At 43.3% G+C, this 112,429-nt stretch overlaps 2 protein-coding genes and 1 long non-coding RNA gene across 3 annotated transcripts; 2 read left to right on the top strand and 1 right to left on the bottom strand.

Moving 5' to 3' along the window:
• Window positions 1-22,389: 22,389 nt before the first annotated feature.
• Window positions 22,390-46,641, top strand: cdhr5-rs (cadherin-related family member 5, related sequence). Its single transcript, XM_071386373.1, has 15 exons — window positions 22,390-22,593; window positions 26,620-26,726; window positions 26,938-27,149; window positions 27,293-27,349; window positions 27,477-27,569; window positions 27,653-27,739; window positions 28,112-28,222; window positions 34,054-34,227; window positions 34,457-34,547; window positions 36,243-36,349; window positions 36,537-36,737; window positions 36,864-36,995; window positions 38,615-38,693; window positions 40,344-40,525; window positions 43,447-46,641. The coding sequence occupies exons 2-15, from the start codon at window positions 26,660-26,662 to the stop codon at window positions 44,080-44,082; spliced, it is 2,229 nt and encodes a 742-aa protein (XP_071242474.1). The 5' UTR covers window positions 22,390-22,593; window positions 26,620-26,659; the 3' UTR covers window positions 44,083-46,641.
• Window positions 46,642-63,716: 17,075 nt separating this feature from the next.
• LOC139565798 (putative helicase mov-10-B.1) lies at window positions 63,717-100,333 on the top strand. Its single transcript, XM_071386372.1, has 23 exons — window positions 63,717-63,967; window positions 67,582-67,681; window positions 68,079-68,326; window positions 68,622-68,718; window positions 69,400-69,544; window positions 71,407-71,659; window positions 72,861-72,989; window positions 73,102-73,264; window positions 73,436-73,590; window positions 74,247-74,420; window positions 74,581-74,693; window positions 79,221-79,417; window positions 79,512-79,609; window positions 80,847-80,944; window positions 81,386-81,484; window positions 81,629-81,734; window positions 83,031-83,148; window positions 83,349-83,540; window positions 90,394-90,465; window positions 94,934-95,059; window positions 96,630-96,718; window positions 98,998-99,116; window positions 99,219-100,333. The coding sequence occupies exons 1-23, from the start codon at window positions 63,843-63,845 to the stop codon at window positions 99,278-99,280; spliced, it is 3,078 nt and encodes a 1,025-aa protein (XP_071242473.1). The 5' UTR covers window positions 63,717-63,842; the 3' UTR covers window positions 99,281-100,333.
• LOC139565802 (uncharacterized) lies at window positions 65,103-66,609 on the bottom strand. The gene is made up of 2 exons (XR_011672977.1): window positions 66,099-66,609; window positions 65,103-65,427 (listed from the first exon to the last, which is right to left on the bottom strand). It is a non-coding gene; the product is annotated as an uncharacterized lncRNA (long non-coding RNA).
• Window positions 100,334-112,429: the final 12,096 nt, after the last annotated feature.

Below are 112,429 nucleotides of genomic sequence, written 5' to 3'. Positions count from 1 at the left end.
TGAAGGTAGGCCTTGAAATACATCCACAGGTACACCTCCAATTGACTCAAATTAAGTCAATTAGCCTATGAGAAGCTTCTAAAGCCATTACATAATTTTCTGGAATTTTCCAAGCTGTTTTCAAGACACAGTCATCTTAGTGTATGTAAACTTCTGACCCACTGGAATGTGTGAAATAATCTGTCTGTAAACAATTGTTGGAAAAATGACTTGTGTCATTCACAAAGGAGATGTCCTAACCGACTTGCCAAATCTATATTTTGTTAATAAGAAATTTGTGGAGTGGTTGAAAAACGAGTTTTAATGACTCCAACCTAAATGTATGTAAACTTCCGACTTCAACTGTATGTAAGAATGCTGTTCATTGACTACAGCTCAGCATTCAACACCATAGTACCCTCTAAGCTCATCAGGTGGTGAAGGTAGGAAACAACATCTCCACCTAGCTGATCCTTAACACTGGGCCCCACAAGGTTGCGTGCTCAGCCCCCTCCTGTACTCCCTGTTCACCCATGACTGCGTGGCCATGCACGCCTCCAACTCATTCATCAAGTTTGCAGTCGACACAACAGTAGTAGGCTTGATTACCAACAAAAATGAGACAGCCTACAGGAAGGAGGTGAGGGCACTCGGAGTGTGGTGTCAGGAAAATAACCTCTCCCTCAACGTCAACGAAACAAAGGAGATGATCGTGGACTTCAGGAAACAGCAGAGGGAACACCCCCCTATCCACATCGACGAGACAGCAGTGGAGAAGGTGGAAATGTTTAAGTTCCTCGGCGTACACATCACAGACTAACTGAAATGGTCCACTCACACAGACAGTGTAGTGGAGAAGGCACAACAGTGCCTCTTCAACCTCAGGAGGCTGAAGAAATTTGACTTGTCACCTAAAACCCTCACAAACTTTTACAGATGCACAATTGAGAGCATCCTGTCAGGCTGTATCACCGCCTGGTGACTGAAAAACAGCTTCTATCTCAAGGCCATCAGACTGTTAACCAGCCATCACTGACACAGAGAGGCTGCTGCTACATACAGACTCAAATCATTGGCCACTTTCATAAATGGATCACTAGTCCATTTAAATAATGCCACTTTAATAATGTTTACATATCTTACATTACTCATCTTATATGTATATACTGTATCTTATACCATCCATCTTGCCTATGCCCCTCGGTCATTGCTCATCCATATATTTATATGTACATATTCTTATTCCATCCTTTTAGATTTGTGTGTATTAGGTAGTTGTTGTGGAATTGCTAGATTACTTGTTAAATATTACTGCACTGTCGGAACTAGAAGCTAAAGCATTTCGCTAAACTCGCATTAACATCTGCTAACCGTGTGTATGTGACAAATACAATATAATTTGAGCCATACTCCCAAGTACTTGCATGAGGTGACTACCTCAAGCTCTAAACCCTCAGAGGTAGTAATCACACCTGTGGGGAGAGGGGCATTCTTCTTTCCAAACTACATGATCTTTGTTTTGGAGGTGTTCAGAACAAGCTAGTTTTGTTATTTTTTTCTCCTTTATTTAACTAGGCAAGTCAGTTAAGAACAAGTTCTTATTTACAATGACAGGCTACCAAGGCAAAACCCAGACGATGCTGGGCCAATTGTGCGCCGCTCTATGGGACTCCTAATCACAGCCGGATGTGATTCAGCTTGGATTCGAACCAGGGACTGAAGTGACACCTCTTGCACTGAAATGCAGTGCCTTAGATGCTGCGCCACCCGGGAGCAAGTAGATAAGGGCAGAGAAAGCTTGTTGGACACTAAGAAAAGCTTTGTTGTAGAGCGTTTAACACAGAATCCGGGGAGGGGCCAGCTGAGTATAAGACTGTATCATCTGCATATAAATGGATGAGAGAGCGTCCTACTGCCTGAGCTATGTTGTTGATGTAAATTGAGAAGAGCGTGGGGCCTAGGATCGAGCCTTGGGGTACACCCTTGGTGACAGGCAGTGGCTGAGACAGCAGATGTTCTGACTTTCTACACTGCACTCTTTGAGAGAGTGTCACGTGTGCTCCCTCTAGATCACCAGGCTGCTCATTATGGCGCACACCTGTCACCATCGTTACGCGCATCAGCGCATAATGACACTCACCTGGACTCCATCACCACCTTGATTACCTGCCCTATATATGTCATTCCCTTTGGTTCCTTCCCAAGGCGTCATTGTTTTTGTTTCAGTTTCATGTTAGTGCGTTGTTCGTGTTTCTTGTTTTATATTATATTTTCAATTATTTATTAAATTATTCACTCCCTGAACTTGCTTCCCTACGCCCAGTGCACACGTTACAGAGAGGTAGTTAGCTAACCAGGCCAAAGACTCCTCACAGACACCAATATTCCCTAGCCGACCCTAAAGGCAAAGGCAGTCTGAGGGAAAATGGCCCACAAGTCTGTCGGACACCAGGGGTTTGCTAGAGCGTTATCGCGCAAAAATACTCATAAACGCAAGGGATCACTGCCGCTACCTCGCTTTCCAACCAAGGTGCATGAATAGAGGAGCAAACTGAGGTACAGAGGAGATTCAGCAACTCTTGAAGAACAATTGAATTAAATAAAAAGGCTTCTTTATTGTTAAAAGTAGAACCAACGTGTTTCGGCTATTGGCCATTTTAAAACTGACAGAGGAGCTTTAAAGTACGGTATTTATCCTTTGAAGATGGCATTGATAAATACTGTATCAAATCAAGGAAGGAATCCTATTATGTTCATTTTTGATGCATGGTGCATTACAGAGAGAATCTCTTCCACCTGGGGTCTTTGTCACTGACTAAATAAGACAGGGTATTGAACAGAGAAAATAGGTGAGAAAATCTATTCCGACCTGTTTAATCTGCTTCTCTCCAATCCCTCTTTATGCCTATTAACACTGCATTTTGAAGAGGCCTACCTTTCAGTCTCCTTTCCTTTCAAGACCTGTGGCCCTCTTCAAATAGTAAAAAACTTTAATACATAACCAAGGCTTTGGTGTCGTCCATTTTCCCTTTACTTAGATCCATCCATTTCATTCACATAAAAAGTCATGTTCTATTATCCGAAACCATATATTCAATATGGAGGAACATTTTGAAAGTCAATTTCTTTCCAAAGAGGTTCTTCAATATTCTCTCATTCTCACTCTCAATGTTCTCTTATTCTCACTCTCAATGTTCTCTTATTCTCACTCTCAATGTTCTCTTATTCTCACTCTCTATGTCAAACCCAAATAGACCATCAGTAAAATGACATATGCTGCTGTCAGTGCACAACAGGAGAAGTTAATTAAAGTAAAGTTAACATGGCCAAGCATGTAGTTAGGCAGTCAGAGGGATTGAAGCCCAGCAGATTGAAGTCCAGAATGGTTTCACACATACAGAGAAGATATAAACAGGGGAGTCTGAATGCCTCACAGCTGTTATAAATGAAAACCTCGGCCCTCAGCATCTAATGATAGAAATATAAATAATTCAGCCTACAGTATACATTTTGTAATTTCATGGATTGGATGTTCAATGTACAAAGCCGAAAGGAAAAATGGAATCAAAGTACAAGGATACAAGAATTCAAACTGTATCGATTTATATGCCAAACAAACTGGGCTGATGTGTGATAAATGGAGAAGGAGGAGAAGAGGGGGGGGGGGGGGGGTCGACAGGAAGAGGAGGCCGTGTTTTGTTGTGGAGGAATGTGAAAAGGAAGGAAAAGTAATATCAAACAGTATGTATGGATTTTCTCAAAAGCTCAATGTCCTGTCTGTCTGTCTGTCCGGTTTCTGTATGTCTGTCCATCTGTCTGTCTTCCTGTCTCCCATCTTTAAGTTAAAAAGGTCATTTATTTTTTAAACTTGAAAACGATCACAGTATTCAGCAATTCACTTCTTTTATTAAGTATTCTCTCAACTCACAGCTGGTGCCTAAAACATTGGCATTCGTCCACACTTAAATTAACAGGAATGCATGAATGGTAGGTGAAATAGACAGTTTAAATGAGCCCACACCTGGTTATTGTCATTAGTTCAAATGCGAAGTAAAAGCAATCTGTTCCTGGAAATAAACCAAGATGTTGTCAGACACGTACCGTACAACTTTTTACTTTAATTTAATTGAGAAGTAATTGCACATGTTATTCTGAAACATGTAGGTGAATGATTTTCATAGTTAAGTCAAGGAAGACTGATTTAAGACCTGGATACATTAACATTGGACTCTGAGTGTCTGCTAACTCTTTTCAAACTTGTAACAAAGCGGCTTGCCAGTCTGTCACTGTGAAGCAGATGTTGCAACCAGCTCAACAACTTTGAGTATTATCAAAAAAAGTATACTTGAAGGAGTTTTGAAGCAATCCACAGCAATAGAAGCAATTTACAAGATGTCCCAGCTATGGGGTAAAATGCTTTACATTGGAACTGTCATGCCCTGATCTCTTTCACCTGTCTTTGTGCTTGTTTCCACCCCCCTCCAGGTGTCGCTCATCTTCCCCAGTATCCCCTGGGTATTTATACCTGTGTTCTGTTGCCAGTTCTTTTTGTTTTATCAAGCCTACCAGCGTTTTTCCCTCTGTTCCTGTCTCGCTATTGTTCCTGTTTCTTGTTTTTCCCGGTTGTGACCTTTCTGCCCTGACCTGAGCCTGCCTGCTGTCCTGTACCTTTGTCCCACTAATCTGGATTATCGACCTCTGCCTGACCTGAGCCTGCATGCCGTCCTGTACCTTTGCCCCACTGCTCTGGATTATCGACCCCAGCCTGCCTTGACCTGTCGTTTGCCTTCCTCTTTTGTTACAATAAACATTGTTACTTCAACACAGTCTGCCTTTGGGTCTTACCTGAAACGTGATAGTAATGCTTTACGTTCAGGTTTCTTAGCAGTGCATTTAATAGCCATTATCTCTGTGCCTGTCCTGGCTGGACTGTGGCCAAGGCTAAAGGACAGGACACTATGTTCTCACTACAGGGTCTGTTAACACAGTGAGGCTTTGTGCCTACTGCTTTCTCTCCTGTTTTCACACTGTTAAACTAAGAACTGCTGAGTGGGTTAAAGAGGGAGAGATAGGCAGCTGTTTTCCCATTGATTCATGCTCCTCCTCATCCCTGGCTTTGTTAGAAAGACAATCCAATGTATTTCTCGCTCTTTCATTCGCACTCTACTCCTCCTGAAAAACATTTGTAAGGATGGTGGAGCATTGCCTAAGCCCTCTTAGAGTCTGTGAGGAGCAAAGGGGGCGAGTCATATGCTCTGTCAAGCACCCGTCTATCTTAACTCATCCCTACTCCTGTTTTTCTCAATCTTCGGTTTAACAAAACACACCTACAGTTGGGAGAACAAGTATTTGATACACTGACGATTTTGCAGGTTTTCCTACTTACAAAGCATGTAGAGGTCTGTCATTTTTATCATAGGTACACTTCAACTGTGAGAGACGGAATCTAAAACAAAAATCCAGAAAATCACATTGTATGATTTTTAAGTAATTAATTTGCATTGTTATGCATGACATAAGTATTTGATCACCTACCAACCAGTAAGAATTCCAGGTCTCACAGACCTGTTAGTTTTTCTTTAAGAAGCCATCCTGTTCTCCACTCATTACCTGTATTAACTGCACCTGTTTGAACTCGTTACCTGTATAAAAGACACCTGTCCACACACTCAATCAAACAGACTCCAACCTCTCCACAATGGCCAAGACCAGAGAGCTGCTTTAGATTCCGTCTCTCACAGTTGAAGTGTACCTATGATAAAAATTACAGACCTCTACATGCTTTGTAAGTAGGAAAACCTGCAAAATCGGCAGTGTATCAAATACTTGTTCTCCCCACTGTATTTCATAGTTAAATCATGTATATTCCAGAGATCAAGTTGTACATGATTAATTCATTATTTTCCCCCTAATCACGTTATACATGTACATTTAATCAAACTACGCAAGTCGATCACCACTGTCGAAGGCACAGCATCATCAACAACATCAACATCACAACTCTTGTTGTCGCCATGGTGTTGGTCCACGGAGAGCTACAGTTAGTCAGTGATTACATCGGCATTATTTAACAATCTCCCTATAGACTGAATGGACAAACAGCGGCTTAGTGACGTATCGAGCAGAACACAACCCCACTGCAGGGGGCTCGTTATGCAACTGATTATAGTCTACTGTACTGTAACTCACCGACAATCACTCGGTGTCCCTAGGAACTCGTCATTAATAAACATAGGCCTAGCATCATCTCACACACGCCTTTCTCTCACCAATCAACACGTCGTGTCAATGAATACTTGAGATTCAATTTCATATGCTTTATTGTCCATCAAAATGTCATAAAACAGAAAATTGTAAGGACAGGATCGTGTGAGGACACCGTTTTTACGTATCAGACAGGGCCCTTGAGTGTCGAGCCTGGGGCCTTCAAGAAGAAGCTCTGAAAATATGTGGAGTACTATAACTTAGGGGTGAGAAAGGCACACTGGAGTTGATATCAGCTTGGTTTTTGAAGCCACAACTGCAGGCAGACACTGGCAAGTTGGGGGAAACTTTAGTTTGTTGCTAGGTTACATGTCAGACACTGCAATCCTCTATGGAAAAGGGGTGCTGTGATAAAAAGTTATGGTAATGCAATATTATATCAAATAGGTTGAGAGACAACTGAACCCTCTCAACAATTGCCGTGTAAGATGACAAAAATCTTATCAACCTCTTTGAACTTACACATCATCGACCGAAAATAACTGGTAGGGAATTATCCAGACACAGGTAGCTGTGGTGTGGAAATACCGGTTGCATTTGAGGAACCGCTGAATCGTTAATGCCTTGAGCCTTATGGGCCTTCCTTCAACACGTCGTGTTGACGGCAGAGAGGTTAGCAAAACCTTAAGCACACAGTAGACCACACATCACTCTCAGATTCATTACCATAAAAAAAGAACAGCAGCAACAACCACCAAAAACGGGATGAACAGGGTTATAGAGGAAACCCCTAACACGGGAGATTCTTGACCATACCTTTTCTGTCAGAGAGTCAAATATATATTACGGGTCTACCTCAGATCTAGGAGAGCAGATTATCATGCAGAGACACTGATGTGACCTTTTGTTTGGCCACAGCTCCTCTCATCCCTGCAGCGCTATAATTAATGCAAGACTGACTGTATTTTCCTCTCACTGAGATATCGTGTTAATCCCTCGTGTCTTCCTTTTCCTGCCCAAGAGCACACTTTGTGAAAAGGTACTTCTGAAAGTTTTGAAAAATATTATAATTCAACTTTTTACTCTCAACTCTCACTAGAGTCACGTGCCTGATGTAATCATGTGTAGAATTAATATGGGACCAAATACTACACTTTTGACTACTTTAATGCACTATTATATGAGTGAATTTGTCCAAATAGGAGGAGTACATACATAAAGTGCTTTCATTTCTAAAAGGTAAAAAAGATATGTATGAAAATACCCTTAAATAAAAGGTGACATTCTGTGCTGTCGCCTCATATTAAACATTTTATTTCAAATCCAAAATGCTGAAGTATAGAGCCAAATTGAAACATTTTAGCTTCATTGTCCAAGTAAACACTGAGGGGAGTGTAGTAGCAATGACACATATTAATGAAAAAACGATCGAACTTGAAAAGTATACTGCAGAAAACAACTTATATCCTTCGGACTCTGCAATAGCAACCCGACGGACCCCATAAGAGCTCATTTTCCCCTGAAAGTAAGAACATTGCTATCAAAACATTCCGAAGTTTACTTAAGAAGATTGAAGGCCTGGTAAACAGAATGCATGCATGAAACAGTAGAGGCTTATAGGCATAATATTTGATCGCTAGACAGAGGAAACATACACCCCAAACACCCTTGAACAAATTGGCACTTTTAGTGATACACTGAATGTCTGTGTACTACCTCAAAAAAACAGACACACACTTATGTGTGAGTTTAACGTTGAGCAAGCAGATCAGAAGCTGTGAGGAATATTTGACTCTACTAAGGGATTCTGTCCACACTCAAACAAAATTATTCAATAGTCTTCGTTAAAGTTCAACACAAAACAGGCAGAAAGAAACATACGCTTCTTGAATTCATTTATTTACATTTTAAACCTTTTATTTAACTAGGCAAGTCAGTTAAGAACAAATTCTTATTTACAATGACGGCCGACCCCGTCCAAACCCTAACCCGGACGATGATGGGCCAATTGTGCGCCGCCCTAATGGGACTCCCAATCACAGCTGGTTGTGATACAGCCTGGGATCAAACCAGGGTCTGTAGTGACGTCTCTAGCACTGAGATGCAGCGCCTTAGACCTCTGCGCCACTCAGGAGCCCAAAGGTCAAAAGTGGTTTCAAGGCCAAATTATAACTTCTGGAGAACATGTGTAACTCCAATATTCCCGCTAATCCTACACTGATATCAATACATGATTAATTGGAAAGTTTGAGTTATAAGTGCATAATATCTCAAGTTATTATTCGACCCCTGAGGTAAAATAATTAACGATTGATCCACCCTGGTGCAACAGTTGACTGAGCTGACAGTGAATAAAAGCAGACGTGATGAAATTCCACACTGAGCATCATCGTGCACATGGCTGATGTGTTTGAATTAGGGGCGTAACTTTCACTGGGGACGGGGGGGACCTGTCCCCCACACATTCTGAAATGGCGTTTTTGTCCCTCCCAGTTTTATCATTGGAATGTCATACAAAACGAGGCAAAGGTGTGCTTTAGGACCTGGCGGAAGCCTCGGAAGCCTCCGAGCAGGCTGTTCGGAGTGTTAATCTGACTGGATAAAAAATATATATATAGTACCAGTCAAAAGTTTGGACACACCGACTCATTCAAGGGTTTTTCTTGATTTTTATTATTGGGTCATTGTCCTGTTGAAAAACAAATGATAGTCCCACAATGTGCAAACCAGATGGGATGGCGTATTGCTGCAGAATGCGGTGGTAGCCATGCTGGTGAAGTGTGCCTTGAATTCTAAATAAATCACGGACATTGTCACCAACAAAGCACCCCCACACCATCACACCCCCTACTCGATCCTTCATGGTGGGAACCACACATGCGGATGTAACAGTATAACTTTAAACCGTCCCCTCGCCCCAACACGGGCGCGAACCAGGGACCCTCTGCACACATCAACAACTGACACCCAAGAAGCGTCGTTACCCATCGCTCCACAAAGGCCACGGCCCTGGCAGAGCAAGGGGAAACCCTACTTAAGTCTCAGAGCAAGCGACGTAACTGATTGAAATACTAGTAGCGCATACCCGCTAACTAGCTAGCCATTTCACATCCGTTACACTCACCCCCCTTTCAACCTCCTCCTTTTCCGCAGCCACCAGTGATCCGGGTCAACAGCATCAATGTAACAGTATAACTTTAAACCGTCCCCTCGCCCCGACACGGGCGCGAACCAGGGACCTTCTGCACACATCAACGGTCGCCCACGAAGCATCGTTACCCATCACTCCACAAAGGCCGCGGCCCTTGCAGAGCAAGGGGAAACCCTACTTAAGTCTCAGAGCAAGCGACGTAACTGATTGAAATGCTAGTAGCGCATACCCGCTAACTAGCTAGCCATTTCACATCCGTTACACGGAGATCATCCATTCGCCTACTCTGTGTCTCACAAAGACACGGCGGTTGGAACCAAAAATCTCAAATTTGAACTGATCAGACCAAAGGACAGATTTCCACCGGTCTAATGTCCATTGCTCGTGTTTCTTGGCTTTTCTTATTATTGATGTCCTTTAGTAGTAGTTTCTTTGCAGCATTTTGACCATGAAGGCCTGATTCATGCAGTCTCCTCTGACAGTTGATGTTGAGATGTGTCTGTTACTTGAACTCTGTGAAGCATTTTTTGGGCTGCAGTTTCTGAAGCTGGTAACTCTTTTTTTATCCCTTTTTATCCCCAATTTCGTGGTATCCAATTGCTAGTTTGTCTGCAACTCCCGTACGGACACGGGAGAGGGGGAAGGTTGGACGCTCTTGAACAAAGCACACCTGTTAATTGAAATGTATTCCAGGTGACTACCTCATGAAGCTGGTTGAGAGAATGCCAAGAGTGTGCAAAGCTGTCATCAAGGCAAAGGATGGCTACTTTGAAGAATCTCAAATATCAAATATATTTTTATTTTTGTAACACTTTTTTGGTTACTACATGATTCCATATGTGTTATTTCATAGTTTTGATGTCTTCACTATTATTCTACAATGTATAAAATAGTAAAAATAAAGAAAAACCCTGGAATGAGAAGGCGTGTCCAAACCTTTGACTGGTACTGTATATATATGTCCCCCTCACTTCTAAAACCAAAGTTGCGCCCCTGGGTTTGAATCAAGACTATTTGTAAAATAAGAATCTGAGGAGCGCTGTAAAAAATGCGGCCTCCTCTCGGATTCAAAATTACAGTGTATGAAGACTGATTTCCCGTCAGACCGTTGCACTGCGTTTCATCAAGTGGAGCCGTGACGGCAGCTTTCATTCCGATGATTGATTGTACAAAAACATCACCCTATGAGTGCTATACAACAATATATCATTCACCAATCACTACTCTTCAGAGTAAGTAAAATGAATGGTTTGGAAACCAAAACAGGCCATTAATTATGATTTAAAAAGGATCCCAATGCAGAGATGAGCTTAGTTTACAGACTAATTTCTCTCCCTCTGTCTCTCTCACAAACTCTCTGAGAGAAATGTTCCGCCTGGGCCTCGTGTAGCAGTGCATGACGTAGCTATCGCATGACTCCAATGTATGACGTTGTGTTTTTTAAAGTGACACCTCTCTCCCACTGACGAGCGTGCCGAGACTATTTGTGGAGCGCTAATGATGTTCCCCACCTGTCTGCTGAGAAACTAAAGGTGCTAATCCGACAGACACAAAGTGTCAGAGGATAAAGCAGGGGAGAAAAGAGAGAGAGGGAGGGAAATAAAGGGAGAGAGGGGGAGTGAGAGAGAGATGCGTAAGCGGCAAAACTTTTAGAACATTTTGAAAACAGGAAAAGAGCACACTAGGTAAGGACACACACATCTCTCTCTCTCTCTCTCTCACACACATACCACAAACACACCACTAAAGATATATTCTGTGTGAAACAGATCTGTGTGTTTCATTAGCATCTAAAATAGACGCTCTCAGAATGTACATGACATCAATCGCATGTTCTTCAACACCTCTCCTGTTCTATTCACAAAATAACTCCCCTTCATTCCCAACAGAAGGTGTTAATGCATAATAACATGAGGTAATTTACACCTCCACACTAGTGGCCAACTCAGCGGGAGGGAACACAAAATCAGACCACAATAAATGCAGCCTTAGTGCAACTTGGACAATAACTTGGGGTTTTATGTCAGGCTCTTGTGATCATTTCAGGGAAGCTACATCAGGAGGCTAGAGATTCATTAACATATTCCAGACTACTGCTGGCCCAGAAGCTCTGTTTAATTGTCGTGACATCTAGCCCTGAGCCTGAGAAAGGTCAATGGATGAGAACAATGGCAGAACGGTCACCAGGCGTAGAATCAGGTGAAGTGGAGAAATTGGCCTTTAAACAGGAGGAGGGAAAACGAGATAGAGAACGAGTAAGTAAAGAGTGCAAAGGTGGGATATAGATAGTTTTTTAGAGAGAGAGTGAGATGGACATACAGACTGACAGAGTGATAGAGAAATGGGCACACGGAGGGAGGGAGGTATGAGAGAGAGAGAGAGAGAGAGAGAGAGAGAGAGAGAGAGAGAGAGAGAGAGAGAGAGAGAGAGAGAGAGAGAGAGAGAGAGAGAGAGAGAGAGAGAGAGAGAGAGAGAGAGAGAGAGAGAGAGAGAGAGAGAGAGAGAGAGAGAGAGAGAGAGAGAGAGAGAGAGAGAGAAACAGGATGTGCATCCACATCACAGAGGACTTGACATGAACCAACAACACCACCACTCTTGTCAAGAGGGAGTAACAGCGTCTCTACTTCCTAAGGCGGCTGAAGAAATTCGACATGCCATCCCAGGTCCTCTCCAAATACTACCGCTGCACCATCGAGAGCGTCCCGACCGGTTGCATCACGGCCTTGGTACGGGAATTTCTCTGTCAATGACCGCAAGGTCCTCCAGCGGGTGAAGTTGGCCCAGTACATCCCTGGGACCGTGCCCGCACCCATCCAGGACATCTACTCAAAACGGTGCCTGGGGAATGCCCGCAGCATCACCATTGACCACAAACACCCTAGCCACGAGCTGCTCACTTCCTTACCGTCGGGCAGATGGTATCTGGTACAGGCTCAGAGACAGTTTCTATCTACAAACCATTAGTCTGCTGAACACTTGAATTGGACTGACCACCTGCACTGACTATTCGAAAGCATTCCACAGGGAAGCTGGCCCATGTTGACTCCAATGCTTCCTACAGTTGTGTCAAGTTGGCTGGATGTCCTTTGGGTGGTGGACCATTCTTGATACACATGGGAAACTGTTGAGCGTGAAAAACCCTGCAGCATTGCAGTTCTTGACACAAATCGGCACCTAGTACCATACCCGTTTTAAAGGCACTTAAATATTTTGTTTTGCACATTCACCCTCTGAATAGCACACATACACAATACATGTCTCAACTGGAAAGTGCAGGTGTTCTTAATGTTTTGTATAGTCAGTATATATACATTCATGCGACACACACATCATAACTGCTGCTACCAGATTTTTATTATGATTGCTAAAAACTGCACAATTTAAACACTCGCTCCCCAATCCCTCTTCCCAAAAACACATGTAAATATTGAACTATAAATTCTGCCTTCCTGTATTATACTTATGCTAAAATATATTATTATATTCTACTGAGCCATTTACCTTATGTTTGTATTCTTACAGAGCCTGGGCTCAAACCCAGAATCTCTGGTGGCACAGCTAGCACTGCAATGCAGTGCCTTTTACCACTGCGCCACCCGGGAGGCCCGATACTATTCTTTCTATTCTTTCTATGTGTTGAGGTCTTCCATGCTTCAGGAGTGAAAATAAAAGGAGACTCACTCTTCTGTATTATTCAAATTGCATAAGTTAAAATTAACCGTGGAGTCTGTGGGAGCTCAGATATATAAGGCTTTAAACGACATGATCAGGACACAAACATGTGCATGTCATCATCATTACATGTCACACAATGTATATTCTGTATTCACACATAAATCAATCAAAAACACACACCACAACAAAGCATCATACATTTTTTTCAATTCCCTATTTCTACATGGATACCCCTCAAGGCTTTCCTTTAATTTCATGCACATGAACTGGAGCAAAGGCAAAAGGCAGGCCTTGCTCTTGCCCTTATCCCAGTAAGACCATGCCTTGGCTACAGGGAGAGAGACAATGTTCTGTTTAATCTGAGCGCATCCAGCCTTGCGGCTAGCCAGTCTGCTGCCTCTCGATTAGCAAGGTCGCAGAGCAACATCACCAGGACTCCACTGCAGGGGGGTTTATCGTTGCCACGCAGCCAGAGTCACAAGGACTTTTGTTTGAGGTTGAGAGAGGTTTGGTTTTCGCCTACGGACTGAAGGAACTAAATGAGAGCCTGCGAGAAGAACAAAACTGCCTGCCTAAGGCGATACATCATGGGTTGTCAGTTGGTCTTTGGCGTGGGCAGATGGTGGTTGGTCTTGTGAATATTTGCAGCTTTACTGTATGTGGGAATATGGAGGTTGATACTGGAGTACACTAGAGCAATGGTGGTGTCACCACAGCCAAGCATCACCTTTCTTTTCCTTTGATGTTTTTTGCATAGTGGGGCATGCAGAGGGTATAGACTGCCACTTGCTTCAGACATCTGTTAAAGATGCTGATAACAAAAACAATTTGCAGAGCCTTCCACACAATGCTTCTGACAAAGTTGACATTGACAGCTCTCACAGAGGGAGGATACATTCACAACCTCCACAACACTGCCACCCTCTGGTCAAAAACAGAAACTGCACCTTTTAAAGAGCGCAATGGTGCTTACTGAGATGTCCCAACAAAAATACAAACTCAACATGCAACAATTTTCAACGATTTTACTGAGTTACAGTTCTTGTAAGGAAATCAGTCAATTAAAATAAATATAGTGGCAAGAAAAATTATGTAAACCCTTTGGAAATACCTGAAATTCTGCATTAATTGGTCATCAAATTTGACCTGATCTTCATCTAGGTCACAACAATAGACAAACACAGTCTGCTTAAAACTTAAAACACACAAACAATTATACGTTTTCATGTCTTTATTGAACACACCGTGTAAACATTCACTGTGAAGGGTGGGAAAAGTATGTGAACCCTTGGATTTAATAACTGGTTGACCCTCCTTTGGCAGCAATAACCTCAACCAAACGTTTTCTGTGGTTGCGGATCAGACCTGCTGTCACGTTTCTGACCTTATTTACTTTGTTTTGTATTTATTTTGTTGGTCAGGGCGTGAGTTGGGTGGGTATTATCTATGTTGTCTGTTTCTATGTGGGGTTTTCTAGTTTGGCCTGATATGGCTCTCAATCAGAGGCAGCTGTCATTCATTGTCTCTGATTGGGAACCATATTTAGGTAGCCTGTTTTCACTGTTGGTTTGTGGGTGTTTGTTTCCTGTGTCAGTGTTTGTGCCACACGGGACTGTTTTCGATTAGATTCTCTTTGTTATTTTGTATTTGTGTCATGTTCAGTTGTTTCTATTAAAACATGGACACTTACCACGCTGCGTTTTGGTCCGATCCCTGCTACACCTCCTCTTCAGACGAAGAGGAGGAAATCTGCCGTTACACCTGCACAACGGTCAGGAGGATTTTGGACCATTCCTCTTTACAAAACGGTTTCAGTTCAGCAATATTCTTGGGATGTCTGGTGTGAACTGCTCTCGAGGTCATGCCACAGCATCTCAATCGGGTTGAGGTCAGGACTCTGGACGCTGAATTTCCCCAAAGTAGCCCAAAATGGGTATTATGGAATATATTGCAATCGAGTCACAAGATGCCCTCAGTGGCTGAGAAAGACAAATCACTGAACACATTGATCCGGTGTAAAAGCCAATGGGTAATCATGTTAATTGAACCTTGTAAGTGTGGGAGGCCCATAAGGTGACTACCCACTGGGCACACCAAGTAATTTCAACGTGGATAATTGGTTAATATTTGATTGAGACATTGATCAATGAGATTACAAGCTACATTCACCCACTCAAAAAGACAGGCAAAAGTTAAGTTGGATTTCCAATGTGTCATCACTAAGCTTTCAACCATCTAAAAGCACAACCACATTCCAATGGAAAAACAATGTTAGATTTTTGGTTTAGTTGTCACCCAAATGTCTATCCCTGCGCTTTCAACCATTTAAAAGCACGGAAAAGTTCAAATGGTAATAAAATGTCCGATATTTTGTTTATTTACACAACAGATGAATGCTATTAGTGTGCTTCATCTAATAGCAGAACCAAAAAACCTGGATAGCAGTTGATTACATTAAAAATGAGTACGACGACCTATGCATGCACACTTTATATAATTACATTAGAAGACATGTATAGTTACAGTCACCTTAAAATGTGGCCATGGATGTGTTACTCATTTTAAGGTTGAACGTTACATTAGTTTGTAATAGCCTTACCTTTAGGCTATTTACTGTATTACAAAATACATTTTGAATTGTATTTTTATTTAATACATTTTTTAAATACAAGTCAGTTAAGAACAAATTCTTATTTACAATGACGGCCTAGGAACAGTGGGTTAACTGCCTTGTTCAGGGCCAGAACGACAGATTTTTACCTTGACAATGCAACCAAATATCAACATTTAAAGGAGATTTATCTTCTGCTTTAGATAATTCCATCTGTGCCACTGACTTAGTCTGGCTTTAATTCCAATGTGTCTACAAATTAATAATTGATATGTTGGATTCACATTTCCATCTAAACAAAAAATACAAGTTAAAGAATAGGTCTAAATGAAATTAAACTTTATTTAAAGTGCATTTAAAGTTTGATTTTATTTAATCTTATTCTTTAACCTCTATGGGATCGATGCCCCCCCCCCCTAACGTAGGCTACTGTGATTAGCATGAAGTTGTAAATAACAAAAACAATTCCAAGGACATAGACATGTCTGATATGGGCAGAAAGCTTAAATTCATGTTAATCTAACTGCACTGTCCAATTTACAGTAGCTATTACAGTGAAATAATATCATGCTACTGTTTGAGGAGAGTGCACAGTTATGAACTTGAAAATGTATTAATAAACCAATTAGGCACATTTGGGCAGTCTTGATACAACATTTTGAACAGAAATGCAATGGTTCAATGGATCAGTCTAAAACTTTGGACATACACTGCTGCCATCTAGTGGCCAAAATCTAAATTACATTTACATTTACATTTACATTTAAGTCATTTAGCAGACGCTCTTATCCAGAGCGACTTACAAATTGGTGCATTCACCTTATGATATCCAGTGGAACAACCACTTTACAATAGTGCATCTAACTCTTTTAAGGGGGGGGGGGGGGGTTAGAAGGATTACTTTATCCTATCCTAGGTATTCCTTAAAGAGGTGGGGTTTCAGGTGTCTCCGGAAGGTGGTGATTGACTCCGCTGACCTGGCGTCGTGAGGGAGTTTGTTCCACCATTGGGGTGCCAGAGCAGCGAACAGTTTTGACTGGGCTGAGCGGGAACTGTACTTCCTCAGAGGTAGGGAGGCGAGCAGGCCAGAGGTGGATGAACGCAGTGCCCTTGTTTGGGTGTAGGGCCTGATCAGAGCCTGAAGGTACGGAGGTGCCGTTCCCCTCACAGCTCCGTAGGCAAGCACCATGGTCTTGTAGCGGATGCGAGCTTCAACTGGAAGCCAGTGGAGAGAGCGGAGGAGCGGGGTGACGTGAGAGAACTTGGGAAAGTTGAACACCAGACGGGCTGCGGCGTTCTGGATGAGTTGTAGGGGTTTAATGGCACAGGCAGGGAGCCCAGCCAACAGCGAGTTGCAGTAATCCAGACGGGAGATGACAAGTGCCTGGATTAGGACCTGCGCCGCTTCCTGCGTGAGGCAGGGTCGTACTCTGCGAATGTTGTAGAGCATGAACCTACAGGAACGGGTCACCGCCTTGATGTTAGTTGAGAACGACAGGGTGTTGTCCAGGATCACGCCAAGGTTCTTAGCACTCTGGGAGGAGGACACAATGGAGTTGTCAACCGTGATGGCGAGATCATGGAACGGGCAGTCCTTCCCCGGGAGGAAGAGCAGCTCCGTCTTGCCGAGGTTCAGCTTGAGGTGGTGGTCCGTCATCCACACTGATATGTCTGCCAGACATGCAGAGATGCGATTCACCATCTGGTTATCAGAGGGGGGAAAAGAGAAGATTAATTGTGTGTCGTCTGCATAGCAATGATAGGAGAGACCATGTGAGGATATGACAGAGCCAAGTGACTTGGTGTATAGCGAGAATAGGAGAGGGCCTAAAACAGAGCCCTGGGGGACACCAGTGGTGAGAGCACGTGGTGCGGAGACAGATTCTCGCCACGCCACCTGGTAGGAGCGACCTGTCAGGTAGGACGCAATCCAAGCGTGGGCCGCGCCGGAGATGCCCAGCTCGGAGAGGGTGGAGAGGAGGATCTGATGGTTCACAGTATCAAAGGCAGCCGATAGGTCTAGAAGGATGAGAGCAGAGGAGAGAGAGTTAGCTTTAGCAGTGCGGAGCGCCTCCGTGACACAGAGAAGAGCAGTCTCAGTTGAATGACTAGTCTTGAAACCTGACTGATTTGGATCAAGAAGGTCATTCTGAGAGAGATAGCAGGAGAGCTGGCCAAGGACGGCACGTTCAAGAGTTTTGGAGAGAAAAGAAAGAAGGGATACTGGTCTGTAGTTGTTGACATCGGAGGGATCGAGTGTAGGTTTTTTCAGAAGGGGTGCAACTCTCGCTCTCTTGAAGACGGAAGGGACGTAGCCAGCGGTCAAGGATGAGTTGATGAGCGAGGTGAGGTAAGGGAGAAGGTCTCCGGAAATGGTCTGGAGAAGAGAGGAGGGGATAGGGTCAAGCGGGCAGGTTGTTGGGCGGCCGGCCGTCACAAGACGCGAGATTTCATCTGGAGAGAGAGGGGAGAAAGAGGTCAAAGCACAGGGTAGGGCAGTGTGAGCAGAACCAGCGGTGTCGTTTGACTTAGCAAACGAGGATCGGATGTCGTCGACCTTCTTTTCAAAATGGTTGACGAAGTCATCAGCAGAGAGGGAGGGGGAGGAGGATTCAGGAGGGAGGAGAAGGTGGCAAAGAGCTTCCTAGGGTTAGAGGCAGATGCTTGGAATTTAGAGTGGTAGAAATTGGCTTTAGCAGCAGAGACAGAAGAGGAGAATGTAGAGAGGAGGGAGTGAAAGGATGCCAGGTCCGCAGGGAGGCGAGTTTTCCTCCATTTCCGCTCGGCTGCCCGGAGCCCTGTTCTGTGAGCTCGCAATGAGTCGTCGAGCCACGGAGCAGGAGGGGAGGACCGAGCCGGCCTGGAGGATAGGGGACATAGAGAGTCAAAGGATGCAGAAAGGGAGGAGAGGAGGGTTGAGGAGGCAGAATCAGGAGATAGGTTGGAGAAGGTTTGAGCAGAGGGAAGAGATGATAGGATGGAAGAGGAGAGAGTAGCGGGGGAGAGAGAGCGAAGGTTGGGACGGCGCGATACCATCCGAGTAGGGGCAGTGTGGGAAGTGTGTGGGAAATTGTGTGGGAAATTGCGACGGCTGGAATAATGCATCATGGCCTTTCTCTTGCATTTCAAAGATGGTAATAAAAAAAAGCATGTTTTTTTCTTTGTATTATCTTTTACCAGATCTAATGTGTTATATTCTCCTACATTAATTTCACATTTCCACAAACCTAATAGTGTTTCCTTTTAAATGGTATCAAGAATATGCATATCCTTGCTTCAGGTACTGAGCTACAGGCAGTTAGATTTGGGTATGTCATTTTAGGCGACGGATCACTTAGATTGGTGGTTGAGATGGAGACGTGAATCGAATATAGCAATTATTAATTAGTAAATTGGAATTAAAGACAGACTATGTCAGTGGCACAGATGGAACTATCTAAAGCAGAAGATTAATCTCCTTAAAATGTTGATATTTGGTTGCGTTGACAAGCAAACACAATTCAATATCATTACATTTTAAATCAACCTGAGGTTGAAACCCTAGGCCTATTGTATTGTCTATTTTTAGTTCAATTCTGAATTGATACAATAGCTGTTGATGACTTTGCAAATTATATATAGTCCTAAATAGCATCAATGATGATTTGAGTGATAACGTATGGTCACATTTAATTTGCTCTGCTAAACCTACCCTTCGGAATGACTTCGATATCAACAGTGAATCTATTTGGTTTTCAAGTGGAGATCTCTGAACAATCATTCCCACGATAACACATTGGTAATAGTCAATGGCAAATATCATAGCTGGGCTTGGTTAAAAACCCTGGACGGGAGACCAAAGAGTAGCTGTAGATATATCAATTCTCCAGTAGGAGGTGCTGCCCAGACTTAAAAAAAAAAAATCTAACATTGTTTTAAAGGTACAAATTCAACATATTATGTTCAAGGTTTGTCTATGATTAAATTTGGTTACCATGATGACATAATCCCGTTGACTTTTCACACATTGTGTTACGTTACAGCCCAATGGTCCCTCTGACAGTGCTCCAGAGTTCCTCTGTGGAGATGGGAGAACCTTCCCTGCAGAACTCCACCAATCAGGCCTTTATGGTAGAGTGTCCAGGCGGAAGCCACTCCTCAGTAAAAGGCACATGACAGCCCGCTTGGAGTTTGCCAAAAGGCACTTAAAGGACTCTCAGACCATGAGAAACACGATTCTCTGGTCTGATGAAACAAGATTGAACTATTTGGCCTGAAAGCAAAGCGTCAAGGCTGGAGGAAACCTGTCACTATCCCTACGGTGAAGCATGGTGGTGGCAGCATACTGTGGGGCTGTTTTACAGCGGCAGTGACTTGGAGACTAGTCAGGATCGACGGAAAGATGAACGGAGCAAAGTACAGAAAGATCCTTGATGATAACCTGCTCCAGAGCACTCAGGATCTCAGACTGGGGTGAAGGTTCGCTTTCCATCAGGACAGCGACCCTAAGCACACAGCCAAGACAATGCAGGAGTGGCTTCGGGACAAGTCTCTGAATGTCCTTGAGTGGCCCAGCCAGAGCCTGGACTTGAACCCGATTGAACATCTCTGGAGAGACCTGAAATTAGCTGTGCAGTAACGCTCCCCATACAACCTGACAGAGCTTGAGAGGATCTGTAGAGAATGGGAGAAACTCCCCAAATACAGGTGTGCCAAGCATGTAGCGTCATACCCAAGAAGACTCGAGGGTGTAATCGCTGCCAAAGGTGCTTCAACAAAGTACTGAGTAAAGGGTCTGAATAATTATGTAAATGTGATATTTCAGTTGTTTGTTTTTTAATAAATGTGCAAACATTTCAAAAATCCAGTTTTTGCTTTGTCATTATGGTGTATTGCATGTAGATTGATGAGGAAAAATAACAATTTAATCCATTTTTGAATAAGGCTGTAACGTAACAAAATGTGGAAAAAGTCAAGGGGTCTGAATACTTTCCGAATGCACTGTAGGTGATTATATTATGTTGGAATGTTGAAGTTGAAATGGTGCTGGAACAGTGGAGGCAGCTTCTGTTTTCTTTGCGACTTGGAGTAAATCAATAGTTGTAAATCAATAGTTGTTTAGCAGTCCGAAAATGTCGAAAACATTACCTTACGTGACTATGCTATAGGTCACAAGCTGTTTGTTACATGCAATGTTTTGTGAGCTTCACCAGATAGATGTTGTTCTCCGGTTTTGTAATGAAACAAATGTGTGGTTGAATTTATTCGGCCACTTTGTCTTCTTATTGTCTCCGCCTTAGACCTATATATCACGGTGTCAAGGTATACGAACTAACAGGTTATAAAGCAAACAACGCAATTATCACAACACATAGGTTGTAATATGCCTTTCTTTTCTGGATTGCCTTCCCCTGTGATTTTACCCACGCACTGCTACTGATAGAGACGTGTCTAATCCACAATAGCTGTTAATCAGCACTGCAATTAGAGACCCTAAGCCTATTAACTTGCTGCAACAAGGCAGGAGCCCTGCTGGTATACCGGTAAAGTAGAATTAAATGTTAGTGCAGGAGAAAATGTGCAGCACTACACAGGCAACTGCTGCCATTGCCTATAGGTTCTTACAGAGATGGGGAAAGCACATTTGTGAAGAGGAGAGAGGGAGGAAGCAAGAGAGGGACTGAGGGAGAGAGAGAGGAGAGAGGAGAGAGAGGAGAGAGAGAGTAGAGAGTGTGCCAAGAGGTTTAAAACCTTGTCAAAAGTAATTAAGGCGTTGCATGGTACGAGTTACCCTAAGACCTCTAAAAGAAAATGGAGACAAAGAGGGAGGCATCTGGCTTTAGAAAAGGGCCGCTGTACTGTAAACTGATGAGAAGTGATTGTAACTGTACTATCATTTAAATCAACAGCAGAATAGATATCAATACCAAGGTAAACACCACCAAGGTAAGCTATACAATACTGTATGGGGTTGATTGAAAACATGCTGCGATAACCGATTTACTGTATAATCCTTCTTTTTTTCCTCGTCTGATTTATCATTTTATTCCGACACCAAAATGTATACTCGTTTGTCGGTTTAATCCTAACTGGGGGTGTTGCATCGTGTTGCCATTAACAGAGCCTCTGTAGTTAGAAGGGAAACCAAGGCCTCTCTTCCTGCATGGATTCACAACACTAATGGGGTGTCCTGACGATCCTTCAGCACACCAAGTGATCCGTCAGACACTACCCAGCAGGGGGATCATAGTGACTAGTGAGAGTGATATGGGGGCTTGGTGGGACTCTACTGGCACCCCTAGGCTGGTTTAGTGTCATTAGCATTAGCAGCACAGCCAGCATTGTTCTCTGTTTAACCTCCCTCTCTCTCAGCTGCTGTGCTGGATGGCTATCCTGTCCTGGATTGTTAAAAAATAAATATATATATATATATATATATAAAATTGAACTGTTATTTAACTAGTCAATTAAGGACACATTCTTATTTACAATGACGGCCTACACCAGCCAAACCCGGACGACACTAGGTCTATTGTGCACCGCCCTATGGGACGCCAAATCACGGCCGGTTGTGATACAGCCTGGATTCAAACCAGGGTGTCTGTAGTGACGCCTCTAGCACTGAGATGCAGTGCCTTAGACCGCTACGCCACTCGGGAGCCCCAAATGCCAGCTAAGCCCCCGGTCTGTGCTCTACGCAGGAGCTCTTAGTGCTCTCTCCCAACACACACACCTCCCTCTTTCTCTTCCTCTCTCTTTCTGCCACACTCCCATGCTTGGGGAACAGGGCTCAACCGGTGGTGGTAGGAGAAGCGGGACTGGAGTGTTTAGTGCTGTCGTCACTGCGCCTGATCGTTTGACCCTGGGAGAAAGTTCTGCCACAGGGGGAAATATGTGGCGGAAACCGAGGGGCTGGAACAGAGAGAATAGGCGAGGGATACCGCGAGCGTGAGAACTGCGGCTCAGGCTTTGACCATTCAGCTACTGGACGACAGTGAGTATGATGTGAGCCTATATGTAAGTTAGTGTAAGTTAGTATGTGTGGGGAAAAAATGTGTGTGTCTGTGTGTGTATGAGTGTATGTATGTAAGAATGTGGGTGAAGTGATAAGCCTCCTAACAAATTCCCATATCGTTGTGACATCACATCACCTTGAGTTACATGTGCATTAAAGGGGTCCGACCTCCATTTCCTCCTTACTAAGTGGTGATACTTACAAACAACACTTAGACTAGGGAACACAATATGAACTGAATTACAATCTGGTTGTGTGTGACCACAAATATCATTAACATTTTGTTATGCTATGACTCAACCTGGGTATTCATTTCAGATTGTCCCTCGTCGATATGTTACGAATTACAATTCGTATGATATGTTACGAATATGCAACGCTACCAATTCCAATTTGTTGTGGCTAACGCTAACGTTAGGTACAGTAGGAGGCTAACGTTAGCGAGGCTAGGGCTTGGGGGTTATGGATAGGGTTAGAGATAATGTTACGCATGGGGTTAAGGATAGCGTTAAGGTTAGGGAATGCTCGAAGCGAGGCCTAATGGCTCAGTAATTGCTTTGTTCAGTGATTATCAAAAGCACTTTAATGAGTTTAGTTAATTGTGACATACGCAGGGCATGGGAGGAGTTCAGATAGCTTTTCAGAAAGAAACAAACTGGGCAACGCAGGCCTATTCAACTAGAGCCTCAATTCCCAGCAACAGACAAAGGCAGACCGGGTGAGGCTCATTATAGTGAACCAGACTGACCCAGACACACACACACATAGGAGACATATGGGTGACACAAACACAAAAGGGGGAAACACAAACACACACTTACGTCTGCATATGCCAGGGGCAGGTGTGTCAAGTCGGGCTGGATAGGATATGGAACAATATTCAATATTTAATCCCCTGTTATCTGCCCGTGTGACAGAGACCTACTTCCTGTTGCGAAGCTATTTCAAACGAATTAAAGACGGTATTAATCCAGAGACAGAGTGACTACTCCACTCCTAATAACCAGTAGACACACACTGCATTATCCACAGCCTTACCAGCTGTTTAGTCAGGCTCTACTCTTTTTAATAGATGTTCTAATGTGCAAGACTAAAAATAACTGTTCTCAGAACGTTAAAATGTTGTTTTCCTTGTAGCTGAAAAAAACGGTATACATGCCACACTAAATTTGTGGTTTTGATTTGTTTTTTGGGGGGAGGGCCATGAACCCAATCACTATTATACATGGAGTGTACAAAACATTAACACCTGCTCTTTCCATGACCTAGACTTACCAGGTGAATCAAATCAAATTGTATTTGTCACATGCGCCGAATACAACAGTGAAATGCTTACTTACAAGCCCTTAACCAACAATGCAGTTTTAAGAAAATACCTTCAAAAAAAAGTAAGAGATAAGAATAACAAATCATTAAGGAGGAGCAGTAAATAACAATAGTGGGTTCTTTTTACAGGGGGTACCAGTACAGAGTCAATGTGCGGGGGCACCGGTGTCGAGGTAATTGAGGTAATATGTACATAATATGTACATGACTATGCATAGATAATAACAGAGAGTAGCAGCAGTGGTGTGGAGAGGGGGAGGGGGGCAATGCAAATAGTCTGGGTAGCCATTAAATTAGTCTTATGGCTTGGGGGTAGAAGCTGTTTAGAAGCCTCTTGGACCTAGACTTGGCGCTCCGGTACCGCTTGCCGTGCGGTAGCAGAGAGAACAGTGAATCATATCATAAGGTGAATGCACCAATTTGTAAGTCGCTCTGGATAAGAGCGTCTGCTAAATGACTTAAATGTAAAATGTAAATGTAACAGTCTATGACTAGGGTGGCTGGAGTCTGACAATTTTTAGGGCCTTCCTCTGACACCGCCTGGTATAGAGGTCCTGGATGGCAGGAAGCTTGGCCCCTGTGATGTACTGGTCCGTTTGCATCACCCTCTGTAGTGCCTTGCAGTCGGAGGCCGGGCAGTTGCCATACCAGGCAGTGATGCAACCCGTCAGGATGCTCTCGATGGTGCAGCTGTAAAACCTTTTGAGGATCTGAAGACCCATGACAAATCTTTTCAGTCTCCTGAGGGGGAATAGGTTTTGTCGTGCCCTCTTCACGACTGTCTTGGTGTGCTTGGACCATGTTAGTTTGTTGGTGATGTGGACACCAAGGAACTTGAAGCTCTCAACCTGCTCCACTGCAGCCCCGTCGATGAGAATGGGGGCATGCTCGGTCCTCCTCTTCCTGTAGTCCACAATCATCTCATTTGTCTTGATCACATTGAGGGAAAGGTTGTTGTCCTTGTCCTTGTGTATCAAGAACGGTCCACCACCCAAAGGACATCCAGCCAACTTAACAACTCTGGGAAGCAACTCAATATTAGGAAATCGTCCTTAATGTTTTGTCCAACACATCCATGTTGCCGTCGTTATTCCAATTTGGCACAATGAGACAATTATATTTTAAGCGCATCAAATCAGCAGTTATAATCTTAATTGCTACGTCTGTAAAAGTAATCACATTCATCATAAGGTACTCTTTGCACTGAGCCAAACTATTTGTACTGAACACCAAGTAACCATGGTCTTCCATGAAATGTCAACTGAAAAAGTGAGAGAAAACCACACATTCTGTATCTCTGTTACTAAGCAAGCATAGTATCACTGAGCACGCATGATCTCACGTGAAGGAAACTGTGGGCGTCCATTGTGAGGTACCTGTACTTCACCTCATGATCCTCTTGCGCTGTTAGGTCAGATGAGACCTTCCAAACACACGAGTCAGACACAGACTAATTCTCACCCTGAACCTTATAACTACACTGAGCAGCGTGTGCATGTGTACACTTAAGCCACAGGTGGCATCTAAACACACTGTCATTTAAACAGAAAATAGTAAACAGTAAAATATATTAAAGTAAGATTCTATGACAGTAAAGTTGAGAGCAGTAAAGTTGTGTGACTAATCCAGGTCCTGACTGCTGAGAGCATGAAGGAGCGTGACTGACACTCAGCGGACAGTCATGGGCAGAGCGATCTGATAAATGGACCTAGCAACAAATGATTAGCCTGGGTGCCAGTCTGTTTCTGCTCTCTTGTCAACTCCATATGGAAATGTCATGCCAAACATGTTTAGCGTGGCAAGGAGTGGAATAGCTAAACAGACTGGTACCCAGGCTAACAATTGACTGGCACTGGCACTGGCCCCGGGCTAATCAAACCACAGTCGTTTAATGTGATCAACAACATAAAACACAACAAACATGAAAGGATTACCGGAAGGAGTGGTTCATTACTCAACATTAGTCATAATGAATTACGGTAAATTACACAAATTGCCTTGTTTTGGTATAATACATAGGCCTAATAAACGTCAGAGAAAGGAAACTATATAGGATTTAAAAGTGGATTATATGAGGAGCCCAAAAAAGCTTTCAGGCAATGAGGGCACTTAGCGGACACTGAGGTGGGGTTTAACGAGAGAGGCTGCAGTGAAAGTCATGTTACCGGGCAGGTTACCATAACTGCCTTGGCAGAATGCTGTTAGGAGTGACCAAAGAGGGACCAAATAGTTTGTAGCAGTGGTTCCCAACAAGGGGGAATCGGACCCCTGGGGGTACTTGGCCTATCCACAGGGGGTACTTGAGAAGACTCATGAGACCCTAGTCCTACTGGTAAAATGCACAACGGGGTACTTCAGGGGTACTCAGGGCAGACAAAATTCAGTTGGTAGTACAGTAACCGAAAAAGGTTGGGAACCACTGGTTTATAGTATTAGAAGGTGGACCAGAGGTGAATGCCAGGATGTAAACAAAGGGGAAACGATTGTCAACTAGTGCTGGACTAACTGTATTGGAAAACAAAAATAATGAATCACTAAAGCTTTTTTGGATTCTGGTTAGCTAAATGCTGCCAATAATGATTTGCACATAATACAGAATGTAACATCCTGTCTGCTAGATTAAGTTATACAAATTGAACACTGCCATTTTGTGTTGCTGCTGGTTTCTGTGGGTTGCAGTTGTGGCTGAGAGACTGGAGGCTCAGGAGGCCAGAGGAAGATGCTGAACCCATGGGGGCTGTTCCTCTGCCAGCTGGCAATAAACACGTCTTACCATGTCATAAAAGGTAGGCCAGAGTTCAATCAAACTCTCACTGTGGGGAATAGCGGTCTCGCTTCTTCAGTCGCCTCAACAGGGTTTTAGTAAATTAACCACTTAAACCAAAACCGCAATGCTACTTATGGCTGAAACGCTAATGTACATAAGTCATTGAAATGTCATTGAGGTAATAGAATTGTAGAGCCATTGACCCCAAATCTGTGTTTGTTGATTGACAGCCAGCCTCTGCCTGGGTGGGTCAGACATCTTTGCGACGGTGAGCGAGAACCGCCCCGTAGGAGAGTTCATTGCGAACCTCAGCATCGCCGGGGACCCTACAGGAGTCAATAGCATCCGCTTGTGCCTCACCGGAGAGAACGCCAATTGGTTCTACCTAGAAGGGAGAACCATCAGGCTAAACTCATCCATTTTAAGAGTCCTGGATCGAGAGGTAATAAGACATCACGCTGTTGCTGTCCTTCTGTTTTAAGTCTTATGCCAGAAAACCAGGTTTGATTGAATAGGACACATTAATATCTTTGACAGTTCATACTTACATACATACGCCATAATTAACAGCGTTTTCTCTCCAAGCGCCAGGGATCTGTTTTGATGGCAGCATTAACATGTTATGAAGATGACATAATACAGGTAAGCCATCTCAACTAGGCCTACAACATGTTATTCACAACCTGGAAATTAGAATGTGAACTGACTCAAAACTAAGGAGAGGAAATGCCTAAACGGAATTTCTGAAACTACTGTTTTCTACCTCTAGAGTGAATACAGGGTCATGGTTGAGATCCTGAACGAAAACGATAACAAACCAAGGTTCCTTGAGAAGACTATACAACCGCGTTACATAAGTGAGGTAAAGATACATCACACTTTGATAATATAATCTTGTGTTTCAGATGCATAATGACAGGTCTTCTGTATTTCATCAATCCTCAGCTCACTGCAGTCAACTCTGTAGTCTTCACCGTCAAGGCCATCGATGCTGATGGAGACACCATCACCTACATCATCGACAGAGCCTCGGTATGGTACCATGAGATTGAATTTACAGAGAATCATAATGGGACAGTGTGTGATAGGATTTAGAGAGTAGGAAGAGTTAATTAACCGCAGTTAAAGTGAATTTTTACCAATAAAAACACCTAGCTCTCTAGTAGGCACTTCACCACAGTGCTGAATCCTGTTGTCATGTTCCTGTTTATTTCAAACAATGACCCAATATATCCACTTATAGCGACAATCCAACATCTACTCAAATTAATTATATTTTAAATGCTCCTATACCTCCTAACCTTGCTGATTACACCTCTGTGTCAATTGCTCGGGTAGACCATCTGTGCACTAATTTAATTCATTTCCATTTTTCATTCATTTCCATGTTCTCTCTCATCCCAGCCTGATGCCAGCTACTTCAGGATAGACCTGCCCAACAGTGGTAAAGTAATCCTGGACAAGCCATTGGACTATGAGACCAAAACCAAGCTGCAGCTAGTCATCTACGCTGTGGTAAGACCTGCTACTTATCAGACCTGGATTCAAATAGTATTTGTTTTCTTTCAAATACTTTGAGCGTTTTGATTGAGCCTGTCTGAGGTCCCAGATGGACGGGGTTGCACTCCTTGGACTATTTCAATGGGCTCATTGAGTCAGACATGCTCAATCAAGCACAGCTGAAGTATTTGAAAGAAAACAAATACCATTTGAACCCATGTCTGCTACTAATCCCCTTTTTCATTAATCAACAAGAACACATTGAGGCCAGAGGCCAATAATTATGAAAGCCAGAGGCTATTACTGTGCCACTCCCTGCCTTGTCATATAATATAATTATAATCTGAAGATATGTAATCTATTACTATGCCACGGCCTGACATTATAATCTACTCAACTATTTATGAGTAAAGCCATCCTGAAACACTTTGTGGAGAGAAACGGATCATAAATAGTTACAATGCATCTTGCAGGCAGCATCATTCGCTAACCTAAAATCTCAAATGCTGAGGAAGGACGTGGCTGGGCTGAATACCGGTCTCCTGACCATGTCTATGTCTTCCCTTACGGAAAAACCACATGAATTTCACGTGAACTCGTGTGATCAAATGTGATTTAATGTGAAGTTAATATGACAACATGTGAAGCAACGTGACATAAAACTACGTGACAACATGTGAAGCAACATGACATAAAACTACGTGACAACATGTGAAGCAACATGACATAAAACTACGTGACAACATGTGAAGCAACATGACATAAAACTACGTGACAACATGTGAAGCAACATGACATAAAACTATGTGACAACATGTGAAGCAACATGACATAAAACTACGTGACAACATGTGAAGCAACATGACATAAAACTACGTGACAACATGTGAAGCAACATGACATAAAACTACGTGACAACATGTGAAGCAACATGACATAAAACTACATGACAACATGTGAAGCAACATGACATAAAACTACGTGACAACATGTGAAGCAACATGACATAAAACTACGTGACAACATGTGAAGCAACATGACATAAAACTACATGACAACATGTGAAGCAACATGACATAAAACTACGTGACAACATGTGAAGCAACATGACATAAAACTACGTGACAACATGTGAAGCAACATGACATAAAACTACATGACAACATGTGAAGCAACATGACATAAAACTACCTGACAACATGTGAAGCAACATGACATAAAACTACATGACAACATGTGAAGCAACATGACATAAAACTACGTGACTACATGTGAAGCAACATGACATAAAACTACGTGACAACATGTGAAGCAACATGACATAAAACTACGTGACAACATGTGAAGCAACATGACATAAAACTACATGACAACATGTGAAGCAACATGACATAAAACTACATGACAACATGTGAAGCAACATGACATAAAACTACATGACAACATGTGAAGCAACATGACATAAAACTACATGACAACATGTGAAGCAACATGACATAAAACTACGTGACTACATGTGAAGCAACATGACATAAAACTACATGACTACATGTGAAGCAACATGACATAAAACTACATGACAACATGTGAAGCAACATGACATAAAACTACGTGACAACATGTGAAGCAACATGACATAAAACTACATGACAACATGTGAAGCAACATGACATAAAACTACGTGACAACATGTGAAGCAACATGACATACAACTACGTGACAACATGTGAAGCAACATGACATACAACTACATGACAACATGTGAAGCAACATGACATAAAACTACATGACAACATGTGAAGCAACATGACATAAAACTACATGACAACATGTGAAGCAACATGACATAAAACTACATGACAACATGTGAAGCAACATGACATAAAACTACGTGACAACATGTGAAGCAACATGACATAAAACTACGTGACAACATGTGAAGCAACATGACATAAAACTACGTGACAACATGTGAAGCAACATGACATACAACTACATGACAACATGTGAAGCAACATGACATAAAACTACATGACAACATGTGAAGCAACATGACATAAAACTACATGACAACATGTGAAGCAACATGACATACAACTACGTGACAACATGTGAAGCAACATGGAAGAACATGATCTCATGTGAAATTAATGTGAAATAAATGTGACAACATGGGGATGAATGCAATACCATGACACTACACGTGACAACATTTCAGCACATATGAACGCCCAGGTGTGAAATGTAATTTAGAACACTTTACTTTGAAAGGCATAATTTACATTAATTACATTTAAGCAGTCATGGTCACCTGCAGGTTTTGTGTAGTTCCCGGTTTGTTGCAGGGACATCCCCAAAGACGTTTTTAAGACGTTCTTAGAACGTTGTGTAATGGTCCTGTAGGTTTTCGTCTAGCTGCGGTGAAAATACAGTAAGATCTACAACTAGTTACTGTATTTCTTTTAGCTAAATCCATGTGTTAATGTTAAAGGACAGTATGCTGATTACTTAGGACTCAACCTCACTTGAGTTAACTAAGATTTTAACTAACAACCTCTTGGTTGCTAGCTACCTGAAGTTCCCGCTGTGCCACCAGGTCTGTGGATATAATGGAGACTGGCAAGAATACATTCCTGCAATTTGCCGAAAGTTGCGGTAAAAATAAATAAATATTCACAACAACTTGGTGTTATTTCTATAAAATGACAGTATGCTGCTGTATTCGGATTTCACTTACTGTAACATTTTGTACTGTGATCACAAATAAAAGTATTAAATGGGATTTGAACTCATAACCTTTTGGTCACTAGCAACATGAAATGTCCTGCTACAGTGCAGCTACACCACCAGATCTGTGACTGTGAAAGAGCTATGGCCACAGACTTATTGACAAGAATGTATCTCTGTACTTTGCTAAAAGCTGCCCAGAATCAAGTAAATAATTGTCTGATTATCACCACTAAGGTAATATCAACGTAAAACGAACAGTGCTCAAGGACACTTGACGTAGAGTATACAATAATTATTTGAACTTGCAACCTCTTGGTTGGGAGTACATCAATGTTTCTGTAGTACCACGAGGTTCATACTTATTCAGACTACTAAGGATATGGTTAGGGTACAGTGTTGTTACCTGGAGTACAAAAATGTCAGAAGGTACACTTGACAGGTACACATATGAACTCACATGGTACAGTTAGGTACCTTGTAGGTATAATTGGAAAGGTTTCTACCCAATATTTTGAATGTAAGGTACGATCATTACCCATCATCAGCGCTTTGATGGGTGGGGGCAATGTACTGCTGGGATTCATTAGCATATTTGGGGGCTTGGTCAAATATAATGGGTAATTGTGCCAACCATCAGTGGAATTGTTGTAGCAGTTGAAGTGTTTGATGGTTATGCAGGTACATGTAAAGCAACTGTGTTAATACTTTCTGTTCTGCAAATGTTGGAAAAGAATGTCAGTAATCAGATGCACTGTGAGGAGGTTATTGTGCATTTTCCAGTAACTTAATGGCAAGTTGTTGATGTGAATTTGTCATTTCTTAACTGTAAACTACTTAAGTTATAGGAAAAGTCGCAGTAACTTACTGGCAACATGTTGCCTATAACCTACAGGACACTTGCTGCCACTAGCATCCTTGCCAGTTACCTACTGTGCCATTACTGACTCTTCTGTTGACAACATGCACATCACTTGCTGACTGGCAGCATACTTTAACAGCGGCAGCCTATCAGAAGATTGCAGGCGTGGCTTATTGGAGGCGTGGCTTTTTGAGGGGGTCTTCCAAAAAAGGGAATGTCATCCCAGTTAATGTGCTCTGTTCATTAACATTAAGCTTGTACACGGTCAGTTCTGCAGCCTTGTTAAATGCTGACATAAGTGCATGTGATTCCAAAGCACCATAAGAGATTTAACTCACAATGTAATACTCACTTTCCTATCAGACTATCAGGTCAGTGAGTGTGATGGATTAGCTACAGTAAATTACTGGGAATCTTACAATAACCCACTTGTAACTAGTTAACAGTAAGTTATTGAAAATTAAACGTTAACTTAATGTTTACCAGCTGCCATTAAGCTAGTGGATATGCATAGTAACCTCAACCTCTACCGGATATGTGTTCCCCCCGGTTGAGCTAACGTAGGCTAATGTGATTAGCATGAGGTTGTAACAAAAAAATATCCCAGGCCTGCCCAAGTGTGGGCAGAAATCTTAAATTCCTGTTCATCTAACTGCACTGTCCAATTTACAGTAGCTATTACAGTGGAAGAATACCATGCTATTGTTTGAGAGTGCACAATTATGAACTTGAAAATGTATTTGTGATACAACATTTTGAACAGATATGCAATGGTTCATTGGATCAGTCTAAAACTGTGCACATACACTGCTGCCATCTAGTGGCCAAAATATAAGTTGCGCCTGGGCTGTAATAATACATTATGGCTGTTCTCTTGCATTTCAAAGATGGTATAAAAAAATACAAAAAAAGCGTTTTTTTCTTTGTATTATCTTTTACCAGATCTAATGTGATATATTCTCCTACATTAAGTTCACATTTCCATAAACTTCAAAGTGTTTCCTTTCAAATGGTATCAATATGCATATCCTTACTTCAGTATCCTGAGCTACAGGCAGTTAGATTTGGGTATGTCATTTTTGGTGAAAATTGAAAAAAAGGGTCAGATCCTGAACAGGTTTTAACAGCGCATCTCTTGATTGTCACATGTTCTTACAAAGATTGACATTTCACATGTGAAAACGTGTTTTAGAAACACCAGTTATTCTGACTATTCTCACATCTTTGATTTAATTTACTTATTCCAGCAATTTGAGGGTTTTCTGTATAGTTGTCTAATGTTGGTGGGGTATATTATTCTGCTTTAATGTTACTCCTGAATCACTAAGATAAAAATACAGTCAAGAAAAGCGATTATATTTAACAAGGTTGGGATTTAATTTGAAGTCCAATGTGTAGCAATACAGTCGAAATCAGTTACTGACAGACATTGTGACGTAGCCGGAAGAATGATGTGAACCAAGGGGTTGCGAGTCAAAATCACAGGGAAGTACATGTTGAATGATAATTACTGTATAAATAAACATCCACAATGTAGTAATGTTTGTCAAAGTGTGTCAAATATGTAAGTTGAAAACACCATGTTAAAAGTGCTGTGTGTAACATGACTCAGTTCGATTCTCAGAATATTTTTTATAACAAAGGGGTAGGCAAAGGGCAGGTCGAGGGCAGGCATAATCCAAGGCAGATTCAAATCAGGAACAGGACGGCAGGCAGGCTCAGGGTCAGGACAGGCAGAACCGGGAAGACTAGAAAAGAAAAACTTGAGAACAGGAGAAACGTGAAACACGCTGACAAAACAAGACAAACTGGCAACAGACAAACAGAAAACAGGTGTAAATACACAGGGGATAATGAAAAAAAAAATAGAAGACACCTGGTGGGGGGTGGAGACAAGCACAAGACAGGTGAACAGATCAGGCTGTGACTGTGTGCATCATAATGACTCATTGTTTGCAGGGCATCATCACCTGTGAAATCTCATGTGAACATTTTTATCCACATGTGAAAAGGTTATGTGATCGCGTGAAAATCCACAAGAAACTTAAATGTGAAATATATAAACACCTGTGAAGTGTTCCAAAAACACATGGTTTCACATGTGCAAAACATGTAAAAATTGCTGTTTTCCACATGTGAAATCATGTTGTTTTTCCGTAAGGGTTTGCTCTCAGTCTTGCTAGGTTGAAGAGTTTCCCATTATATTGGGTATCATTACTGAAGCTTAGATAAAATAATAATAAATTTCCTTCTCCAGGAAACCAACACCAAGGAGTGGTACAACACTTCCGCCTCTCTGACTGTGAACGTGGAGGACAGGGACGACCATTACCCTCAGTTCCTACCGTGCACACCCATCTCCCAGGACCACAACCACACGGTTGTCTGCACCAACCCCATCTACGTGGTCAACATCACAGAAAAGGACCAGGTGATGACTACTGCTTAGTACTTTCATTGTAGAATTCAAATTTTATGGATGTGCATACCGCATGCAATATTGTTTATTTTTGTATTAAACCTTAATATATTAACCAGGAATAGAAACTTGAAGTTATAAATCTCTTTTGCGAGGGCAAACTGTCAGGAGTCAAGATTGAACAATTGATTGATTAAACAATCCATGTGGATTCTAAGATGCAGTAATTCTCTTGTTTCAGGACATATTACTGAATTTCTCTCCTGGTCCAATTCATGCCGAAGATGGAGACAGAAGCCTTGATACGCCTTTGCTCTACTCCATTCTCTCAGGTGTGGGCCTACCTAATAGTGTCTGCTTAATCCATAGGTCGCCAGTAGGCAATTTCAAGGCCTATTGAGAGGCCAGTAGACTGCTCTAATATTTCTATTTTGAAAGGATTGCATTGCAGCCTTACACTTGAAGTCAGATGTTTACATACACCTTAGCCAAATACATTTAAACTCAGTTTCACAATTCCTGACATTTAATCCTAGTAAAAAAATCCCTGTCTTAGGTCAGTTAGGATCACCACTTTATTTTAAGAATGTCAAATGTCAAAATAATAGTAGAGCGAATTATTTTTCAGCTTTTATTTCTTTCATCACATTCCCAGTGGGTCAGAAGTTTACATACACTCAATTAGTATTTGGTAGCATTGCCTTTAAATTGTTTAACTTGGGTCAAACTTTTCGGGTAGCCTTCCACAAGCTTCCCACAATAAGTTGGGTAAATTTTGGCACATTCCTCCTGACAGAGCTGGTGTAACTGAGTCAGGTTTGTAGGCCTCCTTACTCACACACGCTTTTTCAGTTCTGCCCACAAATGTTCTATAGGATTGAGGTCAGGGTTTTGTGATGGCCACTCCAATACCTTGACTTTGTTGTCCTTAAGCCATTTTGCCACAACTTTGGAAGTATGCTTGGGGTCATTGTCCATTTGGAAGACCCATTTGCGACCAAGCTTTAACTTCCTGACTGATGTCTTGAGATGTTGCTTCAATATATCCATATAATTTTCTTACCTCATGATGCCATCTATTTTGTGAAGTGCACCAGTCCCTTCTGCAGCAAAGCACCCCGACAACATGATGCTGCCACCCCCGTGCTTCACGGTTGGGATGGTGTTCTTCGGCTTACAAGTCTCACCCTTTTTCCTCCAAACACAACAATGGTCATTATGGCCAAATAGTTCTATTTTTGTTTCATCAGACCAGTGGACATTTCTCCAAAAAGTACGATCTTTGTCCCCATGTAAAGTTGCAAACCGTAGTCTGGCTTTTTTATGGCGGTTTTGGAGCAGTGGCTTCTTCCTTGCTGAGACGCATTTCAGGTTATGTTGATATAGGACTCGTTTTACTGTGGATATAGATACTTTTTTACGCGTTTCCTCCAGCATCTTCACAAGGTCCTTGGCTGTTGTTCTGGGATTGATTTGCACTTTTCGCACCAAAGTATGTTCATCTCTAGGAAACAGAACGCGTCTCCTTCCTGAGAGGTATGATGGCTGCATGGTCTTGGCTGATTTCTTTTGATTTTCCCATGGATGTCAAGCAAAGAGGCAATGAGTTTGAAGGTAGGCCTTGAAATACATCCACAGGTACACCTCCAATTGACTCAAATGATGTCAATTCGCCTATCAGAAGCTTCTAAAGCCATGACATCATTTTCTGGAATTTTCCAAGTTGTTAAAATGCACAGTCAACTTGGTGTATGTACACTTCTGACCCACTGGAATTGTGATACAGTGAATTATAAGTGAAATAATCTGTCTGTAAACAATTGTTGGAAAAATTACTTGTGTCATGCACAAAGGAGATGTCCTAACCGACTTGCAAAAACTATCATTTGTTAACAAGAAATTTGTGGAGTGGTTGAAAAACAAGTTTTAATGACTCTTACCTAAGTGTATGTAAACTTCAACTGTATATGGTCATTCTGTGTGGCATCCCGTGGCCTGTGTATTTACCTGGAACACATGTGCCTCAGGTGCAGACAAAAACAGGTTTCAGATTGACAAACAAACAGCAGAGATCACATTGACAAGACGGGTGGAAAACAGACATCTGACACCTATACTCCGACTACGCATCATGGTAAGAAAATCTTGATTGAAACAATGATAAAAGCACTAGTATCAGTAGCATGCCTTATCAAAAAGCCACAAAAGACAATAAGTCCAATACTAAGAGCCTTTTAAAATCTAATTTGGTAACCGAATAGATCTGAAAAAGGATCTTCCTGGACTGTTTGACATTGAAAACACCAATCAATCATCTACAGGCATCTCAGCTGAATGACCCAAAGAAGTACAGTGTGGCGACAGCGCTGGTCCGGGTGCTAGCAGAGAACCGGTTCCCTCCCCTCTTTAACAGAACCACGTACAAGGGCTTCATCATCGAGAGCTCCAGCCCTGCCACGCTAGTCTCCACCTATGGGAACGAGGTGCTTCTCATCCAAGCCATAGACCAGGACTTTGTAGATGTAAGCGGTGGGATAATATGTGTGTCTGACTAAATTTAGTTCGTTTAAAGGGATAATAAACAAACGTTTTTTCATCCCATGGTTCTTGGTACATCCTGTCTTGCTTCACCTTCCCTCCATTTGCAGGGGGTGAATCCAAAAATGCATTATTCTCTCCAGCCCACACTAGCCACCACTGGACTGTACCACATCACCGAGGAAGGGGTTATCATCGCTAAGACTGACCGCCTACGACCCTTTGACAGGCACATCCTAGAGGTAAGGTCATAATCGGACAAATATATACTGAACAAAAATATAAAACACAACATGCAACAATTTCAAAGTTTATTAAGTTACAATTCATATGACAAAATCAGTCAATTTAAATAAAAACATTAGAGCCTAATCTATTGATTTCACATGACTGGGAATACAGCTATGTATCTGTTGGTAACAGATGCCTTTAAAAAATAGGTAGAGGCGTGGATCAGAAAACCAGTCAGTATCTAGTGTTACCACCATTTGCCTCATGCAGTGCGACACATCTCCTTCGCATAAAGTTGATCAGGCTGTTGGATTGGGGCCTGTGGAATGTTGTCCCACTCTTCAATGGCTGTGCGAAGTTGCTGGATATTGGCGGAAATTAGAACACTGTCGTACACGTCGATCCAGAGCATTCCAAACATGCTCAATGGGTGACATGTCTGGTGAGTTTGCAGGCCACGGACGAACTGGGAAATTTTCAGCTTCCAGGAATTGTGTACAGATCCTTGCAACATAGGGCTGTGTATTAACATACTGAAACATAAGGTGATAGCAGCGGATGAATGGCACGACAATGGGCCTCAGGACTTCGTCACGATATCGCTTTGCATTCAAATTCCCATAAATAAAATTAAATCGTGTTCGTTGTCCATAGTTTATGACTGCCCATACCATAACCCAACCGCCACCATAGGGCAATCTGTTCACAACGTTGACATCAGCAAACCACTCACCCACACAACGCCATAGACAAATTCTCTAAAAACGGCTTTGGAGAGGGCTTATAGTCGAGAAATGAACATTAAATTCTCTGGCAACAGCTCTGGTGGACATTCTTGCAGTCAGCATGCCAATTGCACACTCCCTCAAAACATCTGTGGCATTGTGTTACAAAACTGCACATTTTAGAGTGGCCTTTATTGCCCTGCACAAAGTGCACCTGTGTATTGATCGTGCTGTTTAATCAGCTTCTTGATATGCCAGACCTGTCATGTGGATGGCAAAGGAGAAATGCTCACTAAGAGGGATATAAACAAATTTGTGCACAACATTTGAGAGAAATTAACTTTGTGGGTATGGAACATTTCTGGGATATTTTATTTCAGCACATGAAACATGGGACCAACACTTTAAATGTTGCATTTATATATTTTTTTCAGTGTAAAAAGCCAGATGAGTTTGTTAAACAGGGACAGTTGGTTTTACTAGTCGTCCCTGGCTAACTGTATAGCTAGGTTAGGCCAATAAGTGGTCCAGTAGTAATACAACTGTAGGTAACACACACACATTAAAATTAGCTTCACTTAAGATTAGGGTTAGAAATACACAGAATCCTTTTTGGGCTCCGAATCTACACTGCCCTATCAAGCTAAAAGGCAGTAACTGCTCATAGCGTGGAACTGAGAAATATTGCTTTTATTTACCTTGGTTTCACAGTAACTTAATGTCATTTTTGCTACATTAAATACATGCTTAATCACGTGGACAAGTATCCTGCCTCTATGGTGTTTTGTTTTGGAGAAAATGGGGGTCATGTTAGCAGTAACTCATTTTAGACCAAATGAGCAGTTACTGCCTTTTTGCTTGGTAGGGCAGTACAGTTCTCTGTAATATCATTATTTATCCTATAGGTGGTCGCTATGGATGAGGAATCAGGTGAGGTTGCTAAAGCCTCAGTCGACATAGAGCTGCTACAAAGAAGCCAGCCAAGTAAGTACTCAGCATTGCTGATGCATCAGGGGGGGAAGAGGCTGATGAGGATACAGGAAACCCACGTACAAAGAGAGATCACACACACAGTATCAGCTCTTTGACAGGTAGTGAAAGTCACAATGACAGTACTGTGCACACACACACACAACATAGAGAGCAGATCAGCACTGGTTAATCCACTGTGCTCTCTGAAAGTCAACAAAGAACAATTCCATTTTCTTACGGTGTAGCCTATAGATGCAGGAAAGAAAGTGAACTCGACCAAAACAATGGAAATGCCATGGCAACGCCAGTCACGCGTCCCCAAGAGGGGAAAGATTCAGAATCTCCTCATTGCCCCCCCATCAAAATTAGCCTACATTTAGGCTATGGTATTTCACCCTATTTTGGGGTAAAAATCAGAGTGTAATGCTTGTATGGATGTCAACCCCAGTACATGTTCATGTCATTGTCACCAACCAACTGCATTACACTTAAACACAGCTTCAAGTAGCACCACCAATTTCTATATGGCTAGCTATGTTACGAACGGCAGTTAACAGAACTCTTCTCTAACCCCTAAATTGACTATTTCTAAATATTATGCCGCGAAAACAGCCAAACATACTGTATCTAACTCGGATTTTAGTAACCACATTGTGGGCCTATTAGAAAACAAAAATCATGATGATTTGACATACATCCACTTTGTAAAATCAGATTCTTGGAATGTGCGCAAATGACGGCGTACTTTCCCCACGGTCTGATTTCTTTACAGCGGAGTCCGAAATGATTGACACCTTTGATGTGTCAAAGACGAGCAAAAATGACTGTATAAAATATAGAATTGAAAAACGGAGCTACAGTATATTGCATGCTCCCAAATGTTTATAAAAATTATTTGATACTAATAAAATTGCTCAGAGAAATATATTTTGTTTAACAAGTAATAAAATATATATTTTTTAAGGTAGGGGTCAAAATTATTGACACGCTGTTTTCAATACCTTACATTGCGAGGATAACGGAACTGAGCCTTTTACTAAAACACATTGGGAGGGATCTTAGACCATTCCTCGATACAGAATCCTTCCAGATCCTTGATATTCTTGGTATGTGCTTATAGACTGCCCTCTTCAATTCAAACCACAGTTTTCCAATGTACTTTAAGTCCGGAGACTAAGATGGCCATTGCAAAATGTTGATTTTGTGGCCGATAAACCATTTCTTTGTGGATTTTAATGTGTGGTTGAAGTTATTGTCTTGCTGGAAGATCCACTTAGATTCTCCCAGTTCACCCCCCTCTCTCCCCTTCCATACACTGTCAATCATGCTACTCCTGACAACATGGACACGCCCCTCTCTCCCGTTCTATGCACTGTCAATCACGCTACTCCTGACAACATGGACACAATATGATGAGTTAAACCAGGCAACTGGCTGCTCGAACTTCCCAGAATGTATTTTCTCCCCATTCAAAGAACTGTAGACATAGACTGCTTACAAAACAGACAAACTTTCTCTTCAACTGGGCTTCAGGAACAAAGTCTGGATGAATGAGTAAGACTCTGCAGGGCTATGAGCATGAGCCGTTGCAAAGTGAAAATGGACCAGTTGTGTGAGCTGCTGGACTTCATACGCTAACCCGCCTCTCCTATCCCTCCATAGTTCCATGGACACCTTTCAGAGACATGGATGTGAGGATAGCTGGCGGTATCATGGGTGGGATGCTGCTGCTGTTAGTGACCACCCTGTTCCTGCTGATCCGATGGGCCAAGAGGAGGAGGAGGAGACAGAGACAAAACCCAGCCGGACGAGGGGCTGTCGCCCTGGGGAAACACCTCAAAGTGGTAAGGGCTGCTCCATGCACACATAACACACACTACTGTATACACACACACAGGGGCAACTAAAGCACGCGCACAAGTGAAATATATATTGAATGACCATTTTCTGGCCAGTGGCGACTGAATGAATGAATGATAAGGAATGGCAAGGATACATACAGTATAAGCATGCAAAAACATGTAAACCCACTGACTATTACAATCAAACACAATCAAGCAACTAAGGATAGTATGCTTATACAAGCCTAATCTAAGCTAAATGTGTCATTAACCAGGTTTCCATCCAACCTTTTTATGCAAGTAAAGTACATGTCAGATATGAAATGTCACGACAGGCCTGATGGAAACTTTCCAATTTTCGACAAAACAAAATACGCTAGATAAAGTGGGATTTTTTGTGTCGGGAAAATTTATTATGCGATAAATGGCGGTGGAAACGCCTTTAAGCGCAAATATTGATATAATAACCATCATATTCAAGTAAACTTGGGAGTCACGAGATCCTCCAACTACGACTCGGGAAATCATGTGGTTTATTAGGCTACTGATGAAATAAATGATGATGAACTTCACAGGGTGGTGAAAGTGCATGGTGATCTTGATGCTCCTTTCCAATAAATATAGAGGGTCTGATTCTGGTGACATGATGATCGATGCTTGACTGCCATTTGACAAATAAAAACATCCATAATAATCTCATCATGTAGACTAGCCTACCCGCACTGTATCTGCGAGCTGTTGGCTAGAGCGCACGTGCCAATATCATAGTAAGCACATTTGCGATTTAACGCAACCGTTTTAGTGACTAAATTATATCGGATTTTTATCCGCAAAACGTCAATTTGGTGGAAACAATGGTGGGAAAATGCACATATTTTCTTTATACAGGTTTTAAAATCTGTCGCCAATAGGATGGAAACCTACCTACTGTCTAATCTAAACTAATCGACCACTTATCTAAACTACAGAGTAATCCATGGCAAAAATACATTGAGACTAATATATCTTTTTTTAAACATGTCTGTAACGCCATATCAACCACAACCTTTGAGCTCTGACTCCTAAACCAGTGGTCGGCACTACAAGTTAAAACTCAGCATATCAGACCCTCTTTCCTTCCTCCCCTCCTCACTCTACGCTCCTGACGTCTCTTTTCACTAACGCTGTTTATGTAGAGCTTAAGGTGGGTTCCAGATGGTGAGTTTTCATGCATGCATTGCTTTGACGTACGCACTAGAGTGATGTTGTGACAGTGAGACGGTGTAATGTGTGTTAGATGCGTACATGTGATGCACTTCCATTGCATAATTATGCAAATGAAAGTATGGCACCTGTGGTTATACTGTGATGTTGCGGTTCTGCTTTGTTTTTTTGTATGTAAATGTTACACATTGGTGATATGTAACAACAGTAACACATGTAACATAATAGCTCCAAAAGTATTGGTACAGTGACATTTTTGTTGTTTTGTCTCTGTATTCCAGCACTTTGGATTTCAAATGATACAATGACTAGGAGGTTAAATTGTAGACTGTCAGCTTTCATTTTGCACCATTTTAGGGGACCAAACTATTGGGACAAATTCACTTATGAGTATTAAAGTAGTAAAGTTAAGTGGTCCCATATTCATAGCACACAATGATTACAGAACTAGCACTTACGCAGAAGGTACGGTTGGTCAGAGTGACTCTGTTATGGTTGCGTTTTAGATTTTTTTGTGCCCAATAGAGTCCATTTTATTGTAAATGAGAAATGAATGTTTATAAACATTTGATGTGGATGCTACCATGATTATGGATTATCCTGAATGAATCGCGAATAATGATGGGTGAGAAAGTTAGACGCACAAATATCATACCCCCAAGACATGCTAATACAATAACAGAGGAGGTTAGCATTTTCTGGTGGGTATGATATCTATGCCTCTGTACCTTGCTCACGCATCATTACTCATGATTCATTCAGGATTATCCCTAATCATGGTAGCACGAAGCCAAAACAAAAACTGTGTCACTGTCAATACTTCTTGGAGCTCACTGTATGTAATAGTATTGCATATGTAATTATTTTGAGTTTGATGATGAGGTGAAATACTGACCCGCTTATGTTTTGCATCGTAGACTGAAGACGATTTATGGTCAGTACCCAACCCCATATGTAAGGGGAATATCATAGATTCAGTCATAGAATAGATCTAGTATCTATCTCGATGGATTTAGTATGCTAATGTGTTGTGCTTTGAATATTTCGAAAACGGAGTGGCTGCGTGACCAGATTCTCTGACCAACCGTACCTTCTGCGTATGTGCTAGTTCGGCTGGCCAGAGGTGAAACAGGCTACTCTGGCGAATTTCAATGATGTGCGGTCTATCATATCGTTTGGTGTTTGGTGTTGCATGACCATGCAATGTTATGTAGCCTAAATGCATTTGGTTTCACACCACATTTAGGATAAGGATATTTGCGCACTGCTCATGTATGTGCTACTGCGTTATCCTTAGTTACAACAGACAGAGAAGGTTGAAGCTACACGTCATTCATGTCGTCTTAAATTAGCCTACAAAATATATACGCTGCTGGATTTTTATTTCAGCTGTTCAGAAATGTGTGCGTAAAGTAACACATGGACAAAATGTTGTTTAGCTGTGGGGAAGAGGCATCCTGGGGGGTGGTGTATGGGTGTGGAGGGGCGGTTTGATCTGGTCGCGCAGCCTCTGCTTTTCAGAAAACACTGTCAAAATGTGCTGAATTTGAAACACTGCTTGTCCATGATTGTCCAATGTACTTCTGAAATTCTGAACAACACCAATGAGACTTTTGAACGGACAAGGACAACACTGCATCAGTTGGAACGTAACAAGTCACAAAACAACCATTTCACCTCAAAGCAACCCTCTAAATGCCCCTTCTTTCCGTGATTGACAGGTAAACTCGGGCCGGCCCATGATCCCCCTGGCCGAGGAGGTCTCCTACCAGAACGAAGGGTTCAGCATAGACTATGAGGCCTCGGGAGGTTCCGGAAGCCTCCTTGGGAGACATGGGGTCTACACCAGGAAACAGTCGCTGATCCCGCCACCGCCACGCTGCCACAGCAGCCTTCCAGACTGCGGCTCCAGTACCGTAACAGGCGACATGCTGCCTATACTGGTGATGCCAGAGCCCCTGGTTAAATACCTCACTCCCTCCCTCGTCTCTAATGGCAGGAAAGGTGACAGCACCATCAGCACAGGGGCTGTGACAAAAGACGAGAAGGAGAGGAATAAGCAGAGGGATATGGAGAAAGAGGAGGAGATGGAATGGGAGAAGCAGTGGGAACGCGCTGTTGGCACAAAAGAGAAGAGAAATTCTGAGGGGGAAAGGACGGATAAGTCGAGAGATGTTTTGAGTGCTTCTAGTGAGACCGCAGATGTAAGCGAGGCCTCTGAGGACCAAACAAACCCAGAAAAGCCTCAGAGCCAAAGGATGAAAACACACCAAATCAGAGAACCCAAAGACGGGCACAAAAGCACTTCTGAAGAGTCGTCTGAGGCAGAAAAATCAATATTAGACAATGCACTCTGATCGGTCTTTCAGACGATTATGACACAGCCTCTGAGGACGACCAGGTCCCGTTACTCCAGTATCAGGACGTCGAGCGGGGAAATGCAGCGCAAGGGCTCAGCGAAACAAACCAGCGATCAAGCAAACAGATGACCAAGTAACCCACATATGCACCATTCAGACTCACACTCTGGGCTTCAGACTCACACTCTGGGCTTCAGACTCACACTCTGGGCTTCAGACTCACACTCTGGGCTATAGACTCACATTGAAGATACAAAATAACTAACGATTTATTTATTTAAAAATAAAACTGACATTATGGAGCCAAACGAACTCTGTACAGAGACAAAAATGTATATGAATTGTTTTTTCTCTCTCCAATTCCATATGATTATGTTGGGCCTAAATGAGCTCAACGACTGTTCAGGTCTTGATTGAGTAAATGGACGTATGTAAATCTGAGACCAAAAACATGTGTTTTCTGAAAAACTGTGTGGGACCAGCCTTAATGCGAATGAAGCCATTCTGTATCGCTTTAATTTGCAGTGTTGAAGGACTAGTATTTCAGGAATTAAAGTCATAATGTAAGCGCAATGCAATGTAACTACAGTGTTGGGGAAGCAACTCTGAAAATATAGTTTACCCAAGCTATCAATTACTTCACACTGGAAGAAGTTAAGCTACACTAAAAAAGTTACCCCGAAGAAAAATATAGTTACTTAGCTAAAGTCAACTACTTAGTTAGAAATGATCATATCTAAATCTGAAATGTCATAGACTACATATTGCAAGAACAGATCACTCTGGAGTCAGATGTTAAACAATGTGTAGTGAGAATTAGGCACACAAAATGTGTTTCGAGTGAGAATTAGGCAGATCTGATGCCAAAAAAGAAATTCACCTATATTTTCTTTTCTTATTGCAACAAAGTAGTGTGTAGTTCCAGTAGTTAGCTACATGGCAAAAAAGGTAATTAACTACTGAAAACACTACCAAGATTATAATTTTGTTCAACTACCACCAAGGTACTGCAACATTTAATTAAATGACTAGTTAAACTACATATAGTTCACTATTCCCCAACACTGTAACTATAGTGTACAGTGATTATGTGGCGTCACTAGTGTTTGCTATAGAGTGTAAACTGAAGTTTCATACTGTAGAGGGACACACGAGACAGTGTTGTTTTTAAAACAATGGTTCAAGCCCACTTGAATGATGTGTAAACACATTTTGTGATTTCAGTAACTGTTTCAAAATGATGTTGTTTTCTTATGAATAACCGGAAGGAATGGATGTAGTCTATGTGCAGCTATGATACAATGATATTGGGTGTCTATATAATTATGACATTTGTATTCATGTATAATTGTAGCTAATAATCACTCGCTAAAAACTACAACCCTCATCCTAAACATAAAAGCAAACTTTCAATCACTGAGAAGAGTTAGGTTATATTAGCTTCCTGGCTTGTAATTGCCCTTGGGCTTCCTGAATCACATGTCCTGTCTGCCAAGAGGCTCAGCAGCAGCCATGTTGACATCCACGAGCCTGAACGATTGGACGAGCAGCGCTACGTGCAGAAAGACTTCCCTAACAATAGCCAATAGGGGGTGGAGAATGTCCCTGACAGCCCATGAGACGTTGACGAGACACCTGGCCGTGGGCTGGAGGGCGTGGCTAAACCGTGCCCCGAACAGAGGTGTGATGATCCACTACGACTTGTCCCACTATCAACACCTGTGTGCACACAGGTAGAGACAGGTGAACTAAATGCAACCAGAATATAGGTAATGTAGACTTAATAGAGTATATTTTTAAATAACTGAATTCTAGTTATTAATCTGAATATACCCATGCACATCATTATCCCTTGGAGAGCAACTTTACCTTGATGACATACTGTGTGATGAAGCTGAGCAGCTCTATGATGAAGGCAGTAGCCAGGCTGAAGTGGAAGCTGATGGTCTGGTAGATTCCACGCCAACAGCTTATTCCCCATGCAGAGACAAAATAAACTTCAACAAGAAGGTCAATTTAAATATGGATAATGAGCAAAGTGTGGCAAGAAAGGTGTGCCACTACCTGAGCAGGGAATGGTCACAGGCATCGCCATCCTCTGGGGTCATACTCTCTGTGATGGGGTAACATGCACAGGTCTGTGAAACAAAAATCTCTAATACCTTATTAATAATAAATCAATAAATGTAATACTCAGTGTGCACAACCAAACAATGCCTGAGTCTACATGGTTTGCAAGGGGCTGTGCGCTGCTGTGTGCTTGCTTACGCGTCCTCCATGTGGTTGATGGCTGTCCTCTCACCTGCTGCCTCTCTGTCTGTCCCCAGGAATTGCATGAACCCTGTCATCCTCTCTAGACTCCTTAGAGAGGAGGAACACACATCTCTCACACCACTCTGGACTGCTTTTGATTGTGATTCATGTTCAGTTATTATGTCTGTATGACATGTATATACTGTAGTACTCTCTCTTAGAAGCACTGTTGCCTTTAGAGATGTATTATCTAAGGAAGCTGCCTATATGTAATGCCAAAATAAACTGTACTGGTGCTGCAAATACTGTGAATCATGAGTAGAGTAGGAGTGTTTGGTGCAATATAATGAAATGGAAGGGAGATAATACTGTGCAACTTCATTCATTTGATCCCCAGTGTCCCTTTTATAGAGGTTTAGGGGTGGAACAGACATTAGCACTGCAAGACATTAGACATTAGTATTGTAAGTACTCGCTGCTGTATTGCCATCTAGGGTCCTTCATGGTGTCCAGTTTCAGGAGAAGATGCTGGAGTTTGTCCTTTTTCAGAGAGAGATCTATCAGAGAAAAATAAAATACATTAACTTTAGCTAAATGCAAAGCAAACATTAACTAGGCCTACATTTGGAAGATAGATTCTGAATAATTTTGCATCCTAGACAGTAAAAGGCCTATTACTTAGGGTCATGCTCTGATTACTACCACATGCTGTGAAAAACATGATTCGGGTACATTAGTATCAACAAATCCACCCAGTGCTTTTCCCCTTTGCCCTGTCAAAGACCTCTGACATGGCGTTCCTTTGGGGCCCTGAGGTGGGAACCGGCCTGCTGTTTAAGACAGATACTCATGGCTGCTGGGGGGATTGTTGGAAGTGGAGGGTCCGACATCATTATCATTCCCGTTGGTGCTACAGCCCTCTATGAAAACATACACAAAGATTTTTACTCAAGTGATGTTTTGTTTTGCCCCCAGGAAAGTCCTAGTCAGTGGTTTCTGATTGAACTGGACACTCAGCCAAGAGATACAATCTAGTGTTTGGAATATAAGGAGTGTCTCACCATGATCAATGGACCGGAAGTTATCATCGATGACTTTATAATTCTCTGCCCTGTGGCTTTTGTTGTGATTGGTGGAGGTGACATTTACAGGTGTGCTTGGACCTATACCTGAGAGATGTCAAATCTGCCCTGAGACAGAGGCAATACCCAGAGGTAATCACCTGCTTTTGACAGTTGTTAGGCCTAAATTAACATTATGTAATCCATTCAATCATCACTCGCCTGCAGTATTTTTTGTACCTATCACGTGTTATACAAATTCAGTGCTCTCTTTTACCAAGGTTGAGAGTGTTCTCCCAAGGCTGTGACGGTGGGATGCAATGCCATGACACCAGCCCTGCCTCCACGTACTGACGAACACTGCGGATCACCCTCTCAGTGGAACATCTGCAAAAACACATAAAACCATAGTGTTGCGCTCATTATCCAGTTATCCAATTAGTGGCAGAATAAAAACAACCGATAACAATCTCCAGTTTATAGTGGGTAAAATACAAAGCAAGTTAAGCCATGGCTTTGATGTTGGGTGTTGGCTGTCATAGAAGGCTACAAACTACAAAACATTCCCCTCTCTCCACTGGGATTCTCTGCCTCTAACCCTATTACAGGGGCTGAGTCACTGGCTTACTGGTGCTCTTTCATGCCGTCCCTAGGAGGGGTGCGTCACTTGAGTGGGTTGAGTCACTGACGTGATCTTCCTGTCTGGGTTGGCCCCGACCCCCCCTTGGGTTGTGCCGTGGTGGAGATCTTTGTGGGCTATACTCGGCCTTGTCTCAGGATGGTAAGTTGGTGGTTGAAGATATCCCTCTAGTGGTGTGGGGGCTGTGCTTTGGCAAAGTGGGTGGGGTTATATCCTTCCTGTTTGGCCCTGTCCAGGGGTATCATCGGATGGGGCCACAGTGTCTCCTGACCCCTCCTGTCTCAGCCTCCAGTATTTATGCTGCAGTAGTTTGTGTCGGGGGGCTAGGGTCAGTTTGTTATATCTGGAGTACTTCTCCTGTCTTATCCGGTGTCCTGTGTGAATTTAAGTATGCTCTCTCTAATTCTCTCTTTCTTTCTCTCTCTCGGAGGACCTGAGCCCTAGGACCATGCCTCAGGACTACCTGGCATGATGACTCCTTGCTGTCCCCAGTCCACCTGGCCGTGCTGCTGCTCCAGTTTCAACTGTTCAGCCTGCGGCTATGGAACCCTGACCTGTTCACCGGACGTGCTACCTGTCCCAGATCTGCTGTTTTCAACTCTCTAGAAACCGCAGGAGCGGTAGAGATACTCTTAATGATCGGCTATGAAAAGCCAACTGGCATTTACTCCTTAGGTGCTATTATTTGACCATGCTGGTCATTTATGAACATTTGAACATCTTGGCCATGTTCTGTTATAATCTCCACCCGGCACAGCCAGAAGAGGACTGGCCACCCCTCATAGCCTGGTTCCTCTCTAGGTTTCTTCCTAGGTTTTGGCCTTTCTAGGGAGTTTTTCCTAGCCACCGTGCTTCTACACCTGCATTGCTTGCTGTTTGGGGTTTTAGGCTGGGTTTCTGTACAGCACTTTGATATATCAGCTGATGTAAGAAGGGCTATATAAATACATTTGATTTGATTTGATAAACAGTTGGCAGTGATTTATGTGTATTGTGCCAGTAGTTACATGGTAACAGCTACACTCAGCAAATACATGATCTCTGAAGGAACACTCATTTTGCCCCTACACTGTCTCCACAGTTTCTTTCAAACATTCAGCAGGGGGTCTGCTACCTTGAAGAATTCAAAGAGGTCTGCTCAGAGGCAGACACAAGGTCCTCTTCCCGTTTTGATCCAGTCCCCATAAAATGATGCTGATCCACCATCATTCGCCTAGATATAGGGAAAGTGTTAGAGAAGAAAAACGTAAAACAGCATGCTGGTGAAGTCAATGGATCACATTTTAATTATTTTACTCACCATAGTGAAATTAGGTCAACTGTAGTATATTACGGTATCACAGACTTGCATTCACTTCATTTACTGATGTTTAGAGGACAGAAAGAGCCCGTGCAGGTTATTCCACATATCCCTTCCAAAAGTTATGGCTGAGATGAGCCATATGGACATTAGTGAGAGATAAATGAAGATAACCCACATGACAAACAAGATGTAACGACTTTCTTCCTGGGATGAAGGAGAGGACCAAAATGCAGCGCGGTTAGTGTTCAACATGTTTAATTAGACAATAAACGGTGAACACTTACAACCATACAGAAACAACAAACGTGAAAGCCGAGACAGTCCTATCTGGTGCAGAACACAAACACAGAGACAGGAAACAAACACCCACAAAATCCCAACACAAAACAAGCCTCCTATATATGATTCTCAATCAGGGACAACGATTACCATCTAGGCTGGACATAGAAACAGACAAACTAGACACACAACATAGAATTCCCACCCAGCTCACGCCCTGACCAACACTAAACAAGCAAAACACATAATAACTCTGGTCAGGACGTTACACAAGAACACAAGACATTCAACATAGAAAATCATTTTAAAGTAGACATCTGTATCTATGCACTGCAATTTTGAGAGCATAAAGTGTAAATCTGGAGGAGATCATTGGCTAAGAAATTTGCAGGTAGCATTTCCTTCACAAAATATTATATAATGTAACACAGATCGCTGTTTGAATCCTCTGTTGAAGCAATGGTTGTGTAGTCTGTTTTGTTTTCACTGCATCCAACTGTGAAATGACTGCTGAATTGCTGATTTGGACTCATACTGTTGGCTTTAATCAATATTTTGTGACATTCTTTGAAAGCAGAATGTCAAAACAGTTAAGGCTTTACCCTAAAGACGATTGAGGAAATAGTTACATGTTGTAATAACATCAATATCTGAAATCTGACTCACAAGACTGTACTTGGTCACTGATATGAGAGCTTGTGAGGGCCCTCATTAAATAATTCATAAAAATATATAAACTCCTGCTGTGTCCTCAACATTTTAGATTCTATAGAGATTTGATGGTCATTAGCCTTAATCTTAAGAGAGTCAAATATAAACTGTGACCAGTAGTGTCGTTTTATTGACGTATATCCCTGAATGACAGATTACGGAGCTCAATCTGTAGGTCAACCTCTCATTGCCAACTGCTGGAAGATCAATAAAGCGAGATGGGGATACAGGGTTTCGCATTACAGTGTTGACCTTACACAAGAAACAAAGTACAAGAATATCTGGAGTGCTGGTCCAAATCGTTTGTCTACTGAGTCCTGCTGCACATACACTGCATGTGCGTGGTGCATCTCCCTTTGTAATCATTTACTTCAAAATAATGTCAAGCGTGCCTTTTACGTTAGGAAGTGGAACGCTTTATAATATGTGCCTTTAACTGAGAAGTGGCTTCAGCCTTGCCACTACCATAAAAGGCCTGATTGGTGGTGCTGCAGAGACTGTTGTCCTTCTGGAAGGTTCTCCCATCGCCACAGAGGAACTCTGGAGCTCTGTCAGAGTGCTCATCGGGTTCTTGGTCACCTTCCTGACCAAGGCCCTTCTCCCCCGATTGCTCAGTTTGGCCGAGAGGCCAGCTCTAGGAAGAGTCTTGTACAATCTCTGTCATTTTCTTCCATGTTGTTATAGTGTTCTTAACTATGAAGTCGTTAATGTTCTTAATTCTATCCTTTGAGAAAAAAAATCATGAAAATATTCTGGGGATGCGCATCTTCAACATGTACCTATTGTTCCTCTTTAGTGAATTTAACAATATGTTGCAAGTAAAAGCCTTGGGTGGCGAGTTGATACATTTCTATATCTGGAAGGTTAAAACCACCCTTAGAATAAATAGGAAAGTTTTACATGTCCCTAAATCTATGAGTTTCATTTGCCCATATGAAGTCTGTTATGGCAGAGTATACTTTTTTTAAAGAAAGTCTTCGGTGGGGTAATTGGTATTACTGAAAATAAATATGAAAGCTTTGGGATCCATTCTAAGAGAGGTTTAAATCGATCTGGAAGATTTACGGCGAGATTATTCAATTTCATAAGATCTGATTTCAGGTTGTTGAGTAATGCTTTTTGTCACTTAAGTATTTCATATTTTTTTGTTTTAATGTCACATGCAAAAAGCATTTCTTGCAAACTCAAAACCCAACAATTTAAAAATCAATAACGTATTAATTTAAAAAAAATAAGAAATATGAACACAATAAAGCAAGCAAGCATACAATTTTTTTTTAAAGTCAGTATAAATGTGAAATTTATGTGTGAGTGAGAAAATCAAATCAAATTTTATTCGTCACATGCACCGAATACAAATGCTTACTTACGAGCCCCCAACCAACAATGCAGTTTAAAAAAATACAGACATGAATAAGAGATAAAAGTAACATGTAATTAAAAAGCAGCAGTAAAATAACAATAGACAGACTGTCACGTTCCTGACCTATTGTTCCTTTTTCTGTTATTTATTTAGTTGGTCAGGGCGTGAGTTGGGGTGGGTTGTCTTTGTGTGTTTTTGTTTAGTCTAGGGGTGTTGTATGTGTATGGGGTAGAGAAGAGTGAGGTTGTCTAGTTATGTCTATGGCTGCCTAGATTGGGTCTCAATCAGAGACAGCTGTCATTCATTGTCTCTGATTGGGAGCCATATTTAAGGCAGCCATAGGCAGTAGGCTTTTGTGGGTAGTTGTCTATGTTGAACGTTTGTTGCTTGTCTGTGCACTTGGTACGTTATTTAGCTTCACGGTCGTTTGTTGTTTTGTTAGTTTGTATATAGTGTTCGTTTTGTGTTTTCTCTCTCTTCTCAATAAAAGAAGATGTATTTTGCACACGCTGCGCCTTGGTCCAATCTCTGTCAAGAAGACGATCGTGACAGAACTACCCACCAACCATGGATCAAGCAGCGTGAGAGGAACCAGGACTCGTGGACTTGGGAGGAAATATTGGACGGAAAGGGACCCTGGGCTCAACCAGGAGAATATCGCCGCCCCAAAGCTGAGCTGGAGGCAGCAAAAGCGGAGAGGCGGCGATATGAGGAGGCAGCACGGAAACAAGGCTGGAAGCCCGTAAGTTAAACCCAAACATTTCTTGGGAGGGGGCTCTCGGGTAGTTTAGTTGGGTCAGTCGGGAGACGTGAGCCAACTCCTCCTGCTTACCGTAAGGTGCCGGTGAGGGCGGATTTGGAGGTGAGTGACGCAGAGACAGTAAAGGAGTTAATGGAGAAATTGGAGGAGAGAGTTATGAGGGATGTACTGGTTTGGTGCATGAGGCACGGCATTCGTCCGAATGAACGTGTTGGTGAGTTAATGTCACCGGGAACAGCTCTCCATACTCGTCCTGAGGAGCGTGCTAGCCGTCTGGTTAAGACAGTGCCTACAGCACGCACAAAGCCTCCTGTGCGTCTCCAGAGTCCTGTGCGTCCTGTTACTGCTCCTCGCACTAGCCCTGTGGTGTGTGTTCCCAGCCCAGTACCACCAGTGCTGACACCACGCACCAAGCCTCCTGTGCGTCTCCAGAGCCCTGTACGCACTGATCCTTCTCCCCGCACTCGTCCTGAGGTGCGTGCCCTCAGCCCGGTACCACCAGTTCCGGTACCACGCACCAGTCCTATAGTGCGCCTTGAGAACTCAGTGTGCCCTGTCCCTGCTCCCCGCACTAGCCTTGAGGTGCGTGTCTCCAGTCCGGTACCACCAGTTCCGGTACCACGCACCAAGCCTCATGTGCGTCTCCAGAGCCCTGTACGCACTGTTCCTTCTCCCCGTACTCGCCCTGTTGTGCGTGTCCTCAGCCCGGTACCACCAGTGCCGGTACCACACATCAGGTCTATAGTACGCCTTGAGAGTCCAGTGTGCCCTGTTGTTGTTCCCCGCACTAGCCTGAAGGTGCGTGTCCTTAGCCCGGTACCTCCAGTTCCGGCACCACGCACCAGGCCTACAGTGCGTCTCAGCCGGCCAGAGTCTGCCGTCTGCCCAACGGCGCCTGAACTGCCCGTCTGCCAAGCGGCGCCTGAACTGCCCGTCTGCCAAGCGGCGCCTGAACTGCCCGTCTGCCAAGCGGCGCCTGAACTGCCCGTCTGCCAAGCGGCGCCTGAACTGCCCGTCTGCCCAACGGCGTCTGAACTGTCCGTCTGCCAAGCGCCGCATGAACTGCCCGTCTGTATTGAGCCTTCAAAGCCGCCCGTCTGCCATGAGCCTGCAAAGCCGCCCGTCTGCCATGAGCCTACAGAGCCGTCCGCCAGACAGGAGCCGCTAGAGCCTTCCGCCAGACAGGAGCCGCTAGAGCCTTCCGCCAGACAGGAGCAGCCAGAGCCTTCCGCCAGACCGGATCAGCCAGAGCCTTCCGCCAGACCGGAGCAGCCAGAGCCTTCCGCCAGACCGGATCAGCCAGAGCCTTCCGCCAGACCGGATCAGCCAGAGCCTTCCGCCAGACCGGATCAGCCAGAGCCTTCCGCCAGACCGGATCAGCCAGAGCCTTCCGCCAGACCGGATCAGCCAGAGCCTTCCGCCAGACCGGATCAGCCAGAGCCTTCCGCGAACCATGACCAGCCAGAGCCGTCAGCGAGCCATGACCAGCCAGAGCCGTCAGCGAGCCATGACCAGCCAGAGCCGTCAGCGAGCCATGACCAGCCAGAGCCGTCAGCGAGCCATGACAGAGCCGTCAGCGAGCCATGACCAGCCAGAGCCGTCAGCGAGCCATGACCAGCCAGAGCCGTCAGCGAGCCAGGATCCGCCAGAGCCGTCATCCAGCCAGGATCCGCCAGAGCCGTCATCCAGCCAGGATCCGCCAGAGCCGTCATCCAGCCAGGATCCGCCAGCCAGCCAGGATCCGCCAGCCAGCCAGGATCCGCCAGCCAGCCAGGATCCGCCATCCAGTCCGGAGCTGCCCCTTATCCTGGTGCTGCCCCTTAGTCCGGTGCTGCCCCTTAGTCCGGTGCTGCCCCTTAGTCCGGTGCTGCCCCTTAGTCCGGTGCTGCCCCTTATTCCGGTGGGGTTAATTTGGAGGGTGGCCATTTGGAGGAGGCTACGAAAGCGGGTAGTGACTATGGTGGGGTGGGGACCACGACCAGCGCCAGAGCCGCCACCGTGGACAGACGCCCACCCAGACCCTCCCCTAGACTTTATGCTGGTGCGCTCGGAGTTCGCACCTTAAGGGGGGGGTTATGTCACGTTCCTGACCTATTGTTCCTTTTTCTGTTATTTATTTAGTTGGTCAGGGCGTGAGTTGGGGTGGGTTGTCTTTGTGTGTTTTTGTTTAGTCTAGGGGTGTTGTATGTGTATGGGGTAGAGAAGAGTGAGGTTGTCTAGTTATGTCTATGGCTGCCTAGATTGGGTCTCAATCAGAGACAGCTGTCATTCATTGTCTCTGATTGGGAGCCATATTTAAGGCAGCCATAGGCAGTAGGCTTTTGTGGGTAGTTGTCTATGTTGAACGTTTGTTGCTTGTCTGTGCACTTACGTTATTTAGCTTCACGGTCGTTTGTTGTTTTGTTAGTTTGTATATAGTGTTCGTTTTGTGTTTTCTCTCTCTTCTCAATAAAAGAAGATGTATTTTGCACACGCTGCGCCTTGGTCCAATCTCTGTCAAGAAGACGATCGTGACACAGACTACATACAGGAGGGTACCGGTACAGAGTCAATGTGCGGGGGCACCAGTTAGTTGAGGTACATTAGTATGTACATGTAGGTAGAGTAATTGAAGTGGCTATGCATAGATGACAACAGAGAGTAGAAGCGGTGTAAAGAGGGGGGCAATTCAAATAGTCTGGGTAGTCTTTTGATTAGATGTTCAGGAATCTTATGGCTTGGGGGTAGAAGCTGTTTAGAAGTCTCTTGGACCTAGACTTGGCGCTCCGGTACCGCTTGCCGTGCGGTAGCAGAGAAGTCTATGACTAGGGTGGCTGGAGTCTTTGACAATTTTTAGGGCCTTCCTCTGACACCGCCTGGTATAGAGGTTCTGAGTGGCAGGAAGCTTGGCCCCAGTGATGTACTGGGCCGTTCGCACTACCCTCTGTAGTGCCTTGCGGTCGGAGGCCGAGCAGTTGCCATACCAGTGTCATGATGTGGCCCTCTTTGGGTATAGCGAGTGCCTTCCCCCTCTCTCTCCCTCTTAAACCCAGGTTCTGTTCTCAGGTCGTAAATTCCTGGAGGAGACTCTCTCGGCCATGCGGTACAGAGAGAGGGTTCACAGAACAAAGGAACTTCTTCTACCTCACAGAACTTGAGAACTGAACAATATCCATATTTTGGAGAATGTGTAATGTTTGTGACCTCATGAGACAACACAGCCACATTACCAAAACGCTGTTTATACAAGAGTCTCCGTTATGAGATTTGCATCTAATTATTGTATAAAATGAATGAGTAAAGATGAAACTATTTGTGAAATTATGTAATGTGCTTTTAAACTGTTTAGTGAAAGAGAATCCAATTCCCTTTAAAGTTAACTAAGTCATTGGCCCGCCCCATGAGCACAGACATTGGTCTGGCGTCATTGGACAGCCTTTTCTGCTCTGTTCCGAATATAACCCCCACCTGGAGAAGCCCCCTCCAGACCAAGCGTACCTCCATTACCAAGAGGGCTAAGGTTTGAGTAGAGACCATGCATTCCTCGGTTGTTGAATTCCTAACCAAACCACGTGAAGCATTGGCACACTGGTGGAAATGGTTAAACTCTGAGACTATCGATACCGACAGAATAAGAGCAAATCTTCTATACTAATTACTAGTCTGCAGCTAGAATTTATGTCGACCTGGAATGCGAAGACCGACAACCGCCGAAACATCTATTCTATAAGAACATTTCTAAATGTTACTCTGAAGTTTCCATTCTAACCAAAGACTCCAGGGACGCAGAGAGAATCTCGGATGAACTTTCCAACAGAAAAGGACAAATTCCAACAGAGATCACAACGAAACACTGAGCGTAAATATATGTATTGATTGCAGTTAGTCCCGAATGAGTGGGCGTTCATGTGCAAAGGGATTAGCATTTCAATTATTATAATTATGAACTGTGTAGTGTCTTTTGTCTTTCGCGCCCTTCTCAGTCCCTTTGTCTACCAAGCTGCCATATCGGTTTAGCCCTATCGGTTTAGCCCTATCATTTCCTTGTAACCATATCTACATTGTTGTTAGTTTATGCATTTCTGTGATTATTTAGTTAGTAAATAAATTACTAAGACAATTGATGTATGAATGATTCATAGTGAAGGCTGGGTTCGTGCAGATAACCAACAATTTACGACGTTTGGAATGAGACTAACGCAAGGTAAAGAATAATTCATTAATTAGAAGACGAATTGATCAGATATTAAAATATCTGAAAAGTTATAGTAGGAAAATTATAACTTTGTAATCTGAAGATTCCTTGGTACCCTGACTTCCTAGTTAATTACATTTACATGATTAGTTTAATCACGTAATAATAATTACAGAGAATTGATTTGATAAAATAACAGGCTTGACTTTAATGATGCCAAAGACACGACACCAGGCAGTGATGCAACCCGTCAGGATGCTCTCGACAGTGCAGCTGTAGAACCTTTTGAGGATCTGAAGACCCATGCCAAATATTTTCAGTCTCCTGAGGGGGAATAGGTTTTGTTGAGCCCTCTTCACGACTGTCTTGGTGTGCTTGGACCATGTTAGTTTGTTGGTGATGTGGACACCAAGGAATTTGAAGCTCTGAACCTGCTCCACTGCAGCCACGTCGATGAGAATGGGGGCGTGCTCGGTCCTCTTTTTCCTGTAGTCCACAATCTCCTTTGTCTTGATCATGTTGAGGGAGAGGTTGTTGTCCTAGCACCACATGGCCAGGTCTCTGACCTCCTCCCTATAGGCTGTCTCGTTGTTGTCGGTGATCAGGCCTACCACTGTTTTGTCATTGGCAAATTGAATGATGGTGTTGGAGTTGTGCCTGGCCGTGCAGTCATGAATGAACAGGGAGTACAGGAGGGGATTGAGCACGCACCCCTGAGGGGTCCCCATGTTGAGGATCAGCGTGGCGGATGTGTTGTTACCTACCCTCACTACCTGAAGGCAGCCCGTCAAGAAGTCCAGGATCCAGTTGCAGAGGGAGGTGTTTAGTCCCAGGGTCCTTAGCTTAGTGATGAGCTTTGAGGGCACTATGGAGTTGAAAGCTGAGCTGTGGTCAATGAATAGCATTCTGAAATAGGTGTTCCTTTTGTCCAGGTGGGAACTGGCAGTGTGGAGTGCACTAGAGATTGCATCATCTGTGGATCTGTTGGGGCGGTATGCAAATTGGAGAGGGTCTAGGGATTCTGAGATAATGGTGTTAATGTGAGCGGATCGGTAGTCATTTAGGCAGGTTACCTTAGTGTTCTTGGGCACAGGCACTGTTATGTTCTGTTAATTACTGATGTCCCCTTTAAGAATGGAGCACCCTTGGTCATGCGCAGTGTTGTTCTATGTTATTCTGGTACTAACTCGTTTTAGTAAATGTGAAGCTCCAGTTCCATTTCTTGTATTCAGAGTCTTTCTTATTATATAAATAAGTAATAAGAGCTAAGACACTACAGGCACTATGGTGGTCTGCTTAAAACATGTTGGTATTGTAGACTCGGAGAGGGAGAGGTTGAAAATGTCAGTGAAGACACTTGCCAGTTGGTCAGCGCATGCTCTCAGTACACACCCTGGTAATCCGTCTGGCCCTACGGCCTTGTGAATGTTGACCTGTTTAAAGGTCTTACTCACATCGGCTGCGGAGAGCGTGATCACACGGTCTTCCGGAACAGCTGGTGCTGTAAAACATATGTAGAGATGGACATTTTCAGCCTCTTTGGAGTTTCCTTGAATTTCCCTTTTTTATTGCTATGTCTGTCTAACTTGCTGAATGCTTGATTTAGGTCACATGCTAAAATAATAGTTCCTGTCTGAGTTTGATCTAAAATAGCTTGAATTCCATCTAAAAACACCAGTTTTGCCCCTGGGGGTGTATACACAATGAAATCTATATGTATTTTTCACCATGTAAGGTCTCATTCAAAATTTGAAAAAAGTATTTCTTTGTACCTATGCTTGGATATAGGGAAAACTGGTGTACTGTTATTTATCAGTACACCTCTGCTGTTACTACAGTAGGTGTCAGCATAGGCCTCTTCAACCCAGCTCCTCTTTAAATATGACATTTTTCTTATTACATTCAGTTGGATTTTGTTGGCCTACAAAGTATAACCTTGTCCGTTCCATCTGTCATTGAAGAACCAGATAAAACATGTCATATGATGGAGGTGGACATCCCATGGATGTGGAAGAGTCGTAGTATGAATACATAGTTATTGTATAAATTACACATTTAAAATGTGTGACCAAGAATGAACATGTAGGCTGTGCAAACATTTAACAGAGAACATACAACAAACATAAAGGAAGTACTTATTTGTAATTTGAGGCACTATGCCTTTTGGGGCTTTTAAGCTTCTACTCCTCCCCTAAAGTACCAAAAAATCTATGGATTATGTAATTCTACATACATTGGAGAAAGACTGCCACTTAAATATTGTGGTCAGTTTGTAATACCTTAAAGTATAGTGGCTGGTGGGGCTCTACTTGGGGAGAGTGGATTCACTGAGAGACAGAAGTGAAGTGAGTGGAGGCACCACACATACTTCAGGAAAATGTCTGATGTCCTCCCAGCTCCCCCGTCCCAATCCGTCGGATAGAGTCCATCTCCTCTATCGCCAATAACCACCATTGAATATGAACTATAATGGCAAACAATTTGGCCAGAACTCCTATTCAATTTACAGAAGGTTTGCAAGTAACAAAAATAAATACAATTACATTGTAGTATAGATAAATCCTTACTTCCCACTTTCCAAAGGCAAGCTTGTTCCTCTTCATCTCCCCCTCCCAAGCTTGTCCCACCCCACCATCTTTGCCCACCCAAGCCAAACTTGTCACAACCTCCCATCCTTGCCCACCCTTACCCAATCAAGTCAAGTTTGTCCAAACCTCCCATCTTTTCCCACCTCCCCTTCTTCTCAGACACATCTACACCAATCCATACATCAATTTTCTCATTCATTCTCCTTCGCTCACATATCATATACCCTATGCATCCACACACCCATTCTCTCCAACCCTCCTACACGTATTCATATTCACCCACCTTCACACTCCCATTCATATGCACAGACACACACATACACCCACACACACACACATACATAGAACAGTTATTGACATACATGCTATATTTCTTCTTTGTATTGTCTTATTGGTGACCATATAGCCCATTGGCATCATCTACTTCTATTGTTACATCCTAGAGAAGAACAGTTACTTGGGGAAATAATATTGTCTCAACTGATGATAAGCTGGTCTTATGCATCACTGTATGTAGCCTAGTGTGCTTATAGCTCTTTCCCGCCTTGTCTTCTTCTCAGGGCAGAGGGTCAACTCACTCCGGTATCAACTGGAAAAGTATGACATTGAGTCACCGCTTGTATACTATGTGTGCTTCATCAGCTAAGCTTGTGAATTGCACATGCAACTTTGCGTATACACGGGTTCTATACCCGCAGCACTGCCAGGAAGTGGAGTTGAGATTTGATTCGTTTTTCCTTCAGTCTGATCGGAATGTATTCCTTATCTTTTTTCCTCAGCCTAGCAGACAGGTCCTGGACAAATCGAATGGACTGGCCGTGGATTTTGATCTCCTTTCCCCCTGGGCCTTTAGAATGTTGCCTTTGGTCTGATAGTTCCACAGCTTGAAGATTAGCATGTGGGGGCATTTAGCGTTTGTCTGTTTCACGCTGATCATATGGTATCGTCCCAGATCCTCTGGTGATATATCCACATCAAGTTCATTTGATATCAGTTTGCACCTGCATAGCTGGAAATGTACTACTGTTGTCACTCAAGGCTAACCACAGCTGCCCAGGACACTTATTCTCATGTTGTTTCGTCTAATTCATCTGTCCAATTTTTGGGGTCTTGTTCGTTCATGTGCACGCCTTGTATGTGCATGTCTGATATGATAGACCCTACTTTCTTTACGAGCTAATTAACTTTTCTAACAACAGATTGTAGCAGTTTGTTTGTCTTGGTGTGCATTAAGAGCATTTTAGCTATCTGGATATCATTTAGCTGTTCATTACTCTCATTTGCAAGCCATGGCTTGTTGGATTGGTGTAGCTGTGCCGCGTTACCAACTGATTGGTTCGCTGTTGTACATAACTGATCCCTCACTCTATCCCAGTTGATTGGAGATATATTCAATCAATCACATTTATTTATATAGCCCTTTACACATCAGCAGTTGTCACATAGTGCTATACCGAAACCCAGCCTAAAACCCCAAACAGCAAGCAATGCAGATATAGAAAATATATTGATTTTAGAGGCTTGATTTAAACTTTGTTGTCTGGCTTCTAAATATAACCACAAACGTTATATCAGTATGCACGTGTCTCTCTTCTCAGGTGGTGATATAAACCTATAGCAACATGATTTTACTAGGATACTACCTAAAAAATATTTGATTTTTCAGGCCAAGCTATTGAACTGATGCACTTTTTTGGCACATCAGGCCTTGGGTTGATTTAAATGTGTAAAGGTGCGCTATTACGATCACCTGGGTGGCAGGTAGCCTAGTGTTTAGAGTGTTGGGCCATTAACCGAAAGGTTGCTGGATCGAATCTCTGAGCTGACAAGATAAAAATATGTTGTGCTGCCCCTGAGCAAAGCAGTTAACCCACTGTTCCCCAGGCGCCAAAGACGTGGATGTTGATTAAGGCAGCCCCCCCCCTCTGATTCAAAGGGGTTGGGTTAAATAAGGAAGACACATTTCAGTTGAAGGCATTCAATTGTACAATTTACTAGGTAGCCTAGTGGTTCCTTTCCCTTTAAGGTAACATGACTCTCTGTGGTCACTAAAGAACACATGGCACTTATCATAAGAGTAGGGGTATTAACCCTGGTGTTCTGGCTAAATTACCAATCTGGCCCTCATACTATCATGACCACCTAATCATACCTAGTTTCCGATTGGCTCATTCATCTCCCCTCCCCTATTCCCCGGGTCGTTGCTGTAAATTGTGTTCTAAGTCAATTTACCCGGTAAAAAAGGGGTAACTACTATAGAACCAGGACTACTTCAACGTAACGCAACAACTTTAATCAAATAAACAAAATAGCCTAACGAGGGATTTACAATGATGTTGGGGGTTAAAATCTTCATTAGAAGTCACGGAGGGACTTGTCAACAAGTCTTTCCTCTATTGATTACGGAAAAAGGAAGCCGCACACTGCTCTTGATAGTATCACTGATCTTTAATAAACTTACGTATCGGCCTCATCGTCTTCGTCTAAACTATTGTGCGTTTTTTAAATTTTATTAGCACCGTTATGTAGACCTAGCCCCACCCACATCCGTTCCACACAGCGAAAGGGGTTGGAGGCGAAGGAAAAACAAATAAGTGCTACCAAATATAACAATATGCATTTCATAAATATTCGAATATAGTGTGTAAATAACACGTATTAAACACGTCTGTAAAACCACAACGAGGACATAGACCTACCGAGCAAGTTTTTATTAATCATTGGGTACATCGTACGAAAAACAGAGTGATCTTAAATAGGGGCTTAATTCATATTCAAATTCACAACATAACATACATAGGCATTTCATCATTAAGTCCTTTAGGAAATAATGTCTGGCAGGTGAAAACCCCAAAACATTCTCTTTTACTCAGAGTATTATTAATAGCACCTCCCCTGTCTGATATCTTAACTTTCTCTATACCACAAGAAATGTCATGCTTTAGGTCATTAAAATGTACTGCGACTGGATAATCCCTGTCGTTTCTCCTGATTGAACGTTTATGTTCACTGATTCTCTGTTTGAGTGAACGAGAGGTTTTACCTACATAGCACAGCCCACATGGACATTTAATAATGTAAATAACATGGGTGGTGTAACACGTAATAGTGTCATTGATTTGGAACCGTTTTCCTGTATGTGGGTGGCAGAAATATTCACACTTCATCATATTGTTGCACTGTGCGCAACCTCTACATTTATAGCTACCATTTGGAAGAGGTCGTAAAAGAGCCTGGCTGATTTTCTTTTGTGGCTGGCAGTTGGCATGAACCAATTTATCGCGTAAATTGCGAACTCTCCTATACACAATAAGTGGTGTATTTTTAAATTCAGCCGGCAAAACTAGGTCCGATGATAAAATATGCCAGTGTTTCTTGACCGCATCTCCCACTTTTCGCGAATTCAAAGTATATGTGGTTGTGAACATTACGGAGTGTTCTTTAGCGGGTCTTTTTTCGTAGCAGTTCATCTCGTGTTTTTCCCAATGCCACATTTTAAGAGCTTCATCCACACATTGTGGCGAATAGCCTCTTCTTAGAAACCTAATGTGCATCTCCGCTGCTTTTTCTAGATAATCCTCTGTGGAGTGGCAGATACAGCGCAGTTTGAAAAACGGGCTTCTTGGAAGTCCTCTTTTTAATGGCTCGGGATGGAAGCTGTCCCCCTGTAATAGAGTATTTCTGTCTGTTTCCTTTCTATACAGAGTTGTAAACAGGGTTCCATTTGATTTCTCAATCCACATATCGAGGTAATGAATACGTTGAGTGTCACATTCAATAGTGAATTTGAGATTGGGGTCAATGTCATTGAGTAGTGCCATAAAATCTGACAGCTCCTTTTCCGTTCCTTATTAGCAACAAATGTCGTCAATATATCGATACCACTTCAGGACTTTATTCAAAAATTGATTTTCGTTTTCATTATTAACAAAACGTTCTTCAAAAAGACCCACATAGAGGTTAGCATAGCTCGGAGCGAATGTAGAGCCCATCGATGTTCCATTCGTTTGGAGGTAGTATTCATCATCAAACCTGAAATAGTTATACTCAAAACATATTCAACCAGCTCTAGAATAAAGTTTGTTGGTGGATATTCGTAAGTATCTCTGTCTCCCAAATAGTGAGTTAGGGCTGCCAGCCCCCCCACATGGGGAATGCTGGTATAGACTCTCGACATCTAATATGACCAAAATACAGTCTTCTGTTAAACCCGTTATTGGTGAGATCTTGTTTATGGAGTCTATAGTCTTTTACATACGATGGCAATGCTTGCACATGAGTCTCCTCTATTGATTAAAATGCAATATCTTTTGAATTAGTTTTTTGACTCCTCTATTGAATGAAAATGCGGGATTATATTTTGAAGGTTTCATCTTTACCATACGATCATTATCAACACTAACATAGACGTTAACCTTATAATGTTATAAATATCTTTGATAGGAAACTCTCTCCCCCCCCGGTTTCGTTTTGTGTCCGGTTTCGTTTCTTCAGTCTGACAGGATTTCCGCAGATCCTCCTCAGTGGCTCCATGATCACTTATGTGTTCTACACAATGAAACTCAAATAGCTATATTGTTCTCAACGTAGCCTATTTCACCAGCTGCTCCCAATCGCATATCACCATGAATTTAAGAACGCGTTGCCAAGTTGGACTGGATTTTTATGAATTCTTGAATGAAACAAATCGAACATCAACCAAAGACAAAAGTGAACTCCGAGACATCTACAACTCAGAGTTTCGAAACAGGTAAACTTATCTTCATCGATGATTTGTTCAAACTTGGAGAGACTTGTTGACAACTCCCTTCGTGCACCTTCTGTGACTTCTAGTAAGATTTTAACCCTCAACATTTCTCGAAATGTTCACCATCATTGTAAAGCCCTCGTTTGGCTATTGTTTCTAGAATACCTTTTTTGGAACGTAAACCATAAACGAATTTAGAACGCGCGACCCCACTACATCCTGCTAGCAGCCCCCTATAACTCAACATGTCAAGTGCATGTTACAGGAAGAAAAGTAAACAAAGACGGAAAAACAGCGTTACATGTAGCCTATAGTCAGTGTATAACGAAGTCAGAGGCGGAACTAGCAGACCAGATACTTCAGAGGACGTGGCTACTTAGACTGGATAGTGGCGAGAAGCAACGGGCCTTGTGCATCTGACACTAGCCTCATTGTATGACAGGAAGAGACGGCGGGACAACTTTCTTCACGTTGGTGTTGGGGGGGGAGAAACACTTAAACCACATTAATTTCCGAAATGTAATAGGCTATTTAAATCAACTTGTCTAGTCAGATAAACTGTAGGCCTAGCCTACGCCTCTTCTGTCAACTTGCACTAGAAGACAAATAATGACAATGCATATATCGGTACTCTCAAGAATAAATGTCTTAAATTATAGAAATAATGAAATTAGCTAGCTGACACCTGTAAATCTTTCTCTTTCGTAGTTGATCCTCTCGACCGCACCGGGGAGAACGCAATAGTGCTTAACAGTGTAGCCTAAATATTCTTCCCTTGCAAACATGTTGAGATTAAAAGCAGTGAAAACAAAAATTCATGTTTCTGATGAGAATGAACTTCCTCATTGATGCATATTCTACGTGGTTAACATATGTGAATTCTTCATCTTTCACAATAAACAAGTCATTCACAATAATCAAAGTAGGCATTGTAATAACAACATTAGTCTTTGTCATATTTAAGTAGGCATAGTAAAACCTAACGTTTGTTCTGAACATACAGGATACTTTAGCACAATTAGTAGCCATACATTCAGTAATGGCAGTGTAGTACAATACAAGGAATACTTGTACAGTGGGGCAATAGAAACAGTGATGTGGGTGTAGAGATGTGCAAAGAGACCTTGTGACAATGACATGGAGGGATCCGATACTTTATTGTACATTAGCACAGAAATGTGCCTCCTGCTTTTCCCAACACCCTGCAGTGCAGCACCCCTCCATCCTGGGGCTCTGCACTGCTGCTGACCCTGTGTCAACTTGTGTGTATTTGTTTGTGTTGGGAAAGGGAGAAGACATTATCCATTCTCCCCAATGGATTATAAAGTTGTATTACATTCTAATGAGTCATCCACGTCTTTATCCGGCATATTGTCCATCTAGAGAGGGATAGACAGGCCTGACAACACAAGCTGACTCTGTAGTCCACTCTAGGAAAAATGTCTGCCATCAAGCATCATTGTCTGGGGGGAAAAAGGACAACACATTCAACTCCTCTTCAGTCATTGGTTTATCAGCACAATGTTGATGGGACACATTTCACTTTGATTATAACCCACAAACACCCAAGATGAATTGTTAGCCTAGGCAGCACCAAATAAATTATCTAAACCAAATCGTTCAAGTTACTCGTCCTCATCAATATAATACTAGACAGAGATGCATGCCACTTTCATACATTAGGCTTATGATTATTGGTTGGCATTTCGGTAGGCTAGCTAGCTAGATACAGTATCTAACGTTAAGCCTTATATAAAATGTAGCTAGCTAGCCCTCTCCTTAGCTAAATAACTAACGTTCGCTTGCTAGCTAGGGTCCATTACAGGGTTAACTGAGCAAACAGCTATGGTAATTTGTAGCTATTGTCTCTCAGAATTAGCTATTCAAGTTAGCTAGTTAGTAATAATTTGCTAGTTAAAAGTTGCGACCTAACGTTAGGTAGATAGTTACCGTTATATTACTGGCTAGCTAGAGATGTTAATGTAACGGGTCACAATCAGATTTTTTTCCCTGTTGCACAAAGTTAGCTTTTTGGCATAGACAGCCATTGCTAGGCCTCCAGACACTTAGTGGAACACATATATAACGTTAGCTAGCTAGCAGATTAGCTAGACAAATAACACAATCATGTTACCTGAAGTAAAACGCAGCTGATCCAAGCATGACGTTGTTTTATTTCGACAAACCCCAACAACATACTATGGAACGCCGTTTGGGTCTTTGCTTGTCAAAAATATACAATATTCGACACGTCAAATAACACAATTGTATTATAGATTGTTGTGTGTGTGCTGCATTTGCACGTGCAAGCCAACCGCCACCAAACAAGCCGGATTTAAAAAATGCCAAATATCTTTGATGCAGATGTTATTAGCAACTTCTGGGATTGCTAGCACCAATGTGCAACCAGCCTGAAAACAATTACCAGTAGAAACTGCAGTCATTTTCAATATTCTTAGCAATGATTTGGGAATCCTTGAGAGTAAGTATTCACTAGGTAGCCACTTGTTGTTCGCCTATTGAAATTGAACTTCAGTTCACGAAGAAAAAAACGAGCTACCCTGTTTCCCAAAGCTAACGTTAAAGCAGCCACCTAGCTTCGTCTGGCTAGTGGGGCCTGATCTGATATGGTTATGTGTTGTGAAGTTAGCCACAAAAGTAGAATTTGCGATTCGCCTTCAAATTAAAAGCCTCTTGTTGAGACGCAGAAGGTTACAATTGGTGGAATCATGCCATATTTAGACTAGTTAATGTAAAACAGGGTTGGATTGGGGATCACTGAAATGGGGTATCAGTCTACTCAATACCCAAGTACTTTTTTCCCAAAGTTCTCAGACTCCCAAACATCCACGTTGCATTGTTTTCCCCTCTGGAGTAGTGTTCAATACACATAGTTGGTTGACTGGTACAATACATGTTGCTCAATTCACAGTGGTTTCAGAATCCCGCAGAGCTACGATGCTAAGGTTCTCTGGGTATCACTGAGTAGACTGATACCCCATGTCATTGATCCACAATTCATAGGTAAGGCTGTACAATGAAATAAGTTTGACCCCGATGCAATTCTAAAGTCTAATACATTGAGTGTGGTTTCAACAGATCTTTGTCAAAATAACATAGACGTTTGTTGATTTTATATAACATGCTAACCTCGTTTTAGCATGATCTATTCAAGTATGGCATAATTCCACGATTTGTATTCATTTGCATCACTGTCAATAACATACTTTTATTCTGAAGGCTAACCGCAAATTCCACCATTGCGGCTAATCCTTATTGTCGCTAGCTTCACATTGATGGGTCCAACCACCGTTAATCAAATAAGAACTGTCTTATAAATTAGTGGTATTTTAGATGATGAGGTCATAATTGAGCTTTTCAAGAGGAAGAAAGTAAACAATCTGGTCAATACACATTTTAAACGTAGGAGAGGAATCAGAAGCCCACATTAGGAGAATACATTTGAAAACACGTTTATGAAGTTGAATGTGCTCTATGAAAGAATGTTAATATTAGTTGAAATCAACACTTCTCAAAAGGCACATAATTGGTGACTTGTCTGAATGGATGGGAGGTGTTGATGAAGACTTCTGCATTTGAACCTGTCTCTCTTTTAGGGATGGAGTGAGAGACCCTAACTTCAGTTCGATGCTGTATGCTCTCAAGCTGTCCAATAATGCCAAAATCTACTCAGGAGTGGTGCACTTCAAACCAAAGGTAGGCCTACAACACTAGCCTGGTACAGACTTATATTGACATATGGCCCTAGCCTGGTAGTTTTGGGCAGAGTGTAGGTAGTGGGTTATTGTTGTGTTCCTTAAACAGCTCACCAGTTGTGCGTGCATGTGTACAAAGTCCTGGTTCATGATCGGCCCACACCCTCTCCAGCTCAGCTTTTACAATCAGTTGCAACCTAGCAATCGATACCAACCGCCTTCTGACGCGTGTTTCCGTATGTTACAAAGTCAACATTGTCAAAGCCAAACCAAAAGGGGAAAAAAAGAAGACCGAAATTTGTTTTCCAAATGACTCTGTTCTGATAGCAGATATAGACATGGCACTAGACTAAAGAGACGGAGGGTTGAATTTGACCCGTGTGTGTGTTGGTCTGCAGGTGAGGGATTTCTGTCAGGACCAGTGGCAAGGAACCCGGGGTAAGGGGCGTGGCCAGAAGCAGCAGGGGGCATCTAGCTCTTTTCCTGTTCAGAATGGAGGCAAGGTGAATGGGGTGGGGCAGAAGAATGGGGCATGTGTGAGCGGAGTGTGTGTGGCGCCCTCATCTGACCCAGCCCAGACATCACACACCCCCAGGAGAGACTGGAGACTGGCCAATTACATCCTCAGGAAGTTCAAGTCTGATAGGTGAGTGGTCCAGACATGGAGCTGTTTGTCTTTACCTTTATTCTTCATTCATCGGGTCCTTATCGATCCTTGTTGGCCCAATCCTAAATGCCCTATGGACTGACAGGATGTGATGGGTATATGCAATATGGTTAAACATCCACCTATCCTTTCAGTGAGCAAGTGAAGCTATTATCATATTGCTCACACTTTTCAAATCCTCTCTGATCTCGGCATGTGCATAGGGTCTAGGGGTCCATTTGGGATCGGGCCTCTGTAATGTGACTAACCTAACTCCTGACCCCTACCCTCTCAGAGCGGAGTTGATCTCTGATCGTGGCGGTGTACACATCACTTCCGACCACCCTGTTGTAGACGGCCTGATCAAGTTCAGTCTGGAGAGTGAGACAGAGGTAAGACCAGACCTTGACCTTTAACCCGGACTCTAACTCTGACCCTAATACCCTGACTACACTGCTTGCGTCACGTGCGTGAGCGTTGCAAAATACATTTAGGAATCTGTTATTCAATTATTGCACCCACACTGCTCGCGCGCGTCAACGAGCGTTTGCGTTGCCAAGGGCTAAAATAGAAGTCATTCCTATTTCTGACGCAGATCGCGCTGCAAGTCCTGCCTCTCCCATCTCGACGAGTTCAAAGCACGTGAACGCACAGAACTAATTTCTCCCAGTTTACAAGTAGTATTTTACGAGTTTCCCACTTGTTATGAAAACAGCATTTCCCTAGCATCATTTAAATTGGGGACACGGGAACGCCCAGCACCCAACACCAGAGTCTTTCCCCACAAAGCTGACATGCAGTTTATACAGGTGCGATTAATGGTCAGACACGGCGCATGCAAATCTAAAGTGATAGCAGGTTGGGCAACAAGATCTGGAAGAATGGGTACAAAAGGCTTCCGACACGAGGTCAGACTGCTCTGAACTCTAATTCACAAATAAGAGTTGGTAGTTAGTCGTCCCACATCTGTAAATCTATTTTTACTCTAAGACCAGTCCTGTGACAAAATAGTAGCTGTTTTCTTTCAATGGCTTTACAGGAGAAACTAACAAACTCTCCTTCTCTCCCCCCAGGTGTACGCAGTTCGTCTGTTCCTGAAGAACTCCTCCTCCAGCCCTCTCTTCTTCACCTACTACTCTGCTCTGCACCGGATGACCTGCTTCAACCTACAGGACAAGCATAAAGTCACCCGAAACAAACCTCTACAACTGGAACCAGGCAAGACACACACACACACACACACACACACACACACACAGGCAGGGCCGGATTAAGACATTTCAGTCTTGAATTCAAACAAACAATAGCCCAGGCCAATGAAGCGAAACACAGATTGTACAATATTAGGAGGCAATATATATATATACAGTGTCTAGATCATAAGCTACAGTAGGCTAGCAAATACAATTTCCAGTGGCACACTTACTCACCAAAGGCTTCACCTTCATCATTTGGTCATGGCCGACGTGTTTGTCTCGGCAATAGCCTAGCTCAAGATGAGCTACTTTGAAACGAGTGCTGCTGTTTGATACAAACTGGTTCTATTGGTTCTACAGACAGATTAGTCTTCTCTTTTCAGCAGTAACCATTTGCTTTCGAAACTGTTTTTCCCACAATTGTACTTTGGAATCTGCAAAAGGCAAACCGACAGCTGCAACCAACCATAGAAATATAATCCATAGATGGCGGTTCAGATTAAAGTCAGGACTGGCATCCATTGCTAATGCACCCATGAGTTTAACAGTCAAATTGCCAGGGTAAGAGGTTACAAAACACTTCTATGGATTATATATCTATGGCCACAACGCAACAAGTTGTAGCCTATATTTGGTCAGCATTCACAAGGCCACAGGGCCAGACGGATTACCAGGACGTGTACTGCGAGCATGGGTGGACCAACTAGCAAGTGTCTTCGCTGACATTTTCAACCTCTCCCTGTCTGTCTGTAATAACTGCATGTTTCAAGCATACCACCATAGTGCCTGTGCCCAATAACACTAAGGTAACCTGCCGAAATGACTACCGACATGTAGCACTCACGTCTGTAGCCATGAAGTGCTTTGAAAGGCTGGTCATGGCTCACATCAACATCATCATCCCAGAAACCCTAGACCCACTCAAATTTGCGTACCGCCCCAACAGATCCACAGATGATGCGGTCTCTAGTGCACTCCACACTGCCCTTTCCCAACTGGACAAAAGGAACACCTATGTGAGAATGCTATTCATTGACTACAGCTCAGCGTTCAACACCATAGTGCCCTCAAAGCTCATCAATAAGCTAAGGACGCTGGGACTCAACACCTCCCTCTGCAACTGGATCCTGGACTTCTTGATGGGCCGCCCCAGGTGGTAAGGGTAGGTAACAGCACATCCGCCGCGTGCTCAGCCCCCTCCTGTACTCCCTGTTCACTCATGACTGCACGACTCCAACACCATCATTAAATTTGCAGATGATCACCGACAACAACGAGACAGCCAATAGGGAGGAGGCCAGGACAACAACCTCTCCCTCAACGTGATCAAGACAAAGGAGATGATTGTGGACTACAGGAAAAAGAGGACCGAGCACGCCCCCATTCTCATTGACGGGGGCTGCGGTGGAGCAGGTTGAGAGCTTCAAGTCCCTTGGCGTCCACATCACCAACAAACTAACATGGTCCAAGCACACCAAGACAGTCGTGAAGCGGGCACGACAAAACCTATTCCCCCTCAGGAGACTGAAAAGATTTGGCATGGGTCCTCAGATCCTCAGAAGGTTCTACAGCTGCACCATCGAGAGCATCCTGCCTGGTTGCATCACTGCCTGGTATGGCAACTGCTCGGCCCAAATCGCTCCCTCAGCCTTCCATTTTGGCCCCAACCCTTCAATGTTTACAGTTCTGTAGGGTCTGGACAGGTATAAGTGGTGGAGCTTCCACCATATTGCTAACACCTTACCGATCTACAAACATTAAAAGGTTTGGGCCAAAAGAAGGCTCAGAGAACCTGACGCATGCTGGTGCACACACACTCTCTTTCTATAATATGTTACTAACCCCCTCCCTCTCTTCTCCCCCCTCCCTCTCTCTCCTCCCCAGGTGACCAGTATGAGGTGCAGCTCCAGTTCAAGTCCAGCCTCCTGGGTTTCTATCCAGCCACTCTGGTCTTTGAGTTTAAACCCTCCCTCTCCTCCTCCTCTCCTGCCTTCCACCTGCTGCGGTTCATCGAGGCCCAGTATGTGACAGGGTTGGCCAGGGAGCTGGCCCCAACTGCGCCCTACACACCTAGAGCTATTATCAGCGCTACGGATTATCTGCCTTACACTGTAGAGGATGGGGAACCACCTGAGAGGTAGGTAACACACACACACACACACCTGGTAACACACACATTAAACAGTTCAACATTTACGAGGCCACAGGACCAGACGAATTACCAGGACGTGTACTCAGAGCATGCGTGGACCAACTGGCAAGTGTCTTCACTGACATTTTCAACCTCTCCCTGATCGAGTCTGTAATACCTGCATGTTTCAAGCAGACCACCATAGTTCCTGTGCCCAAGAACGCAAAGGTAACCTGCCTAAATGACTACCGCCCTGTAGCACTGAAGTTGGTAGCCATGAAGTGCTTTGAAAGGCTGGTCACGGCTCACATCAACACCATCATCCCGGATAGCCTAGACCCACTCAAATTCGCATACCGCCCCAACAGATCCACAGATGACGCAATCTCAATTGCACTCCACGCTGCCCTTTCCCACCTGGACAAAAGGAACACCTATGAGAATGCTGTTCATTGACTACAGCTCAGCGATCAACACCAGTCACAAGTAATAGACTGTTCGCTCTGCTACTGCGTGGCAAGCAGTACCGGAGCACTAAGTCTAGGTCCAAAAGGCTCCTTAACAGCTTCTACCCCAATGCCATAAGACTGCTGAACAATTAATCAAATGTTTTTACACTGCTGCTACTTGCTGTTTATTATCTATGCATAGTCACTTTACCCCTACTTACATGTACAAATGACCTCGATTACCTCGAATAACCTGTACCCTCGCACATTGACTTGGTACTGGTACCCCCTGTTATTGTTATTTTGTTACTTTTTTAACTTTAGTTTATTTAGTCAATCTTTTCTTAACTCTATTTTCTTAAAATTGCATTGTTGGTTAAGGGCTTGTAAGTAAGCATTTCACTAAGTTCTACAGCTGTTGTATTCGGCGCATGTGACATACAATTTGATATGATTTGATCTGGCAGAACACACCTGCCACAGAAATCACACCTGATTAAAAAAAAAACAACACCTTATCCACCCTGAACCATTACCTTTACAGCCTCTATGCCTTACACTGTAGAGGAGGGAGAAGCACCTGAGCGGTAACACACACCTTGTAACACTCCTTGTAACACACCCGACAGCCATTAAACACACCTGAGCATACAGATACTTTTCAAAAATACTAACCCTGTCTTTCTCTCTCCATGGCTCACCCTGTTCTACCACTAACACTCTCCTCCTCTCCGCCCCTCCCTCTCTCTCCCCGTCAGTCTCTCAGCCAACAACCTGACAGCCATGGTGCGTCTCCAGGACTACAAGGTTCCAGGATATATCCGAGATCTGATCCAGTTCCTCAAAGGACACTCCTCCTCCTCCTCTACTCTTTTACTGGATGCCCAGTGAGTGCCTCCTCTCCCTCCTCAGTAATCCTAGACCACCCTGCCAGTGTACAATATGGGTGCTGTGAATGTCTCTTTCGTTCTCTCTCTCTCCCTCCCCCTCTTCCCCCAGGTCTATCCTAGAGTCAGGTCTGAGTAGAGAGAATTACTCTAAACGGTTCCAGCTGCTGCTGTATCTAGAGGAGCTACAGATGGAGGTGGACATTAAGAACTACAACAAGCCCAATACTCCCATGGTCCGAGACAAGACCAACAAGAAACTACTGGTGCTACAGGTACACACAAACACAGATGTACACACACACGGTCAGAGACAAGACCAACAAGACACTAACGGTGCTGCAGGTCCGGACACGCACACACACACACACACTAGGAACATAGCTCATCCTCTACTAGATGGTGCAGGGTTTATCTCCAGCCCAGTATGTTGTGTGCTCTTGCAGGTACCAGGTGTGTCCGAGAACCGTCCGTCTGTCCTGCGGGGCGACGCCATCCTGGTGACGAGGTCAGGTGACTCTAATAAGGGGGGCGTGGTCAAATACCGTGGTTACGTCCACCGTGTGGAGCTGGACTCCGTCAAACTGGGATTCAACAGCAAGTAAGGACATGATTGGAGGAGGCTGCTTCCTGAAGGGATCTTATAAGTCAATAGCTCGCTCTCTTTATGGTTACCATGGTTCTCTGGTTACATTCCGATTCTCTACTCTTTCTTCAAAAGTGTGCACTCGTACACTCCCCCTCACGCATTGGATTAGTGAAAGCATGGCTGGAGGGAGTTTCCACCTTATTCCTTATACCAGTTAATTTCTTTTAAATCCATGAGGTGGAGTGTACAAGTGTACACTGCTACTCTGACCTCTCACACTAAAAGGAATCTAACGCTCTAACGTTTGTTACAGAATTTAGTCTGAATCTGCCATCATTGGAAGTTGTTTCGTGACGTCAATTGTGGTGAAAACAAAGTCATCAGCGATTGGATCGTCTCTAACCAATCACAGTATCAAAGCCAATTACATACTATGAAAACGCAGCTTCACCCACATGTGTTCTGGCTCTGGCCCAACCCATCGGTTTCTGGAACCAATCAGACAGCCCAAATGTGTTTGCATTCAGGGAGGGGTCTAAAACAAACGTCCGTGGGTGTGGCACTGTGTTTGAACGGATTAAGGAGTCTGAATAGCCTGGCAAGTACACTTTGGGGGAGAAGGGTCGAGAATCGTAATGTAGCCTCTGTCTCTCTATCCCCCCCTTCAGGTTTCTGTCCTCCTTCGTGGATGGTCTGAAGTTTGATGTGGAGTTCACAGTGAACCGTCTGACCACTAGGCTTCAGCAGAGAGCAACAGAGCTGGCTGACAGACACAACCTGGGGAACGTACTGTTCCCCTCTGGAGACCCAACTATCCAACCACCCAAAAGACAGCCTCTCTTGTGAGCTCACACCACCCATCTGCCCGACCAACACTTCCTTTTTGACCTTTGACCACTAAGCCTTACACACTAATAACCCTTATCCAAAATCCCCAATACATAACCCCTCCCACTCTCTCTATGTCCCTCTTTCTCTCTCTCCCCTTCCCCCTCTCCCTAGGTTGTATGACAAGGCTCTAGAGCAGAACCCAGAACAGTACACAGCAGTCCAGAACATCGTAGCTGGATCTTCCCGACCGGCTCCTTACCTGGTGTTTGGACCACCTGGGACAGGTAAAACACGTGTGTATGTGTGCTAAGTTAATATACAGTGCCTTCGGAAAGTATTCAGACCCCTTGACTTTTTCTACATTTGATGTTACAGCCTTATACTAAAATGTATTAATAAAAATAAAACATCCTCAGCAATCTACACACAATACCCTATAATGACAAAGAGAAAACAGATTTTTAGATTTATTTTGCAGATTTATAAAAAAACAAAAATAGCTTATTTACATGAGTATTCAGACCCTTTGCTATGATTTAGCTCAGGTGCATCCTGTTTCCATTGATCGTCCTTGATGTTTCTACAACTTGGTTGGAGTCCACCCGTGGTAAATTCAATTGATTGGACATGATTTGGAAAGGCACACACCTGTCTATATAAGGTCCCACAGTTGACAGAGCATGTCAGAGCAAAAACCAAGCCATGAGGTTGAAGGAATTGTCCATAGTGCTCTGAGACAGGATTGTGTTGAGGCACAGATCTGGGGAAGGGTACCAAAAAAGTTCTGCAGCATTGAAGGTCCCCAAGAACACAGTGGCCTCCATCGTTCTTAAATGGAAGAAGTTTGGAACCACCAAGACTTCCTAGAGCTGGCCCCCTGGACCAAACTGAGCATTCAGGGGAGAAGGGCTTTGGCCAGGGAGGTGATGCTAACAGAGCTCTAGAGTTCCTGTGTGGAGATGGGAGAACCTTACAGAAAGACAACCATCTCTGCAGCACTCCACCAATCAGGCCTTTATGGTAGAGTGACCAGATGGAAGCCCCTCTTCAGTAAAAGGCACATGACAACCCACTTGGAGTTTGCCAAAAGGCACCTAAAGACTCTCAGACCATGAGAAACAAGATTCTCTGGTCTGATGAAACCAAGATTGAACTCTTTGGCCTGAATGTCACATCTGGATGAAACCTGGCAGCATCCCTACAGTGAAGCATGGTGGTGGCAGCATCATGCTGTGGGGATTTTTTTCAGCGGCAGGGACTTGGAGACTAGTCAGGATCGAGGCAAAGTACAGAGAGATCCTTGATGAACACCTGCTCCAGAGCGCTCAGGATATCAGACTGGGGTGAAGGTTCACCTTCCAAAAAGGACAACAACCCAAAGCACACAGCCAAGACAATGTGGCTTCGGTGGCTTCGGGACTAGTCTCTGAATATCCTTGAGGGGCTCGGCCAGAGCCCGGACTTGAACCCGATCGAACATCTCTGGAGAGACCTGAATATAGCTGTGCCGCAACGCTCCCCATCCAACCTGACAGAGCTTGAGAGGATCTGCAGAGAAGAATGGGAGAAACTCCAACTTCAGGTGTGCCAAGCTTGTAGCGTCATACCCAAGCAGACTCAACTCTGTAATCACTACCAAAGGTGCTTCAACAAAGTACTAAGTAAAGGTTCTGAATACTTGTAAATGTGATATTTCAGTTTTTTTCTTTTTAATAAAATAGCAATTTAGAAAAACCTGTTTTTGCCTTGTCGTTATGCGGTATTGTGTGTAGATTGATGAAAAAAAAAATATTTAATCAATTTTAGAATAAGGCTGTAACGTAACAAAATGTGAAAGTCAAGGGGTCTGAATGCTTTCCGAAGGTACTGTATGTGTGTGTGACACAAACAAACAATGTGTGTGTGTGTTAACACCGTGTTAACCAACTCAGTTAAAGCTGAAGTTTTATTAGTCGTATGTTCAGGATACACATGGTACTGTATATACATTGTCCAACAAAATGCTTACTTGCAGGTTCATTCTAGAAAATATAAAAGATAAGAATATGAACATAGTCTGTAGAATAGAATAATACATTTTAGCATAAGGATAATACAGGAAGGCACAATTTATTGTCCAATATTTACATGTATATTGGGGAAGGGGAGGATGGGGGGCAAATGTATAAATAGAGCAGTATAATAAAAGTCTGGTTGTGGCGTGTGAGTAGAATGAATGTATATATGTGTGTGCTAAGGTGTGGAGAATCCGAACAGGTGGTCAGTCCAGTTCAAGTGTCCAGCAGTCTGATGGCTGTTGACGGTAATGAAGAGAACAGCTGGGGTGTGTGTGGGGGCGATGATGCTGCGTGCCTTCCTCAAGCACCGTGTTGAGTAGATGTCCTGGATGGGTGGGAGCACAGTCCCAGTGATGTACTGGGCTGTCTTCACCACTTGCTGGAGGGCCTTGTGGATGGAGCAGTTCTTGTACCAGGCCGTGATGCAACCGGTCTGCCTCCTTAGGAATTAGAGACACTGTTGCGCCCTCTTGACAAGGGTGGTGGTGTTGTCCATGACGAGACCTCTGTGAACTTAAAACAAGTGACTCTCTCTACTGCAGTCCAATTGATGTGGATCGGGGAATGTTCCCTCTGCTTCCTGAAGTCAACAACCAATTCCTTTGTTTTGCTGACATAGAGGGAGAGGTTGTTGTCATGACATCACCATGGCAGTCCACTTACCTCCTCCTATAGGCTGACTCGTCGTTGTTTTTGGATATCAGGCCTACAACCGTGGTGTCGTCAGCAAACTTGATGATAGAGTTGGTGTCGTGCAAAGCCACGCAGTCGTGGGTGAACAGGGAGTACAGTAGAGGACTGAGGGCACACCCATGGGCAGGGCCCCTGGGTTCAGAGTCAGTGTGGAGGAGGTGTTGTTGCCAATCCTCACAGCCTGTGGTCTGTCCGTCAGGAAGTCCAGGATCCAGGTGCAGAGGGTTGTGTCCAGACCCAGGGCTCTGAGCTTGGTGTCGAGCTTGGAGGGAACAATAGTGTTGAATGCTGAACTGTAGTCAATGAACAGCATTCTCACAAAGATGTTCCTCTGGTCCAGATAGATGTGTTACGGCCATGTGAATAGCGATGGAAATGGCATGTTCCGTGGACGCCCTCCAGCTGGTCAGCACACACTCTTGGGGATACGACCAGAGTTGCCATCTGGGCCGGCAGCTTTGTGAGGATTCACTGTCTAATAGTTTTCCTCGCGTCAGCCTCAGAGACGGAAAGCACCTGGTCGTCCAGAGCAGCGAGAGTCTTCATGGATGGCTCAGTGTTGTCTGCCTCGACGCGAGCATAGAATGTGTTAAGCTCGTGTGGGAGGGAGGCTTCGATGCATACCGCCTAGCTGGATTTTCCTTTTGTAGTCTAGTCCTTGCCACATGCGACGCGAGTCTGCGTTGTCGGAAATCAATTCAAGTTTGAGTCTTTGTCTTTTTGCATCATCAATGGATTTGCAGAGCTCGTACCTGCTTGCCTTGTGCGCGTCGCACGCCACCTCATCAGGGTTCATTCTACTGACATTCAATGCTGCAGTACAGGCTTTCAGCATTGTACAGATATCGCCATTCATCCAGGCCTTTTGGTTGGGGTAAAGTAATAATTAACGCAAAAATAACCATAAAAAAAGCAAAGTCGAGCAGGAACCAGCAAAACGTGCGCCCTCAGCATCGCCATCTTTTATACTGAACAAAAATATAAACGTAACACAGTGTTTGTCCCATGTTTCATGAGCTGAAATAAAAGATCCTAAAAATGTTCCATATGCACAAAAAGCGTATTTCTCTCAAATTTTGTGCACAAATTTGTTTACATCCCTGTTAGTGAGCATTTCTCCTTTGCCAAGAAAGTCAATCCACCTGACAGGTGTAGCATATCAAGAAGCTGATTGAACAACATGATCATTATACAGGTGCACCTTGTGCTGGGGACAATAAAAGGCCACTTTTTAAAATATGCAGTTTTGTCACACAGTACAAAGCCACAGATGTCTCAAGTTTTGAGGGAGTATACAATTGGCATGCTGACTGCAGGAATGTACACCAGAGCTGTTGCTAGAGAATTGAATGTTCATTTCTTTACCATAAGCCACCTCAAGTTGTTTTAGAGAATTTGGCAGTACGTCCAACTGGTCTCACAACTGCAGATCACGTGTAACCACGCCAGCCCAGGGCCTCCACATCCAGCTTCTTCACCTGCAGGATCATCTGAGGAGGTGGGCAGGGAGGTGTTGAGGTCTATTTCTCTGTAATAAAGCCCTTTTGTGGGGAAAAACTCATTCTGATTGGCTGGGCCTGGTTCCCCAGTTGGTGGGCCTATGCCCACCCATGTCTCCCAGGCCCACACATGCCCCTGTCCAGTCATGTGAAATCCATAGATTAGGACCTAAGGAATTTATTTCAATTGACTGATTTTCCTTCAATGAACTAACTCAGTAAAATCTATGAAATGGTTTCATGTTGCCATTTATATTTTTGTTCAGTATATTTTATTTTTGCCTTGTGGTTAGTGTCTGCCCTGAGATTGAAAGGTTGGGTGTTTGATCCCCGGCCGAGTCATACCAAAGACTGTAAAAATGGGACCCGATGCGTCTCTGCTTGGCACTCAGCATTAAGGTTAGATTAAGGAGATAGACTAGCTATCGCAGCGGCTTGCTTCCTGTCCAGGGGGTGTCATTGTACATCAAGCTGCCTCACGCTACAGAAACAGTTGATGGTCTCATGCCTTATGAGCAGTTCCGACTTACTTACTAACGCCGTGTGTGTTTGTTCCCCCCAGGTAAGACTGTGACAGTGGTTGAAGCCATCAAACAGGTGCTGAAGACACAGAGTCACGCCCACATCCTGGCGTGCGCTCCGTCCAATAGCGCGGCAGACCTGCTGGCTCTGAAGCTTCTAGAACACCTGGAACACAGGAAGCTGTTCCGGATGTACGCCGCATCCCGTAACCCTGAAGATGTGCCCAATGATATACGGGTGTGTGTGAGTGAGTGTGTACGTCAGTGTGAGGTTTGTATTCTGTGTGTGTGTAACACCTCTCTCGTGTGTGTGTGTGCGTGTTTCTCTTCAGGACTGCTGTAACCTGGGTCAGGATTGCTTTGTGTTTCCCTGTAAAGAGGAACTGATGAAGTACAGCATCGTGGTCACCACCCTAATCACTGCCGGACGGTAAGGATAGCCGCTAGTCGCTAACACTGGAGATCCCCATAGGAAAATGCTACACTAGGGTAACGCAAGATCCTAATCACCACCATGCCGAACAGTAAGGATAGTCACTAGCCGCTAACACCTGAGTTCCCCATAGACCAGTGGTAACCAACCTTTTCTGAGTCAAGATCACTTTCGCAGTCAGAAAGCAAGCCAAGATCTACTGTTCAGATTTTTATTTTTAAACATGACTTAAATGTAAGCATATGCAACATTAACCTAATAAAAACAGTTCTGTATGAATGAGCCTAATACATCATCACATTGGCCTGCAAATATTGTTCTTCTCAGACCATATTATATTTCAGAACTCGAGCTTTGATTAACAAAATAGATCAGTTGTTGTATCACTTGCGAGGAACAGCTGAGCATAAATTGAAATGATTCGCTTTTTTATTTTACTGGACTGATGGTACCTGCATCTGATGGTCAGTCTCAGCGGAGGAAAGGAGAAGGCAGCAGACTGTCTGCCTCTCACGGTCCCTGCTCTCTCCTTTCCTCCGGTGAGACTGACCAGAGAGAGGGGCAGACAGTCTGCCACCTGATGGCACCGCAAATATTTCTGCCTCGTACAAATTCATGTTCCTATGACCAGAAAAAGTGAAATATTCCTTGATATTAAAATAGACACAACGAGCTGCTAATTATACAAATGCAGGCCTATCGCTACATCTTAGGTGATAATTAATTGCAGCTGCAGCACGAGTGGAAGTAGGGACAAGCGCATTTACTTTTTTGTAAGTGTTGAATAATAACAGTTGACAGTGCTCAATAAAAACTGAAACAGTAACTCACTCAAAAAACTGAAGCTCTTTGCTGTATTATGAAATCTCACGTAGGCTAGTATCAGATTTTGCTGTGGGGTCGTGGAAGTTGTACTAGGAACAGTGATTTGAGCTATCCCGACTGGCTAGCACAGTAGACGCACATGATTTAGCCAGAGCTCCAGGTCCGCCCGGTAGGCAGAATTTGTCACTTCAGGCAAATTAAATGGTTCAACATGGGAACACTTTGCCTACCCGGCACGCACGGCTTCTGAATCAAGTGCACCTACTGCCAAAAGCGCAAGACGAATTAAAAAAGAAAAAGAGGACCGCAAGCCTTTATTGTTGACTTTTCTAATACTAGGAATCCCCATAGCGAGACACTAATGCTAAGCTAACTTTTGTCCTCTCTGTCTGTCTCGTGTGTTCTCCAGGTTGGTGACAGGTGGTGTTCCTCCGGGTCATTTCAGTCATGTGTTTGTTGACGAGGCGGGACACGCTGTTGAAACGGAGACCATCATACCACTGGCTGGTGAGAGAGGGATAGAAGAAGGGATGAAAAGGGGGGGGGGGGTTTGAGCCCTTAATGTTGATTGGCTGAAAGCTGTGGTATATCAGACCGTGTAACACTTATTTTTAACGTTCTAATTACGTTGGTAACCAGTTTATAATAGCAATAAGGCACCTCTGGGTTTGTGGTATATGGCCAATAATGGCTGTGTCCAGGCACTTGTCGTTGTGTTGTGCTTAAGATAAACCCTTAGCCGTGGCATATTGGCCAAATACCACACCCCCTATTGCCTTATTGCTTAAATGTATCATGGCTAAATTGTGACTGACTGATCTACAAATAATAATGATTAGTTATTTATGATGGAAGGTGATTTGTAGATCAGTCAGTCGACAGTCACCTGCACTGTCGGCTGCAATGTCAAACAAGCCCAATAATTTGTGTGTGTGTGTGTGTGTGTAGGGCTGCTCCAACCAGAGACAGGTCAGGTGGTTCTAGCTGGAGACCCTAAACAGCTGGGACCCATCCTCAGGTCTCCTCTGGCTCTGAAACACGGCATGGGTCAGTTCCTCTTCTTTTTCCTCTACTTCCTCCTCCAAATTCTTCTTCCTCTCCCTACTCCTTGAAACTCCTTTGACATAGAAGAGCAGCTTGTAGAGGCCGCTGTGATTCTGAGGACTCTCTCTCTCCCTATCTATCTCTTAGGTGTGTCTCTGTTGGAGAGGCTGATGAAGGATGTGTCTCTGTATCAGAAGGAGGAGAATGGAGCGTTCAACAACTGCTACGTCACCAAACTACTGAGAAACTACAGGTATGTAAGCTCTCCTGATCAGGCTGGTTTAATGAGGCCAGCACGAGCACTTTGAGAGAAGGACAAGCGTGGGAACTAGGGATGCAAATTAATCAAGGTCGACTAACCGACCTTGATTAACCGGTCAACAAACGGTTACATTTTTTCAAAACGGTGAAATGACGTGACCAACAAAAAATGCTATCCGCGCATACAAGAAACTGACATTTTTCATGAAGAGCTTAATGGAAACATGCAATAATATAGTCTTACAGTCAAAAGGCTATAGCCTATTATTGAACAGGCAACTCTTGTCATGAAGCAGCTAATAAACATCATTTTCAAACATTTTGCCAAAATGGAATTTCGGGGGAAAACACCATTCTAAACAGCACACCTAATGCGAGCGTTTCCATGTGACAGAGATGAAAATGTCCTTTAGAAACATATCTAATAGCAACAAGTAGGATGTGTTGCTAATATGTGTAGGATTGGGCCTTTTGGCTTCTGGACAGTGAAAGAAAGTTCATATGAAAACCAATAGAGTACCACAGTACGAGTCATAATACCCATAAAACCTAGCAGTCAAACAAGGAAATGGTTCCAATAGTTTTTCCAACATTCATTTTTCCCATAGGGGATTTTAGAAACACTTAAAATATGGGCTGTGTTTCGTGTAGGCCTACCCTGGCGTGACGTTTTGACAACCTTGTAAATCTCTCTAGGACAAGGTGACTTCTCAATATATTCGCCTATTTACCCCTCCCCTCCCCCCAAAATGAAACGGTAATTATCTGCTAATGTGGCTATCATAAAGAACTACAAATGCCATGATGCTCTGGACAAGAATGCCGAATCGAGGCAAAGGTAAGACTCTCTCGACTAACTATCTAATGTTATAGCCTACGCACTCGAATGGCGAATGGGAAGCAAGTTTTAATAACGAGTTGAGATTGAGAAATATTTTTTTTTTAAATAATTGTGGCCGTCAACACGGTTTTTACTGCTTTGAGAATTGTTATTTGTTGCGCAATGACTGGGTTTACAAAGGAACGTTTCACTCCAGTATAAGCAGTTTGAGGAGCTGCTGTCTGACAGGTGATAGGCTATTCCGCTCCTCAAACTAGGTTTTGTATGCTGTGTGCGTGATAAATAACATACATGACGACTAACGGAACACACGGCAATTTAATAACACAAAATTATGCTAATTAACCTATAGACCGATAAGCATGACCAGTAAAATATATTTTTTGTTAACCGTTAGCATCCCTAATTGAAACGGTGTTTCCTTTCATTATCTCCCTCCCTCTCCAGGTCTCATCCCTCTATCCTGAAGGTGCCTAACGAGTTGTTCTATGAGGAGGAGCTGCTGGTGTTTGCTAACGAGATGATCCGGAACTCCTACTGCAACTGGGAACACCTGCCTCAGAAGGTACACACACACTGTATACACACTACACAGACAAACACACATTTAAACCAACAAGGAGCACCATCGAGGACCACTTTGGAAATGTGTTTACATGTGTCATCCTCTGGGATGAAATGGACATCTTGTGGGCCAAAAAAAGACTTGATTCAATTCAATTAATTTAATCTTAATAGCCTGCTAAGCATTGGTTTATCCTCCAGAATTTCCCGGTGGTGTTCCATGGTGTAGCTGGTCGTGATGAGCGGGAGGCTACCAGTCCGTCTTTCTTTAACGTGGCGGAGATCGAGGTGCTGATGGATTACCTCAAGAAGCTGCTGCAGGGGCAGGGCAAGAGGGGCATCGCCACAATCTCACCCAAAGACATCGGTATCATCGCCCCCTATAGAAAACAGGTGGGACTACACCCTACAGGATATATTATACTGAATAAAAATATAAACACAACATGCAACAATTTCAAAGATTTTACTGAGTTACGGTTCATAAAAGGAAATCAGTCAATTTAAATAAATTCATTAGGCCCTAATCTATGGATATCACATGACTGAATACATATATTCCAAGATGGCGTAGCAGTCGGACGTGTGTTTGTCTTGTCCCGTGTAAATAGTCCTAGTTTTTTTTTCGTATGCATTTCGTATATATTTTAATTTCACTTTCCATTTAGGAACTGAATATACATTCCGCCTCACCCAATGTGGTACGGATCTGCTATTTCTTTTATACTTTAGAACCGTAACCCCAATCAGAAGCTAGCCAGCTAGCCAGAACCGTAACCCCAATCAGAAGCTAGCCAGATAACTAGCAACTAGCTAGTAGTCAGTTAGCCACTGCTGCGGTCTTCACCCTTAACTCGGACACCAGCCAGCTTCAGCTCGGGCCAATACCTGCCAGTCTGCAAGCGCGATATCAACCCAGAGCATATAGGACTGCTTTTTCACTACCACATCACCGGATTTTTTTTTCCTTCTACTTCATCACCGGATTTCAGCCGCAGGCTAGCTAGCTAGCTTATTTGGTTTGCTTATCAGCTTATCTAGCTGCAAACCGTGTGTCTATTGGCTTACGTCGATCCCGGAGCAAACGTAATTTATTCCGGAGCTAGCTGAGGAGCTCCATCAGCCATTCCTGGGCTACAGTCACCTATCCGGACCCGTTTTTTTTTTTTTTGCTGCAGATACGGAGCCCCACCGGGCCTTCACGACTGACTGCCGACGTTATCTGCCCGAGGGAGTTATCCAACTGGCACCCCCGTCCCGACGTTACCTGAACGCTCATCTGGGGCCCGCTAATCGTTAGCTGTCTTATCGGCTGCTATCTGAATAAGTATATCGGACAATTATTATTATTATTATTATTATTATTATATATATTTTTTTTTCTTGGGCCACTATATCTATTTTGCCAATTTGGATTGATCCCCTCTACCACACGGAACCCCACTAACCTACCGACGGAAACGCACGAGGTATCTACAATTAGACCTCCATCCTATGCTATCTTGCTACCGATAGCCTCTACCCGGCCTACTGTCTGGATCGCCGTGACCCCAACCAACCTCTACTCACTGGACCCTTATTGATCACTCGATTAAGCATACCTCTCCTTAATGTAAATATGCCTTGTCCATTGTTGTTCTGGTTAGTGTTTATTGGCTTATTTCACTGTAGAGACTCGAGCCCTGCTCACTATACCATATCCAACCTCTCAGTTCCACCACCCACATATGCGATGACATCACCTGGTTTCAATGATGTTTCTAGAGACAATATCTCTCTCATCATCACTCAATACCTAGGTTTACATTTACATTTACATTTAAGTCATTTAGCAGACGCTCTTATCCAGAGCGACTTACAAATTGGTGCATTCACCTTATGATATCCAGTGGAACAACCACTTTACAATAGTGCATCTAACTCTTTTAAGGGGGGGGGTTAGAAGGATTACTTTATCCTATCCTAGGTATTCCTTAAAGAGGTGGGGTTTCAGGTGTCCCCGGAAGGTGGTGATTGACTCCGCTGACCTGGCGTACCTGGTTTACCTCCACTGTATTCACATCCTACCATACCTTTGTCTGTACATTATTCCTTTAAGCTATTTTATCGCCCCCTGAAACTTCCTTTTACTCTCTGCTCTAGTAGCTCTAGACGACCAATTCTCATAGCTTTTAGCCGTACCCTTATCCTACTCCTCCTCTGTTCCTCTGGTGATGTAGAGGTGAATCCAGGCCCTGCAGTACCTAGCTCCACTCCTATTCCCCAGGCGCTCTCTTTTGATGACTTCTGTAACCGTAATAGCCTTGGCTTCATGCATGTTAACATTAGAAGCCTCCTCCCTAAGTTTGTTTTGTTCACTGCTTTAGCACACTCTGCCAACCCGGATGTTTTAGCCGTGTCTGAATCCTGGCTTAGAAAGACCACCAAAAATTCAGACATTTTCATCCCCAATTACAAGATTTTCAGACAAGATAGAACGGCCAAAGGGAGCGGTGTTGCAATCTACTGCAAAGATGGCCTGCAGAGTTCTGTTTTACTATCCAGGTCTGTTCCCAAACAATTTGAACTTCTACTTTTAAAAATCCACCTCTCTAAAAACAAGTCTCTCACCGTTGCCGCCTGCTATAGACCACCCTCTGCCCCCAGCTGTGCTCTGGACACTATATGTGAACTGATTGCCCCCCATCTATCTTCAGAGCTCGTGCTGCTAGGCGACCTAAATTTGAACATGCTCAACACCCCAGCCACCCTACAATCTAAGCTTGATGCCCTCAATCTCACACAAATCATCAATGAACCTACCAGGTACCACCCCAATTCCGTAAACACGGGTACCCTCATAGATATCATCCTAACAAACTTGCCCTCCAAATACACCTCTGCTGTTTTCAACCAAGATCTCAGCGATCACTGCCTCATTGCCTGCATCCGTAATGGGTCAGCGGTCAAACGACCTCCACTCATCACTGTCAAACGCTCCCTGAAACACTTCAGCGAGCAGGCCTTTCTAATCGACCTGGCCGGGGTATCCTGGAAGGATATTGATCTCATCCCGTCAGTAGAGGATGCCTGGACATTTTTTAAAAATGCCTTCCTCACCATCTTGAATAAGCATGCCCCATTCAAGAAATTTAGAACCAGGAACAGATATAGCCCTTGGTTCTCTCCTGACCTGACTGCCCTTAACCAACAGAAAAACATCCTATGGCGTTCTGCATTAGCATCGAACAGCCCCCGTGATATGCAACTTTTCAGGGAAGCCAGAAACCAATATACACAGGCAGTTAGAACAGCCAAGGCTAGCTTTTTCAAGCAGAAATTTGCTTCCTGCAACACAAATTCAAAAAAGTTCTGGGACACCGTAAAGTCCATGGAGAATAAGAACACCTCCTCCCAGCTTCCAACCGCTCTGAAGATAGGAAACACTGTCACCACCGACAAACCCACTATAATTGAGAATTTCAATAAGCATTTTTCTACGGCTGTCCATGCTTTCCACCTGGCTGCCCCTACCCCGGACAACAGCACTGCCCTCCCCTCTGCTACTCGCCCAAGCCTTCCCCATTTCTCTTTCTCCCAAATACAGTCAGCTGATGTTCTAAAAGAGCTGCAAAATCTGGACCCTTACAAATCAGCCGGGCTAGATAATCTGGACCCTTTCTTTCTAAAACTATCTGCTGAAATTGTGGCCACCCCTATTACTAGCCTCTTCAACCTCTCTTTCGTATCGTCTGAGATTCCCAAAGATTGGAAAGCAGCTGCGGTTATCCCCCTCTTCAAAGGGGGGGACACTCTTGACCCTAACAGCTACAGACCTATATCTATCCTACCCTGCCTTTCTAAGGTCTTCGAAAGCCAAGTCAACAAACAGATTACCGACCATTTCGAATCCCACCATACCTTCTCCGCTATGCAATCTGGTTTCAGAGCTGGTCATGGGTGCACCTCAGCCACGCTCAAGGTCATAAACGATATCTTAACCGCCATCGATAGGAAACAATACTGTGCAGCCGTATTCATTGACCTGGCCAAGGCTTTTGACTCTGTCAATCACCACATCCTCATCGGCAGACTCGACAGCCTTGGTTTCTCTAATGATTGCCTCGCCTGGTTCACCAACTACTTCTCTGATCGAGTTCAGTGTGTCAAATCGGAGGGTCTGTTGTCCGGGCCTCTGGCAGTCTCTATGGGGGAGCCACAGGGTTCAATTCTTGGACCGACTCTCTTCTCTGTATACATCAATGATGTCGCTCTTGCTGCTGGTGATTCTCTGATCCACCTCTACGCAGACGACACTATTCTGTATACTTCTGGCCCTTCTTTTGACACTGTGTTAACAACCCTCCAGGCGAGCTTCAATGCCATACAACTCTCCTTCCGTGGCCTCCAATTGCTCTTAAATACAAGTAAAACTAAATGCATGCTCTTCAACCGATCGCTGCCTGCACCTGCCCGCCTGTCCAACATCACTACTCTGGACGGCTCTGACTTAGAATATGTGGACAACTACAAATACCTAGGTGTCTGGTTAGACTGTAAACTCTCCTTCCAGACTCACATCAAACATCTCCAATCCAAAGTCAAATCTAGAATTGGCTTCCTATTCCGCAACAAAGCATCCTTTACTCATGCTGCCAAACATACCCTTGTAAAACTGACCATCCTACCAATCCTCGACTTCGGTGATGTCATTTACAAAATAGCCTCCAAAACCCTACTCAATAAATTGGATGCAGTCTATCACAGTGCCATCCGTTTTGTCACCAAAGCCCCATATACTACCCACCACTGCGACCTGTACACTCTCGTTGGCTGGCCCTCGCTTCATACTCGTCGCCAAACCCACTGGTTCCAGGTCATCTACAAGACCCTGCTAGGTAAAGTCCCCCCTTATCTCAGCTCGCTGGTCACCATAGCAGCACCTACCTGTAGCACGCGCTCCAGCAGGTATATCTCTCTAGTCACCCCCAAAACCAATTCTTCCTTTGGACGCCTCTCCTTCCAGTTCTCTGCTGCCAACGACTGGAACGAACTACAAAAATCTCTGAAACTGGAAACACTTATCTCCCTCACTAGCTTTAAGCACCAGCTGTCAGAGCAGCTCATAGATTACTGCACCTGTACATAGCCCATCTATAATTTAGCCCAAACAACTACCTCTTTACCTACTGTATTTATTTATTTATTTATTTTGCTCCTTTGCACCCCATTATTTCTGTCTCTACTTTGCGCTTTCTTCCACTGCAAACCAACCATTCCAGTGTTTTTTTAGTTTTTATTTTACTTGCTGTGTTGTATTCACTTCGCCTCCATGGCCTTTTTATATTTTTATTTATTTATACATATATTTGTTTGCCTTCACCATGGGGCACTCTGTTCACAATGTTGACATCAGCAAACCGCTCGCCCACACGACGCAAAGTTGTGCACAAAATTCGCGAAAATACTATTTTTGTGCGTATGGAAGATTTTCGCAAGTTCTCCCACTTAAAAAGATGAGAGAGGCCTGTAATTTTCATCATAGGTACACTTCAACTATGACAGACAAAATGCGAGAAAAAAAATCCAGAAAATCACATTGTAGGATTTTTTATGAATTTATTTGCAAATAATGGTGGAAAATAAGTATTTGGTCAATAACAAAAGTTTATCTCAATACTTTGTTATATACCCTTTGTTGGCAATGACAGAGGTCAAACGTTTTCTGTAAGTCTTCACAAGGTTTTCACACACTGTTGCTGGTATTTTGGCCCATTCCTCCATGCAGATCTCCTCTAGAGCAGTGATGTTTTGGGGCTGTTGCTGGGCAACACGGACTTTCAACTCCCTCCAAAGATTTTCTATGGGGTTGAGATCTGGAGACTGGCTAGGCCACTCCAGGACCTTGAAATGCTTCTTACGAAGCCACTCCTTCGTTGCCCGGGCGGTGTGTTTGGGATCATTGTCATGCTGAAAGACCGAGCCACGTTTCATCTTCAATGCCCTTGCTGATGGAAGGAGGTTTTCACTCAAAATCTCACGATACATGGCCCCATTCATTCTTTCCTTTACACGGATCAGTCGTCCTGGTCCCTTTGCAGAAAAACAGCCCCAAAGCATGATGTTTCCACCCCCATGCTTCACAGTAGGTATGGTGTTCTTTGGATGCAACTCAGCATTCTTTGTCCTCCAAACACGACGAGTTCACGACGAGTTGAGTTTTTACCAAAAAGTTATATTTTGGTTTCATCTGACCTTCTCCCAATCTTCTTCTGGATCATCCAAATGCTCTCTAGCAAACTTCAGACGGGCCTGGACATGTACTGGTTTAAGCAGGGGGACACGTCTGGCACTGCAGGATTTGAGTCCCTGGCGGCGTAGTGTGTTACTGATGGTAGGCTTTGTTACTTTGGTCCCAGCTCTCTGCAGGTCATTCACTAGGTCCCCCCGTGTGGTTCTGGGATTTTTGCTCACCGTTCTTGTGATCATTTTGACCCCAGGTAGCGGTCCTGCTGCTGGGTTGTTGCCCTCCTACGGCCTCCTCCACGTCTCCTGATGTACTGGCCTGTCTCCTGGTAGCGCCTCCATGCTCTGGACACTACGCTGACAGACACAACAAACCTTCTTGCCACAGCTCGCATTGATGTGCCATCCTGGATGAGCTGCACTACCTGAGCCACTTGTGTGGGTTGTAGACTCCGTCTCATGCTACCACTAGAGTGAAAGCACCGCCAGCATTCAAAAGTGACCAAAACATCAGCCAGGAAGCATAGGAACTGAGAAGTGGTCTGTGGTCACCACCTGCAGAACCACTCCTTTATTGGGGGTGTCTTGCTAATCGCCTATAATTTCCACCTTTTGTCTATTCCATTTGCACAACAGCATGTGAAATTTATTGTCAATCAGTGTTGCTTCCTAAGTGGACAGTTTGATTTCACAGAAGTGTGATTGACTTGGAGTTACATTGTGTTGTTTAAGTGTTCCCTTTATTTTTTTGAGCAGTGTATTAGAATTTTAGCAACCAGGAAATGGCGAAGTAATTTCTTCATAGTGCAACTTTTACCGTACAGGACCACTGGGCTGCATCTTTCAAAACACATTGGAGGAGGCGGTGCAAGGAAGGGACCGCAGATCCTCTCCTCCAATGCGTTTTGAGTGGAATTAAGGAAATAATGATGGAGGTAACAAGGATTTGACGGCTACAGAGGCAGCAGTTGTAAAGCCCTGCCGTAGCTCATATAGAATGTTTGTTTGTTTCTGTGTGAAGGTGGAGAAGATCCGTAAAGCTTTGAAGACGCTGGAGAAAGACTTCAAATCAACCAGCATCAAAGACCTGAAGGTATGGAGAGACATTACTAAATCAATCTCTTCTTTCTTTCTGTCTGTCTCGATCTCGTCTGTCTGTCTGTCTGTCTCTCTCTCTCTCTGTCTGTCTCTCTCTCTGGCCAATTCCACAGTAAGAGTGATGCTGAGACTTAGATTGTTCACTTTAAACTGAATGCCAAACAAAAACCAATAATTGCAAAGTTAAACAAACCCACATTTACTTGAAAAACAGTGCAGATGCTAAGTTTGGTAGAAGAATGACGGCACCAACAGCCAAACCGTCATTCTGATTTTCAAGTAAATGTGTTTCTGTAAAATGTTCTGTGGAAATTGGTCAAATGTAGTCCTTGTGCAAAAATGTGTATGGTTTGTTTACCTTTGCAATCATAGTTTTTTTTGTTTGATATACACAGAAAACTCTGTGGAATTGTCCCAATCTCTTTCTCTCTCTGTCTCTCTTCCCACTACTGAATCTCTGTCACTATCTTTTTTTTTTTTTAATCTTTTTTTTAAATCCCATTTTCTCCCCAATTTTCGTGGTATCCAATCGCTAGTAATTACTATCTTGTCTCATCGCTACAACTCCCGTACGGGCTCGGGAGAGACGAAGGTCGAAAGCCATGCGTCCTCCGAAGCACAACCCAACCAAGCCGCACTGCTTCTTAACACAGCGCGCCTCCAACCCGGAAGCCAGCCGCACCAATGTGTCGGAGGAAACACCGTGTACCTGGCCCCCTTGGTTAGCGCGCACTGCGCCCGGCCCGCCACAGGAGTCGCTGGAGCGCGATGAGACAAGGATATCCCTACCGGCCAAACCCTCCCTAACCCGGACGACGCTATGCCAATTGTGCGTCGCCCCACGGACCTCCCGGTCACGGCCGGCTGCGACAGAGCCTGGACGCGAACCCAGAGACTCTGGTGGCGCAGCTAGCACTGCGATGCAGTGCCCTAGACCACTGCGCCACCACTCTGTTATCTTTAACCATTTACAATTGTGGTAATCGGCCTATATTGGTAGGGCAAAATTGAAATGGTTCAAACAGAATAAATATGAGAAGTATATGCATACCCCCCACCAGGTTTCTGATCACTACTCTGTTTCCTTTTCTGTCCCCCTCTCCGCCAACTCTACCCATTCAGCCACTGCCAGATGCTCATGCGCTGTCGCTCTCTCTCGCCCCCACTGCTCTCTCCTCTTCTCCATCCTGTTTCCTGATTCTGCCTCTTCGACCCTACTCTCCTCTTTCCGCTTCCTATGATAGTCCCCTTTCCTACTGTCCGGCTCGACTCTCTCCTCCTGCTCCATAGTGAATCATTGCATGCTTACAGAACAGGAGGAAAACTAAACTTCCAGAGGACCTATCATCCTTTCACTCCCTCCTCTATACCTTCTCTTCCTCTGTATCAGCGGCTAAAGCCAATTTCTAAAACTGAATTTCAAGCTTCTGCCTATAACCCTAGGAAACTCTTTTCCACCTTCTCCTCCCTCCTTAATCCCCCCTCTGTGAACCACTTTGTCAACCAATTGAATACGTTTTACGACATCTGCCCAGTCTAGTGAGGTACAGCAGCCCAACAACCTGCCTAGTCGACCCCATCTCTGGAGACCTCACTTCCCTCATCAACTCATCCCTTAACAATTGGCTGCGTCCCATCTGACTCTTTCGCTATCTCTATCAGAATGATCTTCTTGACCCTAACCAGTCAGGCTTCAAGACGGGTCACTCAACCGAGGTTGCTCTCCTCTGTCACGGAGGCTCGCCGCACTGCCAAAGTGGACTCTCTCTCCTTGGTTCTCATCCTTCTAGATCTGCTGCCTTTGACACCGTGAACCATCAGATTCTCCTCTCCACCCTCTCAGGTCTGGGCGTCTCTGCACACCCTTGGATTGCATCCTACCTGGCAGGCCGCTCCTACCAGGTGACGTGGAGAGAATCGGTGTCTGTACCACGTACTATCACTACTGGTGTCCCCCAGAGCTCAGTTCTAGGCCCTCTCCTCTTCTCTCTATACACCAAGTCACTCGGCTCCATCATATCCTCACATGGTCTCTCCTATCATTGCTATGCGGATAACACTCATACCCCCCCCCCCCCCCCCTCCTTCTGACACCGAGGTGGCGACATGCATCTCTGCATGCTTGGCAGATACAGTATCTCAGCTTGAATATCTGCCCAACACCTCAAGCTCCACCTCGACAAGACTGAGTTGCTCTTCCTCCCGAGGAAAGGCCTGCACACTCCAAGAACTCTAAATCATGATTGACAACTCCACAGTGTCCCCCTCGTAGAGTGCAAAGAACCTTGGCGTGACCCTGGACTATTCCCTGTCGTTTGATGCAAACATCACTGCAGCGACTCGCTCCTGCAGGTTCATGCTCTACAACATCCGTAGAGTACGACCCCACCTCACCCAGGACGCGACGCAGGTCCTAATCCAGGTACTTGTCATCTCCTGTCTGGACTACTGCAACTCACTCTTGGCTGGGCTCCCCGCTTGTGCCATCAAACCTTCCCAAGTTCACCCCGCTCCTCCGCACATTCCACTGGCTTCCAGTCGAAGCTCACATCCACTACAAGACCATGATACTTGCCTACAGAGCAGCAAGAGGAACTGCCCCTCCCTACCTTCAGGCTATGCTCAAACCCTACACCCCAATCCGAGTACTCCGTTCTGCCACCTCTGGTATCTTGCCCTCCCACCCCTACAGGAGGGCCGCTTCTGCTCAGCCCAGTCCAAGCTCTTCTCTGTTCTGGCACCCCAATGGTGGAACCAGTTTTCCCTTGAAGCTAGGACAGCAGAGTCCCTGCTCATCTTCTGAAAACATCTGAAACTCTACCTCTTCAAAGAGTATCTTAAATAATCTCACAGCACCTCCTCCCGCCCGCCTCCCTCTACACTAACACTCGCACTTTACTTCCCCCCCCCCCCTTTACAAGCTCTGTCTTTGCTGACAGTTACTTTATTGAGGGAAAATGTACTTACTATGACTGATATGTGGTTGTCCCACATAGCTATCTTAAAATGAATGCACTGTAAGTCACTCTGGATAAAAAGGGTCTGCTAAATGACTAAAATGTACATGTAAAGTGTAGCAATATAAAGGGAACACTTTGGAGATTATGGGGAAATTATAAGACCAAAGGTGAGGACAACCTGACACAGGACTGAATCTAAAAATTACACTGTTGATTTTATGTGCAATTTACATTTACTGTACTTTTCGCAGCATTTGCCTAACAAATTCAGTGAAATAATCTGGATACATTCGGTAACATAATAAGAATATTCAAAAAAATGACAAGGGGTTTGAATAAGATGTTTACCTGGTGTCTTCAAGTGGCTACACCTCTCCAAAGTGTGGACAGTTACTAAATAATTTCAATGCACTTTTATGATTCAAGGGAAGAGACTTCAACTATTAGGTGCTTTTTTGAGCTCTCCTAGCTGTGCCGTTGAGGTACTTATTAAGACGGCACACAAGTATTTGTTTGTTTGGAACACCACCCTGCGTCCTCATCACACAAATACTGTTTACGCAATCCAAAAACGGTCCATTTATAAATCGCAATCTGGGTCAGGTGGTCATCATTTGAACGCTTATTCTATTGCCAACATGACTAGCTAATTTATAAAATACCATCTTACAGTGCTAGGCTTTCACAAGGCACTTCAGAGAAACAGATATAACATCTTTTCTGCGCTTAGAATGGATTCACGAGAGCATTCAGGCGCGTGTTCCGCTGCCAATTTTCTTCACGACAGGACAAATGACGTCATGTCATCCTTGTAACTGTAAATCAAACATAGCGATCCTAAATGTTGATCCTGTAGATGACGTGAGTTTTATAAGTATGGAAAGGTGAAGTGCACGTTTGTACTCAGGGGTGTGTGGTTTGCTTGTTTGACATCAAAAGTGGTGTTCATTATCATCCTCAATGTCTCATCTTTCAGAACACATCAAGTGCTCTTGAATTACAGCATTCCCCTTTCTCAGACAACAAAAAAGTTGCGTTAGGGATTGGGGCATTTTGTTGTTGTGCTTGGTGCTCACATTTAGAGCGTCTGTCAGTTGAATCCCATAGAGCGCTTTAAAGCGGAGACCCTGAGGTCTGACATAATGTATTGCATCTTACTGTGTTCCAATTGAGGCACTTATCAGTGGCCAAGTCTGCCATTTTCAACCTGTATATGGGTTGTGAGTGTAAAGGGCTACAGATATTTGCAGTGGCTAATTAACAGTAAATAAGTCAATTGTTTCACCCCACAGTTAGCCAGGATGTTTAGCTAACAGCTAGCTAAAGTGGTTTACAGTTTGGTAACAATGTCCCCTACACTCTCTTCTGCTAGCTACGGTAGTGCTGCCATGTCAATAACATGTTGTTTACGATGAGCTATTGTGATGCACCTTCCATGCGTATTGTGGGGCATGTGTGTGCGGGGCTGTGTACGGAGCTAAACTATGTGTGCGTGTCTGTTAGGTGGGGTCAGTGGAGGAGTTCCAGGGTCAGGAGAGGAGGGTGATCCTGGTCTCGACGGTCCGCAGCAGCGCCAAGTACGTCCAGACAGACCAACACTTCAGCCTTGGTTTCGTCAAGAATGAGAAGGTACATACATATACACACTTAATATACAATTTAAGAGGACTTCTAGCAAGAAAAAACAACAGGAACGCAGTAGGTGATTTGTCAATTGAGTAATATGTATTTTAATAAACCCGACAAACACTTTTCTCGACAAAAATATGCTTCAGCAAAAATAAATAAAATCAATCTACAAGTAATGTAATTCAACGCATAGTTTTCACAAACGCAAATATTCCATGAACATTTTCAGTCAGCCAGTACCCTTAAAGAATCCTCAATTGAATCAATAAAAAAGCGGTCAGGATGGGCCTGGATACATTTAACCATGCTCAAATTCATAGACAAAGCTATGGATGCAAGGACTGACCAGCCATTATATCAAAATTATAGTTTGAACCGTGTTTTGAGGCTATACAGTGTTTGTTTATATTTGCATTGTTTACAAACATTGGAGTAAAACGAGCTTATGTTTTGGTTTCTGATGGGGTACGCAATTGAACTAGGCTCATGAGGCATTTTTAAAATGATATTCTTTAAGAATCAATGGGTAGATATCATTCATAAGTCCGAAAATGGATGTTGCAACTTGACCTTTTTGTTTTGGTTAAGTTAAGGTTTAGTCTATTGACACCAATGACTGTATATATGAATGGACAAAGCCATTGATCATGTGACGCCATTCATTTCACAGTGTGTAAAAATGTACTTTAAACATGTGCTTCAGCACTCGGCGGTCCAGTTCTGTGAGCTTGTGTGGCCTACCCCTTCGTGACTGAGCCGTTGTTACTTCTAGACGTTTCCACTTCACAGTTACAGCACTTACAGTTAACCGAGGCAGCTCTAGCAGGGCAGAAATTTGACGAACTGACTTGTTGGAAAGGGGCATCCTATGAAGGTGCCACATTGAAAGTCACTGAGCTCTTCAGTATGGGCCATTCTACTGACAATGTTTGTCTATGGAGATTGAATGGCTGTGGCCTCGATTTTACACACCTGTCAGCAACACGTGTGGCTGAACAAGCCGAATCCACAAATTTCTTTCACACATACTTTTGTGTGTATAATACATTTTCAGGGCGAACTTCTTAAAGCGGTAGTGCTCATTTTAGGCCACATCTATCTTTCATACAAAATTGAATTATTTAAACATAGGGCAGAGAATTATTTCATATCATTTCCCGATGGTGATTTTTCATAATATCACTTGATTTGTGCACTGTTATATGTGGCAGTGTCACAGTATACTGTACTGCACAAACAGCACACACACACACGTATCAACACCAGTGGTTCCCAAATTTGGAGTTTGGACCCTATATGGGATCCCTTGAGAAAATCTGTAATCTTATCAAACAAATAACTTTTCTTGCTTCAAATTGGTATAGAACACAACCTTTTAGTATCAACTAAGGGCCTTTTACATTATTAGAATGCACTTTCATGGCATTATTATGTGGACAGCCTGCAGGACCTAAAATTGACTGAATATGAACACACAGCGTTCACTAAGAATATACTTTTGTGCATAAACAGTTTGATCTACACACACACCACAGTGACAGTGCTGACCACCTGCTCTCTATGTGTCCAGAGGTTCAACGTGGCGGTGACCAGAGCCAAAGCCCTGCTGATCGTGGTGGGAAACCCCTTAGTGCTGCGAGGAGACCCCACCTGGGGCAGGTACGTACTGACCCTAACCCGAGTGGCGCAGCGGTCTAAGGCACTGCATCTCAGTGCTAGAGGCGTCACTACAGACACTGGCTTGATCCCGGGCTGTATCACAACCGGACGTGATCGGGAGTCCCATAGGGCGGCGCTCAACTGGCCCAGCGTCACCCGGGTTAGGGGAGGGTTTGGCTGGGGTAGGCCGTCATTGTAAAATAAGAATTTTGTTCTTAACTGACTTGCCTAGTTAAATAAAAGAATCCCTTAGGGTTGAGAGGAGACCCCACATGGGGCAGGTATGTCCTGACCCCTAACCCTTAATGCTGAGAGGGACCGCACCTGGGGAAGGTAGGTACCAGTGGAGGCTCTTCAGAGGAAAAAGTGGAGGACCATATTCTTCAGTGAATTTCTAAATAAAAATAGTGAAACTAAAAAGCTATCCTTTTTAGATAAGACTATACTAAATATATTCACGTCACCAAATAATTGAATAAAACACACTGTTGTGCAATGAAGGTCCTGTTGCTCAGGTGGCGCAGTGTTCTAGGTGGCGCAGTGTTCTAAGGCACTGCATCTCGGTGCAAGAGGCGTCACTACAGTCCCTGGTTCGAATCCAGGCTGTATCACATCCGGTTGTGATTTGGAGTCCCATAGGGCGGCACACAATTGGCCCAATGTTGGCCGGGGTAGGCCGTCATTGTAAATAAGAATTACCAAGAGTGTGCAAAGCGGTCATCAAGGCAAACGGTGGCTACTTTGAAGAACGAATATAAAATACAGTTGAAGTCGGAAGTTTACATACACTTAGGTTGGACTGATTAAAACTCGTTTTTCAACCACTCCACAAATGTCTTGTTAACAAACTATAGTTTTGGCAAGTTGGTTAGGACATCTACTTTGTGCATGACACAAGTAATTCCAGTGGGTCAGAAGTTTACACGCACTAAGTTGACTGTGCCTTTTAAACAGCTTGGAAAATTTCAGAAAATTATGTCATGGCTTTAGAAGCTTCTGATAGGCTAATTGACATAATTTGAGTCAATTGGAGGTGTACCTGTGGATGTATTTCAATGCCTACCTTCAAACTCAGTGTCTCTTTGCTTGACATCATGGGGAAATCAAAAGAAATCAGCCAAGATCTCAGAAAAAAATGTGTAGACCTCCACAAGTCTGGTTCATCCTTGGGAGCAATTTCCAAACGCATGAAGGTACCAATTTCATCTGTAAACACAACAGTATGCAAGTATAAACACCATGGGACCACGCAGCCGTCATACCGCTCAGGAAGGAGACACGTTCTGTCTCCTAGAGATGAACGTACCTTGGTGCGAAAAGTGCAAATCAATCCCAGAACAACAGCAAAGGACCTTGTGAAGATGCTGGAGAAAACAGGTACAAAAGTATCTATATAAACGAGTCCTATATCGACATAACCTGAAAGGTCGCTCAGCAAGGAAGAAGCCACTGCTCCAAAACCGCCATAAAAAAGCCAGACTACGGTTTGCAACTGCACATGGGGACAAAGATTGTACTTTTTGGAGAAGTGTCCTCTGGTCTGATGAAACAAAAATAGAATTGTTTGGTCATAATGACCATCGTTCTGTTTCGAGGAAAAAGGGGGGGGGGGGGCTTGCAAGCCGAAGAACACTATCCCAACCATGAAGCACGGGGGTGGCAGCATCATGTTGTGGGGGTGCTTTGCTGCAGAAGGGACTGGTGCACTTCACAAAATAGATGGCATCATGAGGAGGGTAAATTATGTGGATATTTTGAAGCAACATCTCAAGACATCAGTCAGGAAGTTAAAGCTTGGTCGCAAATGGGTCTTCCTAATGGACAATGACCCCAAGCATACTTCCAAAGTTGTGGCAAAATGGCTTAAGGACAACAAAGTCAAGGTATTAGAGTGGCCATCATAAAGCCCTGACCTCAATCCTATAGAACATTTGTGGGCAGAACTGAAAAAGCACGTGCGCGCAATGAGGCCTACAAACCTGACTCAGTTACACCAGTTCTGTCAGGAGGAATGGGCCAAAATTCACCCAACTTATTGTGGGAAGCTTGTGGAAGGCTACCTGAAACATTTTACCCAGGTTAAACAATTTAAAGGCAATGCTACCAAATACTAATTGAATGTATGTAAACTTCTGACCCACTGGGAAAGTGATGAAAGAAATAAAAGCTGAAATAAATCACTCTACTATTATTCTGACATTTCACATTCTTAACCTGTACGAATTAATCAACTAAGGAACCCTAACCCCTCTCTCACTCCCCCTTCTCTCCCCCTCCAGTTTCCTCCAGTTCTGTTCCCTGGCGGGGGGGAAGACAGGGTTTGACTCCTCCCAGGCTGAGGGAGAGGAGGAGGTGGTGGAACGCCTAGCTGCCCTCTGTTTACAGGCTGATCCCCACGGTAACACACACAGACAAACGTACACTTCAAACTGTTCAAAAATATAAAATAAATGTTTAATTTTGGAAGTTAACTGTTTGTCTCTCACTCTCACACATCCAGTGGAGACAGAGGAGAGTGAGGTTCAGCAGCAGATCGAACCAGAGTGGAGGAACGAGCAGTGAGAGACACGCACATCGTACAGGAGACCCAACGACCGTACTGATCAGGAATCAATTCTTCCTACATCCCTAGTACAGAGGTTTTCAAAGTGTGAGGCACGCTTCTGCCAGAGTTTCATGTAAGGAATTCCAAATCAAATTGTATTCAGTTCTCTAATAATGAATAAAGACGTTTTAAAAAAAGAGGTGTCCCAGCTTTTGGGGCACGGTTGTCTTGATGTTCTCTGAATGGAGGCCCACTGTCTCAGACTTTGAAAGCGCCTGCCCTAGTACTACTGCACTAAGTAAGATTTGGTACCAGGCCAATGTTATTGTATAATTTCAAAACAAGGACCAACATTTTCCTATTCCATACCAGGTGAACTTCCTATGAGATCTATCAGGACCAGTCCTCTAGGATAGTGAATTAATTTATAAAATGACTTTGTACCCTCCATCTATGCTGGTGTTAGTTTTATTAGTATGACACGGACTGAGACCAGAATCCCATCGCCCTTTGTCGGCTATGCAGCCTTTAATGGAAATGTTCCTGCGTTCGCGGCTCAATCAGAAATTACCTTTAAAGGCCTACTCCAGTCTCTGTATTTATACTTGGGATATTGCTTTTCAACAGGAACCTTTTTTATTTTTTTTATCACCGGAGGATGTCTTCTTAAAGTGATTTTGGCAATTAAGCTTGACATTTTAAAGGGACAGTGCGTGATTTTTGCAATCCTTTTTTCTACTTACTCAGAGTCCAATGAACTCATGGATACCATTTGTATGTCTCTGCGTGCAGTTTGAAGGAAGCATAAGGTAGTTTCACGAGCGATTGCTAACTTGTGTTAATGCAATGGACGCGAGTTAGCAACTTCCTTCAAATTACACCTAGAGAGTTCATCTCATGGATGGCTGTATGTCTGTTGAGGTCCTGCCTTTAAAATCCTGTGCTGCTGCTCCTCTACTGTTCGCTAGAGGTTCAGTTCCTGATAAATTCATCAAACTATTTCTCTGCCGGTGTGTCTGACCTTGTTGATGTAATCAAAGATAAACTGGAATAAATCATTATATGTCTGATCTATTGTCAAGATTTTAACCACAGAGATCCTATTAAATTACTAATAGGTAATTATGCTTTTAACTTGTTAAAATGTTTCTCTCTCCTTCCGTGGTGCGTTCAGTATGGCACAAATGTTGCTCTATTCATGACATTTCTATCTGCAAAGTTCCACTGCTAGAAGCTATTTATTACCACATCTCTTCAATTAGAGGGAATCAGCAAGCCAATACCATTTCAAAATACTTTAACATTTTCAATTTGTCAAGATGATTAATAATCATCAAACAGGGAGGGGCTACCTAAACTTGTCTAATAAGAAACACTCGTTTCCATTTTCATAACATTTTGCTATGTTGTGCCCTAATGAATATGACCCAGTTGATCTTGAAAAGAAGTAAAGCAGCAGAGCCTGATGGGTATTTCTGAGTCCAGGATCCGTATGTATCAAGCATCTCAGGGTAGGAGTGCTGATCTGGAATCAGGTTCCCTCGGTCCATGTCATTTTATTCATTATGATGTAAAAGGCTAAACTGATCCTAAATCAGCCCTTCTATTCTGAGACGCTTGAGACATACGGCCCTCTGGACTAGGTTTAAACTGCTCCGTAGTCCTGGACTAGGTTTAATAATCCAGGAGGAGGGTTAATGTGAGTCTGGGAAACCAGAATAGATTACAATCCAACTTTGTTGTCCATTGGATAGAATGGTCATTTTGTCTTCTGCCTTTCCCAACACCCCCAGATACACGAACACACATGTTGAGAGGCAAAGGGTTATCTGCAGTGCAGTACCCCTGAATGGAGAGCAATTGTGGTGGGTTAAGTGCCTTGCTCAAGGGCACAACGGCAGGAAATGTAAATGTATCTGCTAGGGTTAGTGTGAGGCTAGGGAACCAGCCTATAGAGTAGCGTAGAGGAATGGTGTAATGTGATAGTGGTCTGGGGCTGTTTTTCATGGTTCAGGCTAGACCCCTTAGTTCCAGTGAAGGGAAATCTTAACGCTACAGCACACAATGACATTCTATACGATTCTGTGCTTCCAACATTTTGAGGACGGCCCTTTCCTGTTTCAGCATGACAATGCTCTCGTGCACAAAGTGAAGTCCATACCGAAATGAAATGGTTTGTCGAGATCGGTGTGGAAGAACTTGACTGGCCTGCACAGAGCCCTGACTCAACTCCATCGAACACCTTTGGGATGAATTGGAACGCCGACTGCGAGCCAGGCGTAATCGTCCAACATCAGTGCCCAACCTCACTAGTAATCTTGTGGCTGAATGGAAGCAAGTCCCCGCAGCAATGTTCCAACATGTAGTGGAAAGCCTTCTAAGAAGAGTGAAGGCTGTTATACCATGAGATGTTCAATAAGCAGGTGTCCACATACTTTTGGTCATGTATGTTGGATTTTACATCAGTTGAACAAAGAAAAATTATCAAATACAATTTACTTCAGCATATCCATCATGTGTTACGTATGTTATATTCTAACATATAAAACCAATATGAATTTGATCAATAATTGACAAAAATATAATTCCAAATACCTTGTGAGATCAAGGACTTGCTAATTCACTAATTGAGGGGAAATACTGTGGTGTAAAGATGTCAGGTAGTTACAGTAAAACTGAAATCCATAGTTTCTATGTTGGAAGGAACCCACTGGGATTAGACCTCATTTCAATGTCTAGTTTTGATTTACATTATGTTGAGTTGTCAACTAATGTGAATTCAACGTGAAATCAACAACAAATGTCACCATGTTATTGGATTTAGGTTAAAAGTTGGGTGACTTTTTGCAAATCCAATCAGTTTTCAACGTTGATTCAATGTCATGACATTACATTTTTTGATGTTGAAATGACGTGGAAACAATGTTGATTTCAACCATTTTTTTCCCCAGTTGGAAGTGCTGGTATGTACAGGTAACTGCCAAAATAATGAAAACACTTGAGTAAATAAGGGATAGAAAGTGTATTGAAAGCAGGTGCTTCTACACAGGTGTGGTCCCTGAGTTAATTAAGAAATTAACATCTCATCATGCTTAGGGTCATTATAGGCAGGCCATTATTTTGGCTACCATGGCTATGCACCCATTGGATGATAATTCCCCCATCCACAAGCGGTCACTGAATGGTTAGATGAGCATGAAAATCAAATCAAAGTTTATTTGTCACGTGCACCGAATACAACAGGTGAAATGCTTACATACAGGCTCTAACCAATAGTGCAAAAAAAGGTGTTAGGTAAGTAAAGAAATAAAAACAACAGTAAAAAGACAGGCTATATGCAGTAGCGAAGAAAATGATATAAACCATATGGAGCAGCTCCTGAGACAGCATTTTTCACCACCATCAACAAAACACCAAAATATGGAGTTTCTCTTGGTAGAATGGTGTCACATCCCTCCAATAGAGTTCTAGGCCCCTGTAGAGGCTATGCCGAGGTGCATTGAAGCAATTATGGCTTGTGGTGGCCCAACGCCCTATTAAGACACTTTGTTGGTGTTAAGACAGTCATTGATACAGTAACACAGAGGTTTAACGCTATCAATATCCCTTAGTATTTTCACCTATTTAAATTGTAATTTATTAATCTAAATCCAGGGTAAAAATACGTATTGTCCCAGTCAAAAGTTGACACACCTACTTATTCAAGGGTTTTTCTTTATTTTTACTATTTTCTACATTGTAGAAAAATAGTGAAGACATAAACTATGAAATAACACATGGAATCATGTAGTAAGCAAAAAATTGTTAAACATATTTGAGATTCTTCAAAGTAGCCACCCTTTGCCTTGATGGCAGCTTTGCACACTTGGCATTCTCTCAACCAGCTTCATGAGGTAGGGACCTGGAATGCATTTCTATTAACAGGTGTGCCTTGTTAAAAGTTCATTTGTTCAATTTCTTTCCTTAATGCATTTGAGCCAATCAGTTGTGTTGTGACAAGGTCGGGATGGTATACAGAAGATACCATAATATGGACTTTGCCAAATAGGGCTAAGAACAGCCCAAAGAAGCAACGAGAAACGACAGTCCATCATTATAAATCTTCTTTTGGATCGGTGTCCCGTCCATGGGACGGTTGAGCTAACGTAGGCTAATGCGATTAGCATGAGGTTGTAAGTAACAAGAAAATTTCCCAGGACATAGACATATCTGATATGGGCAGAAAGCTTAAATTCTTGTTAATCTAACTGCACTGTCCAATTTACAGTAGCTATTACAGTGAAATAATACCATGCTATTGTTTGAGGAGAGTGCACAATTTTGAACATTAAAAGTTATTAATAAACAAATTAGGCACATTTGGGCAGTCTTGATACAAAATTTTGAACAGAAATGCAATGGTTTATTGGATCAGTCTAAAACTGTGTACGTACACTGCTGCCATCTAGTGGCCAAAATCAAAATTGCACCTGGGCTGGAATAATACATTATGGCCTTTCTCTTGCGTTTCAAAGATGATGGTACAAAAAGAATGGTTGTTTTAGTCTTTGTATTATATTTTACCAGATCGATTGTGTTTTTTTCTCCTACATTCCTTTCATATTTCCACAAACATCAAAGTGTTTCTTTTCAAATGGTACCAAGAATATGCATATCCTTGCTTCAGGGCCTGAGCCACAGGCAGTTAGATTTGGGTATGTCATTTTAGGTGAAATTTTAAAAAAGGGGTGGAACCTTAAGACATGAAGGTCAGTCAATCTGGAACATTTCAAGAACTAAGAACATTTCTTCAAATGCAGTCGCAAAAACCATCAAGCGCTATAATAAAACTGGCTCTCATGAGGACCGCCACAGGAAAGGAAGACCCAGAGTTACCTCTGCTGCAGAGGATAAGTTCATCAGAGTTACCAGCCTCATAAATTGCAGCCCAAATAAATGGTTCACAGAGTTAAAGTAACAGGCACATCTCAACATCAACTGTTCAGAGGAGACTGCGTGAATCAGACTTTCATGGTCGAATTGCTGCAAAGTTCTGTGACATTTTTGCCCCATTTTTAATAATTAATTCATTAATCAAAATGTCTTGGTGATTATATATTATATTAACTATCCCTATCGCCACCCCACTACTAAAATGACACCAATAAGAAGAAGAGACTTGCTTGGGCCAAGAAACATGAGGAATGTACATTAGATCGGTGGAAATCTGTCCTTTGTTCTGATTTGTGATTTTTGGTTCCAACCGCCATGTCTTTGTGAGACGCAGAGTAGGTGAACGGATGATCTCCGCATGTGTGGTTCCCACCGTGAAGCATGGAGGAGGTGGTGTGATGGTGGTTTGTTAGTGACACTGTCAGTGATTTATTTAGAATTCAAGGTACACTTAACCAGCATAGCTACCACAGCATTCTGCAGCGATACGCCATCCCATCTGGTTTGCGCTTAGTGGGACTATCATTTGTTTTTCAACAGGACAATAACCCAACACACCTCCAGGCTGTGTATGGGCTATTTGATGAAGAAGGAGAGTGATGGAGTGCTGCATCAGATGACCTGGACTCCGCAATTAATTTAATTAACCTTTATTTAACTAGGAAAGTCTGTTAAGAACATTTTTATTTACAATGAGGGACTACCCCGGCCAAACCCTAACCCGGACGACGCTGGGCGAATTGTGCACCGCCCTATGGGACTCCCAATAACGTCCGGTTGTTATACAGCCTGGAATCGAACCAGGGCCTGTAGTGACGCCTCTAGCACTCTAGCACCGCTGCGCCACTAACAAGCACCCAACCTCAACCCAATTAAGATGGTTTGGGATGAGTTGGACCACAAAGTGAAGGAAATGCAGCCAGAAAGTGCTCAGTATATGTGGGAACTTCCAAGACTGTTGGAAAAGCATTCCAGGTGAAGCTGGTTGAAAGAATGCCAAGAGTGTGCAAAGCTGTCATCAAGGCAAAGGGTGGCTACTTCGAAAGAATCTCAAATATAAAATACACTTTTTTGGTTACTACATGATCCCATGTGTTATTTCATATTTTTGATGTCTTCACTATTATTCTACACGGTAGAAAATTGTAAAAATAACGAAAAACCCTTGAATGAGTAGGTGTGTCCAAACTTTTGACTAGTACTGTATAGGGACCACAATGGACTTTATTTTGCAATCCCGGTCACTTTTAAAATGATGTGTATATATGTATTTTATTTTACTGACAAATAAAATCCATCAAGCAAATCCAAACTGTGCAGAGGCCAATTGATGAATGGAAAGAGACAACGCAAACTATGATATTGAAGTGCCCGAAGTCGGTATGTTTTGTTCATTGGTTGTGTGGCACAGAAACCTGTTGGTGGAAAATTTGTTGCATATATTTTATATAATTATAAACATGGCATCAACATTTTGAACATCTGATTTACCCCTAGCTGATCATTGTCTGCAACCGGCTCTGATCGTGAAGTAGTGAAAGGCAGGGAGAGTGAGCTTGTCTGTGGTGGTCAGCGAACCCTCAACCTTCTGGCCCGTAGCCCTGCGTGACACCGACTGTGCCACAAAAGCATGCTGAAGTGTCACAGTTGATATGCACATTTTTTTAACACAGGGTCGCTACAGTTGTTATTCGTGGTCTAAACATTATTTTTAGTTAATTCTATGAGGGGAGGGGGGGGGGGTATTCCATTTATTTTACAGTACAAGGGGAGGAAGTTGGGGAGGGGGGTGCATTTTTTTATATACCTTGAGTTGGACCATAGGAATCACAAGAATTAGTAGTCTGAGGTGGATCAGTGTACGGTTTGTTCAATCAATATCCGAACTTAAACAATGAAGACAGAATCATTTCACTTCATGAATTCATTTTTCTATGTTAATCCGCAAGATTGAATGAAAGGGACATTTCACCCTGGCTCTGTCACGGCATATAGTCAATACTTTATTAACAACATTACGTTTTTATCATAAACGTCGCCATTATCCAAACAAGCACATTTGTGCATTTTCATTTCACTGGTAGAATTGTGACGTTTTGACTCCCTGTGTATTTGGCTGCTCATCGTGTTCTTCTTTGGGGTTTAATAGAGGTTGGCCTCCAATATGCTGCAATACCGATACCAATACGGAGCCCAACTGGAGTAATATAAATCCATTATACTTTGTGATACAAAATTATATATTTTTATTATAATAATAATATATATATAAAAAAAACACCCTTCCAACTAATCCTATACTCTTTAAAAACCCACTACCTCATTCCACTACTTTGACTCTATCTGCTCCTGCACCATATCAACACAACATATTTTCTGTGATTTCTGCAGACAGTTGATAACCATTGATATGATCGCTGAGAAGCCAACCTTACTGAAGCATATACTGTACCACTTGGCTTATCCCTCTGTGCTGGCACAAATCCACTACTCACAGGGATCCTCTCAGGATCCCTCACCCTTGACCAACTACTCTGAATCTGCCCACCTCCACCTGCCTCTCTCGCACCGGACACTTCCGAACCCCAGCAACATGGGCACCCCTACAGTTGACACACACACACACACACAACTTTATCCACCGAAACTACACAATCCTCTGTCCCATGCCCTCCTGCACACTTTCTACATCTTGAAATCTCCCTCCTACACACTGTTGCGACATGACCATAAACGTTGTGTAACGGATGTGAAATGGCTAGCTAGTTAGCGGTGGTGCGCGCTAATAGCGTTTCAATCGGTTACGTCACTCGCTTTGAGGTCTTGAAGTAGTGGTTCCCCTTGCTCTGCAAGGGCCGCGGCCTTTGTGGAGCGATGGGTAACGACGCTTCGTGGGTGACTGTTGTTGATGTGTGCAGTGGGTCCCTGGTTCACGAGGGGACGCCATAAAGCAATACTGTTACAGTTGCACCTGAAACACCGCAGTAGATTCAGCACAAAAGCTCTAAACAGGATAACTGAGATATTCTAACATGACTTTCTCAGGTAAATACTTGAAAACAAAAGGTCTGACAGTGACTCCTCGGTTTCACCACACTCACCACCGGGTATGCGTCGCACAAAACAGCGGGTGTCACAAACATCAGGAATCTTCAACATAATTTGCTCTACCAACACACCTAACGCCACTCCAGAAATCACTCCTTTCAATGTCCTATTCTTAAGCGCAATGCAAGAAACAGATCTTGACCCAAGTTGCGTAACACGGAGCGCCTGGTCCCTCTAGGCCAAAGAACCACAAACAAATATCACAAGTCCACTACAGGTTACCTTCACCCAACTCGTTTACCACCCACCCTGAAACTACATATGGATCCACCAAAATACAAGGATCCACTTTCTCCAAAAAGGTCACTCCTATTGGACCAGATTCTTCTTTATCATGACCATTGATGCCAGGCTTGGGCTCCGAGCTTTTCACCACACCTTCCACCTCGCTTAACTCGCCCTCATTCACTTCCATTTCACCTCCAGAACTCGGTCTGGCGAACAGCTCACTGTTTGCACTTGACACCAATCTTTTTTGACACCCCATCTCCATTTTATCACCATCTTTCTCAAATTTAAATCCAACCTCTGCTTTCCTTATTCTCTTTGACCTCTTATTTCCCCTTCATTCCTCCTCAGAAAGCTACCTTTCTGTGTCCGTGTCCCAATATTCCTCTTCTCCCGACTTTGCTTGTGGCTCGGTATAGCAACACCTCCATCACATAATCGTCCAACTTCCTGCTCGTAGTGAACCACAAAGTCCAGCATTCATAGCGAATGCAGATACCGCCCTGCTAGGTAGATGAGGCGTGCCCATAAACTTGGGATAATGATTTACTTTTGAACGACCAACATGCAGTAATCTCAGAACTTCTCTCAGCAAAATGTTTAAAAATAAATAAAATGTTTTAAACATTTGTCATCATGCCCATGTGGTGTTCTGTGTCTGGCTATGCTAATTACAAACAAGCCCAAAAATGAGTTATTTTCCACCGTTCTACCTACCTGAAATTTCCCCCGATGCCGCCAGTAGCTTGCGGCTATCAAGAATCATGCTTACGGTGACCAAAGTTTATCAGAGGGATTTTCAGACTGAACTGATTTGTAATCAATTTCGATGACAGCTGATATGTGATACCATAATTTTTTCTCCTTCACAACAAACGGAAGATTCTCAATTATAAGTAATGTAACGTTAGCTAGCATGCTAGCATAGCTGGACTAGGTAAGTTAGCTACCTAACGTTACAATCATGTATTTAACTCTGAAAACCATCAGCTAAATCACATAGCTAACTATCTATTGGATACACACTGTCAATCCATTTCGACTATGCCATGCAGTGGCGGTTCTAGCTTGTATGGCTCCCCGGACCCCAGGAAGAGTAGCTAATGGGTATCCATAATGCACTAACTGTCATTTTTATTCAGACATTTGGAACAACACATAAATAATCATGACATTTAAAACTATATAAATATATACAAAAATAAGACAAATAAGATAAATATCAAAAAGAAGTAACAAAGACAAATAGAAACAAATTTGTGTTGATTTGGCACTCGAGCCTCAATACATTACCCATCCCCAAACACAGTCAACCAAAAGTAGACAAAAACCAATTCACCTTGGTGGTGTGCAGACTGGTTAACGATTTTGCACAAACCAGATTTTTTTTTAACAATATGTCTGTGAAACTATATATTCACAGTATTATGAATTAATTGTGGTTTATTTGGTAGCATTTCGTAGTGTGACTTATTTTACTAATTGCATCAGTACTGTACAAAGTTAGAGGTGCGCTGTTTGATAGATTCCCCCGCGCCCCCTAGCTCGGGCTTCCAGTGGCGAGACCTGAGGTCAACCTACCCCCGCCCCATCTCGTACTTCTGAGTGGGAGACCCTTCCCAGGCAGTAATCTGCCTAGCTCACAAACTAGAATCAGGGCGCCCACTCCGACAAGGTTAATTAACCCACAGTTCCACACGGTGACATGATATCATTGACGTGACGTGTATATGAACGATAGAAAACCGATCTCGCAAATGTCACCATTCCCCCCCCAAAATTGTGCGGGCGCCCCGTGCCGCCCCCGGGCAAAATGCCGCCCTGGGCGGCTGCCCATGTTCCCTATACCTAAATCCTCCACTGATGCTATGGTAGTCACTGCTAGACTGTTACATTCAGCAGAGTAAACGTTTGTTTGTTCTATCTTTGACTCATTTTAGCTAACGTTAGCAAATAAGAGTAGCTCAAACTGGTAGCCATCTATTCCATGCTTGTCTGGAAAACACTCAGTTACTAAAAATAGCATTTACGATATAGCTAACTCACTCTCTGTTTGTGTGTTGGTAGCAATGATTAATGTGTATAAATTGTCTATGGTTGATTAGTTGGTTCTCAGCTGTCAATTTAGTGACGCTAGCTATAACAGCAAGCTGACAATATTGAATTGTCAATGTTAGGTGTGCTTATCTAGCCAGTCAGATCAACACAATTAGTGGGGTGGTTAAATTTTGTATTTTTGTTTGTTTTGATGTATGGGGTACATAATCTGATTCAACCAGCATGTGCCTTCAACCCCTAGCTCTGCACAAGGTGAAGGTAAATTGGCCAAACTATTTACAAGCTGACGGCTAAGATTATTACTAATTTGTCTACTGACCAGTCGGATCAGTTCTGAAAAATATCTGATGTGATTGGTCAAAAGATCAGAATTGGGCTGCCTGTGTAAACACAGCCAGTGCATAAGACCAAAGAATTACCATAAAAATCCATCTTCGAAAGTTGTCTGCCTTTATGGATTCACATTATATGTTTACATAAACTGTACAGGGCTCTGTAGCATCAAACAGATGTTAGACATTCAGATATATCCTATGTTTATTTGTCCAAATCTAAAATACAGGGGAGTGTACACTATTTAATGCTAACTCAAAAAGAGAACTGGGTATTCAATAAGAATATTATATAGTAAAATATATATTTTTTAAATACAGTATAGTACAGTTCAGTGTGTCCGAGTGTGTCTCAGGTCTAGTAAAGTGTAGAGAACTGTAGCTACAGATTGTTACACCAGATATTGTGATTTAACCAAAGGTTTTTGGTATCTATTACTGGTAGTTTCAGGAAAGGTACTGTTTGGTGTAGCACAGATCATTTTCAACCGACTTTAGCGATAAAGTCTTCGTCCTCAATTTGTGGAACCAGGAGTCTCATAAAACGTCCTTGTTCAGTTGCAGAGGTTGTTTGAATTTAGAAAAAAAGAATTTTGCTCGAAGTAAAACGACAATCGAAACCGAAATCCAGCCCCCTCTGACCACAGTTTGTCGCAATGAACCACCAGACTGTTTGCACATTTGGGCGAAAGTGTCTGGGAACGAGATTAAATCAAACACAACTGACAACACACATCAACTTCATAGAACAGTGAACACATTCATCTCTCACAGCAACAAAAAACTTGTTTGAGTAGGGCAGACTAAAACAACAGACACACACAAGTTTTGTTAGACTTCAGTGCGGCTTTTGACCTTATCAACCATAATTTGTTCCTGGAAAAGCGTATGTGTTTATGGCTTTACACCCCTGCTATATTGTGGATAAAGAATTACCTGTCTAACAGGTAACTAAGATTTTTCAATCTTTACTAATGACAGGCTTTGAGTAAAACCAGTGTGTCTATGTATGTGGATGACTCAACACTATGCACGTCGTCTACCACAGCAACTGAAATGACTGCAACATTTAACAAAGAGCTGCAGTTAGTTTCAGAATGGGTGGCAAGAAATAAGTTGGTCCTAAGTATTTCAAAAACTAAAAGCATTGTATTTGGGACGAATCATTCACTAAACCCTAAACCTAAACTGTCAGGGTCAAAACTGTCAGGGTCAAAACATGTTGATACAACAGTAGCTAGGATGGGGAGAAGTCTGTCCATAAAAAAGTGCTGCTCCAACTTCTTAACAGCACTATCAACAAGGCAGGTCACACCTGGACTACTGTTCAGTCTTGTGGTCATGTGCCACAAAGAGGGACTTAGGAAAATTGCAATTGGCTCAGAACAGGGCAGCACGGCCGGCTCTTGGATGTACACAGAGAGATAACATTAACAATATGCATGTCGATCTCTCCTGGCTCAAAGTGGAGGAGAGATTGACTTCATCACTACTTGTGAGGTATTGACATGTTGAATGCACCGAGCTGTCTGTCTAAACTACTGGCACACAGCTCGGACACCCATGCATACCTCACAAGACATGCCACCAGAGGTCTCTTCAGAATCCCCAAGTCCAGAACAGACTATAGAAGATGCACAGTACTACATAGAGCCATGACTACATGGAACTCTATTCCACATCAAGTAGCTCATGCAAGCAGTAAAATTAGATTTGAAAAAACTGTTAATAATACACCTTATGGAACAGTGGGGAGTGTGAAGCAACACAAACATAGGCACAGACACATGCATACAAACACACAATAGCATACACACACATACACATGGATTTTGTGTTGTAGATATGTGGTAGTAGAGTAGGGGCCTGAGGCAACACACTTAATATGTTGGGAAATCTGTTGTGAATGTATTGTAATGTTTTATAAAATGTATAACTGCCTTAATTTTGCTGGACCCCAGGAAGAGTAGCTAATGGGGATCCATAATAAATACAAATACACACGGACACACTCACATATATGGAGGTTAAGATGTGTGTCCTGGTGAAAGAAGAGGAAGGTCATGTTTTTCAGGACGTTCTTCCTCAGAGGGAGCAGGTTAGAGCTCTCGTACACTAACCCCTTCAGAGAGGAAAGAGGGTACGACAGTCTGCCTCCTCACTTCCTACACACACAAATAAACAAATAAATCTCATAAGATTCTCAGTGCAGACTTTAAGCCTTTCTATGTGGAAATTATGACGATGTGTGTGTTCATCCATTCCTGTGTGTGTGTTATCTATAGGAAGTGGTCTAGCTGCTGCAGCAGCTCCATGTCTATGGGTGTTCTTCTCTACTGAACATATGAAGGATTGTAAGGAAGAATGAAGATTCTACACAAAGCGAGTCAAATACAAAGTCATTTTAGTTAATCACACATTACAGTGTCCCTGTACCTCTCGAAAAACTGAGAGAAATATGTCATACTCTAGTACAGGAGTATTCAACTCTTACCCTACGAGGTCTGG

The sequence above is a fragment of the Salvelinus alpinus genome, chromosome 37 (genome assembly GCF_045679555.1).
Source record: "Salvelinus alpinus chromosome 37, SLU_Salpinus.1, whole genome shotgun sequence".
Taxonomy (NCBI): domain Eukaryota; kingdom Metazoa; phylum Chordata; class Actinopteri; order Salmoniformes; family Salmonidae; genus Salvelinus; species Salvelinus alpinus.
The sequence above is the reverse complement of the archived record's forward strand: the minus strand, read 5'-3'. Positions and strand labels throughout refer to the sequence as shown.

Excerpts from the sequence above, each read along its gene's own strand:
- LOC139565798 (XM_071386372.1), top strand. The coding sequence starts at position 63,843 with ATGAATTTAAGAACGCGTTGCCAAGTTGGACTGGATTTTTATGAATTC. Across the intron at positions 71,660-72,860 it reads GATGGGGAACCACCTGAGAG|TCTCTCAGCCAACAACCTGA; the intron begins GTAGGTAACACA and ends TCTCCCCGTCAG. Across the intron at positions 83,541-90,393 it reads TCGCCCCCTATAGAAAACAG|GTGGAGAAGATCCGTAAAGC; the intron begins GTGGGACTACAC and ends TTCTGTGTGAAG.
- cdhr5-rs (XM_071386373.1), top strand. The coding sequence starts at position 26,660 with ATGCTGAACCCATGGGGGCTGTTCCTCTGCCAGCTGGCAATAAACACG. Across the intron at positions 27,570-27,652 it reads AACCGCGTTACATAAGTGAG|CTCACTGCAGTCAACTCTGT; the intron begins GTAAAGATACAT and ends ATCAATCCTCAG. Across the intron at positions 40,526-43,446 it reads TGGGGAAACACCTCAAAGTG|GTAAACTCGGGCCGGCCCAT; the intron begins GTAAGGGCTGCT and ends CGTGATTGACAG.